Source organism: Aotus nancymaae, unplaced genomic scaffold (genome assembly GCF_030222135.1).
Source record: "Aotus nancymaae isolate 86718 unplaced genomic scaffold, 86718_ANA_hifiasm-v0.15.2.pri h1tg000053l, whole genome shotgun sequence".
NCBI classification, from domain to species: Eukaryota; Metazoa; Chordata; class Mammalia; order Primates; family Aotidae; genus Aotus; species Aotus nancymaae.
Window position 1 is genome coordinate 17077873 of NW_026988467.1, and position 142823 is coordinate 17220695.

The 142823-nt window shown below is 50.1% G+C and overlaps 1 protein-coding gene and 1 long non-coding RNA gene across 6 annotated transcripts; both read left to right on the top strand.

The window, feature by feature from the left end:
* The first annotated feature begins 25771 nt into the window (after positions 1-25771).
* Positions 25772-96781, top strand: VWA5B1 (von Willebrand factor A domain containing 5B1). Of its 5 annotated transcripts, XM_021668373.2 has the most exons (22): positions 25772-25803; positions 49207-49371; positions 51718-51870; positions 53245-53464; positions 56142-56287; positions 57182-57313; positions 57969-58093; positions 62450-62626; positions 66926-67036; positions 69175-69377; positions 69864-69978; positions 71692-71877; positions 75209-75392; positions 76563-76753; positions 81720-81921; positions 82396-82710; positions 84681-84818; positions 87801-87929; positions 90238-90312; positions 90941-91010; positions 91804-91921; positions 93504-96781. In XM_021668373.2, the coding sequence occupies exons 1-22, from the start codon at positions 25785-25787 to the stop codon at positions 94008-94010; spliced, it is 3681 nt and encodes a 1226-aa protein (XP_021524048.2). In that variant the 5' UTR covers positions 25772-25784; the 3' UTR covers positions 94011-96781. The 5 variants fall into 5 exon arrangements, with proteins under 5 accessions (XP_021524048.2, XP_021524042.2, XP_021524044.2 ...); XM_021668367.2 differs by lacking the exons at positions 25772-25803; positions 87801-87929 and adding an exon at positions 30252-30370 and having other exon boundaries at positions 84681-84827; XM_021668369.2 differs by lacking the exons at positions 25772-25803; positions 87801-87929 and adding an exon at positions 30252-30365 and having other exon boundaries at positions 84681-84827.
* A 17553-nt stretch (positions 96782-114334) lies between these two features.
* Positions 114335-120955, top strand: LOC105708628 (uncharacterized). Its single transcript, XR_001105356.3, has 3 exons — positions 114335-114454; positions 114688-114911; positions 116487-120955. It is a non-coding gene; the product is annotated as an uncharacterized LOC105708628 (long non-coding RNA).
* Positions 120956-142823: the final 21868 nt, after the last annotated feature.

The following is a 142823-nucleotide window of genomic DNA, read 5'->3' on the forward strand; positions in this document are numbered from 1 at the left end:
CTTTCTTTGGCCCTCAATTCTCTCATCTGTAAAATAGGTAATTGGACTAAATTAGTGGTTCTTAAATTTTGCTGCACATTAGAATCATCTGGGGGAAATTAACGCCCTCAAATACCCAGCTGCTGCCCCCCAAACCAACGAAATCAGAACCTCTAGGGTGGAACCTGGCATCAGCACTCTAACCCCCTAGGTGGTTCCCTGTGCAGCCAGCATTGAGAACCAGTGGGCTCTGAACATCTTTCCAGCAGTGACAATAGATGCTGCTTCCTAGCTGTGTGAACTCAGAGAAATGACTTTAAAACACCATCCGTCCTCTTCCTCATCAGCAAAGAAAGCGTAAGAACAATACATCCCTCATGGAGGTATCATGAGGATTAAAAGGATGGATTTCTCTAGAGCGCTGATAACAGGGACTGTGCACCTGGAAGGACTCCAGCAAGGGAGTCGGAGGTCGCTGTTGCTGCCCTTGTTATCACTCTTATTGTGATCATGGAGAAGGAGGAGGAAGGAGAAGAGATGGGGGGTGGGAGAGAGGGAAGAAGAAACTCTGCATTAGGCCCTGAACCTGTCCGTCTCCCCACCGCGGCCATGACCTTCCCCTCAGTCACAGCAGTAGAAGTAGGGCAAATTCAACTCTCACATACTGAAGAACCCAGGGGGCAGGTGTGCACAGGCATTTGGGAGTGCTCCATTGGTGGAAAAGTGGGTGGGTAAACCCTCTCTCCTTAGTGAGGCTTTAGTGTCACACTGTCCACACTGCCCAGCATCTTTGGGGAGCTGCTAGAAGGCACATTAGACCTTACCTAGTTCTAGCTTCTTCTCATTTAAGCAATGAAGACTCTGAGTCACAGAGAGGTTAAGTAATTCACTCAAGGACACACAGCCTTGCACCAAACCAGGTCTCAAGTCCAGGTTTTTAAACAAAAAAACACAAAATTTCAGTCTCAAAGTCATTAAAAATAATAATAATAATAACACTCTGCAGCCTCCTCTCAGAGGACAAAATCCATCAGCATTAATCAGTCTTTTTCACTTTGGCAGGGATGCCTTATCACTTCCTTCTAAGGAGACACAGTGCCTGCAGCTGAAAGAGCAATTGTGATAATTAATAATAATATTTTGCACTTGGAATTTTCCCCTGGCAGCAGCTGCTCTAAAAGCATCTCCTCATTCAGCCACACATATCAGCCAATCGATCAGTCCACAGGAGCTCCTGAAGCCTCTGCTGCCGGTGCCACAGCCCTGCGCGGGGTCCTGGGAGGGACCCAGTCGCATGGGAACTGTTTCCAGCACTAGAAGAGCTTGTGGGGAGGGAGGGCGTTGCAAAAGTAAACCAGACTAGAGGCTGTCACTAAGAAAGGCACCCGGCCTCTGCAACATCATTTTCCTCGGCACAGTAATAAAAGTCAGATATTATAGGAGCTTCCGTTTGATTTACCGTCCTGTTTCCTTCATCTGGAGCCACGCCTGAAGTTCATTGGCCAACAGTAACTAGCATCCACTCCACAAGGAGGGTTAAATGAGTTAAAACCTGTACAGCACAAGGCCATGCATATAGTAAGCACCCCGTAAATGCTAGCCTTTGTTGTTGTTAACTATATGCCTTGATGTCTGCATTAGCAAGGGTCCCACCAGAAACAGATGGAGTGCCCAAAAGGTTTACCAGGAAGACAGCATAATAAAGAGACTATTTTTGAGGTGTGGGCAGGGTTAAGGGAAGCCATAAAGGATAGTGAATAACTTTCTGGCAATCGCAGAAAACTGTTACCATTGAAGGACAAGACCTTAAGGCCCCAGGGGAGGGACGAGCTGCTGATGAGAGCTGGAGCCACAGAAGAGGGAACTCCACAGGGGCTGTGGCCACTGCAAGACCCACCGGAGACAAGCAGGTAGGAGTGGGGAGGAAAAAGGCCCCAATCTTTCTTCCTTCCTTCCAGTCTCTTCTTGGTACCTCCTACTGGAAGCCAAAGCCAAGGACAGATGATAAATGGGGTTTGCAGAGGCTGGCCTCTGGGGACACAGAGCAGATCAGAGAAGAGCAGATGACGAATCTAACAAGGGATGGGAAAGGCAGGGAGGGGCAGACAGTGATTAACCGCAGTTAAGCACAACCAATAATTCAATATGGTGGTGATGCTTTGGTGTGAATATGCAATCTTCCATGCCTGTCATTGGCCCTGGAATGTTGCAGTGTGCTCTTACATGTCCTCCACACTCAGTTCTTTCCTAAACCTTTTAATTTTTCCAGAGAATGTAGTATACCTGTTCCTTGTTCTAGAATTCTGGCCATGACCTTGGGCCAAAAGCCTTAAAGCTTTGAAAAGGTAGACCCTAGGAAATAGGTGTTAAACTGCGGGAAAAGGTACACTCATATCTAAGCAGCCAAGGAGAGCATCCTGAAAGCAAGGCGGGTTCACACCCTGCCTACCTGGAACTCCTCTCACAACTCTAACCTCTCGTCTCTGGGAAGGGGGCCTCTGTGCTGGACTTACTTCCCACTTGCTCAGTAACATGTTGGACAACTAACGTCTGGCTCTCAGCTGTCCACACTCAGAGGCTCTGTGCATTTTGGTGAGTCACTTAACCTCATCCGAAAATGGGGATAATAATTGTCCTAACCTCATAGGGGCGTTGTGAAAACTCAATGAGACCATGCACATAAAGCACTCAGCATAATGTCTGGTACATAGCAGGTGCTCAATAAACATTTGTTCTCATTACACCCCATAGATTGTTAGTTCCTTGAGGTCAGAGGTCATGACTTTTCCACTCTGGACCTCAGTATGAAGGACAGTGCTTGACACATGCCTAGTAATAATTGTACAAAATAGGACAACCATTCCTATTTCCCCAGTGAGGACCTTGAGGCTCATGGATTTGCGTTGCTCAAGGCCACAGAGTTATAAGAACCAGAGCTAGGATTTAAACCCACATGGATCTGGCTCCAAAGCTGCATCTTCTACACAGGTGGTTCTCAAATTTTAGCAAGCATCAGAATCACCTGGGGAACTTGTTAAACCATCGCCCATGTTTTTGATTCAGCAGATCTGAGGGCCCAAGAGTGTATTTCTAACAGGTTTCCAGGTGACGTGTATAGAGCTGGTCTGGGGACCACACTTTGAGAACTCCTGGGCTATACTCTCAGCCTCCTGGTCAGTGTCCATCTACTCTGTGAACCCTCCTCGGACTTCATCAGTCTCCCACCAAAAACCTGCATGATCCAGTTCCAACCCAAGCCCGTTATCCTATCTCACTTTCCAGGTGGGGTCCTAAAGGTCGACTGAGCTTTCCCACAGCAGCTCCCAGTGGTCAAGAGCCCTGCACGGCATTGCCCCACACCCCATTAAAGACCACCTATCATCTTTCCTTCCCTTCTCCACCCTCCCCCTTGGGGCAGTCTTGGTGTGGCCACTTCCATGCCTATCTGTATTCACACAAACATAGACACATAGGTAGCTTTTTCCCTTTTTAAAAACAAAAATAAATTTATACTATACAATTTCTCTATCACTTCCTTCCTTATTTCATTCCTTCCCTCCTTATTCCTTCCTTCCTTATTTCTTTCTTTCCTTCTTTCCTTAGTTCCTTTTTTCCTTCATTCCCCCCCTTTCTCCCTCCCTCCTTCCTTCCTTCCTTCCTTCTTTCCTTCAAGTTTTACCCTTCTGGAAGACAATTTCTTCCCCATTCTTTTTTGAGATGGAGTCTCTCTTTGTTGCCCAGGCTGGAGTGTAGTGGTGCAGTCTTGGCTCACTGCAGCCTCTGCCTCCCGGATTCAAATGATTCTCCTGCCTCAGCCTCCCGAGTAGCTGGAATTACAGGCACGCGCCACCATACCTGGCTAATTTTTGTATTTTTAGTAGAGATGAGGTTTCACCACATTGGCCAGGTTGGTCTCTAAGTCCTGGCCTCAAGTGATCAGCCCGCCTTAGCGTCCCAAAGCGCTGGGATTACAGGTATGAGCCAGCGTGCCGGCCTCTTCCCCACTCTTGACAAGTCTTCCAGGATCAGAGCTATCATGACTTTGCTGACTGTCCCACCTCCCCACAAACATGCCCTCCTCTCTGAGTGACCTATCTCATTGTTGAGTCTGGGCTAAGGAACTGAGTGGCAGTGGCCCAGCCCCTTCCTCCCGTTGTCTCCTGGGTGTGAGCTGCCCACGGGGAGCCAGGTTCTGCTTGGCTCTTCCAGTCCCTGCCACAGCCCAGTGCTGCCTACACCCGCGTGGGCGAGTCTGCCTATTCTGAGTACAACATAAGGCAACCCACTTCCCCACAGAGCGCCATCTCTCCCAGAGCAGCTTTATCTTTAGTGAAGGTGATGTTTGGGGCTCCATCTGCCTTTCTTTGGTGCTTATTTCTCAGTTGGTTCAGCATGTGGGTGGGGAAAGAGGGTTATTGTTTATCAGCACTTACAATATATCACATACCTAAAGACCTGGCTCATTTTAAGCCACTGACTCTGTTGGGATGCTTTTGGTGGCACATAACAGACGGACCAACTAAAAGTAGCTTGGACAATAAGGGGGCGGTTCTCTTACATGGTAAAAATTGTGTGGGCAGATCTCGCCACCCACCTCCTGATCTTGCATTCATTTCCTTTCTCAACTCATGGCCCAGCTCTGGGTCAACTTTCCCATCACTATGCCTGCTGTAACGGGAGAAAGGGGACAGGCGAAGGTGCCACACTGGGGCCAATGTCTGCTGTGCTACGTCACATCTGTGGGTTTAGATAGGAACTTGGTCCTTGACCAAGTGATCTAAACTCTCTGACCCTCAATTCCATCCTCTGTGAAATGAAAATAACAAGATCTTACTGCTAAGAGTGCAGTAGAGATGAAATTAAACCATGAAGAGTGCCTAGCACGGTTCTTGACACATAGCAGGACTCAGCAGTTTGTGTGTCATTTCCCCTCCTACGACCTTCTCAGTGAAGAAGAAAAACTTAAATCATCCACTTTAGTGCTTAGAAATACTTTGATTTATGCCTTAGCTGTGTGTGTGTGTGTGTGTGTGTGTGTGTGTGTGTTGCTCTTTGTACGTGGGAAGCCACCCTCATGTACCTGGGCTTTCAACCGGGTCCCAGGCAGTAGGAAATGAGTTTCTCCCATTAGCCATTCCCTGACCTATTTCCCTTTGAGACAAGAGATATTCTTGGGGCTAAAAGTGCATCTCTTAAGGCACAAAACAGCATTTCTCCCTTGAGGCCATCTGCCAATACAGACACAATAGGCACCCAACAGACACCCCGTATGAGTCCGCTAGGGCTGCTGTAACAAAATACCACAAACTGAGTGGCTTAAACAATAGGCATTTATGGTCTCACAGTTCTGGAGGCGGAAGTCCAAGATCAGGGTGTTGGCAGGGCCATGCTCCCTCTGAAGGCACCGGGGAAGTATCCGTTCCAGGCCACTTTCCTAAAACACACGGTAGTTCCTTCACACATGGCAGCGTCATGCCAATGTGCACATGGCATTCTCCCTGAGCGTGCATCATTGTGTCCAAATCTCCTCTTTTCATAAGGACACTCGCCATATTGGATTAGGGGCACACCCTACTCCAGCATGACCTCATTTAAATTAATTACATCTGAATGATCCTATTTTCAAACAAGGTCACATTCTCAGGTGTTGGGGGTTAGGACTTGGTCACAGGAATTTGGGGACACATTCCAACCCATGACAGACCCCATGTTTAGCCATAGTGTCTCCCAAACACATCCCCCCTTCCCTTTCTCTGTTCTTGCTCAGGGGTTCCCTTGATCTGAAATATCCTTTCCCTTCCATCTCTGTCAACATTCTATCCATCCTTTAAGGCCTACTCAAACACCACCTCCTCCTCCTTGCAGTCTTCCTTCAAACATCTGGTCAGAAAGAGTCTCTCTCTTCTTTGTCTTCTCTGACATTCTCTTTGTGCTCTCGTTATAGTGCTGTTCTGAAGTCAGCCCCACACTTGATTCAGTTGTGCAATAGTGTGTCCAGGGGCAGAGCCCAGATCTGCCACCTTCCAGCTGTGTGGTCCAGGACCTCCTTACTCAGGTGTGTTTCATGGCCAGCAGCATCCACACCTCCCAACTAGAAATGCAGAATCTCAGGCCTCACCACAGCCCTACTGAAGCTGAACAATCTGGAGTTTATCAAGGTCATCAGGTGTTTTGTAGGTACACTCCAGTGTGAGAAGCACTGGTCTAGCACAAGTTACTTATTTGAGCCTCAGTCCTCTAACCTGTAAAGAGGGGATAGTGATAGTATCTGCCTCATAGAATTGGTAGAGGAATAATTGGGAAAATGTGTGTACAGTGCTTAACACGTTACCTGCGGCAGAGTAAGTACTAAATAATGGTAGTTATTATTAGTATTAATACACATGCTTAAACAGCAAAGATCAAGATTAAATAAAGGAATGCAAATAAAGCTTTTAGAATAACCTTGCTAAGCCCTCAACAGGGGAGAGCTGTTGTTCATCTTAATGACTCTCTCCTGTTTTTTCCTACCCACGCCACCTCGGGCTGGTGCCTTGCTAAAGTGTTTATTGGTGTTTATTGAGAGGAAGGCAATGGCCGACTTAATAGGCCCATATGGAGAGGGAGCCCTGGGCCTCATCAGCGCTAATTGCATTCTCTGACCAATGCCAAGGCCCTCCTCCCAGGCAGCTGCCCCTTGCCCCAGTTCCACTTCCAGCCAAGAGCCCTGGACACGCATACACAGGAGTTTCCTGTCTCCATTCACCTCCCCCTGAGTCCACAGCAGAAGGAGACAGAGAGAGTGAGAACATGCTGGAATTGTCACTGAGGGTGTAGAGAGCTTGTGGAATGTGATTTTGGGACAGGAGACACTGAGTTCCTGCTGGGAAGGGAAGGGACAGGCATGTCAGGGCCACCCACTATGTGCTGGGATTTTCTTGGACCTTGGCAAGTTTCTTGTCTCATTTTCTCTTCACTACAAAGTCCCTGAGAAGCCATTACTTTTCTTCTCATTTTGTAGATGAGGAAACTGGGGCATACAGAGATTCAAGAGCTTATGTGAGCTCACCAGGCTGGTTAGTGACACAGTTGCAATTCCAATCTATGCCTCTCTGATCCTAAACCCGCTACCCTGAGACAGATGGGAAGAAAAGAGAAATGAGAAGACCTTCAAAACCCCTCCTGTCCAGGTTTGTTCCGAGCAGAATAAAGACTAGCATGGAGAAGAGGGGAGCCACACAGGTGAGGACCACAGAGGAGCCTTCTGGAGCAATCTAGAAGGAGGGTGTGTTTGAGCTGGGAGGAACCTCTCTCTCTCTCTTTCTTTTTTTGAAATGGAGTCTTGTTTTTTCACCTAGGCTGGAGTGCAGTGGTGCAAGCAATTATCCTGCCTCAGTCTCCCAAATAGTTGGGACTACAGGTGCGTGCCACCATGCCCAGCTGATTTTTGTATTTTTTAATAGAGACGGGGTTTTACCATGTTGGCCAGGCTGGTCTCAAACTCCTGACCTCAGGTGATCTGCTTACCTCGGCCTCCCAAAATTCTGGGATTACAGGCATGAGCCACCGCACACAGCCTCAAGCTGAGAGGAATCTTGATGAGCATCCTGTCCAGGCTTCCCATGGCCACTCCTCCCACAGACAGACAAACAGAGTCCTGGGGGTTTCAGTGGGCCTTGTACTAGCAGAGTAAGGAAAATGCACATTTATTGAGACAGCTAGGTGCTGTCATGGGTGTCTCATCCCCTCCTCTGGAGGCTGCATGAGCTCACCAGGCAATGACAATCCCTATCAGCTGCCATTCCATGTCTTTTTGGGAATTAGGTGGGGAACACATGTTTCAAAAACTCTTATTGCTCCCATTTTACAGATGAAGAAACCGAGTCTCAGAGCAGTAAGGGGACTTGCCCAGCACCTCAGAGCCAGCAAACAGCAAGGCCAGGATCAAAACCCAGCCCTGCCTGGTGCTGAAGCCCGAGGTTCCTGCCACTGGCCCACTTGAGAGAAGGAGTCTCAGAGGGAGAAAGAACACAGATGAAGACCGCCCCCTTCTACACCCTGTCACCACAGCACAGCTTGTCCCGGGGGGTGGGGGCCAAGAGCTCCTTTTCCCAAAGCACAGCACGCACGACCCTACGATATTAGGAAGTGGGCAGAAGTCCAGTCTAGAGGTCCCTGCTCAGTGGAAGCCTCTGAAACCTACTCACCATTGCTGGAGGTGGAATATTCCAGACCTCTCCAACTCTGACCCCAAGAGTCCCTGATTCAGCCAGGCCTTGCTTTCCACCGTCCCTGTCCACCCTCTCCAGCCGCATCCATCTCCCCAACACTCACCTCTGTAAGCACCCTGTTTATAGCTGCATTCCTTCGATCACTGCATCTTTTTCCTCCTATACTTTTATTTATTTAATATTTTTCTTTAAAGTGACTCTTTTTTTTTTTTTTTTTATAAGACAGCGTCTTGCTCTGTTACCAGGCTGGAATACGGTGGCTCGATCTCGGCTCACTGCGACCTCTGCCTCCTGGGTTCAAGCGATTCTTCTGCCTCGGCCTCCTGAGTAGCGGGGACTACAGGCATGCACCGCCACACCCAGGTAATTTTTTGCATTTTTAGTAGAGATGGGGTCTCACCATGTTGGCCAGGATGGTCTTGATCTCCTGACCTCATGATCCACCTGCCTTGGCCTCCCAAAGTGCTGGAATTACAGGCATGAGCCACTACATCCAGCCTAAAGTGACTTACTCTTAAAATCTGACCTCTTCCTGAAAAACTAGCCACAAAATTGCAGCCATAGTATGCTCATCATTCATGTTGATATCCATAAGAATAAACATGCAACTATTAGAATAAAATTTGTTTATTCTTGTACCAATGAAAAGTATCTAAAGTTGCGCCAGAAACAAGAATACCAAATTCCAGAAAACTCTGGCCTATACAGACTGAACTAATCTCCACAGCAACTTTTGCATAGCAGTGTTATCCTTAGTCTCAATTTGACAAAGAGGAAGTAGAGCATCAGCGCGGCTTGCCACCCAAGGTCGCACAGCCAGTGAGTTGTGGAACCCAGGTTCCCTGATTACTGGTGCCCCGCTCTCCCTACTGACCTGAAAAATACAGTTACCTCTGCTTCTCCCTCACCAGCTCTTCCCGGAGTCTCTGGCAATGGCTTCTGGGCTGCTCTGCCAAAGCTACCATCCGAAGAGCCTTCCCTTTGCTTGAAGCTCCTGTTTTCTTGCAACCTTTGGCGCTATCCTATGCAGTCTGTAAACCTTCCCCCTTGCAGCCTTTGAGGCAACCGGGAAGGGACAATCAAGACGCTGCAAGGGAGGAAGCCATGCAGTGCCTACAAGTTGTCTAAAAGGGGCACATTCTAACTCCCTCCCTCCAAAGGACAGCTTGAAGAGAGGTCTTCCCTGAGTCTAAGCTTCTTCATGCCGCCAAGGCAAGCAGGAGATTTCTGCAGCCGAGATCAATGTTACAGATTGTTGATTGCATGAAGCAGAAATCCACACTGAGCCACTTAAGCAGAGAAGAAATTCATTGGGAAAATAGGGAAAGCTTTCAGGTTAAAGGAAAACTGAAACACACACACAAGCCAGATCTCAGAAAGAGCAAGAAACCAAAAATCCAGGCAGCAGGAGCAAAATGGCATCTGCCAGGGCCCTGTGGGTGAATCGGGTTCACCCAGTCACTATCTCCTTGTGACTCCCTTTATTTAAACTCTGAAGCAATCTCAGGTTCTGAGTTTCCCTCTTCGCTGGGCATTAGACAGGATACCTTGATTGACAGCTCCACCAATCCTGATCCTGGCAAAGAAGGGGGTGCTCGCACCAGCAGCATCAGGGCTGCATTATCATAATAATGAAGAGGGATGGGTACTGACGTCCAAGGTCACGTCGCCTTCAGAAAATGCCAAGGGATCCATTATTTTTACAGTCAAGGCAATTCTAGGTCCTTATCAGAGCTATGAAATGATGTAGGTTTCAGTGTGGATGTTCTCAGATAGCCAGCTAGTCTAAAGGAGAGTGAGAAGAAGTTCTCCTGAGGATGTCTTGGTCCATAAGTGGTTGTGTCTCCAGATAACTGTCAAGTCCCTTGGTGGTGACCAGAGGTCTAGGGAGAATTCTGCAGTTTCTTATTCACTCATTCTCGAAGGCTTTGTGATGCCTGCTTCCAAAGATGGGCACACAATCTCTTCCATCCCATGTGCCCTTTTGTAAATGCGGCTTTGCTACTCCTCCCACCAAGAGATGAAATCTATTCTCCCCACCTTCTTGAATCTGGAGTTGCTTTGATGAATAAAATATAGGGGATGTGATGCTCTGTAACTTATCCATTTAAGTCTTAAGTGGTGGCCCTTAGGAACGCTACCTGTTATGGACTCAATTATTACTGCCTGCCCCCCTCCCCCACTGCCCCCCAAAATTCATATGTTGAAGACCTAATTCCCAATGTGACATTATTTGAAGATAGAACCTTTAAGGAGGAAATTAAGGTTAAATGAGGTCATAAGGGTGGAGCCCTAATTCAGTAGGACTGGTGTCTTTACAAAGACAGGAAGAGACACCAGCAGCATGTGTTCAAAGTGGAAGGGCCATGTGAGGACACAGTGAGAAGGTGGCCGTCTGAAAGCTAGGAAGAGAGGCTTCATCAGAAACTAACTCTGCAACCTCTCCCACCCTGATGCCTTGTATCTTCCTCTTACACATTCTCCTCACTTCTTGTTAAGGGATGAATTGTGTCCCCCCAAATTCACACGTGGAAGTCCTAACTCTCCGTACCTCAGAATGTGACTATTTGGAGAGAGGGTTCTTAAAAAGATGATTAAGTTAAAACAAGGTTATTAGGGTAGGCACTAATCCAATATGGCTGGTGTCTGTAAAAGAAGAGGAGCCTGGGACACAGACACACACGGAGGGAAGACCATGTGAAGACAGAAGGAGGAGGCAGCCATTTACAAGCCAAGGAGACAGGCCTCAGAAGAAACCAACCCTGCTGACATCTTGAGCTTGGACTTCCAGCCTCCAGAATTGTGAGGAAACAAATTTATTTTGTTTCAGCCACCCATCGGTGATAATCCATTATGGCAGCCCAAGTGAACTTTTACACTTCTGGTACACTCCTTCACTGGATGAATCACAAATGTAATCACATGTTTATCGTGTAATTTCTTTTACATACCTGTCTCTCCCACTCGACGGTGCAATCATACAGAGACCTCATCTGATTTACCTAGCATGGTGCTTGGCACATACTAGGTGCTCAGAAAAATACTTGAATGAATGATTGAACAAATGAGCTTCATCTTAGGTGACAAAGCGAAGGGAGAGGCAGGAGATGGACTTGGTACGGATCCACCCTGCAACTTCCCTTGAGGCATCCACCCTTTCCTCGTTCCTCACAATCCTTCCAAAGTAAAGCTGTTCAACTGTGAGATTTGCAATTTGATTTACTCCCGAATGACATCATAGCCATCACCATGGCAACACCCAGCAATGCCTGTCTGCCAGACAAAGTCTCTCCCATCAGCAGATGGACACCCAGGATGGAAAGGAGCCATTTGCAAGGCACAAACATCAGCCTTCACTGCCCTGCAGCCAGGGGCTGATGGAGCTGGTGCTGGTATGCCAGGGGTGTGTGCTTCTACAGGGTGGCAGCCTCAACAGCCTTCCTTGCCATGGAAGAAGTCTTTACCTCTAAGACAGGCCAGCTGCAATCAAAAGCAAAATCACTTAAGTGGGGGCCAAGTATAACACAGGCAACTCTGGCTGACTTGTCTGTGTAATCCTCCCTTCGGCCCTCAAAACACTTGAGCAGTAGACAAAGCTATTGTTTTCCTGTCTATCTCTCTCTTTCCATTCCTGACTTCTTGCTTTTCTTCCTGCTGCCTTTCTGTCCTCTCTTTCTCTTACCCTTCCTCACCCACCATCTTCTCTCTGTTTTTGTTAACAGTTACCACTAACCTGATGTGTGTCAGACCCTGTCTTGGACAGACGTGGAGTATTAACAAGTATCTAGGACGGGTCTCTCTCGTATGGAAAAAGGAGTGAAGTCCCACCCTTGCCTTTTGGGAGGTGAGCTTAGGTTGCAGCTTGTGGGTGAGGGGGCATTGAAAAGGAAGGAAATGTTGCCGGTATTATGCGTAAAACCTCGGAACACATTTCTTACAGCAACAGAATTATAAACGAGTTGGTTGTAGTTAAAATACTACTAGTAACCCTCTAAGTATTTAGGGATCAAATAAGATTTTATGGATCAGTCCGGAAATCCAACCAGCATCTTAGTTAGGTGAAAGTATTCTGATTCCAAACTTTTAGACATTATCTTACATGCACTGAGAGCTGTATCTAGTGGTCTCCCACTACCTCTCTCTGTGCTTCTCAGGGCCACTCAGACTTCCTTCATTCCCAGAACCAAAGGGACCAGAAACTTAGAAGATGTCACAATTTTATAGAGCTGCCTGGTGGTGAAACAATATGGTACGTAACAGTCGAGACAGGCTTATGTCGCATGGACCCAGGCTCCCACCCTGCACTGCACTGCCTGGCTGCCTGATCTCCCTCAACGAGCCTCAGTTTTTTACCTGTAGAGTGGGGATCATGCATCCACATCTCAGGATCATTGCAAGGAGTGAGGACATTGCATATAAAAAAACTGGCCCACGCAAGGCATGGAATAAATGCCAGCTGTTACAGCAGCTTCTGTAGGAAGGCAGAGTCTGCCTTGCAGCCACCCCACTGGCAGACATGTCAACAGGAAGAGTGAGAAGTGAGCAATGCCTCCTGAGCTGATGCCTACAGAGAAGCTGTGACAATCTGCCTCTAGAACAATCTCAGCAAGCTGCTTGGCCCAGGGGAAATCCAATCATGATGACTTTGCCCAGACTTTGGAAGATACTTTCAAATTGTTGGTGTTCACGAGGGACAAGCAACAGCTGAGCTCATTCCCTTCCTGTCAGTTTGCAACATCTGCCCCAGCCCTTACTGACAGTAGAGAAAAATAAGGACTTTCCGAACATGCCTTTAGGCCACCAATCTTCATTGAGTTACTGGTCCCTTCCAGAAACCAGATGTTTTACCTGGTCCCTGCACTGGTCAACAGCTTTGGAGTATGGGTTCTGTCTCCTTGGAGAGACCGTGGGCTCCTTGAGGGCCCTGCCTTTTTGTTCTATGTAGCCCGGGCACATAGTAGAGCACGACACACAGTAGGTATTAATAAATGGATGGATGGATGGGTAAATGGATAGATGGATGGGTGAGTGGATGGATGGATGCATGAATGGGTGAATGGATGGATGGATAGATGGATGGGTGGATCGGATGGATAGGTGGATGGATGCATGGGTGGGTGTATGGATGGATGAATGGATGGGTAGGTGGGTGGATGGATGGATGGGTGGATGGGTAGGTGGGTGGATGGATGGATCGGTGGATGGATAAATTGATAGATGAATGGGTGGGTGGATGGATGGATGGATAAATGGTGGGTGGGTGAATGGATTAGTGGATGGGTGTGTGGGTGGATGGATGGATGGATGCATGGATGGGATGGATAGATGGATGGGTTCATGGGTAGGTGGATGGGTAGATGGATAGATGAATGGGTGGGTGGATGGATGGGTGGATGGATGGATAAATGGGTGGGTGGGTGAATGGGTTAATGGATTGGTATATGGGTGTGTGGGTGGATGAATGGATGGATGGATGGATGGATGCTTGGACACATGGATGGGTGGATGGATGGATGGATGGGATGTATAGATGGGTAGGTGCATAGGTGGGCGAATGGATGGATGAATGGATGGGTGAGTGGGTGAATGGATGGATGGATGGATGGATGGGTGGATGGTGCATGGGTGGAGTATAATGACTGAAGTAAAAATGGCCTCCTTTCTATAGGGATGCCCAAAAGCATGAGAAGGCCCTGGGTTGAGGAAGCAGTGGCTCAAACTCTGGGAAAAGCTGTGAGGACCACAAGAGTGGTTGGTCCCTAATGGCCTCGAGACCCAGGGCAAGTCATTTCTTGTACCTGTACAAGCCTACTTCCTAAAGGCAGGGATAGTGGGCTTGGGTCCCAGTGCAGCCTTTTGCACTGTAGATGAGAGTTTGGGCCTCTATTTCCTTTCCGCCGCAGGGGCATAATTATGACAACTCCCTTGTGAGGTTTTCGTAAAGTTTTTACTGAGATAATCCTAAGCAGTTCACAGAGCCTGACATTTATGCATATTCATGACATAATCATAATATATTCATGTTATTTATAACACACAAACATTTATAACATATAAACATTCAATATTAATTATCATTGTCTAAGGCAGAGGAATCTCTAGAGGGGGCAGCTACAGAAAGAGGGAGAAGTTTGTCTTTATTTAGTTGCATTGCTTTCTGATTTTTTTTCCCCTCCCCGGGTACAACAAACCCCACAGGAGGCCAAATGACACCCCGCCCCCATCCTAAGTCAGCTCAGAAAGAGGCAGCTGCCATGGTTTAAAGAGTGTGGGTTTTTAGAGTAGATAGACCCCAAATCTGCTGCATACTTGCCCCATGAAAGAGTTATTTCCTTTCTCTGAGCCTCAGTTTCCTCATTTAAAAAATGTAAATAACAATGTGTTCTTTATATGAAGTTATTAGGATGAGATGAATTGATGTACTTTTAAGAATCTGGTCTGGGTAGACAGTCCCATCAATTCTCTCTCTCCTGTAAAGAGGCAGCAGTGATGTAAATCGGGATTTGATCCAAGTACAGGAGAGAGATGGTCAACCAGGGCCAGGGCCATCAGAAAAAACTCGGCTCCCAGGCAGCCCTGAAAGGATGAGGCAGTGCATTCCAGGCAGAGAGCAGCACCTGGAAATAAACCCTATGTTCCAGAATCTGAGGGGAGGAGGGGAAGCAAGGGGAGGGAAGGAGAGACAGGAGGGGATGTTGCAACTGCAATGACAGAGCTCTGCATTTCAGGCAGAGGAAAGGAAGAACAGAGAACGGCTTGTAAGCAGGGAGGACATGATCAGAGCTAGAGCTTTGATTGGGAAACTCTGCTGGCCACGTGCAAGGCAGCTAACAGATGGAAAATAACAGAGGCCATGCCATGCATCCAATGTGGAGGAGATGAGGGGGCCTGAACCAAGGCAGTGGCAGTGGGGAAGGGTGACTGGAGAATGGATTTTAAAAATGGTTTAAAAATATCCATTGAGCACTTTCCCCACCTCTGATCCCTCCATATCCACTCCGATCCCTCCCTCCAAAGCTTCACCCTGCAGCCATATGATCATTTCAAAATGGATCTCATCACATCTCCCCTGCTTCCTAGCTCTCTGATGGCTTCTGAATTTCTTTGAGATGAAAGTCACGTTCCTTAGCATGATCTGAAGGCCCCACAGGGTCTAGTCTTTAGCCTGTTCCATGCTGCTCCTTGCTCTCACTGCTACAGCCCACGTGTTCCCCCAGCACAGGGCCTTTGCACGTGCTGTTCCCTCTCCTGGAAGGCTCTTCCTTCCCCTCCTCCTCTGGTTAACACTCACTCATTGGGAGCTCAATTCAAGTAGATGTCATGACCTCCCTGATTAGCTCAAATTCCCCTAGGGCAGGCAAGCACTCTGTAGCTCTGTTGGTGGCATTTGTCATCCAGTTGTTTTTGTACTAATCCATGGCTCCCTCTTCCACTAAAATGTAAGCTCCACGACAGTCAGTGCTGTGTGTTTCTTATCTCCTTATGTCCCCAGGGTTTGTCACATAGATGATATGCTCAACAAACATAAATGAGTGAAAGTGTGAGCACACACTGCATGCCAGGAATTGTGCTAGACATAGTGAGAGGCATTCACAGGCAGGGACTCATTCAGGAGCAGAGGACCAGCCCCTAGGAGAGAGCTGTCCTTCTGACCCCTGTCCCCATTCCCGCTGGCTCCTCCCCGGTGTTCACAGGGCCAGAGCATCTCACGAGGCCAGCATCCCCTTGGCAACATTGCCACCAGTCAGGCATGATTTGATGCTTATCTGGACCATGCTGGCTGGGCCCAGCCTCGGAAGAGCTAAGGCGGATGCCATGGCAACGACCCAGCTCCTCAGAGGCCCTGGCTTGCTCCTAGGGATATCAAATCAGGCTTCTCTATTCTCTGGGGACTGCACCCAGCATCCAAGTTCATAGCAACAAACGTCTGAGGGAGAAAAATCACCTTCAAACTTACTGGGAATACATCATTGCAATCAATTTCCTCTGAGAGCCCAGGGGAACCACAGATCGATCCGTCTAGCCCATAGGTCTGCTCACATGTCCACAGTGACTGTCACCATGGGGACCTGAGGCTCCTCGGTGGAGAGAGAGAAGTCATATTTAGCGCAGGTCATGGAAAGCTCCATGCAGCAGGCGAGAGGCGGTATGGTACTGAGGAGAGAGGCAGGCGTCTCAGGTTCGAATCTTGGCTCTGCCTCCTACTTCCCTTCACCTCTCTGCATCCAGTGTCCTCATTTACAAAACAGGGATCATCATAAAGACTTACCTCCCAAGGCTCTTGTGAGGACCAGATCTGTTAACAAGTGAAAATTCCCGGGGGCACCGAGAGTGTACAACAGATCACAGCCGCCTTCATTAGTGTCACTGTTGAGAATCCACAAACAGGGCCCTGTAGAGAGGTGTTGCTAGTTCTTCTGTGGAAATGGTTAAATTGGAGCGACCACCTTTGGAATGTGACCTGCCAATGTCCTGGTTCTTTTGGTAGGGCTGAGACCAAGAGTTACCTATCTGGGTGTTGGAAAGTATGGCTTTCCTGGACTGGGAGACGATGGTTTATCCGACATGAACTAAATCTCTAAAGTCTTGCACAATGGAGACGGAGGAAGATTTCTATGTCAACTCTGTGTGGGGAGGGGAAGAGGCAGCCAGGCCCTGTGCTGAGCCCTTAACCTACCTGATCTCTTCTGTCTTCGCAACAGCCTCGCGAGGCAGGTATCACGATCCCTCCTTTGTAGAGGATATCGAGTTCCAGTAACCTGCCCATGGTCTAGCAGGTAATGAGTTCATATATTCTCACAAATGCAACGGAGAAGACACAGGGTAGCTGCCAGTCCACATGCCTTGAAGACCACCATGGGCCATCTTTGGCCAGGAAGCCACCAGTCCCAGTCTCTCCCTGGACTCTTCCCCACTGGAAATACAAATGCTTTTTGATAAGGAGGAGGGTCGCATGATTGTGTTTGCCTGGACGATGGTCCTGGCTGGACCCTGGGCTCTTCTGCCAGCATGTGCTGGTTCCCTCCAATTCCATAGCCGAGATTCATGACCCAGAGCAGACAGGTGCTCCCCTGAAGTATGTCTGTGTGTTAAAGAGGCAAAGGGACATCCCTCAGCTCCTAAGCACTATCCCTTTCTTTTCCTCTTTGAAAAAGACTCAACACAGGCCGGAAGCCAGTTTCAGTTATGCTTTTTGTCCATGTTTCGCATGCCATTGGGATGTCTGCAAAAGGAAGGTGCAAAGAAGCAGTTGTGAGAGGTGATTCTTTCCATGCGTTTTCTCCAGAAGCCCTTGTGAGAGATGATTCTGTTCATGCGTTTTCTCCAGAATTAAGTCATATCGTTGCACGAAGGCCTTCTGCCTCTGTCAGAGCTGACTTTAGAAGTGTGCGCTGAGCCTGGGACTTCCCGTGTGAAGACGCAAGGCTGGCAGAAACCCAGACACGCTTACTAAATCGAAATTCGACTTTGACTTACTACTGAGAGCAAAGGGCCATAATGAAGGTGTCTTAGTCCATTTCGTGTTGCTATAAAGGGATACCTGAGACTGGGTTACTTATAAAGAAAATAAGGTTCATTTGGTTCGTGATTCTGATGGCTGGAAACTTCGTGATTGGGCATCTGCCTCTGGTGGGGGCCTCGGGCTGCTGCCCCTCATGGCAGAAGGTGAAGGAGAGCTGGTGTGTGCAGAGACCACATCTCAAAAGAGGAGGCAAGAGAGAGAGACGGGGGAGGCGTCAGGCTCTTTTCAACAACCAGTTTTCTTGGGAACTAACAGAACAAGAACTCACTCACCCCAGGAAAGGCGTTAATCTATTCATGAGGGATCCACCGCCGTGACCCAAACACCTCCCATTAGGCCCCACCTCCAACACAGGGGATCAAATTTCAACATGAGGTTTGAAGGGGATAAATATCCAAACTATAGCAGAAGCTGAGCAACCATTAGCAAGTGTCATTAACATGAATACACAAAACCCACAGGTCTGGGGCTCCCACCAACTGGGTAAGGCCTCAGATGCCTACAAAATCCCTTCCTTTGAGTATTTCTGGAGGTCCCAGAGTGGGGAAGGGGTTATCCTACACATATCCTCAAACAAGTCCATGCTAGCTGGACAGCACCACACCCTTGTGGCTGGCTGCGCAGGGCTGGGTCTAGTTTTCATGGGTGCTCAAACTGTTGTCTAGGACAGGGTGCTATAGTTTACTGTTCTCCAGGATGAAGCCTCAGGATGTCAAAGTGGCCTCTCTTCCCATTCTGCCCTCCCCACGTGGGAGCCATACTGGGGTCCATGCAGGCTGGGAAGAATTTGTTCATGCAACAACCATTTATTGAGCATCTACTACGTACCAGGCACTGGGATAAGGTGATCAGAAAGGATCTCTCTGAGGAGGTGACATTTATGCTAAAGCCTAAAAGTCATTCATGCAAAAAATAAGGGGCATAACACTCTGGTCAGAGGGCACAGAGTAGGGGGAGGTCCTGAAGGTTGGGCTTGAGGCACTGAGAAGAGGTTAAGTGGTCGGAACACAGGTTAGGGATAGGGAAGTAGGAAGCAAAGACTGCAGGGGAGTCTGGGCCCTGTCATTCAAGACCGTGGTGAGGAGTCAGGGTTTTATTTTGAGTGTGATGTCATCCCCAAAGTATTTTAAGTAAAGCAGGGATGTGATTTAATTTATGGCTGCCAAGCAACGCATGCACGGTGGGGTGAGGCATGAAGGGCAGCTGAGAGCAAGGAGGAACCACCTCGTGGGCCAGGAAAGGGGCTGGGGCTTGGTCCTGCAGAGAGGCAGAGCGGATAATGAGAGGTGCATGGGCTTGAGAGATTTTCTGGAGGGAGAATCAACCATGCTTGCTTATGGACTAACCACGGACAACTAGGTTATTTTTTATTATAAGAATAACGTGTGCTTATCATATCAATGCCTTTCTCAATAGAGCCAAGACCTGGTCCACGTGTCTGTGCTCAGGACAAGGCACTCCACAGATTACTCCCTCTCTGGCCCTGGGCATTGGCACCCAAAGCTTCCTCTACACAGTCTTCCTTCCCCAGACAGAGGTTGTGACTGCCTCTGCGGGCTGTACTGGCTTCAGTTCAGCCAGGAGCACCACACCCCCTACAAATGAACACGTGCAAATTGGTACGTGCTATAGACCTCAGGAAACCGAGCACTGCAGACATTTTTAGGCTATGCTTAGAAGAAATCAAGGCCCAGAGAGGTCAAGAGACTTACTCCACATTTCGTAGCTACCATGTAGTGAATTTTAAAACCACAGATGTGGTTTTATTGCCATTGGATCATATATAGTAATTCCAAGAAGCATTACCTAAGAGATATTGTTGGAGAATCTGTTTCAATGAATAGCTAGGAATTCACTTATGCAATAAACTCATCAAGTTTCTATTATCTATTATGGGCATGAGTTATCTATTATCTGCCAAATATCTGGCACCCAGCCAGCTTCTGGAGTTACAAAGATAAATCAGATGAGGCCTCCTACCCTTGCGAAGCTCCAAGTTTGGTGGACGAGTGGGTACGTCAGGGGTGGGGAGAGGAGGAGGATGCCTCCGAACCAAAGGGCTGCAATGCGACCGGACAGGTGTTATGACAGGGACAGGCTTGATAGGCTATAGGAAAGCAAAACAAATTGTGCATGAACCCATCAAAGGTTTCTGATATAAAGCCTGTAATAGGTTCTTCTAATGGCTTGAAAAGAGTTGTTCTCAAGCTCTGTATAAACAGTTTCCTCACAAGTGTACTTAGCCTACTCATTCGGACCACCCACCACAGCAGGTTCTGTGAGGCTAAGGAAAATGTCAACTGTTCTGCATACAAATGGTCCCTGATTGCAAATTGGTCATGTGACTGTTCTATGTATTTGAGGCTGTGTTTGTTTCTGGGTGGCCTCATCCAGTGTAAGTTCCTTGGAAGAAGGGATCATGTCTGTGGTTTCCTTTTGCGTTCTCCCTTCAGTCTTCAATAATGACTCAAGTGCCTACCATGCACTAGGTGGTAGGTGCCGGGCAGAGAGCAATGAACAGACAGGCGTGGGCCTGGCTATCATGGAACCTGCATTTGGTGCCCACAGAGGAGACTGTTGCTGAGTATTAATGACCATGTATAGCGTTATGACTCCTGAATTTCATCTCCAACTCAGTGTCATCTGAACTCCAAACTACTATATTCAACGACAATCTGTACCTGGATACACGATTTGGCATAAACTCATTACATTCTAAACAAATTTCTAGATTCCCACCTATGCCACCACCCAAGTGGTCCTCCCCCTGCCTTGCCTATTTCTACAAATGGCACTACCAACCATGTAATTACACAAACCCATCACTGGGGAGGCACCCTTGATTCTTCCCTTTCCCTTTTGCCCACACCCAATCCATCCACTGCTCTCCGTCCCCTACCCCCCTGCACCGTCTTTTATCTCTATGACCACAGTAGCTTCTCCATGGACCCTCTCCCGGCTTCCCCTACTCTAACCCATTCTCTATCCGGTGGCCAGGATGAGCTCATAAAATGCAACAAAACACATTTGCCCTCTTTATGTATCCCCCAGTGACTGTCAATGACTCTCGGAGTAATATTCCAGCTATCTTGGTGACCCACTGGTCTCTCCGACCTCTTTCTTGCCCCTCTCCTTGGTGTGGGCCACTCTCACTTTGCTCCGGCCTGTTTCCTCTCCTTTCTCCTCCTTGGGTCTACGGAGCCCCTTCCTACCCTTTGCAATTGCTGCTCCCACTGCCTCTGAATGCTCCTCCTCTGCCCCGCCCTTTGAACAGCTGGGAGCTGGGTTCTTCCTGATCCTGCATTTTTCAGCTCCGGTGTCACCTCTTCAGAGAAGCACGCCATGACTTCCCAGTACAATGTAGTAATCCCAGTCCCCCAACCTAGTGATTCTGTAGCATGTGGCTCAGGTCATTCCCTTTACAGCACTTATCTTTTTTTTTTTTTTTAGATGGAGTCTTGCTCTGTCGCCAGGCTGGAGTGCAGTGGCGTGATCTCGGCTCACTGCAACCTCCACCTCCTGGGTTCAAGTGATTCTCCTGCCTTAGCCTCCCTAGTAGCTGGGACTACAGGTGTGCGCCACCACGCCCAGCTAACTTTTTAATATTTTTAGTAGAGACAGGGTTTCAGCATGTTAGCCAGGATGGTCTTGATTTCCTCACCTCGTGATCTGCCCGCCTTGGCTTCCCAAAGTGCTGGGATCACAGGCATGAGCCACTGCACCTGGCCTCTTTGCAGAACTTATTAAGATTTGAGTCCCATTGCTGTGGAGTGTAGCCGCCAGATGGTGAAGACAATGTCTATCTGGTTGACCATCATGGTCCAGTGTCTACACGGAGAAGATGCTCAAATAATGGTTGAATTAAAACAAACCAGACCACAGCCAAACATTCCCCGGGCTGTTCTGAGGATGAATCAGCGTGTGTAAAAACAGCCACTGGTACCTGGTAGGTCCTCAATATACTCACACAATGTCCCAGGCTGGCCTGAAGATTTCAGGCACTAGAAATGCACTATCCTTTTCTCCTGAAGAAAAAAAAAAAAAGAACATAAGAGACCAGAGGGGCAGGAAACATATGGGAGTGCTCCTGATCAAACTTGAAAGAATCTATTCACTTTTGTTTTCCTCGTTTTTTTAAATTTGTTTTTGCCGTGTGTCTATTTTTAAAGAGCTGGAAGAGCGTGGTACAAGATTGATAGCTTCAGAGATTCAGCCCTTCTTTGTCCCCCTGCTGTCGGGTGAGGGAGGGGGGCGGCGGTGCTGCTAGCCCTCCCTTGCCTTGATCAGCCACCTGTTCTGAGATGCCTGCATCTGCCCCAGACCCTGGCTCTCCCTGCCATCGGTGAGCTGCCGGGGTCCCTGGCCAGGCTGGGCTGTGTTCCTGCCCCCAGGACAGCTTTGAAGCCAGGAGCTGTCGCTGCTTGTTTGTTTGTACCAAGGCACTATGAGTGGCAACAAATCATGAATAAGAAACAGGCACCTGATGACAGAGCAGTCATCTCCAGCCAGCACCGACCCCTGCCAGCAGCCATCTGGACACTCCAGGCAGCCCGCCTCCGGGAGACACAGCAGGGTGCAGGGTGCTGAAGTCAGAGGCAGAACCCACTTCAGCTCAGGCAGCAGGGATCAAGCCCCTCTGTGTGCCAGGACCTACGTTTGTGTTCCAGCTCTGGCTCTGCCACTAAGCCAGGAGACAGGTAAGTTCCTTAACTTTTCCGATCTTCAGTTTTCTCACCTGCTAAGTGGGTATAACGATAACTCCAAAAGAGTACCTTTTATTCTTGATAAAGCTCTTTTCCATCAATGATTTCATTTCATTTCACCTACTCAGTTGTTCAACAAATATTTTCTGAGTGCCTACCTGGTGCAGGCACCAAGTAGCCAAAAGAGCGAAGGTGTTGGCCTTCATTGAGCTTGCATTGTTGCAGAGGAGAAAGACATTCATCAGGTTGTTCCATAACGAAAATGCTAAATTGCAGTTGTGATAAGTGCTACACAATCTACAGAGGACTGGTACTCAGGGCACGAGAACCAAGATTGGGGGATTTGACCTTGAAGGTCCCCTGGAGAAGTGATGCTTGAGCTGACACCTGAGGAACTAAGGGCTTTCATTGAAGGGAGGAGGAAAGAACGTTCTGGGTAAAGGGAACAGCTTAGGCAAAACCCAGATAGCCCAGAGCTGATGAGAGCCTGAAAGGGATCCAGTGTTTCTGGAGGGTGCAGAGTGGATGGAAATGAAAGGGGAGCCATCTGCAGGGACCAGAGGTGAAAAGGAATTGTGTCTTCATCCAAGAGCAATGGAAAGACATTGACCACTTTAATCAGGGTGTCATAAGATTGAATTTGATGCTTTGTAAGGCTCATCTGGCTGTTGCATAGAGAACATTTGCGGGGTGCCTGAGGGGAAGCAGGGGGCAAGAGGCTGTTACAGTTGTCCCGGAGGGAAATGAGGGCAGTTTGGTAGAGGTGGTGGCAGCTGAGCTGGAGAAAGCATCCTGGTGGCCACAGCTGCCATTCATCAAGGGGGAGACAGGAACTCCCATCCCCATTCTAAAGATAAGAGAATCAAGCCTCAGAAAGGACAAATGGTTCCCACAAATAGCCAGTGATGGAACAAGGACTCATGTTTGACCCCCCGGGGTTCCAAGGGTGGGTGTCATTATTTAGGTGAGTGCCAGGTAGCTCTGAGTGAAGACTGGTCCCCCAGGCCAGGAAGGACCTCTTTCCTAAGGCTCTTGCCACCAAAGGTTCAGAGGGCAGGCTCCAGCCTGACTCCTCCCTTCTCAGCAAATGCTGAGCCTTCACCAAAGCCCAAAGGGGCTGGCAGAGGCCAGAAGGAGACCACGCTGGAGGGCCAGCTACAGACAGGACCTGGAAGATGCATGGTGTGAGCTTTGGTAGCACAGAGACCTAGGCACAAATCCTGCCTCTGCCACCTTCTGGCTACGTGCCCTGTGAGCTTGCCTGTGGCTTCCTGGCATCCAAACCAAGCTAGACAGCATTACACCAAGCTTTTGTAACCTAGGCTGGGTACGCTGAGATTGTTGGCATACCCTTTACAGATTCTCAGCTGTCCTGCCTTTCCAAGGCTATCCTCTAGTGAGATAGACTCAACATCAGAGATAGAAGGGAGTGTATCCTCCCTGTACTGGGGCATTAAGGGATAGGCCCTGGGCGTGGTCAGTGAGGAGGATTATTTTCTCAGTGTGTTGTTTTAACATAACACCACAAGGTGATAATAAAATAAAAACTGACTTTTAGTCAGTTGAATTGTTTTTAAATTCCCTACAGAAAATGCACCTCGCATTGCCTGGACTCAGAGCAGGTGGCTCCTACCACCCTGCCCCCTGGCATGCACGATCTCTCTCTCACCTTCTTCCCAGCTATGTCAGGTGCCAAGGCTTCCCCACCTCCACCACTGCCATCTTCTCTGGGGAGGAGAGGAGTAGCTTGCCATGACTTTTTGGGGGTACTGAGATAATAGGGTCATATGTTCTTTCACTGATTCAACAAATAATTACAAAGCCCCACTATGTGTCGAGATCAGCAATAGATGTCATGAATACAGGTGTACATGAGACATGATGCTGCCAGTGAGGTCTCATTCACTTCTTCATCTAATATTATATTAGTTGAGCACCTAGTGTGTGGCGCCCTGTGCTGGGCATGGGACACTATGGCCCCTAAGTCAGGGAATCTAACAGGATGGTTCTGCTTCCTGGAGGAGATGCTTCAGCTCTTTTTTCCAGGACAAGTAGAAGAGAGCCAGATGGGGAAGGGGCAGGGTGTCTTCTAGATGGAGGGGTCGACATGGGTAAAATCTCAGAGGTATGAGACAACTCCAGGTCCAGGAAACCACAAGTAGCTCCATGTGGCTGGAGTGAAGAGTCCATAAGAAACTGGGTAGGAGCAGAGCCAGTCATCAAGACAGATCATAAAGGGTCTTGAATGTTATGCTAACAAGTGGAACTTTTTATGGAAGGCCATGGGAGAGTCAGTGAAGGACTTCAGGGCAGGGTGAGAAAGGGAATTAACAGATGGGGACAAATGTCATCAGATATTACAAAGATCTGGCTACAGCATGGGTAATGGACTGGAATCTATGAGACTAGAGACAGGGAGACCAGGTAGGAAGCTGTTAGGAGGCTGGAACTGATGCCAGGAGAATGGAGAGAAGGACCTACCCAAAAGACATCAGGAAGGTGAAATCTACAAGAAGTGGTTGATATGGCTTGGCTGTGTCCCCACCCAAATCTATCTTGAATTCCCACATGTTGTAGGAGGGACACAGTGGGAGGTAATTGAATCATGGGGTCAGGTCTTTCCCGTGCTGTTTTCGTGGATAGTGAGTAAGTCTCATGAGATCTGATGGTTACGATAAGGTGGAGCTTTTCTGCACAAGCTCTTTTTGCTTGCTGCCATCCATGTAAGATGCGACTTGCTCCTCCTTGCCTTCCACCATGATTGTGAGGCTTTCCGAGCCACGTGGAATGGTTAGTCCAATTACACCTCTTTCTTTTGTAAATTTCCCAGTCTTGGGTATGCCTTTATCAGCAGCATGAAAACAGACTAATACACTGGAATATCAGTTAGCTATAGCAGAAAATGCTGCATACCAAACCACTCCAAACTCAGTGACTTAAAACAGCAATCATTTATAGTTACAGATCTCTAGATTAGCTAAAAATGGGTTGATCTTGGTTAGGCTCTGCTAGGTGGCTCTGCTGAGCTGTGCTGGACTTGCTTACGCATCTGCAGTTGGCTGATTTCAGCTGGGCTTGATTGGGGTGGTTTGGTCCTGTTCTCTTATCCTCCTCCTGGGACCAGTGGGCCAATTTGGGCATGTTTTTCTTATGGCATCGGGGCAGAGTTCCAAGAGAACAAGCCCAATCAGGCAAGTCCTTTATCAGTCTTTAATTATATAATTCCCACCAATATTACACTGGCTAAGTTATGAGGCTGAACCCAAGGTGAAGGGATGGGAGTGACATTCCACCTTTTTAGAGGAAGAACTGCCAAATCACATAGCAAAGGGCATGGAGACAGGGAGGAGTGAAGACCTAGGGCGATTCATGCAATTTCCTGGACCAGGTAAGAGATTGGAACAAGAGAGTAGAGACAAAGGGAGTTCATGAGGGTTTGTTTGTTTGTTTGTTTGCCAAGAATGTGATATCAGCCCAACTGCCTCCAAAACTTGAGTCTGGTCCTCTCCATACCCCACAGCCATGCCTGGCTGAGTCCAACCCCTTCAGGAATTAAGCGTGAGGCAGGGTCCTCTCAGATGCCATGCCTATGCAGCCTGGCTACCCTGCTCAGGATGTTATGGGGAAAGAGCCACCCCTAGGCCCCACCTAGGGGACAGCCCCATTGAGACTTTCCCTGGTCTCTCTGACAGCTCTGCTCTGGCCCTGCAGGCTGCGTCGCTGAAGGACTAGCTTTTCTTTCTTATCCAGACTGTGTTGATTACACACTCCAGAGATTTGTTTTCCTCCATGTGGGCAGAAACAGCCACACAATTGCTTCCAATCTTGTAAAAAGAGGGCTGGGTGGGAAAAGAGGTGTGTGTTTGCGGGCTGGAGGAATCTACTGCTTCCGTCCTCCGTATTCCTTCTCCCCCTCTGCACCCACCTCTCTTCTCTTGCTGCCATTCCGGACCAGCCACCTTGCGTTCTCCAACTGCAGTACAAGCAGGAAGGAGATTTAACCTCTCCAGAGGGCAACCCTGGAGGAAGGAGGCAGAAATGGCCCGTACCCTGGCTAGCCTGACCAGGTGACCTGGGGGAAGTCATCTCCCCTTTCCGGATCTCAGTTTCACCCCTATAACACAGTAATATCCACCTAGGGAACATTGCGTGTTTATTAATATTACGTGTTATTTTAACAAACATTTGTATGGTGCTTCCTAAGCCCTTTGCAAATATTAACTCACTTAATGATCGTAACAGTGCTTCAAGCCACTATTATTTTACAGAGGGGAGACTGAGGCACAGAGAGGTTAAGTAATTTTCCCAAAGTCACACGGCTAGGAAATGATAGGGCCAGGGTTGGAACCCAAGCTGGTTGGCACCAGAGTCTGTATTATGCTGCTACTTGCTTTCCTGGCCTTTCCAAATTTCTAGAAGTTCAGCAGCCCAGCCTCTTGGAATCATGCCTGTCCTGTGTCCTTTATTTCCTCTGAATGGGGATTGTGGATTGAATTGTGTCCTTCTAGAAGATATGTTCAAGTCTTTTTTTTTTTTACTTTAAATTCTGGGATACATGTGCAGAACATGCAGGTGTGTTACATAGGTATACATATGCCATGGTGGTTTGCTGCACCTGCATGCGTTAGCTATTTGTCCTGATGCTCTCCCTCCCCTCGCTCCCACCCCCACTACAGGCCCCAGAGTGTGATGTTTCCCTCCCTGCGTCCATGTGTTCTCATTGTTCAACTCCCACTTATGAGTGAGAACATGCGACGTTTGGTTTTCTGTTCCTGTGTTAGTTTGCTGAGGATGACGGCTTCCAGTTTCACTCATGTCCCTGCAAAGGACATGATCTCATTCCTTTCTATGGCTGCATAGTATTTCATGGTGTAAGAACGTTCAAGTCTTAACCAAGGTGCCTGTGAATGTGACCTTACTTGAAAGTGGGTCTTTACAGATGCGATCAAGCTGAGATGCAGTCATACAGGGTTAGAGTGGGCCCTAATCCTGTGTCTTCATAAGCGAAAGGAAAGATTTGGAGACAGACACAGAGACACACCCGGGGAAGATGGCCATGTGAAAATGTAGGCAGAAATTGGAGGGATGTAGCTACAAGCCACAGGATGACAAGGATTGCCAGCAACTGCCAGAAACTATGAGGAAGCAAGGAACAGTTCTTCTGAGAAGCTTTCAGAGGGGGTGCAGCCCCACTGGCACCTTAATTTCAGACTTCTAGCCCCCAGAAATATGAGAGAATAAATGCCTGTTGCCTTGATCCACCCAGGTTGCGGTCATTTGTTCTGGGAGCCCCAGGAAACTGATACAATGGGGTAAGAAAATCTTGAACCCTTCAAGAAGAGGCAGCTCACAGCTCTCTCCACCCACCCCATTCACATCTAGGTCCTCTGACTCCTGCCACCTCTCACGTCCTCTTGTATCCACTCAACCAGGCTGACATTGCTCTTCCAGAGATTTTGGTCCTAAAATGTAAACTCCGGGCTTGGGACGGTTGACTCAAAAGGATGACTGGTGGATACAGACTTCTGGTCCCATATTCACTGGGAGACAGGGATCTTGAACTTCATGGGGTACTAAGAATTAGACTTTGGGAGCCTGGAGGTTGTAGGGGTAGTGGGGGTTAGACTTCTAAGTGGCTATGTCCCCAAGCCCTGGTCCCCTCTCTCCAAGGAACCAGAACTCTCTGAGCTGAAAAGTGGCTCATAGCCACTCTAAGAGGCATGAGGTCATGCGGCATTGTTGCAACGGTACTGGACTTGAGAGTCGTGAAGTGAGTTTGAATCCCAGCTCTGCCATTGCTTGGCTGTAACTACAAGCCAGCCACTTCACTGCTCAGGCTCAGACCCCCGCTATGGAGCAGGGCTGATGACACCTGCTGCACTGGGTGATTATGAGGGTTAAATAGAATAAGGCACACAGAAAGGCTTCAGGGAACTGTTGAGTGGGACAAAATCTGGTTGGGAAGCTGTGTGCCAGGTTCCTGGAAATCTGTGTCTTACTCATCATCCCTTTCCCCAACAACTGGCTCCAAGGCCGGGCTCAAGGTGAGCAAGTGTAAGTGTCAAACTGAAGGTAAACTCTGTCTCATCCTTGGTTAGTCCTTGGATAACAAAGGCACCTTTCCATTGCCCAACCTGGAATTTTCTCCTCAGCCTATGACAGTGGTTCCGCTTCTCTCTGGGGGCTGATCCACCACCCCAGCAAGCGTTCAGAGGTAAGCCAGGCAAAACAGCCAAGCCTGAGAAGTTCCTTCGCCCATGTCTAGTTTGCCGCCTTCTCACCTGTGCTATTCCCTCTGCCCAGGAGTCCCCCTCAATTCCCCCTCTAGAATGTTCTCTAAGGTTCTTTTGCTGGGGCTGCCCTTTCAGCTATCCAACCCCTTCATAGAGGGAGAAGTCCCGGGACTTCAGGTAGCCTGTTTCGTGAAGTTCTGGGGGGACTTGAAACTATTCTGGAACTCTAAGGTGTGACTCCATAAAGGAGAATCACTGGTTCGTGGACTTCTGGCTAAGATCACATGTCATCTGTCACCCCAGCAGGGGGTTCTGCGCCCCACATGATACCTGTGCTCTCTTTTCCCATCACATCCACCCACTACCCCATCCCCATCCTCAGGCTCCACTCTCCTTAGGCAGAGAGTCCAGAAAAGGGGCTGACCATCTGTCCCAAATGAAGCCTCATGTGTGGAGAAGGAGGTAGAGTGCAGAGGTGGCGTCAGACAGACCTGGGTTCCAGCTTTGGCTCTTCCACGTCCTCTGTCACCTTAGGAAAGTCACATCACCTCTCTGAGCTCAGATGCTATGTTCAAATGAACATAGCATAGTATCCACCTCCCGGTGTTTGGTACAGAACGAGTGAGACGCACTTCTTCCAGGCCACATGTGCAGTGCCCAGCACGCGGTGACAGCTGTAAAAGGTAAGACTCGGTGGAGTTTCCAGTGTTGGGATCACTGTGAGTCTGAATCCCTGCTCTGTGATTTCCTGGCTGTGTACCTTCAGCAAGTCACTCTGCCTCTCCGAATCAGTTTCTCCATAAACCTGGAAGAAAGGCTCTCTTCTTGGGGCTTTTTATAAGGCTTAAATGATATGTGTGATCATTTGCTCCATCCTGTACCTCTGAGGAATCTCTCAACAGTGAACTCTTTAACAATTGGCTCTGAACTTAGCTTTTGCAGCCTAATCCAGCCGGCCACTTGACTTCCGTGACCACGACAAGTCCCTGGCTCTCTGGGTTACCCAACTTTACCTAGAATCCTAGCAATTTCCCGTGTGGCTTTGGCATGGCCAGGGGCAGCAAGGGATGGCTTGGGACTCTAAGGCTGAACAGGCATGGCCATAGGCCCCGGCAGAGGACCCACGCATGACCACAGTCACCAATGCCGTCTGTTCGCTGTACTGTGGCCTCATGAGGGAGAATGGATTGGCAGCTTGTAACACTTGCTCAAAAATAAACTTGCTGGGGAGCAGGGAGGTGTAGAGGGGTCAGCTCTTGGGGAGAAGGTACCCCTAGCCCAGGCAGGCTCTGCACAGTGCTGAGGTACCCTGAAGGCAGCCCTCTCCCCAGGGAGGAGCTGCCCGAAGGACTGTTATCACTGGCCAGGCCCCTTTCTTCAGCCCCAGCAGGAATTAGCTGAGGCTGCTAAGTGGCCTCCAGCTTTCTCCAGTGCTCCGGAGAAGGGGGGAGGGAAGGGCGAGGGGTGGGGAAGCAGCACCAGCGGTGTGTGTGCGCACACGGGGTGATTGTCATGGTTACGCACTGACAAAACAAATGGCTCTGCTTCCTGCAGGCCACCTAAACAGCTATCGCAATGTGGGCATTGATCAAGCAGGCTGCCAGGGCAGCAGGCACTGGGCTTGGGCACTGGAGCCCAGCCCCAGGCCCCACCTCCAGCAGCGCTGGGTGCAGAAGCAGCCACCGAGGCGGTGGCCCAGACACATGTTGCTTCTGGGGTAAGGTAAGGGCTGGCCCCGCTGGAGTGAGGAGGAGAGGCCGGGCAGGGGGATGCCCTGGGCAAGCATGAGTGTGTGTGTGTGTGGTGAGTTTGTGTGTTTGTGGGCACGTGTGTCAGGGTGTGTACACTGTCTGCAGGCACCACGGGAGGGGTCCAGGATGCCTCAGCATAAGAAGTAAGGAAACAAGACCACATGTTGCTGCAGGTCCAGCTCCCTCTCTCTCTCTCTCTCTCTCTCTCCCCCCCTCTCTCTCTCTCTCTCCCTCTCTCTCTCTCTCTCTCCCCCCTCTGTTTTCCTCCCTCCCCACTCCTCCTGCTCTCCTGCTGCCTCTTCTCTTTCTCCTTTGCTCTCGGTGTCCGTTTCTCGTTTCTCTTTTTTCTGTGTGACTCTCTGTGTCTCTGTCTCTGTCTCTCTCTTCTCTGTCTCTGCCTCCCTCCTCCCTCTCTCAACCTTCCATCCCTGCCACCTGTTTCAGTTCCCCCATCATCCCTCGTCTGTCCTCCAGAGCTCTGGGGCAGTCAGGAGCTCTGCAGGGTGCCCACCCCGGCGGCTGGGCTCATGCCTGCTGCCCTCCGGACGCCCGGTGGCTTGTGACCATCCCAAGCTGCTGGCCAAGCGCACACCCTTTTCTGAGCCCTGCGTCCCTGCGCTCCTGCAAGGTAAGGGGGCTCCAGAAGGAGAAAAGGTCCTCAGGCAGAGGGAGGCGGCCAGGGGAGAGGAACTCAGCAGCGGGCGCAGTGTGGCGTCTGCTAACGCATCAAGCCTCCGCTGGAAGTTCCACCATAACATCTGCGGCAGCCCCAACAGTTCCACCCCATGCGCCCACCGCACTGCACCGCAGCAGCGGCAGGAGGCCTGGGGGCGGGGGCCAGACCTGTTCCCTCCTCCTTCTGAAGAGCAACAGGCACCACGCCATCCTGCCTCTACCACTGCTCCCGTTCCTTCTTTTGCTTTTGCTTTTTCTCTCTTTTTCCTCTTTTTTCTTTTTCCCTCTCTCTTTCTTTCTTTTTTCTTTCCCTCTCTTTCTTTCTCTCTGTCTCTTTTTCTTTCCTCCCTCCCTCCTGTCCTTCCTTTCCTCCTTCCTTCTTTTTTTTTAGACTTAGGAAGTAGAGTGCTCTTCTTCTCTGCTGAGGCTCAGCCCATTCCCTGGGTTCACCTGTCTAAACCCAGCCAGGTCATGGGAACTGGACAAGGTTCAAAAGGGTCTAGATGAACTCCAGTCCTCCTGCTCCTGGGAAGAGGCCATGAGAGCACGAGGCTCTGTGGTCAGCTGGGTTGGCTGGTGGGGGCTGAGCACATGTACATGTGTGTGCATGTGATGCATGCAGGCATGTGCTCTTGAAAGGCATATGAGGGCATGTGTGTGTAAGGCGATTCCCCAGACGGTAGTGACATGTGTTGAGTGAACTACATGAGTTGGTACACAGGTCTGTGTGTGTATATAAATGCATTTATATGTCTGTGGGTGCATGTGGGGGAACACCCTGTGTTTGCTGCTGTGCAAGAATTTCAGAGTGCAGGTACATGCATTTGTCCATGTGCACATGTGAGTGTACATGCAGAAGACTGTGAGTTGAATCTGACCCAGAGGTTGCTGGGCAGGATCCCCAGGGCCTGATGTGTGGCTGCGGGGCCCTCATCACGAGCCTTGGCCGGCATCCGTCTCCAGGGATACCGCTTCGGTTGCTTCCAGTCTAGCCCTGTCCGGGTGATGGAGCAGGGCTGGTGGTCACTGTGCCCGGGTGGGTGGCCTGCAGACGCCACTGCCTTGCTGGCCTGAGATGGGCCAAGGCTCCTGGCCCGGAAATGGCTCAGGCTCTGAGCAGCCTCCCCAGCCCTGGCTTCAGGGATTAGGAAACTCAGGGATCTGTGATCTCACAGAAAATGGGGTGAAGACCAGCTCCAGATCTGGGCCAGACACAGCTCTCAGAAGGTGCTCTAGCCATTGGCCATTGAGTGTTAGTAAAGTTGTCCTGACTGGGGGAGGAAGTAGAAGACAGGGAGCCCCACCCAGGGTGATGACACTGGTGTTCTGTTCCAAAGGGCAAGGACACGCACTCAGCCATCCCCACTGCCCCTGCTCACCTGGTGGCTCCTGGGCCCGGAGGGAAGAGACCCCTTTGTGCTTCCTCTGTCTCAGTCATTGCGGCTTTGCTCCAGGCTCTGCTCTGAGCCAGCACCTTCATTGGCTGGCTGGCTTCTTGTTACCAGACAATTGATGCAAATGCTGGTTATGGCTTGTGAGAGGCCAGCTCCACAGGGACAAGGGACAGCCCAAGGAAGGGAGGGCAGTGGAAGAGGTACTGAGGGGCTCAGGGGCAGCACTCCTCCAGGCTGCTGGCCTGGGCTCCTTTTCGGGTGCCAGTTGTCCCCTCTGCAGAATACCTGGGTTTCTCTCGGTACCCCAGACAGTTCTCTCTACAACACAATGTTGAGTAACCAAAGACCAGGCTGTGCAGACACGGGTTTCTCGTGGTCTCACAGGCATCTTCACTCCAGTCAGCCTGGAAGGAGCTGGAGCTAGGCCAAGAAGAAGATCACTTAAACAGGAAGCTGACAGACACCCCTAGAGGAACTGGGAATAGCCCAGTGGGGTCACTGGACGGAGTATGACTCCAGGTCTCCAGGGGTGCACAAGTCTTCTCATCCCATGAAACCCTCTGGGTTCCTGGATTCGTTAGGAAGAGGGGATGGGGATCAGGGGTGTTCTATGTGGGGCTAGGCAGGCTTCCTGAAGGAGGTCATGCTAGAGTGGGAATTTGGAGGAAGCAATGGATGGATATAGCTACATGGATGGATAGAGAGGAGCAGGGGAGTGTTTCCCACACGACCAGGGGTGTGAGTGCAGGCAGGGCTGGCAGGGGCAGGAGGTCTTGGTTGATCAGTGTCAGTTTGAATGAACAGATAAAAGAGGGTGAAAATAGGGAAAGGAATGAAAACCATTGGATCACTGGGTGCCCACTTCATGCCAGGCTCTGGGCCAGGTGTTGGATCTCTGTCCTCAAGAAGCTTGCAGTCTCAAGTGGGGAGACCAATGGTCATCAATTACCCAAGCTTATGCAAAATAGCACTCACGGAAGAGCTCTAGGGTTTGAGGCACAGAGGCAAGGGCTGGGTCAGAGGCACAGCTTTGTTGAGTCAACTGCTTATGCACTAAAGCAGAGGAGGGCAAGCTTGAACCTGGAAGAATTTTTGTCTCTAGCGTCTGGTCACTTGACTGCCTATAGTCCCGGCCCCAAGCCTGCAAAAATAACAGAGAAGGAACAGTTAGACGCGGGGTTGGGGAAAAGAGGGACAAAGAATAGTACCTAGTTTCTTCCCTGCCTTCTTCCCTGTCATTCCCTTACCTGGTGCCTTACCCATAGGGTTTTATTAATCTCTACTTTACAGATAATAAAACTGAGTCTTGGAGAGCTCGAAGAGCTAGCAAGAGCAGATGGCAGCACCACCCTCTAGAAGAGAACTTAAGACCACTCCATGGATGGAGATTGTTACAGCAGGATTTAGCTGAGCAAAACTGGATCTTAGGGGCCCAGAGGAGGGAGCAATCACTCCTAGATAAAGGAGTGGGGAAAGGCTTCATGGAGGAGGTGGATTTGAAAGGACCCAGCAGGATGAGTAGGTTTCAAAATACAAAGATGGGGTCACAGGGCTCTGGGTTGAGGGAAGAACATAAACAAGGGTGTGAAGTTGAGGCTCATGGAGGTCTGGGGAAGAGTGCATATTCTAGTCTGGAGCACAGAGTCAGAGTGGAAGACAAATACGGGAGCAGGCTGCAAAGGGGGATTGTGGGGCGGAGCTGAATTTGACGCGAATAAGTCAGGCTTAGTTAGGACAGTAAAGAGTCCCAGAGCAAGGAAGCACTGTGGTCAGATCAAGGTCTCAGAAAGACAAATCAACAAGCCTGAGAAACTGAAATCTCACTTCTTGAATCCTCACTGGGGTCTGGAGGGGTCCTAGTCCCCATTCTGAAAACCCTTTGCTAGATCGTGCAATGTGAATCTTCCTAGGGCAAGGGTCCCAGGGTGTCTCAGCACAAAGCTCTTCTCTCTATTCCTGCGACCACAGTGAGGAGCAAACTGCTGGGCGCAGGACTCTGCAAGAGGTTCCTTCCATGGGTGCCATTGTGGACACAGAAGACAGGACCCAGGGCCAGGGCAAGCAGCTGGAGTGATGGTTCCAACACAGCCTAGAATGGGGCCATTGAGGGAGTGGCTGGATGGCAGGGGATGGTATCTCCCCTTCCTTGTTCAGGCCCCATGGAGGGGCCTGCTTAATTATTACCTGAGACCCCACAGATGTGAGGCTGTAGGTTTCTTAAAAGGTCACCCTAACAGAAAAACATTAATGGACTGACCACTTACAAAAGTAGTCCCTGAATGAATGTCTGTTCTTGCCCAGAACCAGTGTTGATCCCTGCCCTTTGCACAACACCTATGTCCATCAGTTTCTCCGTGGTTGTCAGGTGGGGTACACAGCTGACCATACAAAGCCAAAGGATTGCACAGTGAAACTGACATCATGTGAAAGTTGCGGGAGTTAATGAGGCCAATCAAAGAGGACGTTGGAGGACTCTTAGTCCTACCCAAGGCCATAGATAAATAAGAACCTGGCAGTGAGGCCAGAGAATGACAGAAGAGAATATTGACAACAATGAGTTCATGATAAGAAACTTTAATCATTATGCTGTGACAGTGAAATATGACATTTAAAAAAAAATGTCGTATCATGCTAGCATATAATTTTGTTCAGGAAAATCATGCCCCCCTAAACTAATCAATATTTGATTTGTCCTTTGAGCACTGAAAGTTTTGGCACATGGTTGCAGCTATAATCTTATTTTGGTCCAATATAAAATTTTATTTTCATATTTTTCATCTCATTTTTCAAAATGAAATCCCAACTGAAATCTTTTCTTCATTCACCCTTTCCTATGAAATGTTGGTCCCTGTTTCAAGTGGATCTACTGAGAGTGGGCTTTTTCTGGTCAAATTCTTGCGTGAACATGGGGAGCTCTCATGATCAGTGTTTAATGCTTGTAGTTTACGGATGAATGACTATGGAGTCCTTTCCAGAACCTGCACTATTGCCTTTCAGGTCTCTTGCTTCTGCATTGCCTGCCTCACCTCAGGTCATTCATTAGTTTATTCAGCATTGAATGAGTGCCTCCTGATTGTCAGATTCTCTTCTAAGGCACCGGGAATACAATTGTTGACAAAATATACAAAGATCTCTGCCTTCCTAGAGCTTATAGTCTAGTGGACCCACTGGCCAACCTCACCTTCCTCCACCTCTTACTCCCTTCCGATACCATGGATTCTGTTCCTGGGACCATCACCTTTGCTCAAAGACTCAAATATTCATGGCTGTACTAACCAAGTTAGATTAGTCTACACTGCAGTAAAAAATCAGCAACATTTTAATTCCTGCTCCTGCTGCATGTCCAAAGTAGGTCATGCCTTTCATGGAGGCTCCTTGGGGGCACAGTCCTTCATGATCACTGTGGTAGAGAACATGACATGGGCAAGCACACAGTGGCTTTGAAAGCTCCCACCCAGAAGTGACATATGTCACTTCTGCACATTCCATTGGCTGAAGCCAGAGGCACATCGAGGCGTTCAAGGAAGCCAGCACCTGCAGCCTACCACTCACCCGGAGGAGGAGAGCCCAGAAGACCTGTACAACAGCACAAAGATCACATGCGGCCTTACTCAAGAGCAGCATCACAGCCTTTATCAGAATACTTATAAGAAATAGGGGAGAAAGGACAGGTCATCTTGGGTTGAGTCCCTTCAAGGGTCTTAGCCCGTTTCTCTGACCACTAACACTCAGGGCTGACCAGAAGATATGATTGCCTGGTGGCCAGCAGGATTGGCTTCTGCCACTCTCCAGCCCCAGCACAGCAAAGCAGCAGGTCCCCTATTCATAGAGGAAGCTCTTCCCTGGGAGCTCCAATTCTCTCGTGTCATTTCCCCTCTGAGCCTCTGTCTCCTGATCCTTAAAATGGGATAATAATCCTTATTTTGCTCCTATTCTTAGAACTCTATTTAATTCATGGATGTGAAAGTGCTTTAACTATAAATTGCTTTCTATGAGGCATGGAGGCTCATTATTATCACTCTTATGACTCAGTTGTGGATTTTTTTGGGGGGGGGGGACAGAATCTTGCTCTGTCACCCAGGCTGGAGCACAGTGGTGTGATCATATCTCACTGTAACATGGAAGTTCTGGGCTCAGGCAATTCTCCCACCTCAGCCTCCCAAGAAGCTGGGATTACAGGTGTGCCTCCACACCTAGCTAATTTTTGTGTATGTGGATAGAGATGGTCTCCCTATGGTGCCCAGCCTGGTCTCGAACTCCTGACCTCAAGCAATCCTTCCATGTCAGCTTCCCAAAGTGCTGGGATTACAGGCATGAGCCACCCTGCCCAGCCTCAGTGGTGGATTTGAAAGGGTAAGCTAGTCAGGGGCTAGAACCTCTTCATTCCTTACAATTCCATCATTTTTAATCCTTTCCTTTGAATTCTTGAAGACTTTTCTAAGATACCCCATTTCTAAAAGATTCCTTACAAGCCTACCAGGAAGTCTGGGCTTGATTAGCTTTACCCCCACATCCCACCTTCCCCCACACAGGGCAAAGCCACCCACTCACCTTTACAGTCAGCCAGACATTTGTGCCTGGCGCTTTACACACAGTCCTTTCTCATCATCCTGATGCAGTAAAGCGAGCTCTACTTCTGTGCCGTTTTATAGATCAGAAAACTGAGGTCAGGGAGGTGAAGTAGCTGGCCTGTGCCAGCCAGTGCTACAAGTCAGAGCCCAGCTTTGAGCCTGATTCCTAGAGCCCGAGGAGCTCCTGGTGCCCAGGTTGGCTGACCAGGAGACTCTGCAGCTGACCTCCTCTCTCTGCTTCCTTGTCCCTGGCTGGTTAATCTCTGTTGCTGACAACCCCATGTTTTACCTGGGACTCTCAAAGAGTGGATGTGGGCTACTGTTACCATGGGTTTTGCTATGGCATAGTGGTAACTGCAGAGGCACTGCAATGAAACTGCCGGGGTTCAGTTCCCAGAGCCATCCCTTCCTAGCTTTATGACCTTGGGCAGGCTTGCTAACTTCCCTTATGTTCACTCAAATCACCTGTAGAAAGAAAGAAAAATTGCACTTACAGGGATATGAGAGATCCATGTGATCATCCACATAACTTTCCCAGCACAGTGCCTGTGACCCAATGGCGGAGGCTGTGCAAAGTGTCAGGAACCTCTCAACCCTAAAACCCTGATTCCTTAAACCTGATTGGCAGTGGGGAACTCGGCATCCTAAATACAGCCTCTCCAACTGTCTCCCCCTTCCTTCTTAACCTTCAGCTGGCTCTGCACCAGCTGATCCCAACAAGAGGAGCACTACCAACTTCGCCCGAGGTTTTCCTGCAGTAAGATGTCCCGTGAGATCCATTTTGAGGCTTCTTTGTGTGTCCCCTGTGTTCGAGTTTTGTTTTTTTGCTTTTGTTTTTTGAGGCAGAGTCTCACTCTGTTGCCCGGCCTGGAATGCTGGGGTACAATCTTGGCCCACTGTAAGTTCTGCCTCCCAGGTTCAAGTGATTCTTGTACCTTAGCCTCCCAAGTAGCTGGGACAACAAGTGCCTGACGCCACACTCAGCTAATTTTTGTATTTTTAGTAGAGACAGGGTTTCACCATGCTGACCAGGCTGATATCAAACTCCTGACCTTAAGTGATCCTCGCACCTCAGCCTCCCAAAGTGCTGGAATTACAGGTGTGGGCCACCTCGGCTGGCCTCCAGTGGCGTCTTGTTGAAATGCCTTCGAAGTGGGAGTTGTCTCTAGCTTGCTGACTTGGTAGGAGAGAGAGCCAAGGTATTGCTCTACCATCCCCCCTCAAAATGTGGGGAAGATGCTGTCTCCTTTCCCCACTCCCACCCCTCCCTCCTCACTCCTAGAAAGCACCGCAGAGGGCAGGAGCCAGGGAGAGGTGGACCCTGGGGGTTTGCCACAGTCAGTGTGGAGGGGTCACAGGCCTTGCGCAAGAGCAACTGGCTGGCAGATGCACTGACTTGGCCTGGACACCTGGACCTGGCTGGAAAGGAGCAGGCAGCAGGGGGGCGCCGCTAACCTAGGCTCTGAGGCCAGATGCTTAGATTCAAATCCTGGCCCACCACCCCCTCATTGTGCGACCCTGAGATTTTCTTCATCTCTCTAGGTCTTGGTTTCCTCTGCTGGAAAGTGAGGATGATCTGCCTCATAGGGTCTTTATGGGGATTCAGTGTGAAGATCCCCGTGGCACTCAGGAAACAGTGCCACCTCTGAGATGAGACTAAGCAGTCAGACACGCAGACCCCTTAAACTGGGCAGGGCACATGAGGAATGGGTATACATCTTCAGTCCCCATGTGGGTTGTCACTCAGAGCAGCTGGGAACATGCCATTGGACCCTGGGCTGTCAATTTGGAGAGGTGGGTGGGATAAATTCTCCAGGTTCACCTCCTCTTGTTGTTAGATAAAGGTGCCAGGACCCAAAGCCCAGAAGGACCAGTGGGAAGGACCTTCTCCGGGCCATTCATGTGTTCATTCAGCAAATAAGTATTGAGGGTGATGAAGATTTGTGATTAGGAGGTCGATCTCTGAAGGTGGAGCCCAAATCCCACCACCAGCTCCACCACTTACAACTGTATTACCTTGACCAAGAAATGTAACCACACTGGGCCTCAGTTTCCTCTTCTGCAAAATGGGTATAATAGCAGTGCCTACTTGGTAGGATTGTCCCTAGGATTACCAGAACTAATTCATGAAAAGCACTTAGAACACCACCTGGCACCTACTCGTTGCTCAATATGAGTTAGCCGGTGTTTTTTGAAAACTGTTTTAGGCGCTGTTCCATGTGCTAAGAACCATAACAAGGAGGAAGTATAGCTTTGGCACCTACCCCAGGGTCTTAAGACCCCACCAATCTTTATGCCCCACCAGCTGTGCTCCGTGCAGCTCTAAGAGGTGTGGCCAGGCCGTATGTGTGACGGCGGGATCTCAGTCTGGATCTCACATGCAGTTGGTGGCAGCTGGTCCTCAGGCCAGGAGGGCTTTGACTCCCCGTCCAGTGCCCTCTGCCACCCCACAAAGCCTCTCTGTGGAGGAGGGGCAGTGTGTGCGGGGAAGCAGTCACACAGATTGGCCCAAACTACTCTGGGACCTCAGACAGAAGCGAAGGCAATGAATGTATTCTTTAGCCAACACCTAGGCAGTGGGCCCTGGGATGGCTGGGTGGCAGGTCTGAGGGCTGTCCGTGGCCAGAGCCACCATGGGGAAACGCCAAAAGCTCAGGGGCCCAGATGCAGTCATAGTGAGGGGGAGAGCGAGGCCAGGAGGAAAACCCAGAGAGAAAAGGGAATTAAAGCAACAGCCAACATCTACTGGGGACCAGAAACTGGGGCGAGTGTTTTGTAGGGCAGTATCTCTCTTGCAGGCCCCACAATAACCCTAAGAAAGAAATGACATTTTTACCTGCCTGCTATATGGAGGGTGAAACTAAATTTCAAAGCAGCACCCAAGGAGAGAGCCCTGGAGAAGGAAGAGGAAAGGCAGGTTCCAGGGGCAGAAATTCACTTCCTAGCCTGTCATTTTACCACTGTGAGGTTTTGCGGGAAGGCACAGTACCAGGATTACTCTTCAACTCCCTGGGAGCCCCACGACAACACAGTAGCTCTAGAGGGGCAATGGTTGGATTCCAAAACAGCCCTCCCTCTGCGCCTGCCACCAGCTGGTGAGCCCCTCAGCACACAGGGAGTGGTGTGCTGGAGACAGGGACGTCTCAAAGCCACATAGAGAATGTACTTAGTGCTTTTCAGGGAGCCACAGGGATGCTGGCAGCTAGGCTGGGTGAGCTCACCTTGCAAACGTGCCCCTGGAAAGGTGGGCGTATACTGAATTTGCATTAATAAGCCCAATTTTTCCAGCGATGTGGGGGTGCATCTCTGAGTGACCCTCAGTGGGCAGAGGTTGCAATGCAGGAATCTTCCCGGACCCCCAGTGAACAGGTGTGGCACCATTTCCATCTTTGTAAGCTAAGCCACCCCCTCCTTGGTCTGATCCAACAAGAATCTTTTCAGATGCTTAGCCCAGATAGATGGCCCTCGTTTATCTTTTCACATGTGGATGTGCCTGTTTCTCCCTTCTTCAGCCGGCCCAGACACAGTCTCTAGCTGGAAGCCCCAGACGCCGTGTGTGGCTTGGGCCCAGCCTCCTTTCCGGACTGACTGTCCAGGACGTCCCCACTGGCTGGACTCCAGGTCTCTCAGGCAGTATGAGGACAGCAAGCACTGAGAAGCCTGGGCATTCTGTGCCTTGGCTATTCCCCCAACCCCCAACCCCCTCACAAAGGACACTACAGCTATCTCCAGGATAGAATCTCATGGGCTCTGGGCTGAAATAAATTTCTCCCATTGTTAGATTCCTTAGGTGAGCCCATAGCCAAGGCCTATATCCACCATGTAACACATTTCATTTTATTTATTCGGCCACTCATTCATTCATTCATTTATTCAACCAATAGAGCACAGCCATCCATTCATTGTTGAGCACCAGCTACGGGCCAGACACTGAGGAGAGACAGAATATCCTGCCTCAGGTTTTGGGGGCTAACTGTTCCTGGTTGGGGTGGGTGGGGGACAGGACACAGGGTCTGAGGGCAGGGGCCCTGTACATTTTGGCCACTGTGGTAGCCCAGCCTAGCACAGTGTCTGGCACAGAGCAGGTCCTCCATGTAGGTCTGTTAAATGGACACACGGCATGTGGATGATAACATGAGTTGTGCTGACTGTGCTGGTGGCAGGGGGCAGTCCTATGCAATGCAGGACCCCGAGAAGGCTCCATCGAGGTGGTGACATTGAAGCTGGCCTTGAAGGATGGGTAAGGAGGGAGGAGTGGAGACAGCATTTCTGGCAAAGCCCACAGCACCAGAAGAGATAAGAGCAGAAGAAGGCAGCCCTGTTTGGAGGCATAGCAAGAGGTCTTGACTGGCTGGAGCACAGGGTAAATGGGGTGAGGGTGGGCCTCTCAGTCATGGGTTTGTTACCCACCTTGGCTGGATAGAGGCCTGTGTGGGGAGGTTAAGAGGAAGGAGACCAGAATACAAGAAGCCCAGAATTCTAGAAGGTTAGAACAATCAGACCAGCTCCAGGGAACCCACCGAGTTGGCTCCACTTTGATGAGGGTATTGGTGCTGTGTGTGGTTGGGTGTCTTGGAGCACAGACTCCTAAAGGGGCTATGAAAGCATGGACTTCCTGGAGGGGCTGGAGATGAGAAAAGGAATGAGGGCCCCTAGCCCCAGGTAAGAGGGCAGGTGGCAAGCCCAGAATTGCTTGGTGGGCTCACAGTCTTCATCTAGCCCAGGCCTGGCTGTGCCCACACAGCTGGGGGACCCCAACTCTGTGGGGCAGGATCTGGGAGGGATCGGGCCAACATGAGGGTGAGACGCTTCCAGAATGGCTTTGCAGATGGAAGGAACATGTTGTTTCTGGGACAACAATGTGCTGGGCATGCAAGGGGCAAGGGTAGATTACAGCAATAAGATCAGAGTCAGGTCAGGGGTTACAAGGGCAGATGCCAGGCAGAGACCCATGGAACCTTCCCAGCTCAGACCTGGAGGAAGCTAAGGCACAGGGATCATGCATGCTTAAGATCATGCAAAATGTGAGTGGCAGAGCCCAGCAGAGTGACTGGCCAATTACTCTGGAAGTGGCCATCCCAGGGACTCTAACCTCAGACAGTTCCGCAGAGACTGGGACCTAGGCGCCCCTAACTGCTGCCCCCCAGGCAAGTTCCTGCCTTCCCAGTCTCTTTCTGAAAAGCAAATATCCCCCCGCAAGGGGGGCATGAGGGCCTTCTCCTTGACCCTGGGAGCCCTGACACAGCCCCCTCCCACCTCCACCTCCCTTGTGATGGCTGAAGCCAGCAGGGTCCCAGCACTCTCTTTCTCCCTGCCCCTGCCCTGGCCATCCTTCCCGGCTGTGCTCAGCATGAACTGGGAAGCATCCTGAGCACAGGAAAGAACAGGCTTTGGAGTCCAGCTTGGTTTCCATTCAGCCCAGCCACTCTCTGGCTGTGTGATACTGGGTTCTGGACCTCCCTCTGAACCTGGAAACTGGGGATAGGTGTGAGTATTAGCGATGCATGTAAAGCACTAGAACCTGGTAGGTGCCCCCATTCAAAGCCCCTCCTCCAAACTGAGCATAGTGCAGGGAGCTGGGACAAGGCAGAGGAGGAGGTGCAGTCACTGCTGTTCCGGAACTCACAACCCCATGGGAAGACAGCACCAAAGCAGATGAGTGGTTACAGCGCCGCAGGATGTGGGGTGTGATAGACAAGGGCCCAAAGGCTATGAAAGCCCAAAGGCTATGAAAGCCCCAAGGAGAGCATGTCTGATGGACTGGAGTGTCATAGAAAGGGAAGGCTTCCTGGAGGAGGTGGATCTAAGCCTTGAATGATGAACAAGACTTTGAAAGCAGAGGAGGCAAAGGGTTGCAAAGAACCTGACATGTTCGGGGCATGGTGAGAGGATCAGTGTATCTGGAGGAAGGTGAGCCTGTAGGAGGCGGCAGGTGTTGGTCCTGAGAGAGATGGAGACCTGATGGAGAGAGTCTTGAGTGCCACACTAGATGTTTGACTTATTCTTTTGGGCAAAAGCAATGGGAAGCCATTAAGCTCAGGGAAAACGGAGGGTGTGTGTGTGTGTGTGTGTGTGTGTGTGTGTGTGTGGTGACAGAGGGGACCACAAGGGAAACAGCCTGGGGGCTGAAGGACCAGGTAGGAGATGATAGAGACAGTCTAGGGGAGATCAATGAAACAGCAGCAACAGGAAGGGAGAAGAGGGGATTGCAGGGGTCACTCCGGCAGAGGTGACAGGGCTCGGGAGAAACTCAGTGCGAGGATAGTGTAGCCTCGTGTTTAAGCACATGGCTCTGTGGTCCTTCTGCTTGGGTTTACTCAACCCTATTGTTTACTGGTTCTGTGTCCATGGGCAAGTTGCCTCACCTCTCTGAGCCTTGGTATTTTCATTTACCAACTAGGGATACTAAGAGTAGCTACCTCCGAGGGATGCTGAAAATCATATATGTAAAGCCCTCGGAGTGGTATTTCATCCATTCAGCAAATACTTATTGCCCATCTACTCTATGGGCAGTGGATACAGCAGTGAACAAGCTAAAACAAAATCCTGGCCCTCACAGGAATACACCCTGGAGGGTTAAGAGACACGTTAAACAAGTTAAATAAACAAGATCTACATCATGTGAGATGGTGACAAGTGCGAAGGAAAAAGCAAAGAAAGGAAGCTGGGAAGTGTTGGGAGGTTGCAATTTTAGAAATGAGTGAGTGGTCTTGAAGGTGGAGCCATCACAGATGGTGTGTTAAGTTCAAGGCTTGGGAGTGGAAATGCAGGCCGCGTTGGGAAGGATCAAAGGTTGCTGACGTGCGGAGTCAAGGGGTAAATGCCCGGGGGTTGGCGCACTGTTTGCCCTGAGATGATAGCAGGACTTGAGGAACAGAGAAAGTCATGAGCCAAGCTCCAAGTGTTGACTGAAGGAGTGTGATTGAGACCTTAGAGAAGGCAAGCCACAAGGACGGGATGGCCAGAAGGCGTCATCCCCCACAAGGAGAAGGGTTTTAACAGGAGAACACAAGAGTGACAGTCTTGGAGCAGCAACTGGGACCAAGGACACAGAGCGTCTCAGGAGAGGCACAGGGTCTGGGGGAGTTTGCTGGCCATGGAGGGGCAGCTGCAGAGGACACAGCGGGAGGGTTGGAGAGGTGGGCAGTGGCCAGGAGCTGGCTCAAGGGCACAGAGTTACAGGGCTTCCCCCATGGGTTGATGGCCTGTTACAAGATGGGTGGCACCTATGGCGGGCAAAGGGGGGTTTTCCACCATGGTACATAAAGACTGGAAAGAGAGCCTAACAGACTGAACCTCCATAGCTTCTCTGTGGAACCGCCCCTGACCTGGTGGCCAGAGAATTTCTCTCCCACAGCTGAATCCACGCAAAACCCAGAAACAACCAGCCTGGCATTGTGATGACCTATGAATCCATGCATTCATTCAACAAATATTTTTCACTCCTTTCTGTGAGGGCAAACACAGTTCAAGGTACTCAGGATGCATCAATGAGAAAAACAGGCCCCAATCCTCGCCCTTGTGGAAGGAGGCAGATGAAAAGCCACAAACGCAATAAATGTTTTCTATGTAACGCGTTGGAGAGACATGCTATGGAAAAAATCCAAACAGAACAGGATAAGGGATCTGAAGGAAAGGAGGGAAGGTTTAAAGCAGATGTGCAGGGCCTTCCTGAGAAGGTGCCGTCTCAGCAGATGAGAAGGGGTGAGGGAGTGAGCCACAAGCATGTGCACGTCTAGAGGCAGAAGTGAATCCATTAAGGGGGTGATCAGGAGGGAAACCAGCAGGGACCCAGATCAATGGGAGCTTGAGGGACATGAGAGCCATCAGGGAGTTTGAGTCATGGATCCTTGTCTTCAAAGGATGACTCTGACTCTCCACTGGGAATAGACTGTAAGGGGACAATGGTGCTGCTGCAGTGGGGATGACAAGAAGAGGCCACATTGTGAACTTCCAGCTTTATTTACTGGCTATCTCTTCCATTAGTATCTCTACTCACCCCTGCCTGCTCCCACTGCATCCCAGCACCTGGTGTCTTCAGTGTCCTTGGGAGGCTGCTGGCACTCATTCATTCATATCACCTTAGAAATATTTATTGAGCACCTGTTATGTGTCAGACACAAATATAAATAATGTCCTGCTCAGAAGGACAGCAACCATTTGGGATTTATCATCTCTAGGCCATCATCAAAGTTTTTTGTTTGTTTATTTATTTTTTGTTTGTTTGTATTTGAGGCAGTGTCTCGCCCTGTTGCCCAGGCTGGAGTGCAGTGGCACGATCTCGGCTCACTGCAACCTCCGCCTCCTGGGTTCAAGCAATTCTCCTGCCTCAGCCTCCCAAGTATCTGATATTACAGGTGTGCGCCACCACTCCCAGTTAATTTTTTGTATCTTTAGTAGAGACAGGGTTTCACCATGTTGGCCAGGCTGGTCTCGAACTCCTAGCCTCGTGATCCTCCTGCCTTGGCCTCCCAAAGTGCTAGGATTACAGGCATGAGCCACCACTCCTGTCCCAAAGTGTTGGTATTTAACAGGAACACCAGGGACCTCTTCTAAGCCATATTGAACTTTAAGTGTCCAGGTTCAGCCCAGCGTTTTATCAGGAAAACACAGTCCAGAGCTCCAAATCGTTCCAATGTTTCTATGTGCCTCTTAGGGAATCTAAGAGGGAACCCAATTTCTAACTCCAGGCACCCCTTCTTAAAAATCCTTTTTTCCTGCCCTCCCCAGTCCTCCCCGCCTTGTTCTTTAAGGCCCCCCTCATTCCTCCCTCCCTCTTCTTCCCTGGTCCCTTCTGCCAGCTCCACTCAATCCCTTCCTGGTTTCTCGCCAGCTCTTTTCCAGACACAGCGTCCCAAAGTCAAGGAACCGGGCAAAGACATGTTGTGTGGTGCACTGGGAAGGAGCCGGGGAAAGTCAACATGATGTCAACCCTCACACACTTGACGAGCCCCACCCACACCAGACACCATTCCTGAAGCCGACCCCTGGCTTCCTACCCTCTGATCTGGAGACGCCATGGCCTCGTCCCTGTCCCTGGGTGTTTCCTGTGACCTGCGCCCACCTGAGGCCCGGGTTGGGACAGAACTGGAAGGGAGGACACTCAGCACAATCTGCTCCGGTCCCCATGGTCCCCATGGTCCCCATCTCTCACGGGGATGACCCTGGGCCCCTCCCAGGAGAAAGTCCTATATGTGCCTCCAGTTAACTGTGTGCCCCTGACGCACCCCAAACCCACATCCAAAGCTGGCACACTCCCTTGGGGCCTCACTGTCCTCATCTGCAGAAGAATAATACCTTAGAAGGTTTTGTGAGGATTAAATGAGATAATATATGTGCCTGGAACATTTTCAGTGTTTAATAAATTCCAGCTGTCATTACTATGATCTTTCCCCACTCCCACATTTCCTCTGCTGCTGGATTATAAACTCCTTGCAATTTGGGCTGTTTCATCTTTGTGTAGCCAGTGGCTAATTCAGGGCTGGAAACAGTAGGTGCTTATCAATCCTGGATGAATTGATAAAAAATATGCATTAACCAGGCCCCCATGGGATTTAAAATTTATTCTTTCCAAGAGGTTCTAACATTCTTTTTTTTTTTTTGTAATATAGATTTTGGTTTTTTATTTGCGTGTATATATATTGGGTTTTAAAAAATAATTTCAACTTTTAGATTTAGGGGGTGCATACACAGGTCTGTTACATGAATACACTGCCTGATGGTGAGTGTTGAGGTATGAATGATCCCGTCACCCGAGTGGGTAGCACAGTACCCAACAGTTAGTTTTTTAACCCTTTCCCCACTCCTTCCATCCCCCACCAGTAATCCTGAGTGTCTGTTATTGCCATCTTTATGTCCACGAGTAGGCAATGTAAGGTCCCCCGCTTGTAAGTGAGAACGTGCGGTATTCGGTTTTCTGTTCCTGCATTATTCCCCTAGGCTAATGGCCTCCATGTTGCTGCAAAGGATATGGTTTCGTTCTTTTTGATGGCTGCATGACATTCCTAAAGTGTCACTGCTGAGGGAGTCTGCCTTCTGTTATCGGATGTCCCTGATCTAAGCCCTGCTCCCTGGGCCAGGGACAGTGTGGGTAGACAGGGTTGGATAAGATGCCCTCGGCAGAACTCCACCCCAAGGTGGCCTGGAGCTGAGTTCCGGGTTTGCTGCATGTCTGGGTGCTGGCTCCCTAAGGCTGCGTTCCCCAGTCAGCATTCTAGACAGGAGCGAACCAGGATACGGAGCAGATGGAAGGTGGAGAGGGGGACACGTGGCTCGTCAGGAAATGAAGGCCGCCATCTTGTCCTCACCCTTGACCCCTGCCCCCCCCACCCCCTCGAAGTTGCCAGGCTTTGCTCCAGCCACCAGGACAGAGATCTCCTGAGAGAAGGCCACTTGGGGAGACAGCAGCTCCCTCCCTGCTCTTTATCTGCCTGCTGCTGTCAGTCAGCCTGATAGGAGATAAGCCCGGAGCTGTCTGGGCCTGAGCCCAGAGGGAGAACATAATTAAAAAGCCACTGCTGGCCTGGCAGGGTGCCGGGGTGTGGGGGGGCACCTGAAGATCTCAGCTGGGGACGTGGAGAGGACCCAGGGGGAAACAGTCTCTTCTTTGAGAAAGAGCAGAGTAATCAGCACTCATTGAACAGCCTTGCAAATAAACGGCCGCAGGCTACCAGCCCAAGGAAGATTTGCCTGGCACCTACCCCCAGACCAGAAAACCCAGAGGGAGTGTGACCTCACACTTCTATTCCACACCCTTCATTTGACTTTGCTTCCCATCCCCACCCTACTTCTCCAAGGCATGTGATTACTTGGGCAGGGGGTCTCAGGAGGCCCGAGATCATTGAGACATGGTCCTGAGAAGTGCCACGGAGGCCTTCATGCTGCAAAGATGAAAGCCATGCATTCTCTCATTCATTCCATCAGCACAAAGTGGGTTGTGAGGCCAAAGTCGAATCAATGCAAAGCCCAAGTCCATCTGGGCCATGCCAACCTAGGTAGTCCCTACACTCTTAACGGGAAGCAGAGAGTAACAGACATCGCTCAGAAACAGAACGCAGCACAGCGAACGGATAGAAATACTCTTGGGGAGAGAAACGCGGCTCTGTGCAGGGATGACAGAGGACGCTGAGCACACTGGTCTGGTCTCTCTGTGGAGGGGACCCAAGTTGACCCTGAAGGATGAGTAGGGGGTTCCTAGTCAGGACTCATGTGTGGAGTGAAACTGCTAAGACCCACAAGGTGTGTTGGGGACTGTGGTGATGCTGGGCTGGGGAGGTCAGCAGAAGCCTGACCCCATAGGGCTCCAGGCCACCTTAAGCTTTAGCTCTCTGTTCAAGGAGCAAGGGAACCCACTGGTGGGTAGCCGAGAGTGGCGAGGGTAGCAGACACTTGTCTACTTTGTGTGTCCAGTGGGTGGAAAATGGATTCAAGAGGCAGATGAAGAGCTGCAGTCCAGGTGGAGGTGGCGGTGGCCTGGCACAGGGTGCTTGTGGCCACAAAGGGAAGACATGGATGGATACAAGGGCTTTTCCAGAGATGAAGCACAGGTCTTGGCGATGGATTGGTTGTGGGGGTGATGAGAAGGAGGTGCAGGAATGACTCCCAGGTTTTGGCCTGTACACCTGGAAGAAGGTGGCTCCCCTTACTTTGGTGTCCATTGGGGGTGGCCCTCACCTGCCAGGTGTTCACTGCAGTGTGCAGGCTCAGTGCAGTCAGAGAAGGTGGGATGTGGTGAGCTATTCCAATGCCCTCATTCTGCAGAGGCAACATCTGAGGCTCAGGGATGACTGGACTCACAAAGGATCGGGTCAGAGCCTGAGCCCCTCAACCCCACTTCCTGCGTGGTTTGTTGGGGAGAATTCCAGGCTGAACGTGAGGCTCCATGGGCTCTAGCCCTGACTGTGCTCCAACCCTTTGAGTGAATCTCAGCAGGTCACATGTCTCCAGGCCTCAGTTTCTCTACTTGTGAAATGGAAAGAAAGAGAATGGCCACTTCTCCTCTTCTTGGGGAAGACTCGTAGTTATCATGCAGTCCCTAACTGGGAAGTTCTTGGGGAAAATGAAAAGAATGATGCTCTGACTGCTTCAGCATGTCTGAAATGGGAAAACTAGGTTGTGGGGACCTTGGGGAGCCTCTCCCCACCTCCTGCCCTTCCTGTGTCTCGCAGGTTCTGAAGGCGGAGTAGCCAGTGGGATGCCCGGTTTGCTGAATTGGATCACCGGGGCGGCCCTGCCCCTCACGGCATCTGATGTTACCTCCTGCGTCAGTGGTTATGCCCTGGGCCTAACTGCCTCCCTCACCTATGGCAACCTGGAAGTCCAGCCCTTCCAGGGTAAGGAGACCTGCTGAGGCCTCCCCACGGCCACCCCCTCCTCCACATTGAACCCTTGTCTTGACATTTACTTGCTGACTGACCTTGGGCAAGTCTGCCACCCCTCCGGGTCTATTTCCTCATCTGTAAAATGGGAAGACCATTTCTGCGCTGCAGCCTCAAAGCTAATAGCAAGGAGGGTCCGGATTTGAGCTGAGGAGGTTTGGGTTCAGCCCCAGCCAACTATCCCTGCACTTTTCTTTTTCTCTGAGACAGGATCTCACTTTGTTGACCAGGCTTGAACTCAGTGATATGATCACGGCTCACTGCAGCCTCCACCTCCTGGGCCCAAGAGATCTTCCCACCTCAGCCTCCCAAGTTTCTGGGACTACAGGCATGTATCACCACACCCAACTAATTTTTGCACGATGGGGTTTTATCATGTTACCCACTCTGGTCTCGAACTCCTGAGCTCAAGCAATCCACCCGCCTCGGCCTCCCAAAGTGCTGGGATTACAGGCATGAGCCATGGTGCCGGACTGTCCCCATACTTTTACAGTCCCAAAGCACACTGTCCACTGGTCAGTCTCACACTTTCTCCAGAGAGCCTCACAAGAGGAGAGGCATCAAGACTCAGTCGAAGCCAGGAGTCCCCACTTCTAGCCATGGCTCTTGCTCCTATGACCCTGAGGAGGCTGCCACCCCCTCAAAATCAGGACGCTCCTCTCTGCTGTCCAGATGCCCCAGGTGGTGGCAGAGTAGATGAGGTAATACAGAAGGCAGGATGTTGTGGACTGAGAAACTATCTGCAAATACGAACCACAGTCCAGGTGTGGAGGCACACTGGCCTGTCAGAGCCAAGTGCAAATCAAACTCCTTGCACTTCAGGAGGGCGGTTGTGGGAAAGCTCACGAGGCAGGCACTGGCCAGGATTCCCTTCTCATCCACAGTGATGGGGCCTCCTAACCACCAGCCTTTATGTCTGTGGTCACCAAACTGAGGTTCTGAAACCCCTGCAGGGCTGCCCTGGGACCAACACTACCCAAGGGGAGCTGCGGGGAAAATTCTTCCCCTTAGAAATCTCCTGGGCAGGGTAGGTGGCCTTGTTCCTGTGTCCAAGGAAACCCAGAGAGGGTGACTTAAAATAGGATCCACCTGCAGACTCAGGGGGCTAAATAACCAAATGACTTCCAACAGCCTTTTGGCTTTTCACATGTACAAAGAACAAGTCCCCCATTTTACAGATGAGGAAACTGAGGCCCAGAGGAAGCGGAGGTCAGGGTTTGTGGGGGGCTCACCCTGGACCCAGCATTGTGCTGTTCTGATGTTAACAGGGTAGATAACATGGGACCTTGACACTGTACACTACATGCGATTCCAGCCACCAGCATTACTCAGAAGCTGCTTAGAACTACAGGATTTCTGGCCCCACCCCCAGAGCTACTGAATCTGAATCTACATTTTAACAAAAACCCTCAGGTCATTCGTGAGCTTCTAGTTTGAGAAGCACTAAGATATAAAAACTTGTGGCACAGCTGGGTACAGTGGCTCACTCCTGCAATCCCAGCACTTTGGGAGGCTGAGGCGGGTGGATCACGAGGTCAGCAGTTCAAGACCAGCCTGGCCAAGATGGTAAAACCTCATCTCTACTAACAACAGAAAAATTAGCTGGGCACGGTGGCAGGCGCCTGTAATACTCAGGAGGCTGAATTGCTTGCACCTGGGCAGCAGAGGTTGCAATGAGCCAAGATTGCATCACTGCACTCCAGACTGGGCGACAGAGTAAGACTCTGCCTCAAAAAAAAAAAAAAAAGTGTGGCACATGGGCTTAATAAATGATGCCTATTTATTCAATTCTCACAATGACCCTGTGAGTAGGCTTCATTATCCCCATCTTACAGATTGTGCTAGGGGGCCTAGAGAAGCTAGGTGTCTTATCCAAGGTCACCTGGCTAGAAAACATGACGGGGCCTGGATTAGAACCGTAGTCTTCCTTCAAAGCCCCAACCTTCCATGCCACAGCTGGCAAACTGTGGCCCATGGACCAAACTGACCACACAGATGTGCTTTATGAGGCCCACACAAGTCCCATAAAAACTCATGTTTTCACTCTCTTGGAAAATCAGAAGTTCTGACCACATCAGGCTCACACACCTGCAAAGTAAGAGCTGGCCCTGCCGCCGTGCTTACCCATCTGGTCTCGGAGCTGGGAGGTCCCAACCTGGTTCTCTGCCCAGGCCTCCCAGCATCTGCTAAGTGGCAGAGGGCACCACCCACCAAGCCGGCCAAGGGTTCAGGTTCCTTCCAGGTAAGGGGTGTACAGGGTGGGCCTGGGGCACCCCGTGATGCTGGGCCCTGCTCTGGCAGGCCTCTTCGTGTACCCCCTGGATGAGGGCACCACGGTGATCGGCTTTGAGGCAGTCATTGCAGACCGCGTCGTGACAGTACAGATCAAGGACAAAGCCAAGCTGGAGAGCGGCCACTTCGATGGCTCCCATGTTCGATCCCCCACAGTCACAGGTAAGGAAGCCGGAAGGGCTGCAGCGGGACCTGGGTTTGGCCAGCCAGAGGCTGCCGGGGCTGGAGCCTCAGGCAGACTGCAAGGACAGCAGGGGCATATGAGGGAGAAAGAGCACTGAACTAGTCAGGAATCGCAGATGAAGTCCTGTGCCACCTTGGGCCAATAATTAACTTCTCTGAACCTCAGCTTCACTGTCTGTTAAGACAGAGGTAATTGACTTCCTGTTGACACCTCAAAAGTGTGAGGATCAAAGGAAGGGAGGCAACGAAAAGATTTAAAGATCTCTCTAGAGAACAAATAACATCTTTTACGCTCAGAGGCTGTGGGGTGAGTCACACCAGGATTTGACTCCCTTTCCTGTTGCTCACAAATGGTGTGAGCTTAGAGAAAAAATATACCTCCTCTGTAAAGTGGAATAAATAACGGTCCTCACCCGATGCTCAATCAGGACAATGCACGCAGAGTACTCACATCACAGTAAATACTCAAAGCATGGCTACCAAGGCCTGCTATGGAAGCTGAGGCTCAGAGCGCGAGAGCCACTGGTTCAATGCCTGTAAAAGGCAGCTGTTAGTGCCTTTTAGGCAGCAGGTCACACAGCATTAGTGGCAGAACCAGGGCTAGAACACAGACCAGCTGTCATATGATGTAAGCAATTCTTACTATTGGATCTGCGATCGAGGTGAAGTTCGTTCGCCTGGTTATTAAAATGTTTAATGAGCACTCACCGTGTGTAAGGTGCAAAGTTGTCCTTGAGTTGTGATGATTTATAGCTGTCTGAAAGACTAGTTAGGATCTGTCTAGGAGTAACCATGATAGGAGCAGGAGGTGGAAAGTGGCTGTGTCAAGAGAGGCTGCGATGACGTCAGAGGAAAAGGCCGGCCCAGATCAGGGACGAGGGAGGTGTTCATGGAGGGCTTGGGTGGGTGGGTAGACGGGCTAAGTACGGATGAAGGAATGGGTGTTTTGGATAAAAGGAAAGAGCATGAGCAAAAGTATGGATGCCCGAGGTGGGGGATGCTTCGATTTGGTTCTTGGGGTGGGAAGTAGTTTGTAGGTCGGAAATGTGACCCTCTGTCAGGGTTTTGTGAGTCCAAGTTTTCCACTCCCAGCAAGATAGAGTGGAAAGTTCACAGGCCTAGAGTCAGACACATAGGGTTCAGATCCTGGTTCAACGAGTTACTCATTCACGAGTCACACCCTCAGGCTGAGCCTTGGTTTTCCCATCAGCAAAATGGGGCCACTGACACCTACCACAACAGATCCTTAGAGAGGATCAGAGATGATATATGTACAGCCCCTGATGCCAGCCTGGCACTTAGGGAACATTCTGCAAGAGAGGGTTTCCATCGCCCCTCATTCCTGCACACCAGGAAAAGTGACCTTGGACGAGGATTTGGAGCGGATCCTGTTCGTGGTCAACCTGGGGACCATTGCCCCCATGGAGAACGTCACCATCTTCATCAGTATCTCCTCGGAGCTCCCGACGCTGCCCAGTGGGGCTGTGAGGGTCCTTCTGCCTGCTGTCTGTGCCCCCACTGTGCCCCAGTTCTGCAGCAAGAGCACTGGCACCACCGAGCAACAGGCACAGGGGTAAGGAAGCCCTGCCCAGACCAATCAGAGTCCCAGATGGGCAGCAGAGAGTGTGTCAGGTGACATCAGTGGGGGCGGGGTGGGGGAGACAGGGAGGAGATGGGAGGTTCTGCTGTACAGTGCTACCTTCTCAGCCATTTGCTCCTCCCTGCTCACTTTTAGAGCACTTAAAAGTATCCCTGAAATGCCTCTGCAATGGTACTGGCCAGAGTGAGGAAATGTACAGCTTGGAATCAGCATTTACAAGCTGTCCAAATTTCATAACTTACTCAAGTGGTACTTTCTGAGCACCTACAATGTGCTAGACACTGGGCTGGTTGTTAGGGATAGAGAAGGAAAAAAAATCAACATGGTTCCTGACATTTTGGAACTTGGGGGAAGATCATTATCCAACGAATAACACATCTAATTGTGTGACTAATTGTTTATGTGCAGAATGCATAATTGACTGAAAAGTACAAGGAATAGAAGTTCATTGAGCTAAGAGTATAAAACAGGGATCCAACCTGGGGGCCTGGGGACCGGGCCAGGCTTCTCCAAGGAGTGATGTTTCAGCTGGGAACTGAATGAGGAGGAGGATGTAGGCACAGAGAGGAGTGTTCCTGTGGGTGACAGCAGCAGGGACAAAGGCCCTGTGGTAACAAGGACAGGGCTCCAGAGAGGAACAGAAGCACAGGGGGCAGTCAATGAAACTGCAGAGGCATCGGACGCCCTTCAGCTCTTGCTAAGACTGGGTTTCTCCCAAAAGCAACAAGGAGCCATTAACAGGGTTTTCAGCAGGATGAGGAGGGGAACATGACCAGCCCAATACCTGGGCAGTTTCTCTGTTCTTCCCTGGTGGTATAGGAGGGAAAAGGAGGTGGGTCACAGTCTAAGGCACTTACGGCTGAGATAATTTTCTACGAAAGTAAGTGCTATAGGGGATGGAAGGGGATGGAAGGGGACAGAGTGGACAAATGCTATTTTAGCTCCAATGAACAAGGATTTGTAGCCTGACCTGAATAAAGAGGGCAAGCCATGGACATATTCGAGAGGGAGTATTTTGCTCAGGGAGAGTCACAAGTGCAAAGACCCTGGGGCAGCAGCGGGTGCCGTGTATCAAGGCAGCAGCAGAAAGGCTAGTGTGGCTATAGCAGAGGGAGAGAGGAAAGGAGAGAGGTCAGACGAGTAGTGAGGAGTGGGATCATGCAGGGCCTTGGAGGATGACACTTGGCACAACAGAGAAGCTGGTGGCATCAGCCAGTCTCAGACCAAAGAGCTCTGGCTTGTGTGTCATCTTTATAAGTGTTGCCAATGAAGATGCACCTTGTGCATTTGAGAGGCAAGGCCTAGCCAGGACATTCAGGACCTCAGTGGATCTGGGGACAAGAGGCTCAGGAAGTCCTGGTGCCACTATGCTTCTTCCTGCCCATTCCAGCAGGCAGAGTTAAGAGTGACATTCTTGGGAAAATCCTGCATCAAACCCCTGTGAACCTCGAAGGAGCTCAGATAGAGTGACACAGACAAAATTCAAAACACAGATGATACCAAGTGTTGGTGAAGAGAGAGGGTGATGCTCGTTCTCTGCTAATGGAAGTAGGAACAAGACAGCCACCCTGGAAAGCAATCTGGCAATCCTCGGCGTGCCCTTTCACCCAGGGATCATGGAGAAATTCTTTCACAAGTCCAAAGGGAGCATGGATAGGGATATTCACGGTCTCACGGGAACATGGATAGTGATATTCATGGTGGCATTACTTGTGGATCCAGGGAGGCGGAGCTGGGAACAACAAATAGAATGTAATGGAGGTTCCCAGGTGACATCAAGTTAGCAGCGAGGACTTGGATTTGCAACCACCTGGGCGGAGTTTTAAAACTAACATCGTGCCAAAAAAAGTAAGAGCTTGAATGAGATTCATAATATAAGGCAATCTTGTCAGCTTAAAGCACGATCACAGCCAAATGCTGCTGTGTATTTTACAAGGCTGTGTGCATATGGAAGGACTTAGATTAAAGACCTCAGGGGGTGTGCCTGTGGAGGGGAGGGGAACAGAGCAGAATGGGTTGGGGTGGAGATCACAAAGAAAGAGGGCCCCGAAATGTGAGCATTCAGCAGGTGACAGTCACTCGGCTAAGCAGTTGCTCCTGGAGTCCTCAAAGCAACTGCAAAGTATTGTCCCCATTTAAAGGATGGGAAAACAAACGCTTAGGGGAGAAATGACTTGCAAGGGTTTGCAGCTCACAGAGACACAGCAGAGATTCCAGACGCGGTGTGACACAGTACAAACCGTTTCATCATGGAGCCAGACAGACCTAGGCTAGGAGGTGTGGGCCGGGACTCTGCCAAGTCTTAATTGTGGGAGCTCAGGCCAGTCATCTCGCCTCACTGAGCTTCAGTTTCCTCACATGGACAGTGGAGACCCTGACATCTTCCTCCCAGAGCTGCGGTGAGAACAAAGTGAGCTACCCCTCAGGAGCACCTTGCCCGGCGCTTGGCCCAGCGAGGGTGCTCCTTGGAGGTGGCTGTGCCTTACGTCAGAATCCAAGCTCTCCCTGGGGTCAGGCTAAGTGGGAGAGTGCAGGTTGGGGCCCTTGGTGGGCTGGGCTGCCTGGGACTCATCGTCCTCTCCTTGCCTTCTCATGCTGGGCCCCTGTCTCCGCCTGGCTGGTCTCCTTTCCTTCTCCCGGCCCCTTCTAGCAAAGACAGGCACTGCTTCGGTGCCTGGACCCCAGGCTCCTGGAATAAGTTGTGCCTGGCAAGTCTCCTAAACACCGATGTGTCCAACCCCATGGAATATGAGTTCAACTTCCAGCTGGAGATCCGCGGGCCATGTCTGCTGGCAGGTGAGAGGGAGCTGTCCAGATGGGGTGGGAGGGCTGCAGGCCAAAAGCCAAAATATGCTGGGGATGGGATGGGGATGGGGATGGGCAGGGAAGCCAACTGGTCCAGACGGTAGACCAGCTGAAGCACACAAAGCCTGTGGACCCCCATTTCCCATGGCCTCAGCAAGCAGCCCAAAGATGAGTCCCTTCCCAGGATGGATTTCAAGGCTACTGACTTCCACCCCAATGGCTTCCTTGGGAAAATGTCCACAGGGAATGGTGGCCCTTGGTCCTCTCCTAGAGGCCACAGCTGTAAAGCTGCTTCCTGGTTCTCACCTTGTCTGCATGTCAGAAACACCCAGAGACGTCCTGCAGCCTAGATCCCACCCCCAGAGATTCTGGGGTGTGTTCCAGGCATGGAAACATTTAAAAGCTCCCCAGGAAGTTCTAATGTGTAAGTAGGTTGAGAACCATTGCTCTGAGGCTCTCCCCCAACCACTCAGAGCTTTCAAAGGACACTAGGATGTGGTTTCTTGTCAGTGCCTGCTTTCCTAGAGCAACGCTGCATTCCAGTGCGAGGTGCATTTATGCAGCACCCATCAAAACAACGCCCTCCAACAGAGCGCTGGGCACCATCTGCTTGGCAGCATGCTGGGGGCTGTGCATGCCCTATAAGGACCCCCACTACACCCTGAGTTCAGAGCAGGAAGAGCCATCAGATACAATCTATCTAAGCCTGCATTTTACAGGTGGAGAAACTGATGCAGCCTGGCCATGTTCACACTGCAGGTCAAGAACCCCTAACGGGGCTGGCATGTCACTCTTCTCTGGCCTCGGTCTTGGTGTGCTCCAGCCAACTCCTTTCTCTCCTGACCTCATGAGCCTATATCCCCCTTGCCTTTTTATGCCACTCAGGTGTGGAGAGTCCCACACATGAGATTCGTGCCGACGCCGCCCCATCTGCCTGCTCTGCCAAGAGCATCATCATCACCTTGGCCAACAAGCACACCTTCGACCGGCCCGTGGAGATCCTCATCCACCCAAGCGGTACGGTGCCCTGCAACGGGCCCCTGGGCTGCCTGTGGGAGGGAGGAAGAGGTGCTGATCCTGTGGGGACAGAACACGTGGCCCCCTGCCCAGCAGCTAGTTAGCCGGGGGGAGGTTCAGGGGTGGGGGTGGCCAAGGAGAGGAGACCCACTACGTGCCTCCCGGGAAAGTTGGCTCTAGCTGGCAGAATCAAATGTCTCCTGCCCTGATTCAAGCTCCAGAGGCCAGTGTCTCATCCCCCAATCAGGGCACTTCACCCCCAGCCCAGCTGAGCAGAGGATCTTTGAAACCCAAAGTTCAGTAAGACCTTGGAAATTCTGTACCCTCAAGGAGAAATTCTTGTCTGTTCAAGAATACACAGAATGTCAGGACCTAAGCACATTAGAGGATCGTTTTACCCCATTCCACTACCATTTCACAGATGGCTTCACTGAGGCCCAGAGAGGGACAGTGGGTCATCCATGGCCACTAGGCTTCCCTGCCTCCCAGCTAAGGCATCTTCCCAAGCCCTACACTGCTTCAGGCAGCCAGGGTTTCCATCCCCTTCCAACTGGGAATCCCACCCCTGTGAGAATCTTGCACCTAAACCAAAGCCCCCAGCATCCCTCTCCTATGATACCTGGCCAAGTGCTGAGAGTCAATCTCATCTCTGCAGAGCCCCATATGCCCCATGTCCTGATAGAGAAAGGGGACATGACGCTGGGAGAATTTGACCAGCACTTGAAGGGAAGAACAGATTTCATTAAAGGGATGAAGAAGGACGGCAGTGCAGAGCGGAAGGTGAGGGCAACTGAGACGGGGAACGGATGGTGGCAGAGTTGGGGTGGCACTGAGGCCTGGTCTCCACTGAACTAGTGAGGTGAGGAGGTGACCTGCTCGAGGTCACGCAGAAAGCTGGAGGCAGACACCAGGCAAGAAGCATTTCCTGGCCAGGCGTGGTGGCTCACGCCTGTAATCCCAGTACTTTGGGAGGCCGAGGTGGCGGATCACAAGGTCAGGAGTTCAAGACCAGCCTGGCCAACGTGGTGAAACCCTATCTCTACTAAAAACACAAAAATTAGCTGGGTGTGGTGGCATGCACCTGTAATCCCAGCTATTCAGGAGGCTGAGGCAGGAGAATCACTTGAACCTGGGAGGCGGAGGTTGTGGTGAGCTGAGATCGCACCACTGCACTCTAGCCTGAGTGACAGAGCAAGACTCTGTCTCAAAAAAAAAAAAAGTATTTCCTTCCATGGAGCCTGCGGCACTGCAGGGCACTTTCAGATGTCCCGTCATCCTGGCTCTGTTCCCGCCTCTTGCAGGTCATCTTTCCCCAGGACCTCACAGGTGCCTAAGCCAGGCAGGTTCACATATGGTGGCAGAAATGGCCTTGGCCTCCTCCAGCCCTCTGCACTTCCAGGGGCGTCCAAGACCCTTCAGCTCCTTATCTTCTGGGCCTCCCTTTCCTACCAGCTGAGTAGCCTCTTGCTCTTCCTCCCTCTGGGGCCCTTGCTTGTTATGACATAAAAGACAAAGACAGAACGGGGAAAGCCTGAGAAAGATCCTTTCCTTCTGCTGTCCCCCGCCCCGGGAAGCTATAGGACAAGGAGGCCTGGCCAGGGGGCGGGGATGGGAAGGGGAACGTTGGAGGCTGAGCAGCAGCCACAGGTCACACCCAGTGCTCTGCCTCCCACTCACGGTCCTGCACACTGAGCTGGGTCCTGACTGCCATGAGAGGTTTCAGAATGATGGCTCACCTCTCTGTATTAGCCCCATTTTTAGATCAGAAAACTGAGATCTAGCACCCAAAGATCACCAGTGAGCTGGAGAAAGGGAAAGAAGCTTACCTCAGAAGTTAGAACTGGTGACCAGGAGGCTAAGGGATGAGACTGGATTCTGCGGGGGCAGTTGAGCTGGGTTTCACACCATCAGCCATGCTCTGCTCACCTAGCTGGCACAGGGCAGTGGCAAGGTGGGGAAGTGGACAGAGACCCTGCTGGAAGCCCTTGCTCTCCCAGAGGTGCCCCTCAGCCGGATGAGTCAGGTGGGCGAAGAAACTGGAGGCGGTTTCTCGGAGTAGGGGACGGCAATGCCAGAGGTTCCACCTAGCTCAAAACTGCCACCCCATGGGCCTCCCAGGCCTGGGGCTGGCTGCCCTCCCTGCCAAGGCTTAAATCAATTAGCTTAGGGATTGTTGAAGCAAATGATTTTTCATTTGCCACCTTGGGTTGGTTATGCAAATAGCCTGTATTCTCACAAACTCCGGGGATGACAGCGATCAACCCGCAGCTGCTAAGAAGTGATGAGTTTATTGTAATTGGATAATGGCAGCTTGAGGAGACATTAGAGAATCCTGAGCCAGGGCACCCACCCCGTCCCTCTGAGAGGCAGATAAGGTTTCTGGAGGCAGTTTCTCTCACTGGCAGATGTGGCTGCTGCTGCCTTGGGCTCTGTTATTGAAAGAGCCAGGCTGGGCTGTGGCCTCTGGAGGAGGGGCGTCACGTGGGAGAGAGAGAGAGAGATCCCTTGGCAGGGATGAGAGTGGATTGGGGGTATCCACAGGGTGAACATCAATCAGGAAGAGTGGGTGGGACAAGCTGTCAGAAACCCTGGCTTAGCAAGGAGAGGGCAAATCACACAGAAAGACACACCACGCCCAAGAGGCAGAGACGCCAAGAGAAACAGAGGCTGAAAAAAAAAAAAACAAAAAGATGTACACACAGGTCAGTGGCAGACAGAAAGGCCCACACAGATTCATTCCCTCACTTATTCATTCAACAAATAAATCTTAGGGGACAACACTGAGAATGACACATTCTTTATCTTCACGGAGCTCATATTCAGGAGAATTGCTAGAACCCAGGAGGCAGAGGTTGCAGTGAGCTGAGATCACACCACGGCACTCCAGCCTGGGCACAGTGCAAGACTCCGTCTCTAAAATAATTAATTAATTTTTTAAAAACCACCAAGGTGCTGCCCTTCCTTTCATCTTTACCGATCCATCTCTGAACCAGGCCCTGTGTTAAATTCCAGAGATGTAAAAGAGGCTAAGAGATGGAAAGACAGAGGGAAAAAAGCAAATCAATGAGCCAGATCTGTTTGGAGGGGGATGGTGTGATCATGAGTGGTAGGTGCTGGGTGTTCTTCAGCTGGGCGTCAGCAAAAGCCTGTCTGAGGATAGGACCTGGAGGGGGACGGTGTGATCACGAGTGGTAGGTGCTGGGTGTTCTTCAGCTGGGCGTCATCTGAGGATCCTATCCTATCTGAGGATAGGACCTGGCAGACAGCAAAGAGCCCACCATGGGAGGAATGGGTGGAGAGGGCACAAGGGGGGAAAAGCAGGAAGCAGAACAATGGTGACCTGTTTGGAAAACAGGAAGAAGGCCAGTGCGGCTGAAATGTAGGGAGCAGAGTCCGTAGAGAGGAAGTGGCCAGGTAGGCAGGGGTCAGGCCACAGGGGCTTCCTAAACCATGGTTCAAAGTGTTGAGGGAGGGCACTGCCTGAGCAAGAGAATGACAAGAACAGTCGCTCTGCAGAATGGACAGGGAGATAAAAGTGAGACAAAGAGCAGGAAGAGACTATTGCAAAGGTCCAGAGAAAGATGGTCCTCTCCTGAACTTGGGTGGTAGCAGTGGAGACAGAGAGACGTGGACGGGTTCAGGCTGCGTCTTAGCAGCGGGACTGGCAATGCTTTGCTGCAGGTTGGAATGTGTGGAGTGAGGAAAAGAGGGGAACCAAGGACAACTGTTAGGCGTTTGGTTTGAACAACTGGGTGGGTGGTGATGTCATCTATTGAGTTGGGGAAGGAACCCAAATAGACAGAAACTGAGAAACAGACACAGAGACACGTATACACAGAGACAGCCAGATAAGGGGACAGAGAGAGAAAGTCGGAGTGGAGAGTGAAAGCAGCATGAGAACAAAGGAAATGAAACTCTTTGTGGAGGGGAGCGGGAGAAGCAAGGGGGAGGGCCCTGGCCTCAGGGCCAGCTAGGATGCCATATAAAAAGATAAACGGCCAGGCCAGGTGGCTCATGCCTGTAATCCTAGCACTTTGGTAGGCCAAGGCAGGTGGATTGCCTGAGCTCAGGAGTTCGAGACCAGGGCAACACGGTGAAACCCCATCTCTACTAAAATTCAAAAAGGTAGCCAGGCATGGCGGTGTGCACCTGTAGTCCCAGCTACTCAGGAGGCTGAGGCAGGAGGAATGTTAGAACCCAGGAGGTAGAGGTTGCAGTGAGCTGAGATCACACCACTGCACTCCAGCCTGGGTGGCAGACTGTCTCTAAAATAATTAATTAATTAATTAATTATCCATCTCTGGACCAGCCTCTCTGTTAAATTCCGGAGATGTAAAAGAGGCTAAGGGATGACCTGCCTTCAAGTATAATAGTAAACAATTTGGCGGGAGGCAGAGATCAGAGCAAACACTGTATTCAGTATGGGAAGTGCATGGGCCTCCAGGACCAGCAGAGCAGTGGCAGTGACAATGACAGCTGCTGTTTAGAGACAAGTGCTCTCTGCCAGGCAGCCAGCTTCACAAGTGCCCTGAACCCATGCAGCAACTCAGTGAGGTGTGTCTTCTTGTCCTCATTTCATGGATGAGGAAACTAAGTAATTAAGTCCACCTGGAAATTGGGGAAGGCTTTCCAAACAGGCAGAATTTGAGGAGTGAGTAGGAATTTAACAATGGAAGAGAATCGGTAAATCAGGGAAACCCAGGTCACAGCCAAGACGAGCCAGAGAGCAGGTTATACACCCAGTGGAAACACGGGAGACCATTATTCAACCAAGGGGCTTCCTGTGTCTGTGCTGACTCGGTTCATCCTCACAACCACCCCGAGAATGGACATTATTTGCCCCATTTTGCAAATGGGTAAATAGACCCAGAGGAGGGACTTGTCCCCATCACACAGTTGGATGGTGACAGAGCTGGGACTCAAACCCAGGTCTTTCTGCCTGCAAAGTCCATGCTTGCTGTTGTAACCTGGGAAGGTTTAGCAAACAGAGGAGCTGAGCACAGTCAGCCCGGAAGTCTTCTGTGCAGACCCTGAGCCGGATGTGGATGCATGGTGAGTGACAGGGACCAGCGTGAGTCCCCAGGAGCACCTCTTGGCCCCCTGATTGCCCAATCAGAGTGTTCCTTTCTTCTCCAGACAGAAATCATTCGAAAACGCCTCCACAAAGACATTCCCCATCACACCGTCATCATGCTCAACTTCTGTCCCGACCTCCAGTCGGTCCAGCCGAGCCTGAGAAAGGCCCACGGGGAGTTCATCTTCCTCATTGACAGGAGCAGCAGCATGAGCGGGATCAGTGTGCACCGCGTCAAGGTACCTGCTGAGAGGACCCCTCCCCAGGGCCCAGGGCTCCAGGGCAAATCACCTGTGCGCCCCTAGCCCAGCTTCCTCGGCACTGTCTGTTCCAAGAAACAACTTTAAAAAATCAGTTTAAACAGAGACACCCAAACTCCATTTGCTTCCCCAAAAACACATGAAGCGGTGTGAGCAGAGGCAGAGCTGGCACCCATTTATAAGGGATGAAGTCATCCATAGCTGTCCTTTGCACTCCACAAACTTTAGCTAAAGCACCCCAGTAGGTACTGAGTGGAGCAGGGTGCAGAGAAGAGAGGAAGGGAAGTAACATTTGCTGAGGGTCTGCTGTGTGTTGGATACGGTACCAGCCACTTAATGCACAGCTTGGTGTCTAACCCAGACAATAATCCTATGAGTTTGATTCTATTTTTACCATTTTCCAATTAGGAAAACTGATCTTGAGAGTTTCAGTCACCTGCTCAAGGTCACACAGCCAGTGTGTTCTGAGATTAAACCCATGTCTACCTAACTGTTTCCACCACCTGACGTCAGAGCTTCAGTGGACATGCCCCTGCCATCAAGGAATGTGTAGAATTCAGTAGAAAAGATTGGTTTCTCTTTTTTAAAATGCCTAATAGGTGCCAAGCCTTGCCCTTGGCCATCTGGAAAAACAAGAGAATGTAAACACAGTGCCTGTCCTCAAGGAGCTGACAGTCAAGTGAGGAGCACGGGCCTGAGAGCCAATCAGAATGTGTGGGAGCTTGGTCTCCCTGCTAAGGAAAGCTCCTCAGGAGTGTGGAAGAAACAGTGATAGAACCGTACCCCCCACAGTCCAGACGACTTTCACTTGCCCCCCACCCCACCCCCAGGAGATTATTCATCTCGATCATGGCATTATCCAACACTCCCTTGTATTTTTGGTTGGGCAGATGTCTCTCTCTCTGGAGTTAGGAACTCATTTAGGACAAGGGTCATCTATCCTCTCACCTCTCTCTTTCCATGGGGCCTAGCTCTGTGTTTATGCATAAAAAGCCTTTCATCTCTTTACTGACCCAGGTAAAGGATAACTGAGTTCAGGAGAACAGGGAAGGAGGGACAAGAACAGAGTGGGGCTCTGTCGTCACCTGAAATTTCATCTTTCCCAGACCAAGCTATTGTTTCTAGGGCAACAAGCTCAGCAAGGAGAGGAGGGTTGGGTGAGATCTGGGAGGCCAGCTATCTCTGCAGGCTTGCTGCAATTGTCCTGAAGTATGACAGAGAAGTCATACACGGGACCCAAGTTCCTGTCTGAGGTCTCATGACACAGGGGGGCAGGGCTGATTGCATCTCCTTCCCCAGCCTGCCCACCATCAAAGGCAAACGTTGGAATGAGAAGCTGTCCTTGGTGCTGGAGTGCTGAAGCCCACTCCAGGCCTCTGTGGCCATCTGTATCCCATTCCACAGCTACATCAATTCATAAGATGTCTCAGTTACCCTAGAGCATTACGGAAGCATAAACCTAAAACATGGCTTAGGGAGCATTTAGTCCATTTTCCCTCTATTTTCTAGGTAAAGAAACTGAGTCTCCAAGAGGCTAAGTGGTTTTCCCAGCACCGCAGGGCTAGTGAGAGAGCCTGGGCCTTTTATATCTTGCTTCAGAGCTCATTTTCCTTACATTGCTTATGGAGAATGATGCATACTCTTCCACTAAAAAACTCTCTTCTCTGATGATGTCATTTCTGCTGCATGGCATCATGCCAAGAGCGACACCTGGGTTCCAGGATCAATTCTGCCACTGATTTGCTCCGTGACTGTGGATGAGTCGATTCTCAACTCTGGGCTTCATTTATCCGTTCCGTAAAGTGAGAAGGAAGGATCAATTCAGGCAGAGTGAGCATTATGTCACATGTCCCTCCATGCCCCTCTCCAGAGCCCAGGTAGACATCAATAACTGATCATGACGTTTTTTTCTGCTGAGCCTAGACTCAGTCTATATTCTTCTCATCTCAGTGTTCCAGGCGGTTACTACCAGTTAAATGGAATTGGTTCATAAATGGAAATCTGCTTCCTGGGCTGAAGTCCTGTCCAATCTTTGCATTCCGGAATTCTCTGACAATAACTTTCTCTGGCTCTCCTTTTAGTCGTCTTTCTTCTTGGAATCTCTCCTGCCCTTCTCCAGTTCAGCTCACTGAGCTCAAGGTCATTCCTTCACAAATGGCTTTGCACTGGTGCCATTCATCCTGCTAAACGTGACCCTTTTAGAGAAAGGCACAGAAATTATTCAGGCTGCAAATCCCTTTCCCCACTGACAACAGGGCACTGGAAGGTTGCTCGGGTCATTAATTGTGACCCACAGGTTGAAGTTTTAGGCAAATCTAGGCTCAGGGAGGAGGGAGAAAATAGAAATCCAAACAGCCTATGCCAAAGGGGAAAGTCCAGCCAATTTAATTTCCTGCAGCTGGTCTCATTCCTCAGCTGCCACTTGCTGCCAAAAACGTGGCTTTAAAAATTCTAATAGGTGTGAGCAGAGACAATCTGTACGGATCAGCAGAATCTCCTCCCAGCAGGAAGATGCATTCATGACTAATGAAAAAATCAGCAGACATTGACTTCTTTTGTAGAGAAACCAAATGTATTGATGCAAGCAATGAAGAGAGAGAGAATGTTAATAATGTGTAATGTTAATGTTTGGGGAGGGGGATGGGATTGGCTGTGAATATGTGGAGCCTGGAAATCTATGTGGTGTAAAAGTTGCCAGAATCCACTTGCAGCTGCCTCTTTCTAGATTCTGAAGCATGACAGCTTCCCTGAAGCCGTGCTGAGATCCCTGGGGTACTATCAGTAAACAAGATGGGGGACCTGGGGGCCGGGGGAACACAGACCTTCAATCCTCCGCCAAGGCAGAGCCAACATGAACAAAAATCTCAGAGCTGCGTTTTTAAAGCCTCAGTCATTAGTCTTAGGTTTTGTGACCCAGTGCAATTCCTTAGCTGTCTTGAGCCTCCGTTCCCTTATCTGCAAAATAGGGTTATTAATATTAATATAGATCCCATTGGGTTGATAATGATAACCATTTACTGAATATTTACTATGCACCAGGATGAGGCTCAGAGGGGTGACATAATTTAGAACATTTAGCACGTAGTAATAGCTTGATATTTATCATTATTGCATTGTGTTATAACCATCATCACCATCATGATCATCATCATCAATTTGGCTTCTACCATCACCTCCACCTCCCTCATTGTACTGGTTTTTTTTTTCAATCTACCTTCATCAGGGTCTCCTGGTGGTGCATAGTTACGTGGGTTATGTTTAGTCTTCATAGACTTTGGAGGGAAAGTGAGATGGCTTTGAGTCCTGACTCCGTTATTTACCCTCTGGATGCTCACCAACACGTTACTTCACCTCTCTGTGCCTCAATCTTCTCTTCTGTAAAATGGGGATAGTAGTGTACCTGCCTTGAGGGTTATGGGGAAGATCAGTGAGGTAATGCATGTGAAGTACGTCCTATGTACCTGACAAATATGAACTAAAGAGACTGCCCCTGAGGATGGGTCCTTGGGTGGTGACTATTAGGTTGAGTCTGATGCAGAAGGTCCCACAGAGGGCCAGAAGCCATTCCATCAACAGCGTGACCTGGACCAGGCCACTTTCCTCCCTTAGACATCAATTCTGCTTTGACAGCAGGGAGCGGCTCTCCCCACCTCTCAGGATCAGCAAGAAGTTAAATGGAACTGGCAATACAGTTATTATATTGTACTATTATAAAGTATTATAATCTAGTTTTGCAGAACTATTGCTTATGAAATGTTTGTCCACTTCTTCCCACTGCTCACTTCATTCCCACCCTCAAAGCTGCTTTGTCTGAGAACCACTTTCCCTTTAGAGAGGATTTATGATCATCGCTCTAATGCGGTCCAGAGAGGGGTCCTGGAAGCTCACTTTCCCCAACACATCGCATATGTACTTGTGACAAAATCAGCTACCTAGTGAGTTAAAACCCTGTAATTGCAATCACAAAAGTAAAATTACTCAAACACACTGGCAAGCCATAATAGAAAGGTTTTAAGAAGTCAGATCTGCTACATGGATAAATTTGATGATGATGATGATGATGATGATGACGGTGGTGGTGGTGGTGGCGGCTTTGGTCCAGCCTCTGGTCAGTGTCAGCCAATTTATTGATGTGGGGAAAAGGAGTGGGTGCAGACAGAGGAGGGTAGAGGCCCATTTGGAGGCTGTTCCTGCACTAGGAAAGGGAATACTGGGGTATGGTGGCTGAGTGGCAAGAGCTCCTTCTTGAATCTTGAAAACTCCTTTTGCTCCTGCCAGGATGCCATGTTGGTGGCCCTTAAGAGCCTCATGCCAGCCTGTCTCTTCAATATCATTGGGTTTGGATCCACATTTAAGAGCCTTTTTCCTTCCAGCCAGACCTACAGTGAGGTAAGGAGGGGGCAAGGTTGGGACCAGGAGGGTGGTGCATGGTGGGGAGAAGAGGAAAGGAAGGAAAGGGGGAAAAAAGTAGGTAAAACCCTAGAGCTGGCCTCAGAAGCTGCCTACCCACGGACAACCCAGATCACACCCGGGGGCAGAGAACTAAAGAGAAGCTATCTCTGTTTGGACATTTTTCTGACATCTCAGCTTTCTGACATCCCCCGCTCTTTAGAATCAAACTATTTTGAGCAAAGTATGTGTGTGTGCAGAGATGAGGTACAGAAAGTGGGTAGAGAGGACATAGCCCAGGCCTGCCACTCACTGAAGCCTCTGTTTCACAAGGAGGATGGACTCATGCAAGGTTGAACTGAGGAAGTGGATGATAAGAAGCAGGGGAGTGAATAGGTGGGTGAGTGGGCATGGCAGTGGGCTAAGAATGGAACTCACAAGGCTCAAGATACAGTGTGAAACAAGAAGGCTGTGGCCCCAGCAGCATGTTCAAAATTGGAGCATCCTACCCAGATCTAAGAAGAGGAAGAGAGGGAGGGAGGAAGGAAGGAAAGGAGGGAGGAAGGAAAGACAAATGGGACACTTTTCAGCTAAAAATAATGTTATGGGTTTTAAAAATACAAGAATAATATATGTTGCAGGCGCCTGTAGCCTCAGCTACTCAGGAGGCTGAGGTGGGAGGGTGGCTTGAGCCTAGGAGTTTTGAGTCCAGCCTGGGCAGCGCAGTGAGACCTCACTTTTACGGACAACAATGACAAAGGAATAATAGGTATTGATCGTCTCACAATTTTTAAATGTAGATATGAAAAACAACATTTTAAAAAAATCTCCTGTGATTATGTCAGTCAGGAAAAAAGGAAGAAAAGACACTGCTAAGAGCTTAGTATAAATCCTTCCAGCCCTTGTTCTATGCATTTGCACACACTTTTAATAAAGGTAGGATTAGGCCTTCCATACTGTTGTGTAACCTACTTTTCTAACGCAGCAGTCTATCATGCATGTATTTCCATGCCAGTAAGTATTAATCTGTAACGTAATTGTAACGGCTTCCTAATATTTCACTACACAGATAGATGGGGATTTATATAACAAAACTCCTGCAGTCAGGCATTAAAGTTCTTCCCATTTCATTTAGCCATCTCTGTATCACAGATTTTGCATGCATCCTTAATTATTCCCTTAGGATTAATTCCTAGCCTCGCTGGCTCAAAAGTTATACATACATCTTAAGACTTTTGATACATGCTGTTGCTGTTTTTTTTTTTTTTTCTGAGACGGAATCTCTCTCACTCTGTTGCCCAGGCTGGATGGAATACAGTGGTGCAATCTTGATCTCAACTCACTGCAAGCTTTGCCTCCTAGGTTCAAGCGATTCTCCTGCCTCAGCCTCCCAGGTAGCTAAGATTACAGGCATGCCCACCACACCTAGCTAATATTTGTATTTTTAGTAGAGACAGGGTTTCACCATTTTGGCCAGGCTGGTCTTGAACTCCTGACCTCAAGTTATCCACCCACCTTGGCCTCCCAAACAAGCTGTTACTTCTAAGTCCCGTCCAAGAGTGGACGTTGAAATAGCATCCCACTGAACCAGGAGGAGGAAGTGAATGTGTCCAGTGGGAATCTACTCTTGCTGCAAATGACATCCATCCTTGGCCAGTTGGGACCCACATAGTCCAGGAGCGAGGAAATCTGAAGCCTGGATTAGAGAAATGATTTTCTCAAAATGTCATAGAGGGCTGGGGCCAGAGTCAGTCTCCGGACTCAGATCTTAAGATTCCTAGTCCAGTGTTCTTTCCACCACACCACCGACCTCCCTCATCAGAAAAACAAACCTCATGTGTGCTAAAGAATCAGAGGTTTCATGTGCTACCTCTTCCCGGAGTGCTTCTATTTTTAAAGGGGAACCCAGAAAAGACAACAGGTTGGTGTTTCAGGCACAGGTAGTGGGTGATGTTGAGCAGGATGGCACCAAATGAGTGGCTACCCATTCTTCCTGTAAGTGGGCGGGAATGAAATTGGGAGCATGGGTCAACTCTGGTGAGGTTTAAAGAAGATCTAGGGAAACAAAGGCCTCTTCCCAGGGTGGTCTAGAGTCGCTGTGCATACGGTGACCCTGGGGACTGTCTGCTTCTCTGCAGGAGAGCTTGGCCATGGCCTGTGATAACATCCAGAGAATGAAGGCCGACATGGGTGGCACCAACATCCTTTCCCCTCTCAAGTGGGTCATTAGGCAGCCAGTGCACCAAGGCCACCCTCGGCTCCTCTTCCTGATCACAGACGGCGCTGTCAACAACACGGGGAAGGTGCTGGAGCTGGTGCGAAATCACGCCTTCTCCACCAGGTCGGCCTAGGCTGCGGGTCTAGGCTCCGTGACTCCAGACTGCCAGGGCTGGGGCACCAGAGCCCAAGGGAAATGTGGAAAATGCCAGAGGGAGAGGACGGGCCCCACAATTCCCATAGGGCTTTGCTTCCAAGATAGTGTGGGCTGATTTCAAGTTCACCTTTTTCCCTCTCAAGTTCAGAAAGGGTGAGCTACCCATGCCTCTGCACATGACTCCTAAGAGCAGCCCAGGGAGAGGTCCCACAGCCAAGGGAGAGGCTGCTCCCACTCTGTGCTGGGTGGGACTTGATGGGCTGTCTGTGGGTGAATCGATGGGTGTGAATGTGGGTGCCCCCTCATGGCCCCTCTTCCTTCTCCCTCTCCCTCTACCTGAAGATAGGGCCAGCTCCAAGATCCTGCTGGGTCATGCTGTGTCCCTTTCCCCAACAGGAGACAAAGATGCAGAGAAGATGAGACGTAATAGCCTCTCTTCTCACCTTCTCTCAGGTGCTATAGCTTTGGAATCGGACCCAACGTCTGCCACAGACTGGTGAAAGGGCTGGCATCTGTGTCCAAGGGCAGTGCTGAGTTCCTGACGGAGGGAGAGCGGCTGCAACCCAAGGTAGGCAACAGAACCCCCGCCGTCCCTTCTGATGCTGGAACCTCAGAGGCCCATACCAGTCATGTGGCAACTCAGTGATGAAACTGGGATGTCACCCCAAATCTGAGCTCTCCACTGGGCCACATTGCTCCCCCATGAGAACCAAAGAGATTTGCAAGCCACAGACCAGGCAACTCTTGAAACAATGCCAGGATGTAGATCCCCTGGTCTCCAGCCACTGGACACACACTCCATCCACTGCTGGACAGGACGAGGCTCTTGAAAAAGCTGCCACCTATATGGATTGGAGTTGTGTTCGAGGTCCATATCTGGCCACATTCCTGAAGATGACAAATGGTGGCTCAGAAGAATCTAAAGAAGCCAGAAATAAAGGAGGCTGTAGTCTTCCTTCCATGTCCTGCACATTTGACACGAATAATCTAACCCTTAGAAAATCTCCTTGTCAGTCTAGTAAACAGAGACAGGGCTGGGGTAAAGAGTGAAGGGGTTTATTGGGGATGATGTCTATGAAAGGTGGAAGAGGAGGAAGCAGGAAGAAAGCTCTTCAAGCCAAGAGGACGATCCAACAGCTGTGAAAGCAAAATGGGAGCAGAATTGGACAAGAGGGCCTCAGACTGTGATGCCCTGGCAAGGTCTCAGCCATCCAGCGGGGAGCTCTGGAGCAAAGGTTGCCCATCAGAGTCTGCAACATGCTGAAATGACTGGGCTCTAGTGTCCCTGCTATGATGAATCATTGGCTGGGGACTTCCAGGGAGAGATATGGTCTTGGCTCAAAAGCTGGGGTGCTGCATCTGGAATATGTCACTTAACTGCATTTCTTGCAAGAAGAAGGCATGATCTTTCTTCAAGGGAGATTTGAAAGCTCACCTCTATAATTGCCACAACCCTAAAGTCATTTTCTCCAGGTTTGCAGTACGGGACATCCAAGGAAATCAGTCTAGATGATGACCATAGCTGTCATTTACTGAACACCTACCACATGGCAGATACTTCAAATTCAGTACGGCAAATAATCCTTCAACTACATCCTCCCACTTTAACAGAAGGGGATGAAGGCCCAGAGAGGCAAATGAACTTGCTCAAGATCATTATTCAGTCCATGCTCTGACACAAACCTGTGTGCCCTTGGGCTAGTCACTGCCCTACTTTGAGCCTCAGATTTTCTCATTTATAAAATGCTAAACTGACCAGGCGCGCAATGGCTGACGCTTGTAATCCCAGTACTTTGAGAGGTCTAGGCAGTTGGATAACTTGAGGCCAGGAATTTGAGACCAGCCTGGCCAATTCTGTGAAACCCCATCTCTACTAAAAATACAAAAATGAGCCAGGCGTGGTCGCAGGTGCCTGTAGTCCTTACTACTGAGGAGGCTGAGGCAGGAGAATCACTTGAACCTGAGAGGTGGAGGTTGCAGTGAGCTATCATGCCACTGCACTCCAGCCTAGGCAACAGAGCCAGATTCTGTCTCAAAATAAAATTAAAATAAAATAAAAATGCTAAGCTTAGAAAAGATGACAGCAAAGATCCTCTCCAACTCTGACATTCTAGGAGTCTAAGAAGCTCAGAGGTGTGCTCACTGCTGGGCAAGGGACAGCCAAGCCCTGCTGTCCCTTCTTCCCTGCTCCCACTCCCCACTAAGCTCATACTTACATGGACTTCTGTACACATCTCTTCTCACACATCTCCCAACCTGTGTTCTGACCCTGCCCTTACAGATGGTCAAGTCCTTGAAGAAGGCCATGGCCCCCGTCCTGACTGATGTGACTGTGGAGTGGGTCTTCCCCAAGACCACTGAGGTCCTGGTCTCACCCATCAGCGCCAGCTCCCTCTTCCCTGGAGAACGGCTGGTGGGGTATGGCATTGTATGTGATGCTTCCTTACACATCTCCAATCCCAGATCTGTAAGTATCCTAGAAACTCCAGGGGTCCATGGGGGTCCAGAATCCATGCCTACAAATCATCCTTAGCTGGAAAGACTATTTGTGGCAGCTAGAAACTCATTGGAACTGGGTTTACAGTTGTAGGTTTACAGTTCACCCAGTTGAGGGTTACAGTTGCCAGACCACAGGCATTCACTCGCAGTGACATGGCTAAGGTAGATGCCACCATCTCAAAAATGTGGTTCTTAAGAGCCCCTGCAGTAGAACCACTTGGAGAACTTGTTTAAAATGCAGAGCTGTGGGAGGCCGAGACAGGAAGATCACTTGAGGTCAGGAACTTGAGACCAGCCTGGTCAACAGGGTGAAACTCCGTTCTCTACTAAAAATACAACAAAATTAGCCAGGCATGATGGCAGGCACCTAGAATCCCAGCTACTCAGGAGTCTGAGGCATGAGAATCACTTGAACCTGGGAGGCAGAGTTTGCAGTGAGCCAAGATCGTGCCATTGCACTCCAGCCCGGGCAACATAGTGAGACTCCGTCTTTAAAAAAAAAATAAAATGCATATCCCTAGCTTCCACCCTGGTCTATTGAATAAGAATTCCCTAGGATAAAACCCAGGAAACTTCATTTTACATCATCTCCCCTAAGTGATATGATGCACACTTCAGTTCAACAACAAATGCACTTTGATTTCCTTCTCCACACACTCTAGTCAGCTTGTATCTCCTTAGATGAGTTTGTCTTTTATTTCTTTACATGGATGATTCGCTTGTCTGTGGTGGCAGAAGTGGGATAAAAGCCAAGAACTTCCTAAAGGGAGGTGAAATTCATGCTAAAATGTGAGAGATTGCCAAAGAAGCTGTTTCCTCACCTAACTTTCCTCTTTCATGAGTCTGTCCACTTTGAAGTATTTCTCATCTTGTTTTTTTAAAAAAGAAGTCACAAACTCAATGCCTAGAGACATTGGGAGGTGTGGAATGAATGAAATGGACTTGGTATAAAAATAAAAGGGGCCAGTGCTGTGATGGATAGCAGTTACCGCTGAGCTCACAGCTGGAGAGGCATCAGGAGCGGTGAGGAATATGGCAAACTGTCTAAACTGGGCAGCCCCTACACAGCCCTAGCAAAGTGTCATCATGCAGAAATGTGAGCCCTATGTTAAATGTGTGTCTAATTTTTCAGGAGAAATTGGAACTTTATGTGAAAGCTCCAGATTTTTGAATGTTATAAAATGTTTTAAGAACTGTGATCAAGGTGATGGTTAATGTGTTATGGAGAATGGAGTGTTCAGCAGCAGGGAGAAAATGCTAAACAAAATGCTGGCCAAGTCCTTGCACAGTCCAGGCCTTCCTGGGAGGTCTAGAGGCACCAGTTCATCAACAGACCCTCCCACTAGAAGGGACTGGATGCAGTCATCAAATCCATCCTCCTTTCCTTACTCGATACTGGCAAAGTTTGCCCTGCTACTGGTAGGGATATTGAATAACGAGGACCTTCACGTATTTTTGGCATAAATATAACTCGCCACAGCCCTTTTGGAAAGCACTCTAGAAATAACTAATAAAATTAGAGATAGGCCGGGCAAAGCCTGTAATCCCAGCACTTTGGGAGGCTGAGGCAGGGATCGCCTGAGGTCAGGAGTTCGAGACCAACCTGGCCAACATGGTGAAACTCTGTCTCTACTAAAAAAAAAAAAAAAAATTAGCTGAGTGTGGCATCAGGCACCTGTAATCCCAGCTACTCTGGAGGCTGAGGCATGAGAATCGCTTGAACCTGGGAGGCGGAGGTTACAGTGAGCCAAGATCACACCACTGCACTCCAGCCTGGGGGATAGGGCAAGACTCTGCCTCCAAGAAAAAAAGAAAAATTAGAGATACACGAACTTTTCAACCCAGAAATCCCACTCCTAGGAGTCTATCCCATAAAAATAAAAGCGATGTAATGGATTTATATCCCAGGATTTACTGTAGCATTTTTTTATGGTAACAAAAATAAATGGCGGCAAAATGAATGCTTAACAATAAGGGGTGGTAAAATATTGTGTAGTCAGATGTTAAAAAGAATTGTTGGGGCCGGGCATAGCGGCTCACACCAGTAATCCCAGCACTCTGGGAGATCGAAGTGGGAGGATGGCTTGAGGCCAGGAGTTCAAGACCAGCCTGGGCAACCTACTGAGACCACTTCTCTACAAAACATAAAAATGTAAAAAATTAGGAGACGTGATGGCACATGCTTGTAGTCCCAACTGTTCTCGAAGCTGAGGCGGGAGGATTGCCCGAGACCAGGAGGTGGAGGCTGCGGTGAGCTATGGCTGTGCCTCCGCACTCCAGCCTAGGTGCAGTGTAGAGACCCTATCTTTAAACAAACAAACAAACAAAAGAATAGTTGAAATGCAGAATTTCCAGAATGCTTTCAGTGCAAAATTCAAGATACTGCTAAATGTAAGTAGTATGGCAGAGTTTTTATAAAACAAAACATGACCCCCAAAAGCTGATGTGTTATTTATACATGGGGGCGGTCAGTGACCCTTGAACAATTCGGAAGTTAGGGATACCAACCCCCCCATGAGGTCAAAAATTCACGTACGACTTTTGACTCATTAAAAACTTAACTACTAATAGACTACTGTTGACTGGATGCTTTATTGATAACATAAACAGTCAATTAACACATATTTTGTGGGTTATATGTATTGTATGCTGTATTCTTACAATAAAGTATGCTAGAGAAAATAAAATGTTTTTGAGAAAATCGTAAGGAAGAGAAAATACATTTACTATTCATTAAGTGGAAGTGCATCGTCAAGGTCTTCATTGCCACTGTCTTCACATTGAGTAGCGGAGGAGGAGGGGCTGGTCTTGCTGTCTCAGAGGTGACAGAGGCAAGAAGTGGAGGAGGTGGAAGGGGAGCAAGAGAAGCTGACACTCAGTGTAACTTTTATTGAAAAAATTCACCTATAAATGGACCCACGCAGTTAAAACTTAGGTTGATCAAGAGTCAACTGTATGTTTATATCAGGGACAACAGAATGAGAGGAACAGATGGTTTATTTTGTGAATTTTTGTTACCTACTTGGAAACAGGAGTGACATTTAGAATTACATTTAAACATTTTTTAATGAAGTCAATAATTAAAAACACAATGTAAATGTTATGAAAAGATAATTCCATTCACCATCTCTTGAACAGAAGTGTATCTCAATACCCTAAACAAACAAAAAGCTTTCCTATTGAGCTGGTTCTTGAGAGATGAAGACCCCACCACCTGTGCTCACGCCCCTTGCTCCCTGTGGAAGCCCTTCCTGACATCTAGCCTCACTCCTAGCCCTCTTTTCTCTTCCTCCCTCCAGGACAAGAGGCAGCGGTACAGCATGCTACACTCTCAGGAATTTGGCAGCTCCGTCTTCTACCACTCTCAGGATGAGGGACCCGGACCGGAAGGTGGAGACTGTGCCAAGAACTTGGGGGCACCCTTCATCCTGGGGCAGGCCAAGGATGCACGGCTGGTCAGCAGAGACTCCACGGCCCAGCACGGTTGGTCTACTGCTCTAATAATTGCTACCTTACACTGAGCACTTACTATGTGCTAAGCGCTTGGTAAAAACCACCTCATTGAATAGGTAGCAGCTGCAGAGGTGGACACTGTTACACTCATTTGACAGATGAGGAAATTGAGACTTGGAAAATTTAAACAACTTAGCTAAGCTCATAGAGCTCAAAACAGCTAGAGTACAGACAAAGAGTCTAGATCTCTCTGACCCGAAGCCTCATTACGGTGTTAGTTTCCATTCAAAGGGTACTTACCCAATTCCCTACTAAGGTTAGGGGCTGAGGGCAACATGGTAAGCAAAGATGACTGGGCAAGCCCCTGCCCTTCCAGAGCTTTCCATGTAGTGAGAGACACGTCTGGCACTAACTCTGATAGAAAGCAGAATGGCAGAGTGCCAGGGACCCCTAGAAAATTTAACAAACTATGGGAATCCCAGGAAAAATGAGCACATCTGCTACAGGATATCAACAAAGACTTCACAAGGGGACTGCTTCCTAGAGGCAGGAAGGGAGAGGAAGTTCCAGGCAGCAGAAACTGCCTGAGCAGCAGTGTGGAGAGTGTGACACTTAGAACGCACACGCACAATTGGCTTCTGATCTAGTGCGTTTGGCCCACTTTGTACCTTTTATTTTATTTTATTTCATTATTTTTGAGACAGAGTCTCGGCCTGTCACCCAGGCTGGAGTGCAGTGGCATGATCTTGGTTCACTGCAACCTCTGCCTTTTGGGTTCAAGCAATTCTCATGCCTCAGCCTCCCTAACAGCTGGGATTACAGGTGCACACCACCATGCCTGGCTAATTTTTGTATTTTTTGTAGAGACAGGGTTTCACTGTGTTGCCCAGGCTGGTCTGGAACTCCTGGCCTCAAATGATCCACCCACCTCGGCTTCCCACAGAGCTGGGATTACAGAGATGTGAGCCATCACACCCAGCCACTTTGTACCTTTTAAAAGAAGCAGCAGTTAGAGTAGCTGGGAAGCTAGGCTAGGGCCAGATCTGGCAAGGCTTTGGATGCCAGGGGAGGCACCTGCACATGTTTCAGTAGGCAAGCGATGGAGAACATGAGATGCTTCCAAACAGGAAAGGGGGATGCAAGCCCCTCTCTTTCTCTGCTGTCCCACTCTGATAGTTTCCCATCACTATCCCTGTCCAGATCTGAACCTCTCCCAGCGACGGAGGGCATACAGCACCAACCAGATCACCAATCCCAAGCCCCACCCAAGGGCCACCACGGCGAGCGACCCCATGCCAGCTGCCAGGAGATACCCACTGCGGAAAGCCAGGCTGCAGGACCTCACCAACCAGATCAGCCTAGATGTCCAGCGGTGGCAGATTGATTTGCAGGTACCCAAGCAGGACAGTTTAGGGAGGAGCTGGGGAAGGTGACAGACAGGGAGAGCTGTGTCCCCTGCTTCAACCACAGGACAGAACCATCCACAACTTACACTGCCAAGCGAGTCACTCCCTTTCTCCTTTCTTAGCCCTTCATCTGCCTTACCTCTGAGTACATCTTCCAAATCAGGACACCCACCGGTCAATAAGCTCACTCATTCCCTGTACACACACTGCCCAGTTAGCAAGGAACATTTCCATGTGCTCTTTCATTTGACTTTATAGCACCCCTGGGGAAAGAGAGAGTTTAGGGGCCCACCTTGGCTCAGTACAGATGTGGAAATTGAGGGCCAGAGAGGTAGGTCACTTATCCAGGGTCACACAGCCAGTCAGAGGATTGCAACCTGCCTAACCTTTGAAAGACCCCCTGCCTTCAAAGCCTTTTATTCCCCCCCTATTAAACTGCACCTCCTACAAATCCCAGGGGCAGAGAGGTTTTTTTGGTTGTTTGTTTGTTGAGACAGAGCCTTGCTCTGTTGCCCAGGCTGGAGTGCAGTGGTGCCATCTCTGCTCACTGCAACCTCCACCTCCCAGGTTCAAGCAATTCTCATGCCTCAGTCTTCCAAGTAGCTGGGATTATGGGCATGCACCACCACATCTGACTAATTTTTGTTTTGTTTTGTTTTGTTTTGTTTTGTTTTGTTTTGTTTTGTTTTGTTTTTGAGATGAAGTTTCACTCTTGTTGCCCAGGCTGGAGTGCAACAGCACAATCTCAGCACACTGCAACCTCCGCCTCCTGGGTTCAAGCGATTGTCCTGCCTCAGTCTCCTGAGTAGCTGAGATTACAGGCACATGCCACCATGCCCAGTTAATTTTTCTATTTTTAGTAGAGACAAGGTTTCACCACGTTGGCCAGGCTGGTCTCTAACTCCTGGCCTGAGGTGATCCATCTGCCTCAGCCTCCCAAAGTGCTGGGATTACAGGTGTGAGCCACCATGCCTGGCCTAATTTTTGTATTTTTAGTAAAGACAGGGTTTTTCCATATTGCCCAGGCTGATCTTGAACTCCCAGGTTCAAGTGATCTGCCTGCCTCGGCCTCCCAAAGTGCTGGGATTACAGAGGTGAGCCACCATGCCTGGCAGCAGAGAGAATTTGAGAGTTAGAAAGCCACAGCAGGAGTGGTCACCCACTGTACTGCCAGGCCAGGGTTTCTCAGCCTCAGCACCATGGACATGATAATTTTATATTATAGGGGCAATTCTGTGCACTGTGGAACATTTGGCAGCATCCCTGGCCTCTTCCCACTAGAGGTCAGGAACACCACCATCCCCAATCATGATAACCAAAAATGTTTGCAGACATTGCCAAATGGCCACTGGGGAGCACAATCGCCTGGATGAGCACCATTGTCCGAAACCAAATTGTGGTTTAATCCACTTTATGAAGAATGGGCTTGGCGGGGGACGGTGCCTCATGCCTGTAATCTCAGCACTTTAGGAGGCCAAGGCAGGCAAATTGCTTGAGCCCAGGAGTTCCAGACCAGTCTGGGCAACATGGCAAAATCCTGTCTCTACAAAAAATACAAAAATTAGCCGGGCATGGTGACACATGCCTGTAATCCCTGCTACTCTGGAGGCTGAGGCAGGAAGATCACTTGAGCCCAGGAGATAGAGGTTGCAGTGAGCTGAGATGTCGCCACTGCACTCCAGCCTGGGCGACAGAAAGAGACCCTGTCCCAAACAAAACAAACAAAAGAATGGGCTTTATGGAGATATGTCATTGTAAGGCTGTGGTTCCATAAAAGCAGCTTTTCACTCTCCCTGAATGCCCCCTCCCACTTCTAACCACCACCCCCATCCTTCCCTGCCTCCACTTACACATAAGCCCATTCTCTACGAGTAGGGACACTGCCTTCTTATCCCTGGGAGCCCTTCTCTGTCCTTAGTGAGGGACCACTTGATGCAATCGGAAGGCAACTGGCTCTGCCGTCTGGCTGCCTCTGTTCCTCAAACTTGTCATTCAACTCTCCGAGCCCCAGTCGCCTCATCTACCAAATAGGGAGAATAGTTCAGGCACATGATTGAGCTGCCGTCCATCAAAAGATATGTATTGAGAGCCAACTCTAAGTGGAGGACTCTTCCAGGCATTGGCTGATAAAAGATGCAGTGCCTGGCCCAGCACGTGGCACACAGCAGCCATCCTTTGCTGGCAGCGCTACTTGGTGAGAGCTCTGGACAGGCTGATTCCCCTTTACTTCTTTCCTGCATGCTCCTTAGCTATTGAGACCCATCTCTGCTTATCTCTCACCCCGCTCCTGCCTGACTTCTTCCCCAACCTGATTCTCTCTTATGCATGCACAGACAACACGATATATGCACACACACACACACACACACACACACACACACACTCACTCACTCCATGCACCCTCTAGCTGGGTGAAAGCCTGGATCTTAGACTCATCTGTTGCTATGGAAACCTTACCAGCTTCAGTTGCTCTCTGTGACCCGGTGTGGTGTTGATGGTGAAGCAAGGCTAGGGGAATCCTGGTGTTTGATTGGGCAAGGAGTGGAAGGTAGGGATCCCCTGGGGCTTAGCAGCCCTGGCTGGGGTCATCCTGGGAGTGACCAGTCCCCTCCTTCTCCCACATCCTTGTACCATTCCTAGGACCTCTGGCTCAGAAAGACAGAAAGGCAGCCCCCATTTAACGGGGAGGCACAGTCCCCCTCCTAATAAATACTTGATAGGGATGGAAAAGCCCCCATGGTTAACTATTCATTGGCCAAAAAAATTCTGTTACACCTGAAAGTGACTTTACATCCTCAGCCCCTCCCCCTACCAGGGGATGTATATGGTCCCAGAGACTTGAAATTCATTTTTAATTAATTTAATATTGTTCAATTACAAAAGTGGTATATACTCAGTGTTTGCAATAAAAACCCTCAAACAATTCAGTCAGGTGTAAAGTACAAATAAAAGCCTCCCTTCCCTATTCCCAGACCCACCTGGTTTTGAGTATTTCCTTCTAGAAATATTAATATGACACATAGAAACACATACATACACAGTACATATGTGTATTTTTGATAATCACATGTACAAACTGCTCTCCAACTTACTTTTCTAAGGTCTTTTGAATTCTTTTTAAAAATAAATAACTGCACTGTATTTATTTAAAAAGTGAATTTAATTACCCTCTTTGGTGAACAGTTCTGAGATTTGACAAACGTATATGGTCATGTAATCATCGCCACAATGAAGACACAGAACAATCACAATTTGCTTTCTTAAAATAAGTTTTATCTTGGACATCTTTTCACTTTGGCATGAAGACAGCTACTTCTTTATTTTCAATGCTGTGTGACCTTCCATTGCATGGGATATACCAGAACTTATTTGCCAACTTCGACTGGTGCCACCCCCAACTGATTTTGATAGTTTCCAGATTTTTACTTTTACAAACAATACTGCCACAAATATACAGTACTTGCATATCAGTTGTTGCGCTCTTGTGTGTTTTCACAAGATCGAATTCCTGAAAGTGGAATTGCTAGATCAAAAGGGCTTGTGCATTTCGATTGAGAGCACATTGCTAAATTGTTCTCCTACAACTGTGTATCCACTTATGTTAGCACTGACAGTCCACGAGAGACTCTGTCTTTCCATTGACCACAGGTGTGCCATCAAACATTTAAATATTTACCAATCTGCAAGACAGAAAAAAGTCATAAACTTGTTTTAATTTACATTGCTCAAAGTTTTCATGAGGCTGAGCATTTTTTTCATGGGTTTATTGGATACTTTGCTATAAACTGCCTGCAAATACCCTTAACACATTATTCTATTAAGTTTGTCTTTTCTGCCAGGCATGGTGGCTCATGCCCGTAATCCCAGCATTTTGGGAGTCCGAGGCGGGCAGATCATGAGGTCAACAGATTGAGGTCATCCTGGTCAACATGGTGAAACCCCATCTCTACTAAAAATATAAAAATTAGCTGGGCACGGTGGTGTGTGTCTGCAGTTTAGGAGCTACTCAGGAGGCTGAGGCAGGAGAATCGCTTGAACCTGGGAAGCGGAGGTTGCAGTGAGCCGAGATTGTGCCACTGCACTCCAGCCTGGCGACAGAGCGAGACTCCAGCTCAAAAAAAAAAAAAGTTTGTCTTTTTTATAAAAGCTGTGATTTATAAAAGCTCTTTGAAAATGATCTTTGTTATGTCTATGACAAATGTATTTCTCCATTTATCTCTTGCCTTTTCATGTCTGTTTGTACCAGCACAAGAATAGATAGATTAAATCAACAAAACAGAACAGAAAATCCATAAATAAAACCAACTGTGCATGAAACCTTTGCTGGGATAGAGGTAGGAAATTGACTAAACTGCAGGGATTCAAATGGAAAAACCACATTCAATAAATGGTGACATTGGTACCATTTGGAAAATCAAGAAAAAGCTGATTCCTTTCTCCTTAGTCCAAAACAAATTTCATGTAAATCAAAGATTTAAACACACAAACAAACAAAATGAAATCCCAAAAATTCTAGAATATTTTCTGAGTGAGAAAGACCTTTTAAGTATGGCATATGGGAAGACATAAGGAAAAAAGGTTGATAATTTTAACTATACACAAAAAAAGTTTAAACTTTATGGCAAGAAAAAAAAAGTGGGTTTAGAATTATCCACGGTGTGTGATTTTCCATGGCTTTCCATGGTTTGGAGTTTATCCACGGCTTAAGATTATTACTGTTGATGTTTCTCATGGGTAATGGACACTAGGTCATGTGTCCCTGAGTACTGGAGGGGCAGTGTCCAGGAGGAGCTGCCATGTCCAGGAGGAGCTGCCGTGCCCCAGGAAAGAGCTGGTGGGGGGTTGGGGGCAGAAGGAAGGAGTGTCCAGCCACCAGGAGCTCTGCCTCCTCCTCCTCCTTCTCCTTCTCCTTCTCCTCCTCCTCCTCCTCTTTCTCCTCTTCCATCCCTAGCCTTTACTAAACACTGGTCAGGACCTGAACCAGGGCCCCAAACTCCGTGGCCCAGGGGCCCGAAGACCCTCTCTGCTGCCCCAAGGCTGCCAGCCCTTCCTGCCTTGGGGCCAGGAGACCCAGGCCTGGAGCCCTGTGAGGGAGCGGGATCCTGGGTCCAGCCTGAAGTCTGCCTCTAACAGCCGAAGCCCCGGAGATCTGGGTAAGTGATCACAGAGTTCAGGACCTGACTGGGGACAGGGAAGAATCCTTGGCTATGGTTCAACTTCAGATGGCAGGCCCAGAGGGCAGATGCCTGGGTCTGTCCCCTTGGGTTCTGCTGCGGCTCACCCCTTTCTGAGGACCTTACCAATCCCACGCTTCCCCAATCACCCTGGTTCTTGGGTGGCCTGTGAAGCTGCAGCTCCGTTCTCTGTGTCCCTGTCCCACCCCATCCTGTCTGACCCCCTCAGCCATTGGCCTCCTGGGAGGTGGATCTGTCCTCCTTGGGGACAAGCCCATGCCACCCGCCCCCACCTGTCCTCGGAAAGGAGTTGGAGTTGTCTGTTCCCTGGGGAGATGGAGGGGGTTGTACTTGCTTAGGGGTATCTGCTCCCTGGGAAGGGATGATGTTCCCTGGGAGTTGGCCGTCTGTCCCCCAGGTCAGCGCTTGGCCCTCTTGTCCCTCTGCCCGCAGAGCCGTCCCATCACCCCTCTGTCTTCGAGAGAGAGACGTCCTCGGACTGGGAGCCCCCAGCCGAGTCCCAGGAGCGAGCCAGTCCCAGCAGGCCCGCCACCCCGGGCCCGGTACTGGGCAAGGCTCTGGTCAAAGGCCTGCGCGACAGCCAACGCCTGCAGTGGGAGGTGAGCTTCGAGTTGGGGCCCCCCGGCCTGGAGCGGAGCGGCGCGCGCGATGCCGACCTATGGGGCGAGACCTTCCACCACTTGGCGGCCCGCGCCATCATTCGCGACTTCGAACAGCTGGCGGAGCGCGAAGGCGAGATAGAGCTTGGTGAGCGCCGCGGGCCGCCTCCAGAAGACCCGCCCCCCCACAGCCGCGCCCCCTTCCCCACCCACCCCTCGTGATCCTTCCAGCCCTTCGTAGTCCGCCCAACTCCTTCCTGGGTCCTGCCCCACTCTCTCCTCACAGCCCCGCCCAATGCCCCGCCCACTCTCCCTATGACCCTCCCACCTTCCCCGCCCCGGGCCCCACTCTCGCCCCATCCCCTCATCGCAGCCGTGCCCAGTGCCCTGCCCATCCCCTGTGGCCCGCCCACCCCTTACCCCCGGCCATGGCCCGTCCCCACCTCCATGGTCGTCCCACCTCCTTCCCTGTCCCGGCCCCCACCCTGTGCCCGCCCACTTCCCCCAGGATCCGCCCCTCCTCACGGCCCCGCCCACTGTCCCGCCCAGTCTCCTATCCGGCCTCCAGGCTCCGCCCCCTCCCCGGGCTCCTTCTCTACCCCCGCCCCAGGATCAGTCCTTATTCTCTGACTCTAGCCCCCTTCAACTCCCCACAGCCCCACTGTTCCCCCACTCCACCTCACACCGCAGCCTGCAGGTGCCTTCCCTCACTCACAATCGCCCTTCCCCTCACACCCGCCTACCCACCCACACACTCACAGCCCAGGGCTCCATTCCATTCCCTCCAAGATCCACCCGCTTCTCCCTGCCTCCGAGTAAGTGGCCCTCTCCTCATCCCTGGGCTCTTCCGCCCCCATGCAGTGATCCCTCCTCTTCTCTCCCGCCTCATTCCTCTCTCCTATGGGCCCCGCATTTCCTAGTGCTTCTCTCCTGCAGCAGCCCCTGTAGGGCTCCAGACACAGAACAATGGCCACAGTCCACACCTTTCCCCAACACCCCCAATCCAGGGGCTCCACGCACTCACTCGTCATGCCTTTATTTACTGTGGATCTGCTGGGGGCCAGGTTCCCACTGGGCCCGGTAAACGCAGCTGAACAGCCCAGTGAAAAAGCAATCTCCATCTCTTTCTTACCCATGAGTGCTTGACAAACTAGCAGAGAGGCCAGCATTAATCAAATCATTACACAAATAATTAATAGAGTGCATTTGTCCTAAGTGCTATTAAGAAAAAAGACACGGATCCAAGAGATTATATAACAGGGATGTGGGGGAGCTAATTTAGTCCAGGAATTGGGCGGACTTTACTGAGAAAGCGACTGGTGGGATCTTGATGGAACACACTTGGAGAATAGAAATATAAATAGAGAACGGTTATATCATTTCTTTGTTGTGGGTTTCTGCTTTATTTCTATAATAATATTATTTTGTTTATATTTTACTTGCATTTTTGTATTGTATGTGTTACTTTCTTCCACCTTACAGTTTACAAAGCACTTGTCTACCCTTCATCTCCTTGGCTCCTCACTCAGGCTTCTGGAGGCAGCAAGCTACTGAGACTGCTCACCTGTTCAAAGGGAAGGGATTGGGCTTTGGGGTCAGACCACCCTGAGTCCAGATCTCAGATCCATTCCTAACTTGCTATATGAACCTAAGCTCACCAGTCTCCTCTGATTTGCAATGTCCTCAGCAGTTAAATGGGTCAGATCAGTAGTCTCCACTCCCCAGCCAGCGGACCTATGAAGTTTTACGGCAACGTTCCCATTAGACATCTGCAAAATTAAAGTACAAAATACAGACAACATACCGGGTTGAGTGTTTGTAAAAATAAAACTATGGTTATTTAAAGGAAGTAACTGTCTTTTATTCTGAGACAATGTCTTACATTTTTACATTAAAATATCCTTTATTTTGTGAAATGATGACATAAAATGAAGGTGTTTATTTAAAAAAAAAAAAAAAAAGTCTCTAGTTAGCAAGTTGGCAAACCCTTGATTGTAAAGGCTTATTTAACCCCAAAGATGGGGACCACTGGTTGAGCCCCCCTTTTAGCTTCCAATGCTTCCGTGTCAGGGAAGACTTTCTGAGTCCAAACGGTGACCTCAGTTTCTCCCTCCTCAGGGTCCAACCGCCGCTACCAGGTGAACGCTGTGCACACCAGCAAAGCCTGCAACATCATCAGCAAATACACAGCCTTCGTGCCTGTGGATGTGAGCAAGAGCAGGTACCTGTCCACCGTGGTGGAGTACCCCAGCTCTGGTAAGGCAGGTGAGCAGCGGGGCACTCCTGGGAGCCAAGCAGCCCCTCTGGACTGGGGGAGAGGCCTGAGATACAAAGGACCACACACCAAAGGGAGGGGTGTGAGACAGAGCCTAGAAGCAGAAAGACCCCCAGTGGATGATTTGGCTGCCGGGGAGTGGGAGCCCCGGGGCCTCATCCCACTGCTCTGCAGAAGCTGTGAAATCACCCCACTCCCTTTTCTCCACCATATGAAAATGATTTTTATTGCATTTCTTCAATTGGGACAATATGTGCTCATTATAGAAAATTCCAAACTATCGAAAGATATACAATTTAAAAAATAACTAAGACAGACAGTCATCCAGGAGTGTATATTAGTTACTTGCTTGGTGTGACCATCCTTCCAGACTTCTCTCTATGGATATCAACATGTAGAGAAATCAAAAGACAGATCACTTTACATGAATTGGATTATTCTAATGTGTGCTATATTTTACAAAATATGAGTGCAGAAAGTGTCACTCCATAAACTGAATCTATATTATTTTAATAGCTGTAGCATATTCCCCTACAGGGCGCTGCCATCCTCAGAATAGCCAACTAATGTTCCAAAGCACTTTGTATATATTTTCAATTCTTTAATCCTCAAAACAGCTCTACAAACTAGACACTTATCATCCCCATTTTAGAGATGGAAAACAGAGGCAGAAGGGGCTAAGTCACTTTCCTAAGGTCTCACAGGCGCTATGGGCTGGAGCCAGGCTTTACATTCAATGCCCTGGCTCTGGATTATGCATTCTCTCCCACTCCTTTCTATTGCCTCTGAAAATTTATTGCAACCTTTTAAAATCTATTTAGACCTTTAGTTTATTCTCCATTTGGTTATTGTAAATGATACTGTAAAGAACATGTGCATCTGTCTGGTTATCTCCTCAGGGTTAATTAATCTTAGAAGTAGGACTGCAATGGCAAGAGGATGCCCATTTAAAATTTCCATGTATGTTACCAAACTGCCCCCTCACCACCCCAAAGGTTATTCCAATGTCCGTCCTCTCCAACACTGAATATTGTTTATCTTTCTAAATGCTGCCAGTCTGATAGGTGAGAAGAGAAGCTCTCTTTTGTCATTTTTTTATTGAGATAATTTTTATGTTTATGAACTATTTGTGCTTTTTTTGTTTTAAATTACATTTCCCCGTCCTTTGTGGTCACACATCCCCTGCACTCTTTTCTTTTTTTTTAAGCAGACCTCCAGAAAGCATTGTGTTTGGAAATAAAATATGTCCTCCCTAATTACACCTGTTCCCCTTTCCTTATCTGCGGTACCAAAATGATCAACTATCCATCCCACCCTCCTCAACTGCTGTCATTTCAAGCAATGGAGTGGCCATTTAATCAGGCTGTTGCCTTATTCATGTTGCAGGGATGACCATTCCTCCCACCCATCTCTGACCAGCCTGTTAGCATCTGTAGCCACAGCGTGGGAAGTTAAGGACCTGGCCCATATCTTAACCAAAGTCCCAGAGCCCCCTAAGAGCTGGATCAGCACTTCCCCAACTGTGTTCCAAGAAACTAGAACTCTAGTTTCATGTCCTATGAATAGCCATCCAGAATAAAAATAGAGAATACCAGATTAGGAAATGCAGTTAAGAACCACTGGATTAGATAAAGCTCAAAAGCTTTCTTTACTGCAGAACTTCTCAGAGCCTTTAGTATGTTAATATACATCAAGAGGCTCAGAGAATGGGCTACAGTATGCAGCTTCTTCAAAACTTATTTCCCAAAATAACTCTAATTTTTAAGGGAAAACTTACAGACTAGCATTCTTTGAAAGTGGGGAGGTTCCTTAAAACATACTTTAGGATGCTGTAACTTCTTCTTTTTTTGAGAGTTTTGCTCTGTTGCCCAGCTTAGAGTGCAGTGGCACAATCACAGCTCACCACAATCTTGAACTCTTGGGCTCAAGTGATCCTCCCACCTCAGCCTCCCAAGTAGCTGGGACTACAGGCACGCGCTACCACACTCAGCTAATTTTTAAATTTTTTTTGTAGAGATAGGGTCTCAATATGTTACCCAGTCTGATCTTGAACTCCTGGGCTCAAGTGATCCTCCCATCTCAGCCTCCTGAAGTGCTGACATTACAAACATGAGCCACCCTGCCCAGCCCAAGGTGCTGTCACGTCATTCCTTTTCCCTCCACCCCTCTTGGTGATGCCCTGGGATTTCAGGGGCCTGCCCTGTGGGAGGGGTAAGATCTTTGTGCATCTGTCCGGTTATCTCCTCAGGGTTAACTAATTCTTAAAAGTAGGATTGCAGGCCGGGCGCGGTGGCTCACGCCTATAATCCCAGCACTTTGGGAGGCCGAGGCGGGTGGATCACGAGGTCAAGAGATCGAGACCATCCTGGTCGACATGGTGAAACCCCGTCTCTACTAAAAATACAAAAAATTAGCTGGGCCTGTAATCCCAGCTACTCAGGAGGCTGAGGCAGGAGAATTGCTTGAACCCAGGAGGCGGAGGTTGCAGTGAGCCGAGATCACGCCATTGCACTCCAGCCTGGGTAACAAGAGCGAAACTCCGTCTCAAAAAAAAAAAGTAGGATTGCAATGACTTGGGACATGGGTCTCTGAGACAGTAAACAAAGAGAAGAACAGAGTGTTCCTGAGAAAACTGGGCTTTTAACTTCCTGGAAAACATTGTGGCTTCTTGAACATTCTCTCGTAATATCAACCCAGCAAGCTAGATATCATTATTCCCGTTTTCCAGATAAGCAGACTGTGGCTCAGTGGGGTCTGCACCCATCCAGCTGGAAAGAGATGGGGCTGGGCCTCACACTGGGTCTTTCTGACTCTAAAGTTCATGGTCTTACCTTGCACAATGCCTTCCTGACTTTGGATAATTGAAAGATGGAAGACAGAATCATTCCTGCCAGCCTTGGGGGAGAGGCCAAGGACTGGCACATTTGTACCCAACCACCCGCTTCCCCTTGTCTTCCGTGAAGGAGGTCCGTGGATGGTGAGCTCTCGGACCCTGATCCAGCAGTGGAGGGGCACCTCTTCTGGCTTCAGACGGTCGCAGACCATGCTTGGAAAAGACTCAGCCGCAGGAGATGGCAAATTTCAGACCCTAAGTTAGAGCCACCTCGGGCACTTTCGGAAGCCTGGGCCCCTGAGGTTACCGCATCCTCATGTCCAAGGCCCCAGGGCCTCTCTCTGAGTCTGCACTTCGGGCTTAGGCAGGCCCTAGGCTAAGCCAGGCCTCCCAGGCTCTCTGAGGCCTAAGAGGCACAGAGGGGCTCAGTATGACCCCAGCACACCACCACTGACACAGCTCTCTCTTTGCCAGGGAGCGGCACCACCTCCCCTCCCCTTCCAAGGCTGCTGACCCTGCCTCCAGCCTCTGAGTCCTCCGAGGCACCAACTGCCAGGAAACTTAATAAACAAGGGAAAAAGCGAAGAACGAAGCGGCAGTCCCATCTGTTTGGGTCCCACCATCTGTTTGTTTCAGGATTCCCAGCAGCCTCCTTTGAGCCGTCACCTGGTTTCATTGTGCCTGCAGCTTGCTCCTTGAAGAGCCAGGATTTGACCTTTCTTGACCTTGCACTAGTTCCCAGGATGGCTTTAACCCTCTGTGTCCTGCATGGATGTGTGTCTTTCTGTCTCTCTAAAGTCAGCCTAACTGCTGCATTCGTCCTAACCCCCTTCTAGGTACCCTGACATGCACAGTGAGGATCTCCTGCCTTTTGCTGTGCAGGGGGAAGACATCAGAGGTCCCACCTGGCCATAAGCCCAGCCACCCAGACCATAAGAAGCTTTTATTCCAGGTCCTAGAAAGTGCTCACGGACATTGATGAGTTTTAAAACAAAAACAAAAACAGAACATGGTGTGAGGAACTCTTCAGAATCAAAGCGTTCTGCCAACTTCTTGGTCTCTTTGGCCTCCAAATCCCAGGAGAACCAGCTCCACCCCAGAGCCAAGCTGAGCTTCCAGTCTTCAGGAAATTGCTGATCTATACCTTCCTTTCTCCAAAGCTTAGCTTTCAGTGGCCCAGGGCTTCCATCAAAATCATAAATCCTTTATTTTCTTCCTTCCTTCCTTTCCTTCTTTCCTTCCCTTCCTTCCCTCCCTCCCTCCCTCCCTTCCTTCCCTTCCTTCCTCCCCTCCCTCCCTCCCTCCCTACCTCCCTCCCTTCCTTCCTTCCCTTCCTTCCTTCCCTTCCTTTTCCTTCCTTCCTTCACTCCCTCCCCTTCCTTCCTTCCCTCCCTTCCCTCCCTCCTCCCTTTCTTCCTTCCTTCCCTTTCTTCCTTCCTTCCCTCCCTTCCCTCCCTCCTCCCTTTCTTCCTTCCTTCCCTCCCTTCCCTCCCTCCCTCCCTTCCTTCCTTCCTTTCCTCCCTTCCCTCCCTCCCTTCCTTCCTTCCCTCCCTTCCCTCCCTCCCTCCCTTCTTTCCTTCCTTCCCTTCCTTCCTTTCCTCCCTTTCCTCCCTCCCTCCCTCCCTTCCTTTCCTCCCTTCCCTCCCTCCCTTCCTTCCTTCCCTCCCTTCCCTCCCTCCCTTCCTTCCTTCCCTTCCTTCCTTTCCTCCCTTCCCTCCCTCCCTCCCTTCCTTCCTTTCTCCCTTCCCTCCCTCCCTTCCTTTCCTTCCTTCCTACCCTTCCTTCCCTCCCTTCCCTCCCTCCCTCCCTTCTTTCCTTCCTTCCTTTCTTCCTTCTTCCTTTAGATGGGGTCTTACTCTGTCACCCAGGCTGGTGTGCAGTGGCACAATCTTGGCTCACTGCAACCTCTATCTCCCGCATTCAAGTCATTCTCCTGCCTTAGCCTCTCAAATAGCTGGGACTACAGGCATCCGCCACCACGCCCAGCTAATTTTGTATTTTTGGTAGAGATAGGGTTTCACCATATTAGCCAGGCTGATCGTGAACTCCTGACCTCAAGTCTTTCACCACCTCGACCTCCCCAAGTGCTGGGATCACAGGCGTGAGTCACCGCACTGGCCACAAATCACTTCCTTGAAATTGTTCTCTGATTCATGCCCACGTTCCTGACTTTTTTTTTTTGAAACAAGGTCCATAGTCCAGGGCTCTACTGAGCACTTAGCAATGGACTCACCACTATCTGTGTATTATCTCATTTAATCTTCACAACACTCTGAGATAGATGACATTATCCCCAATTTGCAATCAAAATTTATAAAGTAATTTTGCCAAATCCCCACAGCTGATCAGTGGTGTTGGTGGTGGCAGGGGTCAGGATTTGAACACAGGCCTGTCTGATCTTATGGTGGAGCAATGGTTATATCTGTGAAAGATGAAGGCTCATCCGAGCAGGGGTGGAAACCCTAGCCTTGTTCCCCAACCTACCCACAGGCACCGTGAATTAGACCATCACTCTCCTGGGGGGACGGGAGGAGAAAGGTCTGGCCTCACTGGCTTCTCTGTCCTAGACACAGAGGCAGGTCCCACTGCTCCTGTCAGCGAGGCCACATTCCCCGGCCGTGAGAAGCATGCCGCTTCTGAAGGTGAGTGGGCAGGCGGTGTTGCCTCTCCATCAAGATGGTGACAGGAATTGGTCCTGGGGTCAGGAGAGTGTCTTAGCATCGACAGAGTCCTTAGGGCTTCACGGAGTCCTCAAAACAGCCCTCTGCATGAGGAATAGGATTATCCCCAATTGAAAGATGAGGAACAGGTGCGAAGAGGTGAGGTGACTTGCCCAAGGTCACAGAACACATTGGTGACAGAGCTGGGCCTGGATCAGGCCTCCCAGCTCCCCGCTGAGGGACCGTTTTGCCACTCCACTCTGCCTAGAGTCCTCTAGCAACGTGCCAAAGAGGTCAACTCAGTGTCCTCATTTGAGAAGGAGTGGGGCTGAGTGAAGCTGTCACTGTCCCCACAAGTAACTTTCCAGAAGATCCCAGGGGCTGCCAGCCAAGGAAACTTGGAGGCCAGCTTTTTACATGCAGACATAATCTCACCCCACCCCACACCAGCTGGAGCAGAAGGAGCTCCACAGCGTAATGGTTAGCTCCAGTCCCTGGGAGCTTAGCTAAGCCTCTGCCCCGCTCTGGGTCTCTGTTTCCCCAGTTGGTCAGTGAGCAGTTGGACAGGGTCATCTTCAGGTTTCAACTCTGTCATTCTGTGGCTCTCCAGGTCCCCTGCACAGCCTGGCCTCAAATACTCTTTCTTCCATGAAGGCCCCAGAGAATCTCTTTGGATCCAGGTAGGTGGGATTTCCAATAAAGATACGCTCTCCGACCACCCATCTTCCCGGGGTGGTCCCTGGGGTTCTTCCTAACTTGGAAGGCCAAAGGCAGGTTCAGCCTGACATTTAGGCAGGTGCAAAAAAGGCATTCCTGCCCAGAGAGATGACAGTCTCCCAGGTCTCCCCCTGCCTCAAATACCCCACTTTGAGGGGGGATTTGTACCCATGGGAGGAGGGCTGGCGTAAAGCTCTTCTGACCACTGGGCTGGACGAGAATGTGATAGTAAAAGAGGGTCATGAACCAGGTGCAGTAGCTCACACCAGTAATCCCAGAACTTTAGGAGGCCGAGGTGGGCGGATCACTGGAAGCCAGGAGTTCGAGACCAGCCTGGGCAACACAGTGAGACCCTGTCTCTACAAAAAATTTTAAAATTAGCCAGACGTGGGTGTGTGTCTATAGTCCAGGAGACTGAGGTGGGAGGATCTCTTGAGCCCAGGAGGTTGACACTGCAGTAAGCTATAATCTTGTCACTCCAGCCTAGGGGACAGAGTGAGACCCTGTCTTGGAAACAAAAAAAAGAGGGTCAACAGAAGAACGCTAACCTCTTCCGAGGCCCGGCTGCTGCTGACTCATTGACTGACTTGGGGCAGATGCTTCTCCCCACCTTCCCAGGCTTCTGCCTCCTTAGCTGTCAGATAAGGACGCTGGACGGAGCCATCTGTGGCATCCCTTCTGACCCTGACTTTCAGGGGCTTCTGGGTGGGCATTGGAGGTTAGGATGCCCAGGGCCACTTGACTTCATCTGCACAGGCTAAATCTCAAGAAGTCCAGGCTACTGACGCGAGCAGCCAAGGGGTTCCTGAGCAAGACACCGATCAAAGCTATGGAGTCGACCTCTGGGAGCCAGAGCTTCGACTACGTACCGCTGGTGAGTGCCCTGACCCAGTGTCCGTCTCCCTCTGCTCCACTCAGCAGCAAGCCTTCCTATGATCCCCTGCCTTCCTCTCCATTTCCTTAAAGAGAAGAAGGCCTTGGTCTTAGAGCTCAGATCCCCTGAGTTCTGAAGCTTCCTAGAGTTTCCCACCTAAGTACTTAGCAGGGCGGAGGGAGTTTGCATGAATCTCCCCGGCCCAGAGACCTAGGAATATTGCTAGAAGCCAGCATCAGCATCACGAAAATTCTTTGCAGTCTGCTATCTTTACCTTAAAAATTCGTGGGAATTTTGCATTCTACTCCATGCATCTATGTGTATCTGTTTTTCAGTACATAAAAATAAGCTTTGAAATGACTCATAAGTGAGTAAAATTAACATCCCAGGGACATGGACCATGTTTAGCAACTGGGTCTGCAGACACCCCAGCATGCTGTGGCAGGGTGAGAGGCTCAGGTCTGGAGTGGGCTTCTCTGAATTAAGGAGCAAGGGAGACTGCCCCTGCTCCATCTGGGGCCCCTCGGGGCTTGGGAAACAGAGGATGCTTGAAGGAGGGGCACAGTTTGAGCATCACCGCATACCTCTCCTGTCCCTGCAGACCCAAGTGCATAATATTTGGAATTCCCAAATATCCAGGGCAACTGAGCACTATGCATGTTTTCACTCAACAGGTACTTATTGAGTCAGGCCCAGTACTAGACCCTGGAGAGACAACCTTGAACTAGACAAGCGTAGTTTCTGCACTCATGGTGCCAAGTGTCTAATAGGATCCAGGCAAGGAACCAGGCAATTCTAACTCTTGGGAGCGGTGATGGGAGAGGTCTGGTTTGGCTGGGGAGTACAGGGGGTGGACATCTAGCCCAGGCTTGAGATGGGAGGAGCAGAACCAAGCATGACTTCCTGGAGAAGGTCGAGTCTAAGCCAAGACTTGCAGGACGAGGAGTTATGGCCAAAGGCCTCCAGAGGAGAGAGAGAGCTTGGCGGCTGGCGAATGGAGTTTGAGAGGGTAAGGGTCAAGGACAAACGAGGGTTAGGTGGTGCAGAGCTTTGTTAATCATATTTTGGACTTAGTCTACATTGAAGTCATCGAACTGAGCCTCCAAAACGTGTGTGATCCATGCCTGGTAGAGATCCCTCTGTAGTTAGGACAGATGGATTGGGTGTGGGGAGAGAGGAGGAAAGGGCAGGCAGGAATAACGTGAGGAAGCACGTGATGGATTGCAGAGCGATTTAGAAAGCAGACGTGTTGGGACTTGGAAGCTGATGGGTACACAGGGAGAAAGAGGAAGGTGAGCTGCCAGAGTTCGCTGCATGGCGGGGACATTCCCAGTGGCCGAGCTGGGCCCACTCACCTAGGACAAGAGGCAAATATGGACTGAAGATGTTGACTTGGGCTTGGAGAGTGATCTGCGTGAAGTGTCTGCAGGATAAAGGCTAGAGATGCTCACTTGACCAGGGTATCTTGAAAATCCCCCAGGCAGGCAGGGTGGGGTGGGCAACATGAAACCAGACTTTTGCATGGCCTGGGGCTCCCACACTAAAACATATGAGGCCCACTGAGGGGCTTCCCCACACACAGGTGTCTCTGCAGCTGGCCTCCGGAGCCTTCCTACTCAACCAAGCCTTCTGTGAGGCCACGCGCATCCCCATGGAGAAGCTCAAGTGGACCTCCCCCTTCACCTGCCACCGAGTGTCCCTCACTGCCCGCCCGTCTGAGTCCAAGACCCCAAGTCCCCAGCTGTGCACCAGCCCCTCGCCTCGGCACCCCTCCTATGACAGCTTCTCCCTGGAGCCTCCGGCTGAGGGCAAGCTGGGCCTGGAGCCGAGGGCAGTGGTGGAGCACACTGGGAAGCTGTGGGCCACGGTGGTGGGGCTGGCATGGCTGGAGCACAGCTCGGCGTCCTACTTCACTGAGTGGGAGCTGGTGGCCGCCAAGGCCAACTCATGGCTGGAGCAGCAGGAAGTACCTGAGGGCCGAACGCAGGGCACACTCAAGGCTGCTGCCCGCCAGCTGTTTGTGCTTCTGCGGCACTGGGATGAGAATCTGGAGTTCAATATGCTCTGCTATAACCCGAATTATGTGTAGTTGGGTGAGGGGAGGCTGGGCGGAGGGAAGGGATGGGCAGGGCCGTGTCGGCCTGGTCTGGGGAGCTTTTGGAGCTGTAGCCAATATATCAGTTACTAGAAAAGGCCCTGGCCTGGCAATCAGGAGGCCTGAGTTCAATCCCAACTTTACTACCATCCAGCCATGCAACTTTAGACCAGTCCCTGCCCCCAGTCTGGGCCTCAGTTTCCTCATCTGTGAAATAAGAGGGTGAGATGAGGGTGGTCGAGTGAATCTCAGATGGTCCAGTGGTTCCTTTCTGCCCATTCAGGCAGTCCTGGGCCCACTGCTGCTGGGGCTGGGGAGAGAAGACACAGTGGAGGCCTGAGCTCTCCCTGGAGGTAGACCAGAGTGGGGACGGAGAGGACACAGCAATGCCCACTCAAATAAAAGGGTGGATGAGAGAACCCAGTGACCACAAGTAACCAGGCCTGCAGGCTTGCACAGGCACATAGAGACTAGCAAGTCTGGTGCTTGGAGGACAGGCTCTTGTCTCCATGGTAACAGCCCAGGACCCCCTGCATCCCACTTAAAAGCCAACTGGAGAACCATCCTTCCCAACGCTTTACAGAAGGGTTGCTCGTGGCACTTCCATTTTGGCTGGGAAGCTTCCTTAGTACGCACTAGTACTAAGTACTAGTACCTGCCGATCCGATCATTAGTGCCTCCCTAACTAAGAAGAAGTGGTGGCAGGACCAGGGGAGACACCTTATGAGTTGAAGTGTTAGATTTAAGTGGCAGTCTGTGCAAAAATAGTCCTAAAAGAATAGACATATCACCTAGAAGTCAGTGAAGATGCCTACCAGACAACACCTTATCTAATTTACACACTTCTAGGAATTGGGTAACGCGAACTGCATCACTTGTACTGAGGCACTAGGGAGGCACCTCCGTGTAGGTCACACCATGGGATCAGGGGGCCCTCTTGGGCCATGCCACGCCGTGGGAGAGAGGTATCTTTTTGCATCAAAGAACCATGCTTGGCTGCATTGCCTTTGGGAATGGCAGCTCTGGCCAGCGGGAGGCCAGATTCGTTTGGTGAAATGAGTGAATCGACACTTCAGGAACAGGTTCCCTTGGCGGCTTCTCGCCCTCAAGCCCACGGTGCGGTGCCCACGTGGGGACTGGAGTGCTGTGGCCTCAGAGTCCCTAATGGCTGGCATTGAGCTGCCCAGTCTCCTCTGCCCCACAGACTCCCCTGGAGGTGGGTCTAGACCTCACCAAGGGACCCCACCAGCTTGGGATCTCAGGCTGAATCTCTCCACCCTGGAAGGCCCCTCCTTCAAGGCCTTAATCTCTCCTCATCCAATTCCTGTCCCAACCTTGGTGTGAAGCTCCACAGACTTCGGGAAGACCTTGAGAGCTTAGTTTATCAAACCAACCCATGGGGTCATGTGGACTCCGGCACAAGCCCCAGCCTCAGGAAGACTCAGGAGTGCAACCTCCAGCAGGGGCTGGAGCCGAGGAGGGGGCTTAGACTTAGTCTAAGAGGCACTGGAGTCATTGGATCCAGGCAATTCTAACCCTTGGGAGTGGTGATGGGAGGGGTCTGGTTCGGCTGGGGAGAACAGGGGGTGGACATCTAGCCCAGGCTTGAGATGGGAGGAGCAGAACCAAGCATGACTTCCTGGAGAAGGTCGAGGCTAAGCCAAGACTTGCAGGACGAGGAGTTATGGCCAAAGGCCTCCAGAGGAGAGGCTTTGGTTCTGCCGTCTGTGGGTGTGGCCTCGGATTAGCACTAACTCGGCCCCCTCTGCGCTAATGGCGAGCCCCCTGAGCTTTCAGACACTCGTTTATGATATGGGTACGGATGACCACAATAGCGCATGATATCGCACAGCCAGAAGGGCGCTCGTGCTGGGGGCCTCCTTGTCCCGGTGGAGCAGAGGTGTCCCTGCAACAGAGTGCCCCAAGGGCCCAACCTCCTGCCACATGCAGATGCAGCCCTGTCTCTGAGGCCCCTCAGCTCGAGACCACTTCCAGGTGCCAGGAAAACTGGCAGCATACTTTGACAGACTTACACTGGACTTGTCCATAAGCAGCCTCAGTTTCCAGCCGGCACCCCTGTTTCCCAGCCAGTCCCCTCTCTGCGGGCAAAATGAATGGCATCCCCTGGCCTTCACTGACCTGGGCCGCCACTCACTGTGGCTGATGGAGGGACTAGCCGCTTCCAAGCCTAGATTCTGGTGGGTTTTCACCTGCTCTTCAGAGACATGAAAAGCAAGGGGTCCTCCTTCTCCCTGGTTCACCAGGAACAGCTGTCAAAAGAGGTTTCTGGAAGTTTCCTCTAGATCTTGACTTGCCCTCTGTCAATCCCTACCCTTATTTGAGAGCCATGCTACTGTTCCCCTTCCCTCTTCCTTGGCAGGGACTCCCCATGAGAGGGAAGGAGGAAAGGAGTCTCCTCCATCTGGGTACACCCTGCCCCCACCACCCTGAGATTGGCTGCCCCATTGACCTGCCTGGCTGGAATGTCCATGACACCCCAGCACCTGTCATTCAGGAGTCCAAATGCCCAAATGCACATCTCTCTATGTGAACATTGTAACATCTCCAGGTGGTCCCCAGATTCAAATGCATTCTGTATTTTTAGTGCCCTGGGAAATGAGGGGTAAGGGTACTGCCACCCCAGGAATGGGGCACGTGCTCATTGCCATGGCACCTGGAAGATGTTTTTTTCTTACCAATCTAGCGGAGACTATAGAAGTCAACAGAAAAAAGATGGACACATTTTTCAGCTGTAACATAGCATGCTCTGTAATGCCAGTGTAAAAATAACCGGGGCAAGGGTGCGTGTAGCATTTTGCAGCTGGATAATCTGATCTGCAGAGATCTGTCCAAGGTCACGGGCTTGGCAGCAGCTCCTGGCCACACCTATAGCCCCCAACTGTGGACCTCTCTGCCCCGTGTGTCCAACCCTGCTCCCAGCCCGTTGATTTTAGCCTCTCAACAGCACTGCCTCCCAGGGTTACTCAGCAAGGTGGGATATCTCCTGTTCATGCTGCAAATCTTGGCTCAGAGCCAGCCATCTTGAGCGTACAGCCGCATCCCAACGCAAAGCGCCTCATCTCAATGCAGCTGACTGTGGTGACACGTGGTATAGTTTCACTATCTGCCCAGGTGGCTTTGGCTCAAGTGGCATGGCTGGTGCTTGTCCCTGTCAGAGCCTCAAGTGCCTACAACATGCTACCCATGCCCTCGCCTGCTCACCTATAATGTCCCCACAGTGCCTGTGACACTTTCTTCTAGGAATACACATCGCCTGCTTGCCTGGTAGCCAATTACATAGATGTCATGGAAGTCCTGGGTGTCAGCCGTCTAGTGTCCACCAATACTCAGCAGATCCTACCCTGGGGTTGTGTGTGTGTGTCTGTTCTCAAAGAAATGGCTTCTTTGTACATGGTGGCTACTGTTCTCTTCTAGGCTTTGAGCTGATAAAAATTGTTGAACCTGATAATATGACAAAATTATACTGTGTCTTATCTGTTGTTCTCAAAGCAAGGATACTTGGCTTTCAAACCAGCAGTTCAGTGATCCGTTTGCCTCACTTCATGTGTCACATCTGTCTTTGGGTTCCCCATAAGGCGACCTATCATCACAGTGTGCCGGGGACTGAGGATGTAAGACTCAGTTTTTACATCTCAGGATGTAAGACTTTCAGTTTTAAAACTGGCTCAGTTCCAGTCAACCTGGAACAAGTTGGTCACAGCAGTTCCTCCAAAAGCAGAGCCTGAGACAAGGATTCAGTGCAAATAGTTTATTTGGGTGGTGAACACCCTTAAGGAAATGTGGAAGTGAAATAGGAATGCAAAGAACACCAACAAACGGAAGGTTCCTAAGCAGATTACTGCTACAGGTATGGACCCTTGCCCCGCTGGTAACTCTGGGAGTCAGAGTAGGTGCACACCTCAAAGCTCACAGTGAAGGAACAGGGTGTGTGTACGCCAGCTCCACTCACCCCGTGGGGAGGGCCACTCTGGAGGATTCATTTCTTGGTGCTTCTGGTCTAGCACAAGTGCACCAGCTGAGCACACTCCTGCAGCCAGAGAAAGCCACCAGGCAAAGAAAGGTAGGCGCTGGCACTAATAAAAGGAGAACATGATGCAATGTCTACTGTGCATTCCCTTCAGCCTGGCACCTCCCTGCACAAATGATCGAGACATGCATATAGTATCTTTGCAGAGTTTAAAATTCCAGATATGCTATCTACGATTCCAAGACCTCTGTAACAATACGTGACCAGGACATAGCATTACTGAATAGAGACAGTCTAAATTACGAAGGGTAACGCATATTTTTTTTAGTGCATTTTGTTTGAAATTAGGAAGATGAACCGTGAAATTGATTTTTTGGTTGTTTTTTTTAAAAAAGAAAGCAATGCAGGTGCTGGCAGATAGGAGTCAGGGCCAAGTGCACTGACCTGAATCCTGCCAGGGGGCTGCAGCAAGGCACTGATGGTACCTGCTGCCGTGTCTCTCCCAAGCCGCCTGCCATGTTTCAGATTTCTCTGGGAAGCAATTCGTGATCGTGAAATATATTTATTTGAAAATCATTACCAGCCACCATGTTGTCTTGAAACCCACACAGACTGACCCCAAAATCAAACATAAGGCTCATTTGGAAATCCTTTAGCAACTTGCCTTGTTTCCTCAAAATCAATCCTCCCTTTTCAGATTTGAGGGAGGACGATGGACTAAAATAGGAATTCCCAGTAGGCCAGAAACATTGCAGTGGGGTGCGCAGGGCTCCTAATGGGAAAAACTAGAGGAGCCAACAGGCTGAAGCTAACATGGTGAACAGAAACCCTGTTGACAGGCATGACCTCCCGGGTGAGGCTCAGCTGGATAATGGGCTGTGGCTGTGATAGAAAAGCCTTCTCACTGGCACTCACCATGGTTCTAGGCGGCTGGGGGGACCTGACGTCCCCTCTGTACCTCACTGACTTCTATGAGCCTGGCGCTGCCTTTCTCTTTGTAAGACACGTGCTTCTTTGTTCTTTTCCTCCACTTTGCATCCTGTAAAGACCAGTTGTGTGTGCGTGTGTGTGTGTGTGTGTGTGTGTGTGTCCTGCTGGGATGGCAATTAGGGTCTCCTAGTCCCCCACGGATGAAGAACACATTGAGGAAATGGGTGCTCAGGCGCCTGGGTTCAAGAACTCTGGAGGAGACAATGAAGTCAGCCTGATGGTTCAGGATTCCAGGTCCCCTGGATCCTCCATCCTACAGTAGCCAGCTCCCTCCAAGGCACTGCTTGTCCCCACTGAGAAACCTGAGCTCCCCTGGGCTCAATTAATCTGTATCCTGGTCCGAAAAGGAGAGAAAATGCCGGGTCCAGCCTAGCTCTGCCAATCTCTTTTGTTCTGCCATCAAGCAGCAGTTGCTCTCATTTCCATCTGAGCATCACCTAGAATCTCCCAATTATGAATTCATTCTAGAAGCATCCAGACCCCCCATGCACAAAGTCCAGCAACCACAGATTCAGGGCCTGGGAGGAGGAGGGGGGGCACCTGGCCTCTATGATAAGTGAGACAGGCTAATCTGGGACGGCATCTGCCGGGAGGGGCTCCTCTCCTAGCCTAGGGGAAGGAGGGGCCCTGGATACCCAGGATGTGGCCATCCCCAGCTTCTGAGCCCTCACTAAAATCTGGGGGAAAGTTGTTTAAAACGGCTTCCTCAGCCATCCCGAACTGAACTAACCACCCCCTACGCTACTCCCAAGCTCCAAGATCCTCCAGGTTGCATAGATGGGCCCTCCTGAGTGCTGATCCAGTTGCTATCTTCCCTTCATTCCTGGCTTCAGAATATGGGGCTCCCCCCAGGTAGGAAACCGGGTATCCTTTGTAGAAATTGCCTTCGCCCTCCGAGACTGCTGTTCTGATACCGTTCAGCAGAGGGCGCTGTGGGCATTCACTGCCTTCCAGGCCGGGGCCAGCTCAAACCAAAGGCATCCGTGGAAAGAGGAGCGGCAGGCGTGAAGGGAGGCTTCAGAAGCTATTCCTGTCCCCTGTCAACAGTCTTTCTTCTCTGCTAAAAATGTGAGACTAGCTCACCTGGGGCTGGAAAGGAGAAGCTGACCTCTTGGTCCCTCCCTGCTTGGCCCACTCCTCCTCCTCTCCGCCTATTGGCACCCCCTCCTCCTCCAAACTCCGCAGGAAGCCACTTCCAGGAGGACTTCCCAGAGCTCCTCTCAGCAGCGGCCTCACCGGGGACACTTTCTTATTACAGGTATGTGTGTCCTGTCTCCCCCATCGGACTGGGAGCGCCAATCATGCTTGGAAGTCTCCTCCAGGGCAGGATGCTATTAGGTGATAGATCTCCAGACAAAGCAACACAGGATAGAGACCAGATTCTCAGGATCCCTCAGATAAGCCAGTCAAGTCCTTGCATGTTCGCTCTGCCTATGAGGGACATTTCCCAAGGGCACACTCCACTCCTGTCATCCTTCCAAGTTCAATGCAGAGCCCACCTCTTCCAGGAAGCCTTCCCTGACCGGCACCTCCAGGGCAGGCTGGACGTCTCCAACCTCTGCTCCCACAACCCTCTGTCCATAGTCTAGGTAATGGCTACTACGAGCACTTCTTAATGGCATTTCAGAGCTGGGTGACCACATGTCTCTCCCATCAAACTATGAGCAACTTGAAAGAAGAGACCTGGCCTCAGTCATCTCTAGGCCCTCTGCAGGGTCTGGAACATCCTAGCTGCTCAGTAAATGTGTGCTCAAGTGCAAGGTTAAAGTCTGACCCTATCATTCCATCTTTAGGGAAAAGCATCAAAAGTTCCATTTGGAGAGAAATGCCAGACAACACGATTCCGAGGTCTTTCCACTGATTCATCTCACTTGCTCCTCACAACTCTACAGATCATCGTTCTGGTGTTATGAATGAGGAAACTGAAATTCAGATGCATCAACTAATTTTCCCAAGGTCACCCAGCTAGAAACCAGTGGGGGCAGGATTCAAACCCAGGTCTGCCCAACTCTGGAGTCAAGTCTCTTTCTTTAAAGGCATTCATGCATGCATTCATTCATTCATTCCACGTGTGAATTCACCCCACATCTACTGAGTGCCAGGTGCTACTAGGCTGGGCTAACATAGCCAAGTAGGGGGACGACAGGGAACATTTGTTACTGAGCTTTTCATTTTCTCCCAAGTTAATGGAAGAACTGTTCTTCTCTGCTCCACTGATGGGACTGCAGGTTCCCTCTCCTCTTGCCCACCAGGTCCCTCTCCCCACACCATCTCCAGAAGGCAAATGAAGCCCAACTCTTCTTGTCCCTCTCTAAGGAGGCAGCTGGGAACCAGGAGGCTCAAGACACAAGAGGAGAATCAGTGACAATCTTCCTGCCTTTCCCCAGCTCATCACACACTGCTCACCGGGCCAGCAGAAGAAGCAGCTGATGGGCTCTGGTTTGGGGGACCCAGGTCCCAGCTGCTCCTACTGTGGGCAGTCCCATGATGCCAGAGCTTAGAAACCTCCAAACACTCAGCCCCATCCCCATTCTACAGATGGAGATACTGAGGCCCTGGGAGGGATAGGCCCTGGGCCAGAATCACTCAGGTCCCCAGACACCTGTCCTCACTGGGGCTAAAGCGCTCTCATTAGAGAGATGGGTAATGCTATGGTTTGAATATCCATCCCCTTCGAAACACACGTTGAAACTTAATCCCCAGTGTGGTAGTATTGAGAGGTGAGGCCTTGAAGACATGATTGGATCATGAGTAGTCTGCCTTCACGAATGGATTAATCCATGAAGGGGTTACCATGGGAAGGGAACTAGTGACTTTATAAGAAGAGAAAGAGGGCTGGGCATGGTGGCTCATGCCTGTAATCCCAGCACTTTGGGAGGCCAAGGTGGGAGGATCACCTGAGGTCAGGAGTTCAAGACCAGCCTGGCCAACATGGAGAAACCCCAACTCTACTAAAAATACAAAAAATTAGCTGGGCATGGTGTCAGACGCCTATAATCCCAGTTACTCAGGAGGCTGAGGCAGGAGAATTGCTTGAACCTGGGAGGCAGAGGTTGCAGTGAGCCGAGATCACGCCACTACACTCCAACCTGGGCAACAAGAGCAAAACTCCATCTCAAAAAAAAAAAGAAGAGGAAGAGACCCGAGCTGGCACATATGCACACTCAGCCCCCTCACCATGTGATGCCCTGCCCTCCCTTGGGACACCACAGGGTCCCCACCAGCAAGAAGGCTCTCCCCACATGAACCTCCTTGACCTTGGATTTCAGCCTCCATAACTGTAAGAAAAAAAAAATCTTTTTCTTTATAAATTACCTAGCTTCAGATATTCTGTTATAAGCAACAGAAAATTGACTAATACAGATAATGTCTTCAAAAGAGCCACCATGAAAATGCATGTGTTGCATGTAGAGGGGAGGGCTGGAGGTAAGTGATGGCAGAGGGGCCATGCGCTCAAGCTAGATACTTCGGATGGCAGAGGCGGGACCCTCGAGCAGCAGGGAACCCTAGATGGAAGGGGAGCCAGATCTGGAAACGGGCTGGAAGAATAGGTGGGGCCCACGGAAGACAAATCCTGCTGCCCTCCCTATTTGGTAGTAAAACCCAGATCCCCGGATGCTGCAATCAGATGGGGGGAGGGGCTGTCCACAGCTCCCAATAATCATTCATTGAAGGCACAAGTCACTGTAGGTGCACAGACTATGTGCCCCTACTCCTCTCTAGGCCTCAGTTTCCCTGTCTGTTAAAAGAGGAAGGTGAACTGGATAACCCCCAAGGTTCCCTCCAGCTCTGAGGCTGTAAGTTAAATATCTTGCTCCAGAACCGAGAATATTCAAGGATGAGAGGGTGAAGGCAACCGCCTCCATGCCACCCTTGGTCACTGTGAGGTTGTGTCTGCTTTCCTGGAGACACAGACTCTTCCTCAGGCCAAAAAGCCCAGCTTTCAGATGGCAGAGTCCAGCATGGGTGCACCCGGTCCAGGGATGAAGAAACAAGCTCCAGGAACCCAGGGAATGTGTAAAGCAAGCAGCCACCTTGAACCTCCAATAACCACCGACCCAGATTCAGAGCACAGAGCACCCGGCCTCAGTGCCAGAAGGTTCCACAGCCACCAGGACCACACCCCTCCAGGCTTAGGGACGTGGAAGAAATTATAACTACTGTCAGTCAGAGGTTTGGCCTTGGAGAGCAAAAACTGTGTGAGCTTCTGGACCGACCTCGCTGGCCAGCCAGCATCTGCTTCTCACTAGCTGGACAAGTGACTCTACCTCTCCGTGCCTTGGTTTGCCCATCCAGAAAATCACCATACCTACCCTACGCATGTTCATGTGAAGAAATGTGCTTGGCCCCAGAGTGGCTCAGCAGAGGGACCCAGGAGGCCCCTGCACAGCTGACTTTAAATCCGTTTTCATTGAGTGGGGTGGGATGGGCAGGGCACAATTCTCTGAATTTTTTTTTTTTTTTTTGGAAAGAGTTTTGCCCTTGTTGCCCATACTGGAGTGCAATGGCACCATCTTGGCTCACTGCAACCTCCACCTCCCGGGTTCAAGTGATTCTCCTGCTTCAGCCACCCGAGTAGCTGGGATTACAGGCATGTGCCACCACGCCCAGCTAATTTTGTATTTTTAGTAGAGACGGGGTTTTTCCATGTTGGGCAGGCTGGTCTCAAACTCCTGAGCTCAGGTGATCCGCCTGCCAAGGCCTCCCAAAGTGCTCGGATTACAGGCGTAAACCGACCCTCTGGATTTTATTAAACTGTGATTTCCAGCCCAGAGACAACTTTCAGGGTGACACCAGCAAGGCCTAGGAGTTGGCAGACACTACCCACAGTACCAGTAATAAAATTCAATGAATCAGTGTTCTCAAGTTAACCCCTCCTAACCACAACTGCTGCCTAGAATGGGGCAGTGCTAATGCAGGGATCGTGGGTGTTCCCCAGCCACAGGGGTGAGGGGTGAGGGGTGAGGGGTGGGGGGTGAGGGGTGAGGGGTGAGGGCCTCCACCAGGCAGGGGCAGAAGCCAGCCTGGCAGGATCCTTCTCCCTTCTGGGTTTCTCCAGCCTCCAGCTCACTTCTGGTTTTGCTGAGCTGTATTTTCTGTCCCTCTTCATCGGCTTCTCTGTCCCAGGAGGTCGCCCACCTCTGGCTTGGTCCCGTCTCTCCACGCTCCTCCAGGGTCTCTCAGTCTGTGTTCCCCCTCCCCTCCCCTCTCCTTCCTCCAACAGCACCCTCCCCAACCCCTGCGCGCGCGCTCCTCCTCCAAACCCCGTAAAGCCACAGCTGTCCTTAACCCAAAATCCTGCCAATTAAACCGCTCCCTCCGGCTCTGGCTGCGGCTGCTGACGTCGGGATATCAGGCGAGGCGAGGCTGCCGCCTACGCGGGTGGGGTTGGGGCAGGCAACGGCCCCCTCCCCAGGCCCCGCGGCCGTCGGTCGGTCAGCCCGCGGCCACACGAGCCCTCACTAGAACCAAGCGCCGCCGGTCGGTCCTCACTCCCGCCCGGCCTCGCATTCCAGGTCCCCCACCTTCTGCCAAGACTCTGCCCATGCTCCCTGCACCAGCCCTAGGCACCGAGGTCCCCAACTTGGGCGACGATGCGGCCTGGGCTCCCCGCATCTTCCCCTGGTCCTGAGGTCCCCAACCTGTGCCAAGACCCCACCTGGGCTCCCAGCACCGCCCCCCGCGCTCGGGGTCTTCCGCCCCACGCCAAGTCTGCAAATGCGCCCAGGCTCTGCCTCTCGCCCTGCGGCTCCGCGACCCCCACCCGCTCTGCGCCCCGAGCGCGCACGCCCCGCGGCCGCCGCGCCGCGACCCCGCTGGCTCCCCCGCCCTCCCAGCAGCCTCCGCGCGCTCGGTCCTCGGTTTCCCCGCTCCGAGCGTCGCTGGCTCTGCCTCCACGAAGGTGTCGGCGTGAGAACCGGGAGGGGGCACATTAACAGCAATTAGCCCGCGCACACTGGGCGGCGATACCTTAATAAATAATAGTCTGAAAGGCATGTACATAAATATTAGAGCGCATTACGAGGGCAGGAGGCGCGGCACGGGGCAGCGAGTTGGTGGCGAGACGCCGCTGCTGCCAGGGATTGGCACGTGCTGGGGGGGGGGGCCGAGATCCCCGCGCCCCGGCGGCCTGCGACCCGCTGCCAGGGGCCCGACAGGCAGGGGTGGAGGGAGAGGCCCGGGGTAGGATCCCCAGGGAGACAGAGAAAGCCACCAGAAAGAAATAGGGAGAGGGGAGGGGGCAGAGAGAGCGAGAGGGAGGGGGTTGGGGGAGAGAGAGAGAGAGAGAGATGGAGGTTGTGAGGACGCAGCCGGAAGTGGAAGAGGCAGAATTTGGTCCCCTAAGGCGCTGGGAGATGCCTCCCTCCTCCTGGCCAGGCTTTCCTTGGCCGTGTCTGCTTCTTCCCTGCCTTTCTGACTGCCCCTTCCCACTCTCCTTTGCTGGTCCCCCATCTCCCCATTCTCACCGCTGGGGGCGCCGGACTCAGACCTTGAATCTCGTGGCTCCTAGCGTCATTCATTCACTCGAAGAGCACAGCCCGCCTCGATGCTCCTCAGTCATCCGCCCGTCAGGGGCTCCCACCTGCAGACCTCCGGCCAGAGCCGTCTCCTCTGACCCACGGGCTGACAGCTCCCTTGGACGTGGGACCTCAACTGGCCGGACGCTAAAAGTCTGCCCTCCCCTCTAGAACCTGTTTCACCCATGCTGTGTCCCAGCTCAGGAAACAACTCTAGCTTTCCACCTGTGGAGGCCAACAACCTTGGTGTCATTCTTGACACCTCTCTCTGACGCCTCATACGTAGCCCCTCAGGGAGTACTGCCATGTCCACCTTGAGCATGTTTCCAGATTCCTCCCACTGCCACCTGCTCCGCGCTGCCGCTTAGCCCAAGCCCCACCCTCCCTCACCGGGATTACGGCTACAGCTCCTCCTCCCTGGGCTCCTACCCCGCTTAGACCCCACCATCACTGTGGACAGAGTGGAGGCTATAGTACAAATTACCCGAATAGCTGGGGCTACAGGCGACACCACCACGCCCAGCTAATTTTTTGTATTTTTAGTAGAGATGGGGTTTCACCACGTTAGCCAAGATGGTCTCGATCTCCTGACCTCGTTATCTGCCCACCTCGGCCTCCCGGAGTGCTGGGATTACAGGCATGAGCCACTGCACCTGGCCGAGGAGAATTGCTGGAATCTGGAAGGCGGAGGTTGCAGTGAGCAGAGAAGGAAGGAAGGGAGGGAGGGAGGGAGGGAGGGAGAGAGGGAGGGGAGGGAGAGGGAGGGAGGGGGAGGGGGAGAGGGGAGGGAAAGTGCTCACCTCTCTGCTCAAAAGTGTGCTTCAGAGGAAAAGCCAAACTCCTTAAAATGCCCTTCCAGGCTCTGCCATATGCCCTCTACCCCTTCCTGGCAGCTCAGACTTCCTCACCCACCCCCTCCCCTTGCTTCTCTGCTCCAGCCACCAGGACACCCTCCCTGCTCCTCAAATGCGCCAGACCTGCTCCCACCTTCGGGTTTTGGCACTGGCTGGCCCATCTTCCTGGAACATTCCCCAGATGTCATCCTAGTTTAGCCTATCTCCTTCCAAGTCATTGTTCCAATGCCCCATTCTTCACTTGGCCATCCTGTTAAAACTGTGAATTGCTCCTCCAGCCCAAGAAAACCTCCTCCTTGACATTCTGCTTTCTAGTCCTTCATAGAACTCAACCCTTTCTAATACCCTACATCGCTTACTGATTTTGTTCTTTCTCTGTCTTTCCCAAAAAGACAGTAAGCTCCATGAAAGCACAAATTTTAGCCTTTTTTCCCCTCCATTGTATCCCCAGTACCTAGAAATAGTGCCAGGAACATAAAAGAGGCTCAGTAAATATTTGAAGGAAGGAGAGAGGCTGGATAGGAGGCTGGAAGGAAGAGGGAAAGGAAGAGGAAAAGAAGGAGAGAAAGAGAGGCCTGGGAGGAGGGAAGCTTGAGCAAAGGCAGGGAAGCCTGGGCAAACATCACTGGGAAGGGAGTACTTGGAAGGACTCTGCCTGCTTGGAGCTTGGGGTGGCCCCAGGGCTGGTATTTGTGAGCAACTCCTTCACCAGCCTGGTGCCCAGGCTGAAGGGGCACCAAGTTGGAGATCTCAGATGCAGCAGCCCCACCCCAGCTGACACCCTCACCCCAACCCCGTGGCAGGGAGCAACAGCTCCACCTCAGGCCCCAGCTGGGTGTTGGACGCCAGTGCTGAGGGTGGCACTGCATGGGTAGGCCCCTGGTAACAGCCACAGTAATTACTGGTTGTATGCGATTAGGGGATAATTATGCTTAATAAGTCCAAAAGTAATTACCACGCAGGCTGCCTGCTGCTTTGGAAAACAGGGGCCCCCAGTGAGCAGGAGCCAGATAATTGAGAAGGGGGAGAGTGGGCATTATGGGCATCGAGGTGCTGGCCCATTTCTCTGGCAGATGCCTGAATCCTCCCTGCTGCACCCCCACCAGGGGCTTGCTCACCTCCAGTGATGAGGAGCTCACTGTAGCGCAGGCATCATTGGAAGTCTGCATATACAATTTTGCATACAATTTAGGCTATTGCTATTCCTGACCACAGTGCAACCTCTTCACTTTCTTACTCAACATCTTAGCATGTGAATAAACACAGACCTAAAGTATTATACATAAAAGAAGCAAAGTGTATCATCGCAGGTATCATCATGGATTGTGTCTTGACTCACCACAACACCGAGGAGTGTTTCTCATGAGTCCCACTGCACAGTGAAGAAACTGAGGCCCTTGGGGCCCAAGCTCACGACTGTGGAGGATAGCAGAGTTGAAACTCACATTGCAGTCTGCCTGATGCTGAAATCCATGTGCCTAACTCTTTAGCTGTCCTGCTACTCCTTGGGGGCCCCACAGAACCAGTCCAACCCACTTTTCCAGAAACGAATCCATGTCTCCTTGAACCTTTCTTTCTTTAGACAGAAGCCAGTGGCTCGACATCTTGCACCCTGCCAAGGAGGCCTTGTGGTGCAGTGAAAAGGATGCCCCAGTCCTGCTGCCAACTAACCCTACAGCCTTGGGCAAAGTCACTTGACCCCTTTGGGCCTCCATTTTCCTGTCTGTGCAAAGGGGGCAGGGGCACCCCAGCCTTGCTCCTCAGGCCAACCCTAAGACCCGAGCAGCCCCGGGTACACCGGCCCAGGGCTCCCACGCTAGGGGCTGGGGGAAACTCAGTGACCTTCTCCAACCCTGGAACCGTTTCGTTTCTCCCTCACTGGGCTGCCTTTAGAGTTACTTCGGGAAGATGCCTGAGAAAGAGCAGTGATCAACACTCTGATCTGGACATACAACCCTGCCCTTCCATGACCTCAAACATCTGCCTTCAACTTCATTCTTAGAATTCAATTTCCACTCCATCTGAGGACTGGAAGTTTGCAGGACTCCAAGAATATCATAATAGAATGTAAATGCTTTCTTAAGTTTGCCATTGTTACTTGGGTAGGGATCCATTTGTATTATTATAATGAGCTACAGTGGTGCATATGAGGATACTTTATGTCACTTTTCTTACTTGATCTCTACTCAATCCTGTTGAGGTGTGTGTAGTGCTGTCCGCATTTTACACATTACGCAACTGTGGTCCAGTAACTGGGGGAAAAAACCAACTTGTCCAAAGTCACGTGGCTAGCAAAAAGCAGAGCCAGGATTTGAACCCAGGTCTGGTTCCAAATTCTTGTAACCAACCGTGTTTGTAACCATGACTCTACACTTCCTTGTGGCCTCAGAGCTACCTGCTCTAGCATCTGGGACATCAGCTAAGAGGATGAGACAGGATGCAACGGTAGAATCCACCCTCCTCTCCGGCATTAGAGCCCAGGGGCCTCGTCACAGGCTAATGAATCTCTCTGGCCCCATCCAGCCGGCATCTTTCTTGGCAGGATGCCCAATGCAACTGTTTCTCCACCAAGGAGGATTTTCCTGAGGATCTCAGGGGGAAAGACAAGTGCCTGAAAGAACAAATATCACAGCAGAAGCTTCTCATCTCTGCCTGGAGCAGTGCGACATGGGAACAGAGAACACGAGAACATAATTAACACCATTCCAGCTCCGCAATCCACAAGGCCTGCAGGCCAAAAGAAGGAATGGAGTGGGAATAGCCTCACTTAGCTCCTGTGGACTCCAGAGGACCACAAATATGGATTCACTAGGAATATGCATCCTAAAGCCCCCAGAGTAGAAAAAAATTGCTACTGCCATAAAAATAATAGAAGTGCCGACGGGCCATAAAATCTGCTCCATTAATAGGAAAAATATATCATGGAGGTTTTTTTTTTTCGTGCAAGAGTATCAAAATTACAAATTTCTTCAGAAAATCAGAAAATAATATTACTGACAAACACTGATCCATGAGAGAGGTGGGCCAGGGTTGGGTTGCAGAAATGCTCCGTGGGGTCCCAAAGCATGACCCAGGAGATTTTCAAACATATGGAAGGCAGGTGCCCATCCCAGGGGATTCTGATCCAACAGGTGAGATGCAAGACCTTGGAATCAGAAAATTCAGTGGCACCCTCCCATCCACACCCCCAGGAGATTCTGCAGCAGCCCTTCCAGCCAGGGCAGGGTTGGAGACCACTGCCCAGGTGCCCTGCCATGTTTCAGCACCAGGGACAAGGGACACATGTCATCTCTCAAAGGTATTACACTTGGTCATGATATGTGGGGAGCTTTTTTTAAAAAAATGCCTTAGCTCTTTTACTTTGTGTGTGTGTGTGGGGGGGGTGGGTGTGTATGGGTGGGTGTGTGGGGGTGTGTGGTGTGTGGGTGTGTGTGGGTGTGTGTGGGGGGGGTGTGTGTATGGGTGGGTGTGTGGGGAGGTGTGGTGTGTGGGTGTGTGTGGGTGTGTGGGTGGGTGTGTGGGTGGGTGTGGGTGTGGGTGTGGGTGTGTGGGGGTGGGTGGGTGGGGGTGTGTGTGTGTGTGGGTGGGTGGGTGGGTGTGTGGGGGGGGTGTGTGTGTGTGGGTGAGTGTGTGGGTGGGAAGAACTGAGGCCATCCCCTCTCCTCCCTCTCTCTGATTGGGAGAAAAGCATGTGCTCTGGAGTGAGCACCACAGCCCAGGTCCCGAAGGGCATGAAAAGCCAACCAAGGAGGAAGCAGAAGAGGAGGGACCATCACCCAGCAGCAACAACACAAGGACCTCCTGCCTTTATTTGACAATGAGGAAGAGGAGGGAGATGGAAAGGTCTAGGCTTGGAAATCCTGTGTAATAATCTTGAGTCTCACCCTGACTGGCTGTGTGGCCTGGGGCAAGCCTTTTCTCCTTTCGGGGCCTGCCTGCAACGCTTCCTGGACCCTGTGGCTGGGGAGGGTAAAGCTGGCATTTGGCCCTGCGTCTTTCTGATGACTCAGCTAATGCTTTCTCGCTCTTTCTCACTCAACATGGTCTCCAAGCAGTGAATAATCCCAAATCAGCATTTCTCAAACCGTGACCCTCTCAAAAAGTGAGTGTCCTCAGAGACACGTGTTTTGTGCATACAAAGAAGAGATGAGGCGTACTATGGTAAAATGAGTTTGAGAATGACTAAGGTAAACAGAGCCAAGCAGGTCTTTCTGCTGTAGGACTTCTGGACCCTCTAATGTGCTATTGTGTTACTTCCAAGATGGCAGCCAAGAAGTATTCAGTGTGTCTCAAACTTCCTTTTATGCAACAGTTCTAGGAATCGGTAACACTTATGGAGCACGTGTTAAGCGTCAGGCACCGTCCTAGGATCTTTCCATTTTAAGGCATTTAATCTTCACAACAACCTATGAAGCAGGTATTATTATTATTATTATTACCATTTACAGAGAGGGAAGCTGAGGCACAGAGGGACTTAAGACCTCATCCAAGGTCACATAGCTAACGTGCTGCAGAGCAAGGATTTAAACCCTGGCAAATGGGCTTGAGTCTGTGCTTTACCTGTATCGGTGAACTACCTCTCCCAACTTGAAGGCCTGGAGTTCATAAGTCACAGTTTGGGAAATGCTGTTGTCCGCGCATGTCTATTTAGCTTTGGGAACTTTTAACAACAGAGCTTTTAAACTTTCTCTTTGATTTTGGCTGTTTAGATACCCTGAGCAAATTGTGGCAGGCCCAGATGATGGCTGGGAGGCAGCGGGGGCCCAGTTTGGTGTGCGTTTTATTTATTTGCTTGTTTATTTATTTATACTTGGGATTGGCTTTTCCGTACATGAGGCAGAGAAACGCTACATTTCTTCTTTGTTAATTTTTTATTGATATGCAGCAATTCACATATGTCTGGGGTACATGTGATATTTTGATGCATGCATACAATGTGCAGTGATCAGATCAGGGTAACTGGGATGCGTTTCTAATCCCCTGGTGGGGGACAGAAGAAAGGGAGGGAAGAGGGTACAGCTGCAGGAAGGAGGGAAGAAGAGAGGAGGTAAAAGAGAAGACCACACTTTGGGAGGCCGAGGCGGGTGGATCACGAGGTCAAGAGATCGAGACCATCCGGGTCAACATGGTGAAACCCCGTCTCTACTAAAAATACAAAAAATTAGCTGGGCATGGTGGCGCGTGCCTGTAATCCCAGCTACTCAGGAGGCTGAGGCAGGAGAATTGCCTGAACCCAGGAGGCAGAGGTTGCGGTGAGCTGAGATCGCGCCATTGCACTCCAGCCTGGGTAACAACAGCGAAACTCCGTCTCAAAAGAAAAAAAAAAAAAAGAGAAGACCAGAGGGACAGAGAAGGAAGAATGAGGGCCAGAGAGGAAGAATAAAAGGCCCAGAGGACCAAGAGAGGTGAGAGACTGAGCTAGGGAGAAGAGAAGTAGGGAAAGAGAGAAAAGACAAGAGAACAGAGAAAGGACCGAGGAAGGAGGGAAGTAAAGACCGCCCAGCCTCAGCATGGGTACTCTGAGGTCTTCTCTCCTGTCCCCTCTTCTCTGTTCTCCTAGCCAAGAGCAGCTCGAGGAGAGGAAGCGAGGTGCCCCCTGTCAGGGCAGTGTGTCTGCAGGCTCCTGGGGTGACAGGTTTGGGGGCTGGTCCTGCCTGCGAGCGCAGGACTGTGTCTTGAGAGTCCCTCCCATTGCCTGCATCCCATTCTGGCCCAGCCTCCTCTCCAGGCACTTTTCTGTGCTGTTTCCCCGGAACAAATCAGCACCTGTCACCAGCCAACAGGAGCCTCCGCTCTCTTGTTCTCCCCATGGAACTTCAAAAAGGCCTGACACGGTTTCTCTGCAGCGGTTCCTCCCCTCTCAGGTGGCTCAGTCTGCTCTGGGACTCAGCTGCGCCTCTCATCTTCCAGTCTTTAAAAAAAAGAAGCGAAACATGGATCCTGCTTCTCTTTCCGTGGGGAACATCAGCACCAAATTGGAGCATTGTTGGTGACAGTCCATGCTCTGGGCCCAGCCCTGGGGCTTCCTTGAGGGCATTAGGGTGATGTCATCACCCTGGCATGAGCTTAGTGGACTCCAGCCCCATTCTGGTCAGCACCCCCGCCCCAGCCTCAGGCCCCTCGTAGCCCAAGCCCTCACTCCCAGCACCTCTAGCAGGAAATTTGGAGCCAGTGTTGCCATGGCAACCATGATACCAGGATTGTTCTTCATTATGCTCAGGGATAGAATTATATGACCTGGAATCAAAAAATGCAAGGCAGCTAACATGGTGGAGGGAGCCGTGGAGTCAGGGAGCCTCCATCTGGGCTCAGCAAAGTTACTCTCAGGCAGACTGAACAAGTTATCTACCCCTGCTGGGACCCAGTCGCTGCACTTGTCAAATGGCACGCCTGTGTGCATAGGGGGAGGGTTGAGGAAGATGATCCCCAAGCTCTCTGAATCCACGAATGTCTCCAGGAACCCAGGAGCAAGATGAATATATGAAGAGCCCCTCAACGCACACCCACAGCATTCATGAGAGGGTGAAGAAACATTCTCAAGGTCAAAAAGGTATCACCAGAAGTTCTGATGTCAGTCTATCCTAGACCAGTTAGTCCAAAGGAAGGCAGGCTCTCAATGAGCTGGTCTCTCTTAGAATAAAAAGCACCCTCCTTGGGGGTGACCGCCAGGATTCCTTGGTCCTCTTCCAGTCCACCCACTCCCCAGACATCCCTGCCTTTGACCCAATCATTCCCCTTCCAGAAATCTCCTGAAACATAGAAAAAGCTTGAACATGAAGAAACACATAGCAGTCTTGTCTATAACAGTGAAAGCCTGGAGTCCATCCAAATGTCCGAGTGTAGGGGAACGGCTCAGGAAATTAGGGTGCATATCCCCAACCAGAATACTACGATGGCCAATAAAAATTATACTTGCCACAAGTTGCATTCTCCTAGGAAAATGCTTCTTCTCTAGTGTTAAGGAGGAATAACAAGAAGCCACGTGGTTCGTGCTGTGGTTTTTTTCAAGAGCATAGGGGGAAAAATGCTTGGTTCAGGGTAAATTCTATTTTCTTTTCTGAACTCTACTTCCCTGCATTTCTACAGCTAGCATGTTTTATTACATTCTAGAAAAATTAATACCGTTTCTAAAAGGTAAGCTTCGACAGGAAGGCAACAGGGCTTGTCTGTTCTTGGTTCAGATCAGGACTCTGGCATTCTCTGGCCATGGGTTTGAGGATCTCTGGCCTCTCCAAGCTTTGGTTTCCTCACATGGAGATGACAATGACATTCCTCACATGGAGATGACTACGCCAGAAGGCTGGTGTAAGGATAGAATGAAACAAGGCCCCTGGAGCCCCAAGCACATGGTAGAGACCTGGCACATAGTAGGTGCACAGAAAAAGCAGCTATTAGCTGAGTTCTCCATGGCTGTCATCTCAGACTGGAGCTGGCTGGGCTTTGGCAGCCTTTCTGAGTCTCTGACTCTCAGCCCGCAGAGTGTTGACTCCCTCGTGCTCTCTCAGCCTTGTCCCCAGTCTCATCTGGAAAGCCTGCCCGTGCCCCTATCAGCCCAAGCCCATCCCCAGACACCAGCCCCCATGGATCATGCTCAAGGAATTGCCCCACAAGGTTTTCCAGAATACCAAGTGGAACTGGGGCTCCCCTAGCTCTGGCACAGGCTGATGCACCTCCCAGCCCCTTTCAGCATCCTTAGGGTCTGCCCCACCACATTCAAGCCAAGGGTTCTCTGATCCCAATTGCTCAAAAAGAAATTCTCTAGCTCCAGGGACTGTGCCCTTTTCAAAGCCTATGCTACATTTCCTGGAGCCTCTAGGGGAGACACAGCTGCGACCTCAGGAGAGAAGCAGCCGGGGCTGAGTCAGCCTCTCCGGGGGAGAGGAGCATCTTTCGATGAATCAGCCCCTCCATGGCTGGTGACAGACGTGCTTTACCTCTGATCATTCCACCATTTTGGCACCTAACAAGCAGAGAGAGGCGGAGAGGAGCAGGCAAGAGAACAATGAATATTTTGTGGGAGCCGGAGGCAACTGAGGCAACTGAGGACCTCTGCGGAATGACAGGAAGACAGAAGCAGGCAGGACGGGGGTAAGGCAGGTGCATAGCTGGGACCTGAGACATCGGCATGGCAGGAAGGAGCCCTAGGAGGACTTTCCTTCTCTGTGTTTTCTCTCTCATTTTTCTTTTTACCTTCTGTTTTCTCCCTCTCCCTTACTTTCTTCTCCTTCCCTTCATTTTGTCTTTTTCCTTCCTCCATGCTTTCTTCATTCCTTTCTCTACTCATTAATTCATTCCTATTTTTAATTTCTTCTTTCATCTAGGTATTCAACAGATATTCCTCCTGCTTTTGCGCTGAGTCCTGTGCATTGGGACGAAAACGGCACAGCCCTGTTCTACACATACTGATCGTTACAGACCTCATCACTCTAGCAGTATGGAGGGTCAGAGAACCGAGGATAGACCAATGATCTGAGGGTTTCTGGGAAGGCTTCCTGGAGGAGGTGCCTGTCATGGAGAAGGAAGAGACCTTGGCCCAGCATGCAAGGTAGGGTAAGCATCCAAGCAGAGAAAAATGTGTGCAAAGCATGGCAGAGGAACTGGGCAAGAGCAGTCAGAGGTGAAAGTGTGGCCAGATGGCAAGGGGCTGATATGCCGCCTGCTGACTTACTCTGGACCAGGCACTTTCATAAGCATCTCCCTTTTACAGATGGGAAAACAGGCTTGGAGAGTTATGTGACTCGCCTAACATCATCCAGCCAGTAAGTCACATAGCTGGGACTTGAATCCAGGCCAAGGTGCCTCTAATAGCTATGATCTTGCCCCTTGACCACGATAAACCTCAGCTCAGGGGTTTGAAGAGGTGTAGACGCTGCCGACAGACAGGTGGCCAATGAAACAGACTCCTGCAGCCTTTGGACACACAAAGCACTTCTCTGCTGCCTACAGAGGCAGGGGGCCCCTGCCCTGTGAGAAGGAGGCTTTGCAGCACCCTATGCCACTGGGGAAATCTCTGTGGCATTGTGCTGGGTCTGTCTGGGAAATGAGCCTGAGTGGTTTGAAGGACAGCACTCTCTCCTGAAATCCCTGTGTATTGTTCTGACTGGGCACCTCCAGGAGCCAGCTGCTGGAGGTGGTGGGTGGACCACACAGCAGCCACTCACTCCCAGCCCAGCCGGGCCCTGGGCCTCTGAGAATTCGAGTTGCAGACAGTATGCGCCGGGAATGGGCATTACCACCACAGGCCTGAGGGTGGCAGTGCTGAGTGACTTCACCCACAGCCATCACCTCTGCATCTCTAAAGCACAAAGAATACCCCCAGCTTCTCATGGCTGGTGTCTCCTCTTTGCTCGACAAAAGGTGGGGCACCCTGGGAGAGAGGACTTTGGAGGCGGAGTCTTAAGTCCAGGTCCCAGCTGTGTGACCTCACCTCTGGGGACCTCCGTTTCCTTGTGTGTAGGACCCTGAGGATAACATCTCTCTCAATACTAATGCAAGCAAATATTTATGACACCTACTTGAAATAACACAAATTAAGCACCAACTTATCAAGTTGCATTTATTCATTCACTTATTCAGCAAGCAGGTATCAAGTGTCTATATGTGGCACTGACATGGGGGTGGGGGTGGGACACCCCAGAGACCAGAAGGAACAAGGTTCCTGCTTTCATGGAGCATGCATGCTGAAAGGGGAGTGGCATGGAAAAGAATAAAACTGGGTAATGCAAAGGCAAGTGACTGGGAAGCTACTTGAGACAGGATGATGATGGAGGGCTTCTCTGAAGATGTGGATGGCAAGGAGCCAGTCAGGCAAAGACCATGGGAAGACATTCTGCAGAGGGAACAGCATGCACAAAGGCCCTGAGGCAGGAACAGGCTTAGCGTACATGGCCATGGTGAGGTTGAAAGACAGTGGGAGGGTGTGGGGAGAGTGGCAAGGGCTGAGGTTGGAATGGTGAGTCCGGCCAGCTCAGGACGGGTCCCCAGAAGGCCCAAGAGAGGAGTGTGACACATAGCAGGAGCTTAATGTTAGTAGCTATGAGTATGATCTTCTGGTCCCATGCCCTCATTTTCTAGCTGGGGAAACTGAGGCTGGCCCACAAGACTTATCTTTTTCCTACAGATGGGCTCTTTTCTGACCCGTGCAACTTCCAGTCCCTCTACTAATGGCCCAGATGCAGAGGGCCCCTGCACTGTCACAGCTCAGGTCTTCAGTTCTGAATGAGATAAGTGGAGCCCCAGCCTCCACTAGGCCCAGCACAGCTGCCTTTCCCAGCCACCTCCAGTCCTGCAGGCTTCACTCGCTTCAAAACTGTAAGACGGCTGGGTGTGGCAGCTCACACCTGTCATCTCAACACTTTAGGAGGTCGAGGCAAGAGGATCACTTGAGGCCAGGAGTTTGAGACCAGCCTGGGCAACACAGCAAAACCCCGTCTTAACAAAAAATACAAAAATTAGCCAAGTGTGGTTGGTGCTCATCTCTAGTTCCAGCTCCTTGGGAGGCTGAGGTGGGAGGACCACTTGAGCCTGGGTGTTCAAGGCTGCAATGAGTTATGATGGCATCACTGCACTCCAGCCTGGGCGACATATCGAGACCCCATCTGAAACAACAACAACTATAAGATGAGGCTATCAGGGGGTGACCACCTCTCTTGGCACCTGCACCACCTGTAAGCTGCTCTCCTGTGCGACCCCTCATGTGCTCTCCAAGAATAGGGGGCAACTAGGCCCTTTCTGTCAGATTCCTACAATGCTGTCGCTCAGGGCCGTCCCCCCAGAACCACTGCATCCCACGTTCAGCAGTCTCCCCCCTCTCCATCTCTCACTGTCTGTTCTTGCCCTCTTCCTCCTCTCACGCCTCGTCTCCATCCTCAATGTCTCCTCCATCTCTTCTATTTCACCTTCTCCCCTTGTCTCCACCCCCTCCTCTTCCCCCTCTCTTCTCTAGATTGACTTATCTGTTTGTTGGATGATTGACGGAATATTCTCTCTCTCGGTTCCCGACAGATTTCTAGGTCATTTACAGAATGCCTAAAACTCAAGGTCACCTATTGTATTAGTCCATTTTCACACTGCTGATAAGACTATCCGAGACTGGGTAATTTGTAACGAAAAAGAGGTTTAATGGATTCACAGTTCCACGTGGCTGGGGAGACCTCACAATCACTGCGGAAGGCAAAAGACACGTCTTACATGGTGGCCGGCAGGGGAGAAATGAGAGACAAGCAAATGGGGTTTCCCCTTATAAGATCCTCAGATCTCTTAAGACTTATTCATTACCATGAGAACAGTATAGCGGAAACCACTCCCATGATTCAGTTAGCTCTCACCAGGTCCCTCCCACAACATGTGAGAATTTTGGAAGCTATAATTCAAGATGAGATTTGAGTGGAGACACAGCCATATCAACCGTATCAACCACAACCCAGTCCAGGTTCTTCGGTGGCCAGGGTTCCACAACCCCAGAAGAGGAGAGGGCTGCCGGGAAACCAGCATTGGAAAGCCCACCAACAGTGTTTCTTTCCACAGTGCTGTGGGTAAACATTGAGATGGGGGGCAGCGAGCCCAAGGTGTGTTCCCCAGCACGTGTCTGCAGGGCAGCACCCCACACCCATGCTGCCCCTTACAAGCAGAACCACCAGCTTCCAGGAGTGTCCAGGGGCAACCAGGCAAAGTCAGGATCATCTTGGGAGCTTATTGAAAATACACGTCCCCAGGCCCACCGAGAATTACTAAACTGCATTTTCCAGGGCTGGAGCCCCAGCAATTGTAATTTACAGTCTCCCCGGGAATTCTGATAGACAGCAGGAACTGGAGAAGCCAAAGCTGGGTGAGGGCTGGAGAGAAGGGGTTGGCTCCCTCCTTTGTCATTCACCAGATCACTATTGGGCATCTCCTATGTGCCAGGCAGTGTGATCAGAGCTGGGTATACACGAATGAAGAAAACAGGCAGTGTGCCCACTCCTGTGGGGCTCATTCTGTTGGAATCCTGGCCGGAACCCTAACGTTCCTAGGCTCCATGTAATCCTGCTCTGTCCGCTTTCCCTCCCTACCACCTGCCCTCTTTCCCCACCCCCCAGCCCCTTGGCCTCTATTGCCAGCTGCACCAGCCTCATCTGCTTCCTTGAGTGCCCTGTGCCCTTCCTACTACCAGGCATTTTCCATGCAGCTCTGTGCCATGTGCTTGGAACCCACCCCAAACCCACACCTGCCCCATCTTTACCCTGTTAAACTCACCCACCAGAAGCATTAGGAGTCGAATGGAGAAAGGCTGGATTCTGAAGCCAGAGGGCCTGAGCTCAAACCCTCATCCTGCTACTTATTAGCAGTATATTACTGGAAAATGTACTCAATCTTTTGGTGCCTCAGTTTCCCAATTAGCAAAATAACAGGAGTTCTTATCTCTCATACGGGTAAGGATTAAATGAGTAACTATGTACGAGTGAAGCACTAGGAACAGCACGTGGCCCTGCGGATGATAGACTATCGAACAGCTGATGCAACACAGGAGACAGCCAGCTAACCAAGTTAACAGCCAGTGCTGCGGCCCAGCCCACCCAGCACCTTTCAGCACTCCGTAAGTGTTATCATCGTGATGCCCTGAACCACTGGCCAGTCCCTGTTCACAATCTCCCAGCAGCCCTTGCTTCTTTGGAGATAGAACTTAAAACTGTGTGTAATTGTTTCCATTCGTGTAACTACTGGAGTCACGTCTGTCTTCCCTTCTTCCCCATAAGGGCAGAAACCACAGCTACTCCGTCCTCACCACTGGCTCCCCCTCTTCCCAGCACAATGCCCGACACTTCGTGGGAGGCCAAAAACTATTTGTTGAAAGAGCAAATAAATGAAGGAATCAAGTGTAGCCCTCTTAGAGCCAGGCCATTTCGCCTCCTCCTTGGAGTTAATATCAGCATGAGTCACATTCACAGAAACATTCGTCTCATACCCAGAGATCATCAAAAGACCAGCTGAAGGCTTTTCTGCAGTCTCTTGAGAGAATGCCAAAAGGTGGGGTTGCATTCATCGCTCAGAGGAAACATCTCAAAATCCTTCCACTCTCGCTCTTGCCTGCTCCAGCCTCTCGGGAAAAGGGCCAGTCTGCTACTCCAAGAGAAGGCGCAGACTCAAGTGCTGTCCATGGGGTGTTCCGATGAGGCGTCTGGAGGCCACGCCGTGTGGTCCACGACCTTCCCTCAGTGAAGGAAGGATTCCCTGGCCAGCCATGGGGAATATGAACTTCTGAAGATGGGCAAGGAGCTCTCAGCCCCCTCCCCCAGGCCCACCCAGCTGCCCTGAGGTCCCCTTGGAAGAGATACCAAGGGAGGAGCAGCAACAGGGGGTCAGAGACCCCCAGGCCCCCCCCAACCTTATATCACATAAACCCGCTGATGAGGACAGAAGGTCCCAATATGGGTCCTTCCCCTTTCAGTCTTGATAAACTCAGAGCCCAAACAGCCCTCAGGGAATGACTGCACCGTCAGGGAACTGAAAAAGAAGCGTTTACTCTGCCTTTAATCAGTTTCTTTCCTTCTCTGGGCCTCAGCTTTCTCCATCTGTAAAACGGCTGCTAAACCCCTTCCAGCTGGAAACCAAAATGGCGGTCTCGGCAAACCTGGCACTGCAAGAAAAATTGGCCTAGGGCGTAGGCAGGAGAATGGAGAGACAGCCAAGTCCTCCCTTGAGTCGGTCGGAGAGACAAAAAGGCTTTTTTCTTTTCTCTCTCTCTCTTTTTTGTTTTTTGAGACAGAATCTCGCTGTCGCCCAGGCTGGAGTGCAGTGGCGCGACTTCAGCTCACTGCAACCTCCACCTTCCGGGTTCAAGCAATTCTCCTGCCTCAGCCTCCCGAGTACCTGGAATTACAGTGTTGGTGATAGTGGTGGTGGTGGAGGTAGTGATGGTGGTAATGGTAGTGATGGTGGTAGAGGTGGTGATGGTGGTAATAGTGGTGGTGATGGTGGTGGTGGTGGTGATGGTGGTGGTGATGGTGGAGGCAGTGATGGTGGTAATGGTAATCATTGTGATGATGATGGTAGTGGTGGTGGTGATGGTGATGGTGGTGGTGATGGTGGTGCTGGTGGTGGTGATGATGGTGGTGACTGATGGTGATGGTGGTGGTGGAGGTAGTGATGGTGGTAATGGTGGTGATGGTGGTGATGATGGTGATGATAGTGTTGATGATACTGGTAGTGGGGGGTGGTGATGGTGGTAATGATTGTGGTGATGGTGGTTATGGATATGATAGTGGTGATGATGGTGGTAGTGGTGGTGATGGTGGTGGTGGTGGTGATGGTGGAGGTAGTGATGGTGGTAATGGTGGTAATGGTAGTAATGATTATAGTGATGGTGGTGATGGTGATGGTGGTGGTGTTGGTGGTGATGGTGGTGACAATGATGGTGGCGGTGGTGGTGATGGTGGTGATGATGGTGGTGATAGTGTTAGTAGTGGGTGGGTAGTGGTGGTAATGATTGTGGCAATGGTGGTTGTGGAGATGATAGTGGTGATGGTGGTGGTGGTGGTGGAGGTAGTGATGGTGGTAATGATTGTGGTGGCGGTGGTGGTGGAGGTAGTGATGGTGGTAATGATTGTGGTGGTGGTGGTGGTGGAGGTATTGATGGTGGTAATGATTGTGGTGGTGGTGGTGGTGGTGGTGGAGGTATTGATGGTGGTAATGATTGTGGTGGCGGTGGTGGTGGAGGTAGTGATGGTGGTAATAGTGGTAATGATTGTGGTGATGGTGGTGGTTATAGTGGTGATGATGGTGGTGATGGCGGTGGTTACAGTCATGATGGCAGTGATGGTGGTGATGATAGTGGTAGTGGTGATGGTGGCCATGGCCATGTGAAGGCAGTAATGCTGGTAATGTATCAGTGATGAAGACAATGATGTGATGATGATAGCCTTGACTAGGTCAGCTCGGGTTAACCCAGAATCAGTTCCTGCATTGGCCCCCTCGGTCCAGCCAATAGTTGGCCAAGCAGGCACTTGGAACCTGACAAGGACTTCTGGCCTCAGTACTGCTGTTGAGGTGGAAGCAGAAAGCAGACACCCACACTCAATAAGAGGTTGGGTTGTTTCGTATGGCATGTTCTGCCAACAAGAGGTGAATGTAATAATTTTGAAAGGAATATTTGTGCACTTGAGCTGTGGAACAGCCATTTAATACGGTGCTCTGCAGGGGAGGAGAGACACGTGGGCAATAATAAATATGTATCCATTACACCCAGGAGGGTGGCGGCTGCTCCTGTGGATCAGAGGCTGGATGCTGTTTGTCTGGGAAGGGACTGCCTGCAGAAATAAACCACAAACCTTTATTGAGAACCTACTGTGTGCAGGCCCGGTTCTGTGAAGGGCATAGCTAAGCATGAAATCCAGCTGTAACCTCTGAAAAGCTAAACACAGGGGAGTGAAGGCAAAATACATAGAATAAAAACTCTGGCATCTGTCCCCTCATTCAATAAATGCAAGTCTGTATCAGGCCTGTGGTAGGTACCGGGAATACTGAAATAAAAGAAAGGCTCTGTCCTCAAGGAGCTCCCAACCTGGAGGGGAAGATGGATGAGTAAATAAATACACGCCTAACAGTGGGCAGCATGCCACCTGGGTCCATCGCCCATCCAGGGCTCACAGTATGCCAGGCATCATCTCGCTCATTCATTACGTTAGTCTCTCCATGAGCCTGTAAAGTCAGTGCCATTACAATCCCCACTTTACAGAGCAGCAAACTGAGACCCAGAGAGGTTAAGTAATTTGCTGCGGATCACTGAGCTCCTAAGTGGAGGAGTCAGGATTTGAACCTGGCCTTGGGAGACTCTTAGGCACCTTGCTGGTCCAGGAGAGGGAAGGTTCAACTCTGCCCAGAGAATCGGGGGAGGGTTCACAGAGAAGACCCCTGAGCTGATCACAGAGGGTAAGAATGGGTGTGCTGGGAGCTGGGATGTGAAGGGTGGGCAGGGCTTGGGCAGAACAAGGCGTTCTAAGAGGAGCTGCAGCAGGAGCAATGGCGCGGAGGTGAGAAAGCCCTTGGCACTCCCACAGGACAGTGAGAAGAGCAGAGTGTCTGCAGTGGAAAGGTGAAGCGGGAGTTGAAGCTGCTAAATTTGGGGCGGGAGCCAGATGCAGACGATTGGACTGAGAGAGCTCAGCTCTGGGCTCCCGCTGGATGGGCAGTGCATAAACCATGTAGACTCTGCCCTCTAGCTCCCCAGCCCTGAAGAAAGCCAAATCCTTCTGGGGCCCCAGATTAGAACTCCAGTTTCAGATAGGACTGGTGTGGTGAAAAAAGCATGAGCTTTAGACATAGGCAGGCCTGGGTTAAAATTCCACCCCCAACCCATATTACCTATGCACTTGGGACAATTTATCTGACCTCTCTGAGGCTCAGAGTTCTCATCTGTAAAATGGGCTCAATAATACCTACCTTACTTTTGTGAGAATTAAACAGTGTAATGCCAGTAAAAGAGAAAATGCTTGCCTAAGGTCTGGCATCCAGTTCATTAAAAATGGGTCCCTTTTCCGTTCCCTTCTCTCCTGGTTTTCCCAGTTCCTATACAGCACGCAAGCCATAATACACATCACTCCTGGAACAAGCCTGAGAATCCTCGGTGGGTGCTGTCTTGGAATTCAGAAAATACAATTCCCACCTAGGGAGGATGCAAGTTTAATACACATGGTAAAGGAGGGTGCTCATTGCATTTCCCAGTATTCTGCTTGCTCTTAGATTAGAAACAGGTCTAAAGCACTAATCTGTAGACAGATGAGGCCAGGTTCTTCTGGAAGTTGCAGGATGCAGGGAACCCCCCTTCCTGTGGCTGGGGGACTCGGAGTGGAAGGACATAGCACCCCTATCTGCCTCTTCCCTTCTACCCAACTACCACTAGGATCTTGAAAGGAAATGCAAACGTAACACAACCACATTTGATTCCTTTCTTCACCCCCAAACCTGGGTTCCCCCAGCCCCACATTCACCACTTCAGTCAGTGGCTCATCTTCCCATCCAGAAGTGTGTTCAGAAGTCTAGAGGTCATTGTCCATACCTCCTCACACCCCTGTCCTCCTCCCCCACCAAGCCTTGTTTATGTTACTGTCTGATGATCTCCGGACTTTTTCCCCACCTCTCCATCTCCACCTTCATGCCCCTAACTAAAGCCCTTGCCTTGAGTCACCTAGACAACCCCTACAGCCTCCCAATTGGTGTTTCCTTTCCGCTCCACCCCTTCTCCACACGCTGTTAATGCTACTTCCTCGCCTTGTGGCTCCCACTGCTCTCAGAATAAAGGCACCACTTTCTTAAAGACAACCTTCTGTAATGGGCCAGAAAAGCCCTGAGGAGTCAGCCCCACCTTCCTGTGTATTCTCACATCACACCCCTCTCCACTCAGTCACACTGCCTTCCTCTCCCTCTGCACACTCATCCTGTTCCTTCCCATCCCGGGGCCTTTGCACATGCTGTTCCTTCTAAGTGGAAAGCTCTTTTGGCCCTATTTATCTATGTAACATCTCAGTGTAAGGATGCTTTCTCTAGGAAGTCTTCCATGACCTACCAGACCAATTCTGGGCTTCCATGTAGCACCACATATGTCTCTGTGTAGCACTGATTAAAACTGCAACTGTACATTGATTGGTGTGGCCATTTGATTAAAGCCAGTCTCCCTGAAACCCCCAGAGGGCAGGGAACATGGCTAGTTTCGCTCCTTCTAGAATCAAGGGCCTGGTATGTTGTAAGCACACAATGAATAGAATCAGATGAATGAATAAAGGAGAGAAGAAATGAATGAAGTGAGCTTCTGCACCCTCTTCCCCGGATCTTCAGTAAAACAGACTCGTACAAAGGCAGGCAGAGACACTAAAAGCGACCTGCCCAAGTCACACAGCAAGTATAATTGAACCAGACCCAGAACAATCCAGGCTTCCTTACTGGAATGGCTTCCCCAGACCTGCTGACTTGGGGTCTAAGCTCCACGGTGGGGAGGAGTGCAGGAAGGAGAGTGCGTTCAAGGGCCAAAGGAGGGAAGAGTTCTATAGCTCCTGATCTCTGCACACCTGGGCTCTAATCCAGGCTGCAAAGCACCCTGGCGAGAAAAATGTGTTTTCTGCATGTTATGCTGGGCCCTACCGACACCATATGCAAATGTATGCAAATTACGTGCAAACACAGTATCTGGCTTAGATGAGAAAAACCAAAAGCCTGGTACCGGGGGAGCCATCTAAGACTAGACCAAACTGGCAGGCCCTTCTGGCCCTCAAAGCTCTGACGCAGCCCTGCTGGCTACACAGCTAAAATGGGGTGGAGGAGGTGTGAGCAGATGGGAACGCCCCCCCAGAGAATCCCCCGCCCTTCTGCCCTCCGGAAACACAGACCATCAACCCCAGGGGACTTGGCTGCTGTGAACCTTGTGCTATTTTTCCTGAAATGGGGTTACTCCTCAGGCCATCCTCAGCGCAGCTGTAAAAGGGTCTGCTTGGGGAGCCACCGTGCAGCCCCCACAGAAATGTCTCCATCCGTAGTGACTTCACGTGACTCACTCTTTGGTCTGTATCTGAATCGCCTGGGATGCACACTCAAAAACATATTCCGTGGTCACTTCAGAGATGGAACTTGCAGGTCCAGGAAAGCCTTCCCGTTCTTGGCTGACAAATTCCTGTTCCTCCCTCCTTAAGATGCAGATCTAAATGTCCTGCGAAGCGCATCCCCAGGCCCCCTCACTCTCTCCAAGTAGCCTAGGCCTCCTGCCCTCCTTGGGCCTCCCACAGACCTTGATGCCCCCAATCAGAACCCTGGGCCCACTGAGGGGCAGGAGTTTGTGTGAGGGTTTGTTTCTCTCACTGCACTGGGAAGGCCTCAGAGGCACATGACCCATATGAGTGAATGAATGAATCAACAAACCAATGAATGAATGTGAGTGAAAGGGAAGCAAGGAGCGAATACATGTAGCATCAGTGATCTCTTCAGTAAAATCCCAGAGGGTCTGAGAGTGCCAGTGAGGCACAGACAGCATGGGCTGGGCATATCTGGGCTCCTGCTCCCAGGTACCTCGAGGGCCAGCCCTGCCTTGGCTGACATCTTCCCTGGCTCCTGTTCCCCCTGCCCCCCGCCTCCCAGCATCAGCCTAATCGGCTGTCAGCACCGAAAAGAGCTGTTCCTTGAAACCTCACAGCCCGTGATTAGATCTATGGCAGCTTCCTAAGCTGCTCAGTGGTTCCCATGGCAACCCGGCTGGTACCCGACTGGCAGCTGGCCACCTGGAGGAGAGGGGCAGAGGAGGGGCAGACAGGTATGGGGTGGCTGCCTGAGGCAGGGCTGAGGGAGAGGAGGAAGGGAGAGGCAGAGAGGACACAGAATCTCGAAGAACGCTGGGGAGAGAACAGGAGTTATGGGGACACTGACAAGAGTGGGGGAGCTCCAGGCCTGGGAGAGACGGAGAGAGGTCAGATGGAGGAGGCTCAAGGAGGCTGGGAGCCTGGGAGAGAGGGAGAAGGTGGGAACTTGACATGGGGCAATATGGGGAGGATGGGAGTGGAGGGAGGGGTCTAGAGAGCCACGGGAAACTGGGCAAGAGGCAGGGCAGGCCAAGACCAAGGAGGATGAGGGCAGAAGGCGGAGAGAGCCTGGTCGGGCTGAGACGGGAGCAGGAAGCCAGAGGCCTGCAAGCTGGGAAAACTAAGGCAGAAAATGGCCTCTGACCCTGCCTCACACGACACATGAATCAGGAAAGGAGGTGGGACAGAATCACTACCCATGAAGCCTCCAACCTCAGCCCATCTCCAGGGTTGGTCCTTAGCATCACCATGATTCAGCCTGGCAGAGGACTGTCTGTCTGAGATTCTAAAAGCCAAGGAGCCTCATCCAAAAGCCCCTACCTGGCTAAGGTGCCTCCAATCACGATGAGACTGAACAATGCAGAGCCTGGACTCCAGGAGGAAGCTCTGCCGCCCCTCCCAGGCAAATGGTGACGCTGACGAAGAAACGCAATGGCACCTTCCATGTGCACGGTCAGCCTACAGATGCCCGCCCAGAGAACCGACTGTTGAGGGCTGGGAGATGCGATTTGGGGTTGCCTTGTTGGGAAAAGACAGCCAATAAGAGGGGACAGATTGGGGATTAGGAATTCCAGGACTGCTTCAACTCACTGACAGCCTTGGACTCACTTGCAGTCACTCCTTTGTTTAAGTCAGATGAGGCACCTGGCAGGAGCTGTCTATGTATAACTGCCAGGAGCCCAACTCAGAGTGGCTGAAGCCAAAGGGAAAAGAATTTGCTCATGAAATTAACAAGTCCAGTGATTGCAGGCATGGATCCAGGAGCTCCAAAAATGTCCTCAGGGACCCTTTGCCCCTCTACTTCCTTCTTGGTCATTTTATTCTCAGGTGAGCTCTCCCCCTGAGGAGGCACGCGGTCACCAGCAGCTCCAGGCTTATACCCTACCCCGGTAGAAGGAGCCGCTTTCTGCTGGGGTAGGGTGTAATGGTGCCAGCAAAAGGCTCAGGACTCATGCTCATTGGGCAGCATTGGGTCTCACGCTCATCCCTGCAGAGTGACAGTGACAGTGAGCCCTCCTGCAACAAGTCACATGCCAGGGACTGCTCTAGGCACTTGTATGTCTTAACCCACTTAATCCTCAAAAAGGTCAGGACTACTGTTATTTCCATTTCATGGATGAGGAGATCGAAGCACAGAAAGCTTATATAACTTGTCCATAGCTAAAGAGTGGTGGAGCTAGAATCCAACCCAACCCAGATGGTGTGGCTTCAGGATCCAGGCTCTCAAGTACACAAGGGTCACCTGGAGGGCTTGTGAAAGTGCAGACTCCTGGGTCCCAGCTCCATAGCTTCTGATTCTGGAGCTCTAGGGTGGGAGCTAGGAATTAGATGCTATCTGCAGACCATGCTTTTAGTAACACTGAACTATCCTCAGGTGTTTCTCATGAAGTTGGTTCAGCTGCTTGAGCCAATCACAGTGACTCTGATTTGCCACACCTGGGTCCCACAGCCAACCCAGGTGTGGGGGAAGTAGGGAATCAATACCTAAGCCATATGGTCCAAAAATGAGGGAGGATGGATGTAAAGGAAGAAACCACGTTCTGTAATCAGAAGAAGGGATGCTCAAGCAACTTGGCCCCCTCGCTGTGCTGTGATTTCCTATCTATGATATGAGGATATTAATAGTACTTCCTCATAGGATTATTGCGAGGATGAAATTAGTTATACTTGTGAAGCACTTACACTTGTAAGTACATAGTAAGTACCCAATAATAATACAGGGTAATACCCAATACGAATTGCACATAGTAAGTACATAGTAACTAATACATAGTTAGTACATAGTATGTATTTAGTTAGCTAGTACATACTATGTTAGTTAGTACATACTATGTACTTAGTAACAACATAGTAACTAATACATAGTAAGTACCCAATACAAATTGTATACACATTTAGTGTACATGCAAGAACACAGAGGCACCCAGCCACTCACTTGCAAACACACATATGACAATGCAAACACATGGCAGGACACACACAACACAACTCAGGGCATGTGGGCACGTGCAACATCTCAAACACAAATAAGGACCCACCTGTGAACACATGAAGGGTTACACGCTCAAAAGCCTTGGAACACTCGGCAGGCTGGCCTGAGTTTGTCCTCCCAGATCCTCTGAGTCCACTGCCACTGTCTGCTCCCTCGAATAAGGTCTCTTCGATGAAGGTCAGGAGGAGGAGGCAGGGCTGGAGCAGGGCAGCGTCCTCCTAAGAGTCAGATGTTTAAATCAGACAGAGTTGGGTTCAGGATTTTTCCAGCAATTACAAGCTGGTTGAGTTTCAGTGAGTTGCTTAACCTCTCTGAGCCTGTTTCCACCTTCAAAAAATGAGGATAATGAAGTACCCACTTCTTGTGGTTGTGAGAATTCATAAATTCCTTTGTGCAGTGGGGCTATAGAAAGCGTTCAGCAAGAGTTAGCTGTGACTATTGTTTCATTATGGCGATCATTTCTGGTTTCTGGAGTGGCCTCCAGATGCGGGCAGGAATCAATGCATGTTTGGAAAATGGACAGGACTAGGTCGACCCTCAAAGCTACCACAGACTCAGGTCCCCACCTACCACCAAAGTGAGGGAAACCACAGCAGCACTGAGTGACGGCCACCGTACCAGAGCTACAGCACGCACAGCACGCCCGGTGACTGTTGACAGCTTTCCACAAGCACTCACCGTTTCCCTCTGCAGCTATGAATGGTGGGGTGGTGTTTGTAAATTACAGCAATATGTAATTTTTATTCAGTGATTTGTGTAAACTTATAGGATCCATAGTGGGTGTGGGCAGACATGATTTGCATTGCCAAACGGCCTTCTCTGTGGGCAGGAAACAGGGAGCCTGGCTTGGTAGGCTCTGCCTGAAGTCATCAATGACAGCTCCACATTCAAGGACAAGTAGGTGTTAGGGCCAACGTGGCATGCAGGACAGCTCTCCAAAGCCCTCCTAAAGCCAGGCTCCAGCTCCTGCAGACCCCTCCTGTCACCCCTTTTCACCCTCCCTGGCACTTGAGCCAAATGGTTAAGAACCCAGGCTTTGGAACCAAACCAGAATTCAAATCCTGGCTCCACTACCTCCTCCCCACATGGCCTTGGGTGAGTCACGTCAGCTCCTGGGTCCTCAGTGCATCCTTGGGGAAGCAGAGCAAATACAAGAACCTGCCTCATAGGGTGACTCGGAGAACACAGAGATAAACACACGCTGTATCTGCATGGGTGTATACAAGGGCTCAGGAAACAGTAACTAGGATCCCCACCAATCTTGGCTCCTCAGTGGGTACTGCCCTCTCTTCACCCCTTCTTCCCAGAAACAATCACCAAGTCTTGGCCCCAGGGCACCATCACCCATTGGCACCTGCAAGCTTCACTTGGCACAGACCTCAGGAAACAACAGCAGCAGTGTATAATCTATGAGAAGTATGACTCACTTTTGTGTTTTTAAAACACACTGATCACTAAACTGAGATCCACGATGACAGAGCATCTGTCTCATCTACCGTTGTACCTTAGATTCTAGAACAATGCCTGGCACATAGTAGGCACTCAATAAATATTTGTTGGCTAAGAGATATATTTACTCACTCATTCATTCTTTAAATGTTATTGAGCATTTCCTATAATCCAGACACTGTGAGCACAGAGAGAAATCAAGCATGGCGGTGAGGGGGAGGTGCCAGAGGCAAGGCCAAGGTGAAAGGTGGTGACTTCTCCAGGAGGCCTGGCCCCCTCACTGACCCAGGTTGGCTTTAACCCCAAACAGCTACTTAGAATCTCTACTCAAAAGAAGGAGCATTTGAAAGTCACTGCCTCCCACATTATGTAGTCATTCAAAAAGTTTTTGTTGCCCAGCCCTAAACCAACAAGGATGCCAGAGAGCCTAACTAGGTACCCTCTTCTTTGAGAACTTTTGGCTTTTGAGAACAGCTCATTCAGATCGTTCCATCTGCTCTCTGCACCCTAGAGTTAGCATAAACTGGGTTAATAAGTACCCAACCTAGGTGTTTTGCTCATGAGAGTAGCTGCATCCCATCTGGTCCTCAACTCTCTCCAAAACTGGCATGATGGCACTGAGAGGTGACTTCTTGAAGTGCCCAGGCCCCACTTACTCGGCCTGCTTAAGTTGTAGTGAGCTTCCAGCAGGTACTTGGGCTGTTCATACAAGTTAACTTCCTCTCCTTGGCAGCTGTCACAAAAGATAGTTTTCAGTCTAACATCCTGAGGCTGCCATGCAATAACCATGTACAATCTGGCTCCAACCCCACATGGATGGACGGGTGGACGGATGGATGGATCAGTGGATAGGTAGATGGATGGATGGACAAGTGAACTGTTGACTCTATCTCTGCCTTTCCCCTCTCAGTGGGCCAGCCCCTCTGGGCATGAAAACCTGCACAATCTGGCCCCAGTCCGGGATGGTTGGGCGGATGAGTAGACAGATGGCTGGGTAGGTGGATGGGTGGGTGAGTGGGTGGATAGATGTGTTGATGGGTCAATGGATCAACTGTTGACTACCAGATCTCTTCCTCCTTCTCGCTGGGCCTACCCCTTTGAGCATGAAAACCTAGGCACCACTGCCTTGAGGGCTCCCTACAGGTTACTCATCCAGAGCCCCAGAAGGGTAAGCCTCCAGTCCATAACATCTAGTGAAATAAGTGATGTAACACAGAAAAACACCAATTCACTCATTTATTCTTTCTTTCAACAAATATTTATTGAGCACTTACTATGAGCCAGGCACTCTGTTAGGCATGGAGTGAATAACCAACCACTTAGTGGCTTCAGGAACCTGAACAAGATCAGCAGAGAAAAACCAAAGAAGACTTGCATTTCTCCACATTCTCATATATACAGGTTTGGACTCCTACATTTGTCCAAATGCCTAAGCCCCCCTTCCCCTTCTCCCATCCCTCTTAGACCTCCCCACAACCCAGCCCCAGGGATGGTATGTTCCTTGGGGTTGTCTGTACTCTCTCTAGGTGGTACCACAGGACAGTCTTCTTCTAGGCCTAAATTAAGCTTGTCCACTCCCTGCCTCCTGTTACTACATCATTATCACATGTGCGTGGCGGATGTGCTGTATTGAGCTGCTTTGCACTTATGGTAATAACCCTAATACCAAGGGCGTGCCAACCATAGTATGCTTCTCTGATCAAAACCTTGCAAACAATCAAACATTTCCTTTCTGTTTCATCCTACAGATGCCAAATTATATTCAAATGATCTGTCTCTTTTTACTTTCTAACCAAGGCTCGTTTCTCTTGGCTTAGCTCTACTTATTTCGTTAAACACCATGGAGAACCAGGTTCTCTTGGTTCTGAACCAAGAGACGTTCCAGAACCATCTGGTTCTGAACCAAGATGGAGTAGACGCACGTCTCCCTATTCCTCATGCTAAGTACAGCTAAAAATCTTAAACATTATATCTAAAATAAGCATAAGTAGACTCTGAAAGGTGGAGAAAAGAAGGAAGGCTGGCTAGGAAACTCTGAAGCTAAGGGATGACACAGTGATGAGTTCCTTGAGTTTTCTGATTGTTTCATAGACCTCAGACTGAATGCTAGAGAAGCCAGTAACCCAAAAATGCCACTGGGAGCAGATTTAAAAGCCCCAAGGAAATTTTGTTATCTCTAGTCAAAGGACCAGAAAGAACAAGAACCTAATACATAGAGAAATTCTAGATGATTTCCACTCCACCCTAGCCAAACATCCAAAGGAAGAAATGTGGCCCAATCTAAAACCCCTTCAGCAAAGGCCAAGTAGAGAGCCTAGGCCTCTACCCTCACCTCCATCCTCAACAAAGTGGTATCACAGAAGACTCAGTGGAGAGCCAGGACTTCCATGCCTGCCAGGCAGTGGAACCCCCTCTCTCATCCGAATCACAGTGTCAGTGGGGACCACCTTAGAATCGTGGACTTCCATCCTTGCCCATTGGTAATGAGGCACCCCCTACTGGCCCTACTGGTGTGGTGTTAGAGGAGACTGAGTGGAAACCATAACCTTCCCTACGATCCCGTAGTCACGAAGCCTTCTCCAGCTCCAGTATCAGTGGAGACTATGTGGGGAGCCATCATGAGGTACCCCTCCCCTCCTAGGCAGGGCTGTGTCAATGGACATCTAGTGAAGAGCCTGAAATCCCATCTCTTCCCAACAGTAGCCATGTCTCTTCCCTGGGGTGTCAAATGAGGATGAGTGGGGAATCTGAGCTCTCATTCTCCTGGCAGTAATGAGAAGTCATTCCCCTTCCCCCTTGGGCACAGTGTCAGATTTAAACAAGATCTAGAATCTCATAACACCCAAAATGTTTAAGATGTAACTGAAAATCATTCATCATACCAAAAGCCAGGAAGATCTCAATTTGAATGAGAAAAAATAATCCACAGATGCCAACACTGAGAAGACACAGATGTTGGAATTATCTGACAAATTTTAAAGCAGCCATCATTTTTTTAAAAAATCATTGAACAAGCAATTTACAAAACATTTGAGACAAATGAATAAATAGAAAGTCTCAGGAAACAAAAGATATAAAGAAGAGCCAAATGGAAAATTTTAGAATTGAAAAATATAATAAACAATTTTTTTAAAAAATACAACCAATGGGCTCAGCAGCAAAATGGAGAATAAAGAAGAAATCAGCAATGAATTTGAAGGTGGAATGATAGAAATTGCCCAATCGGAACAAGAGAGAAGATAGACTGAAAACAAATGAGCCTCATGGACTTATGGGACTATACCATAAGATCCAACATTCAAGTAATCAGAATCCTACAAAAGCAGAAAGAGAATGGAGCTGAAGAAGTATTCAAAGAAATAATGACTGAAAAATTCCCAATTTTGGCCAAAGTCATAAACATAGATTAAAGAAGCCAAGTGAAACTCAAATAGGATAAACCTAAAGAAATCCCATTAAGACACATCACAACCAAACTTCAGTAAGCTAAAAACAGTGAAAAAATATTGAGAGCAGTGACAGAAAGGATACCTTATTTATGGGGGGTGCTTAAGAAATAGCTTAGGCAACAATGGTTTATCAGAAATCATGGAGGCCAGAAGAAAGCAACACAAAACTTTTCAAGTATTAAAAAAAAAAACAACAACAACAAACTATCAACCCTGAGTTCTGTATCTGGTGAGACTATCCTTCAGGAATCAAGGTAAAGTCAAGACAATATCAGACAAAAAAAAAAATGAGAGACTTTGTCACCAGCAGACCTACCATAAAATAATGGCTAAAGGATGTTCTTGAAATATTAATAGTAAGGAAATTAATCTTGGAACATCAGAAAGGAAGAAATAACAGAAAGAGCAGAAATATAGAGATATATATATACACACACATATATAAGTAATATATGTTCATATGTGCATATGTGCATTTATATATGTTCATATATATGTATAATATGTTCTATATAGGTTCATATGTATAATATATTCATATTATATATGTGTGTACATATAATAGATTTACCTCCTCTTGTAGAGTTTTCTAAGTTATATACATATATATATATAATGTATTTATGCAGCCACGACCTCGCAGGCTCAATCAATTCTCCTGCCTCAGCCTCCCAAGTAGCTGAGATTGCAGGTGCATGCCACCGCACTCTGCTAATTTTTGTGTCTTTTGTTTTTGTTTTGTAGAGGTGGGGTTTCACCATGCTGTCCAGGCTGGTCTAAGTCATATTTGATCATTAAAGCAAACATAATAAATTGTCGGAAGTGGTTCTCAAAATATGTAAAGAAAATAATTAAGACAATTATATTTTAAATTAGGAGGAAAGGGAAATTTAAAGGAGGTAAGGTTTCTATATTTCACTCAAACTGGTAAACTATTAACATCAAAAGACTGTGATAAATTACGTAAGTAGAATGTAATATCTACTAAAACCACTTTAAAAGATCTACATACAAAGAGATATACTCAAATATACTCTAGATGAATCAAAATAGAATTCTTTAAACAATGCTCAAATAAACCATAGGAAGTCAAGAAAACTAAAATGGAAATAAACACAAAAGTAACAAACAAAGTACAATGGCAGACTTAAGCCCTAACATATTAGTTGCATTAAATGTAAATGATCTAATTAATCAATTAAAAGACAGAGACTGGCAGCGTGGATTTTTAAAAACATGATCTAACTATAAACTATCTATAAAAAACTTACTTGAAATATAATGTTATAGATAAGATGAAAAGATGAAAGAAAAGATCAGAAAATGATATATCATGCAAACAATGATCAAAAGAAAGCAGGAATGGTTACAATAATATCAGAAAAAGCATAGCAGTTTTATTTGTAATAGCCAAAAACTGGAAACAATCACAATGTCTTTCAACAGGCAAATGGTTAAACACACTGTGGTACATCCATACCACCAAATACCACACAGCAATAAAAAGTAGCTATTGGTATATTTAACAACTTGGGTGAACCTCAAGGACATCATGCCAAGTGGGGGAAAAACATATCAAAAGCCCACACACTGTATTATTTCACTTATATAATATTTTCAAAATGATAAAATCATTGAGCCAGGGAACAGATTAGTGGTTGCCAAGGTTTAGGGACAGTAGGAAGGAGAGGCAGGGGTGGGTGTGACTATGTAATACGGAGTCAGTTCTATTTTTTTAGATTTTTTTTCTTTGAGACAGAGTCTCACTCTGTCACCCAGGCTGGAATGCACTGGGGCCATCTCGGCTCACTGAAACCTCCACCTCCCAGGTTCAAGCAATTCTCGTGCCTCAGCCTCCTGAGTAGCTGGGATTACAGGCATGCACTACCACACTCAGCTAATTGGTCAGGCTGGTTTCGAACTCCTGACCTCAAGTGATCCATCTAGCTCTATGTTTGATGTTTGATATCTGACAGCAGCCAAGCCCACCACTTGCCCTTCCCCTTTTGTCCCACATCTAGGCAAGATAATAAAATCTGAGTGCTTCTTCCTTTGGCACCAACAATAAATTCAAACCACAAAGGCCAGCCCATGCACCAGGAACCATTGAGGCCTATTAAAAATTCATCCCAACCCTTGAGGTTTATTTTAAACACTCTGTAATATCCTTATGGTCAATCCTTCTATAAAAACTGAAAGCCAGTCTTCCTTTCCTGGTCTCAAGCCATTTTTTACTTGGTTGGGAGCTTCTCTGCTCTTTCTTAAGAGCTTCATTGTGTGACTAATAAACCTTTAATACTCTTTAGGGTGTATCCCGGGGGAAGTTGCAGGGCATGGGTGGGTGTCTGTGTGTGTGATCATCGACTTCTATAAGGACACAGAAGTGTCTGCTCAACACTGTGCCTGGCACATAGTAGGGACTCAACCCTAGAGTAGAAAGTAAGGTAGAGACAGGGACAGAATATGAGAAGCTTTGTAGTAAAGGGGTGCACACAGAAGGGTTGGACCCATGGGAAAGGGTCAAGGCTGAGGTTCCCCAGGCCCATGCCTTAAATCAGAGAAAGGTATGCAGTGATTTATTCTCATTTAGCTCAGTTCAGGTCCATATAAAAATGCTCTCTCAAAGCTCTTCTGTGCCCAGCTCCATGGGATAAAGATGGCCTCCTCCCCTTAGGAACTCCCAGAACTAATGCCAGAGAAGCAAGAAGGGTCTTGGCTACTCCTAGAGATAAAAATGGGACTGAGGCTTCTCCAGGGCAGGGACTGAATTCAAGTTATCTCCAAGTCCTCCTACCCAGCACAATTGTGGCACACAGTGGATGCTCAATACAGATTTGAAGAATGAATAAACCCACAATTCTCTCCTTTGAGCCTCACTAAACCTCCCCTTTAAAAAGCCAACATAGGGCCAGGCACAGTGTGGCTCACGCCCATAATCCCAGCACTTTGGGAGGCCAAGGCAGGTGGATCACTTGAGGCCAGGAGTTTGAGACCAGCCTGGCCAACATGGTGAAACCTCATCTCTAATAAAAATACAAAAAAAAAAAAAAAATTAGCCAGGTGGCCAGGCATGGCAGCACGTGCCTATAATTTCAGTTACTCGGAGGCTAAGGCAGGAGACTCACTTGAACCCAGGAGGTGGAGGTTGTAGTAAGCCAAAATCACATCACTGCACTCCAGCCTGGGTGACAAAGTGAAACTCCATCTTAAAAAAAAAAAACGCTAACATAGGAGTTTTTAGTTCAGCTTCAGAGATGCCAGTGATGCCTCTCCAGAAGGAAGGAAGATAAGGAGAAGAAAGGGACTGGAAGTGGAATGGGAGTCGTGGTGGAGTTTCTCTGAAGTGGATCCTGCAGAGTGGACCCTCAGGCAGGAGACCCAGTATGGAAAGTAAAAAGTTCCTCTTCAAAGTTTCCCTTCTTGTTAAAGAATAAATAGTAAATGTTAGAAATAATAGTTTCTTACAAAGACTAACTTCCTTTAAAGCCTTCTTGCTTTTTCCTAATAACTCTTTGTTAAGCCCTATCCTATGTAGCTGTTAGCTATAAAGGAATAAGTACATTCTATGTCCTTGTACTTTAACCAAGATATTTGTTCTAGTCATGCTCAGGCAGGTCCCAGCTCCCAGCCTATGCCCCTTCTTTATTTGGAAATGTTATTACTTTTCCAAGTCCTTTTGCAATCAACTTCCTCTTTTCCTTTGTTCTCCATTGCTTTTACCTATTTAGGAAAGTTTTAAGTTGTTAGCCAATCGGATTTAGCTTAAAACTGTGAGGTCCAGCTCCAACCACTGGAGATGGGACACGGCAGTAAGGACGCAATGGGCAAGAGAAAAATATTCCTGCCTTTCCTTTGTTCATTGCGCTTTCATGGCAAGATTGATGACGGACAGCACCCTTTCTGCAGAAAGTAAAATTGCCTTGCTGAGAAAACTTTTTGTCTGAATGCTAATTTTTCCTTGCAGCACCTAGGAACAAGCATTCTGTCTCCAACAACCAGGCCAGGCCCTATAAGTCCAGAGTGAGCTGGTTTGTGCCTGAGTGAGCAAGCCAGGGAGGGCCAATGCCCTGGCTTCTGAGCCTACCAGGCTTTACCCAACTTCCTGGTGTCTTTGTACCTGTCCCATTCTGTCTCCCTAGATTCTAAGTAAATCTCTCAGTGTTTCGCTGCTGGGCCCAGGAGACTCAGGAAAGAGCTAAAAACTCACACTCACCCTTTGCAGGGAATGTTTGCAGCAGGAGGTGTATCGGCAGAACCCTAAGGTTCCATGGGCTTAGTATTGCTCAAAGGGCTGACCAGGGTTTGAACTAGCTTCCACTGCTTACCAGCTGTGGTATGATCTTAGCAAGTTACTTCACTGCTCAGGGCCTCTATTCATCAATCTGTAAAATGGGGATCATTGCAGCAATCCGTATGGTGAATGAGAGGCCTTTCTTTAGGAAGAAATCCTCCTCATTACCTCCTCTCCACGGACCCTCTACTCTGGCTGATATCCAAGCAAGAGTGATTTTGGACTCTTCCTCCGCAGCACTCCATGGCCAGATTTTCTTCCCTTCCCCCCCCCCGAGGTGTATTTTTATTTTGAGGCAAGAATGAAATGGCACAATGAAAGGAGAAAACACAGCCCGGTTTCTGGCACATGGCTGTTACCTCAGACGTGCAGAATCTCCGGCAGAAGGGCGCATATCTGGGAAAGAAAAAGAGAGACCCCAGGAATAAGAAAGATAGTAATGGTGATGATAATGATGATGATGATGTTGGTGATGAAGGCGATAATGATGGGGATGATAGCAAGAGGACAGAAGAAAGCTTTACTAAACACCTACCTTATCGCAGGTTAGGCTCTGTTCTAGAAGTTTCTCATGCAGTATCTTACTGAGTCCTCCTACCACCCATCTTGTTAACCCATTTCACAAATGAGGTACCAGACCCAGAAGTTTAGTGACTCACCCAAGATCACATAGCTCAATTTCAGGTCTGTCCATCTGTGAGACATTAGTTCAATCTCAGTGAGTGGGAGACAGACGGAGCTGTTCTGGAACCTGAGTGACTGGGAGACAGACGGAGCTGTTCTGGAACCTGAGTGAGTGGGAGACAGACGGAGCTGTTCTGGAACCTGAGCCTGGGCCTTGCCCAGGGAGAATTTTGGAGATCTACCATCCTCTGCAGCTTTCTGGTCCTCTTTCTTGATTCATTTACTCAGCAATAAATGTCCACTGTGCCTTGGGGCTGGGAACACTGGAGTGGCTCACATACTTTCTTTCCTCTGGGGACACTCAGGTAGTCTCTGACAAGAAGGGGGAGAGTGACCCAAAAACAATTAACTACAAAACAAGAGACTGAGAACCACACCACGGTGATGAGAGCACTAAGACAGAGTGACATTCCACCAGGGGAAGGCTCAGAAGGCTTCACAGAAGAAGTGACTTCGGGTGGGCTTCAAGGGATGGATAGGAGTTTGAGGACAAAGTGAAAATGACACAGGGAACTGTTTGAGTTAAGGTGGGGGGGAAGGGAAGAAAATCTGGCCATGGAATGCTACGGAGGAAGAGTCCAAAATCACTCTTGCTTGGGTATCAGCCAAAGTAGAGTGTCCGTGGAGAGGAGGTAATGAGGTGGATGACAAAAGGACCCTCTGTGTGCCACATTATGCAGTTTGGATGTTCCCAAAGGCAGCAGAGAGTCATGGAAAGGGGCCGAACTGGGGAGTGGGATGATCAGGTTTGTGCTTTCAAAGGCTGGCCCTGGTGGCAGTGGTGTAGGGAACGGAATAGAAGTGGTGGAAAAGAAGGAATTCAGAGAGAGACTGGGAATGGGTCTGGACCCCCTTTCCCTGGGAGGAGGCCAGAGAAGGGGGCTGACCCCCAGTGGTGTGTGGCATCTATCCCGGTCATCCCCTCCAACGTCCTTTCTCCCGCTACTTGTCTTTCACTGGAGCAACCTGACACCCTGGGGTGGAGGACGCAGACACTGGTTAAGCACCTGGGCCCTGAAGACAGGCCCAGGTTCTGCCACTTACCAGCAGAGTGACCTTGGATACGCTACAGAGCCTCTCTGAGCCTCAGTTTCCTCACCTGAGAGACGAGTCATCATAAAATTGCATAAAATCACATATAAAAGGGATTTAGTCCAGGGCTGGCATCAAAGCAGTACTTGGCAAATGGTGATAATTATCCCCATTTGATACATGAGAAACGAAGGCCCCAGAAACAGGCTGTGACAAAGCTATGGAGGGCAGCTCCTCCCACTCCCTGCCCTTCACCTTCATCATGTTTCTTCTGTAAATGGCCTCCTAGTCCCTCACTTTCCTGCTCTGCACAATGCATTAGGGACCTTCCTCGAGCCAGGTCCCAGGGCAGGGAAGTTGGCGGATACGTGGAGTGTCAGAAGGGAGAAGCAATGGCAGCCACAGGAACTTAGCGAATTCTCCTTCACTCCCCGGACACACCTTCAAACTCCTATGTCTCCTCTGCCATCATCCAACCTCCCCTGGCTGTGGAACTCTCCTCTAGCTCCTTTACCACGGAGCCATTCACGGGCACAAACGGCTTGTCCTCCTCTGCCTTCCTACAGGGCAGATATAACTCCCCTACCCAGGAGCAGAGTCCCCACGAACAGGACTTCCTGGCACCAGGATGAACAGTGAGCCCCCAAATCGCTCTTGCTTGGATATCAGCAGCTCTGGGTTCAAGTCCCAGCTCTGCCATTAACTCGCAATGGGATCTGGATATTTTCCTTCTCAGGACCTCAGCTTCCCCATCTCAAACGGAGTGGGATGGATCCGACACTCTCTAGGGGCCTCCCACGTATGTCCCGTGGCTTCTTCTGCCTCTGTTGGATTCCTCCCTCCTCTCCTCTCCCGAGGCCTTTCCAGGCCCTCCCTGGGTGTCTCCTTCCAAGCCACAGCCTCAGCCCTACCCACGGCTCCCAGAAGCTTTGCTCAAGCTGCCTGGGGCTCCCAGGGTCCCAGAGACACAGATCCCACCCCAGCTGTGAGCATCTGCCTGGCTGCCATGGGTACAGTGCCTTCTGACACAGTGATGCCCAGCCCTCCCACTCGGAGTCAGTGGGACCCAAAGGAAAACCCCTCAGTTCTGTCTGAGCCAACTGCAGAGGTAGCCAGAGCTGGGTTTAAAAATATGAGCGCCCAAGTACCCTGAGTGCCAACTGCCCACACAGCCTGCAGGCTGTGCTGCCCACTCCCAGATGTCATCGTGGCCACTGTGGGTGGCACAAAGGGAATGTGGTGGGGGGGTGGTGAGTCCAGAGAGGCCCGGGGGTGGCTAGTGAGGGGGACGGACATTCCTCAGAGCCTAGACCACAGAACAGGGCTGTTTACACCATCTGGTCATACCCACTTCTTTGGTCTCTGGAAATAACCAAGCCAATTCTGTTCAGATTCACAGTGTCATAGGAAGTAGAGCTGGAATCAAACCCTGAGTTGGCCACTTACCGGCTGTGTGAGTTTGGGCAGGTCACTTGCCCTCTCTGAGCCTCAGCTTCTATCTGTAAAATAGAGATAATAAAAGTACCTACTTCATAGGGCTCTTAGGAGAATTTGATGAGACGGTGCCTGCAAAGGGACTTAGCACGGGCCCTAACCCGTAGTAAGGACTCGATCGGGGTAGTTGTCTTTGCTGTTTCGGTTATCATGATGCAGTGTGGCTTTGCTATACCACGAGGTCTTCATTAGATCTCGACCAAGGAGCAAAGGAGAGAGTCAGAAATGAGATGTCCTTGTTCCACTCTCTTGTCACCTCCAGACCCCTCAAGTCCAGGCACATCTGGCATCCATGAAGCCGACAATGGGGTTTCTTCTCTTGGTTAGATAAATGCCCAATTGGAGCCCAGAGAGGGACTATGACCTGCGCAAGCAAGCTGGCCACGGGTAAGAGTCAGAAGCTAGGCATTCATACCTCCCTCTCCAAGGTGAGAAAAACATAGCACCCCTGGAACTGGGAGGGCCCCTAAAGATTTCCCAGGCCACCCTTCCTTTTCCAGAAAGGGAAACTGAGGCCCAGAGAGGGAAAGGGATTTGTCCAAGTCATGAGAGAGCTAAGAGCCAAGCCAGGATTCTCGGCTCCCTGACCGGGGCTCTCTCATTCCGCACCGCCGCCTCACCCTGCTCACTCCTGCCCCGGCCCTCGCTGCAGTGTTCAGTCTCAGGACAGGCAGCTGGGCAAGGTGGGAGCAGGAGCCCTGTTCTGCTGGGGCTAGGGGCTGCTCTGCTCCCCCAATCCCACTGGAGCCTGCTGCCTCCTTACGTAAGCGGCTCCTGCTTTCATAACCCACTGCTGCTTCCTTCTGGAGTGGGAGCTCCAGGAGCAGATTGGAGTGCAGGGAGACATGAGCTGCCTCCCTATGAAAATAGGGTCATTACCAGCACTCAGGCTCCAGTGCCACCAGCCTCCCTCCAAACCCGAGGAAAGAGGAGAGGCTCAGGTAGGACTGGCACCCCATGCCAGGGCAGGGCACAGAGATCCCCATCTTGGGATGGGGATGGATTCTCTACTGCTCTGGCATCCAAGGCAGGGAGCAGCCCCCAGACTCCAAAGACCCAGGCAAGCGTATTAGCCCTGAAAGAGTTCCCTGGAGAGAGGCTGCAGGCAGACAGGTTGGGGAGGCCATGGACTCTCAGGGTTGAATTGGAGTTGGAGCATCCTGATCTCTGCCCAAGTAACTATAGACACGTCAGTTCACTTTGCATCTTCATTTCCTTATCTGGAGAATGGGACTAAATGAGGACCAACCTCATTGGTTGCTGGGAATATTAAATGAAATTCTGACTGGCAGGTACCCGGCCTAAAACAAGGGCTCAGTAGTCGCCATCCCCACTTAGCAGATGAAAATACTGAGGCTCATACAGGTGACGTGACTTTAGGAGCATGCATCATCTAACAGCAGCAAAGCTATGCATAAGACAGAAAACTCACCATGCACTGGGCACATGCTACACATATGTGGACTGAGCTACTCCCCAGAACAGCCCTATGGGGAGGTGCTATTATTATCCCCATCTGACCCATGAAGAACTCATCTTAAAGGGTCTAAGTGACTTTCTTAAGGCACACACTTGGGAATGGGCAGAGCCAGGATTTGAACCCAGGCATCTGGCTTCAGAGTCTAAGCTCTTTGCCACCCTTACAAAATAACCAGGACCAACAGACTGAGACGGCAGTAAGCAGGAGTTAAGCTAGATGCAAGGAAGCATGCCCCTGCGGCTTGCCACCATGCTTCAGAATCCCAGTCACCCTCCACCTGCCCTCTCTCTGGCTGCTGCTGTGCTGTGTGACCTGGGCTGGGCCAGTTAACCACTCTGGGCTCTCATCACCCCATCTGAAACAAGGAGGTTGATCCCTAGGCTAACAATTACCAGGGTTATTGTGAGGACACATTAAGATAACGAGTTGTAAACTGCTTTTCAGCTGAGAAAGTATCACACAGTTACGATGGCTCATCACTTCCCTGGCCTCCAACTCCCTCCGACTCAGCAGGAACCCGCTAATGGACACCAGGGGCCTCTCAGAACCTCTGGCTATTCAAACAAACACCTCTCCCCTCACTGCCCCTGCCCTGGGCTGCCCTTCGGATACAGAGGCAAAGCTCCCAGCCTTCCCTCTGGTGCTGGGGAAAACCGGGCTGGACACTTGAGTCACAGCCTTCCTGCCTTCCCTCAACAAGGCATTCATTTTAGCTGAGCCCCTGCTGTGTGTTTCATGGGCACCCCGACACCTAATCCTCATGATTACCTCCACGAAGCTGGGCTTCATCTCCCCCATTTCACAGATTAGAAGCCACAGCTCAGAGAGGTGAAGTCACTGGCCTGGAGTCACACAGCTGTCAACCCAGTGGAGCCAGAATTCAAACTAGATCTCCATGCCCTTAATGGCCTCACTAACCCACTTCTCAGGAAACGGGTCTTGTGCCCATTTTGCAGAGGAAGAGACTGATGCTCAGGAAGCTGAAGTCACTTTGTCCAAGAAGCCAGGAAGAGGAAGGGCCAGGCTGCCCACTCAGAGCAGCTGCCTGGT

Coding starts and splice junctions, on each gene's coding strand:
- VWA5B1 (XM_021668373.2), top strand. Junction 49,372..51,717: donor GGAAGTCCAGCCCTTCCAGG/GTAAGGAGACCT, acceptor CTGCTCTGGCAG/GCCTCTTCGTGTACCCCCTG. Junction 58,094..62,449: donor ACGGCAGTGCAGAGCGGAAG/GTGAGGGCAACT, acceptor TTTCTTCTCCAG/ACAGAAATCATTCGAAAACG.